The sequence below is a fragment of the Ruditapes philippinarum genome, unplaced genomic scaffold (assembly GCF_026571515.1).
Source record: "Ruditapes philippinarum isolate M1 unplaced genomic scaffold, ASM2657151v2 ctg4221_1_1_1_1, whole genome shotgun sequence".
NCBI lineage: Eukaryota > Metazoa > Mollusca > Bivalvia > Venerida > Veneridae > Ruditapes > Ruditapes philippinarum.
This window is the reverse complement of record NW_026865215.1, coordinates 35504-163719: the sequence shown is the minus strand read 5'-3', so window position 1 is coordinate 163719 and position 128216 is coordinate 35504. Positions and strand designations below refer to the sequence as shown.

Sequence of the window (128216 nt, the reverse complement as noted above, 5' to 3'; positions counted from 1 at the left end):
ACATATTACATGTATAGCATTTTATGACAAATATTGATATCGATGTCACTGCCTTAATTAATGTTTGTTATTTGAATATGTCCACGTTTTGATTTTTTTATTGTCATATATACCAAGACAGTTACAACACTATTTGTTATAATTACAAGTAACATGTCTTGTATAATTATAGACGGTTGCATGTTTGTTTCAAATAATGAATATCACTTCTTTCTATAATTAATGTGTGTTCTAACGCATTTTTATGAATAGTAATATTTTCTAAAAACTGTGTTTTCAAAGTTAGCTTAAGATTTAAGAGTTGTCTATTTAATGATGATTGCGCCAATTAAATTGCAATTTGTTTTTTCATTTTCAAGATATGTATGGTGAGAATACGAATGGTGACTTATCTATTTTATATTAGTGTTAACCTGCGTAGAATGTATTTTATGTGTTTATAAACCGAATAAGCAGTTAAGATCAAAGCAAATAATCATCAAATATGTGAGTAAGTTAACATGTACAAGTATGTCGTATATCTGCAGCTTCTTGTTGTAATCGGTCATGCATGAAATCTTATACATATGTATCGATTAACAGTGTGATTTACTAATTTGCATTAGTATATGATTGTCCGATAGGTATTTTAGTTTTAATTAGTCATGAAATGATCTTCCATTATAACATCTAACGTGTTAGTATGTTGACATCATATTGAAGACCAAATGCAAATTAAATCATATTTTATGCCACATATTTTACTACAGATATTCATCTGTACTATAACGTAACATTTTTCTTTTTCTTTTTTTTCAACATTCCATTAATATTGTTCCTCAATCACATGCTCTATTTTTTCATTTAAATATTATGTTTCTTTTTTCTTCCGTATTTGTTTTTTGTTTGTTTAGTTATACTTTTTCAAATTGCTCTGTTTTTAACTTCGTTGCTTCTTTTTTATCTTGTCTTGTCTATTGTAGACTGTTATATTATATGTTTGTCCTGTTACTTGAAGTCCATGGTCGCATGTTCAATACCTATGCTTAGTTTTATTACCTAATGGGTAACGATTTAGCTTCATACAGAGCGACCATTGGGCATTTTAACTGTAGAATTCAGAAGCTTCATATAAGAATGAATTATTTCTACACTGTATTTATAAAATTCCTGATATACATTTATGCAATAAAATTTGTCCTAAAATGTTTTACAAAATGAGCATGGGGCTCCGTAACAAAATTTACCTGCGTATACCGGATTTTTTTTTCACCTGGCTTCGGTAAAGTAATTCATTTTGAAAATTAATGTGTATATATGAATGCAACATACCAGAATATATATATCAATGCATCAAAGTACAGTACATAGATCTGTAACATGGAAATCTATACAAAAGAATGAACTATAACTTAGTAATTAAGTCTTGTCGGATGATTCAATTAATTGACTTTGTATAGAGTTCAAACCAGGTCATGTCTTTTATTTGATAGCATCACTGAAGACTCAATATTAATGTTTCAATATTCTATACTTCAGTCCATTTAACGGTGGTTTAAAAAATGATATCTTTATTGCTTATCTATCAGCTAGCCTAGCAATACACAGATGGAACATCACATTCTCCTTGTCTCATTAATAACTTTGGAAGAAAAAAGCATTGGTCTGAGTCACTTGTTTGGGACATTGACCATGGTCAGAAGATGACCTCTATTGTTTTTTAAGTTAGTAGGTTAAAATCAATATGGCCTTGATGACAAAGATGGATTATATTATCAAGCAATGTATACTTCAGTGCTTTCAGTGCTTTGATTTAATGTATTATTTAATTTTTGTTGATGTTTTGATTTCGCTGATGCACATGTTGTGCGTGCGTGCGTGCGTCTGTGTTGTTTTATTTACATTTGTTCTATGCTTTGACTGTACGATGATATTTAATAATAGCGAAAACATTTTTTTCGTATATTTCAGTGCGTATGCAAACACCAAGTCTTATATATATATAAATTTTAGAACATAATTTCTATGCCGGATTTGTACAATAATCATTACATGTAAATAGAAACCATACATTTCTGTGATTTAGTAGGCAGAGCAACTATGTTCCAAATCAGCATACGCAATTATTATGCAATGAAAAATTTTCAATTTTTTTTCATAAAATAATTTTTGTACATTTTTGTAATTCTTATTTTTTTTATTTAAACATCTTTTCAAATTTTTAAAAACACATTTGGTTGACACAGGCTAAAGGTGTTATAGTTTTTTTTTAAAATTAAATATTAAGCAGTTTAAAAAATGCATAATTATGTTAGTAAGTAATTTGTTGTACAAATTCAATCGGGCATACTTCCTCATAAATTCTCAAACTGTTGCTAGCAAGTTATTTCAAACTTACATTTTAATTCAATTTCAAATCCGCTAATTTATCCTTTTCCTTAATTAACATCTCTTTTGGCTAAACTTATATTACAGTAATGAAAGCAAAATATATAGCTTTCATTGTTTTTTAAGTTTAAAAACATTAAGAAATAATGTAGGAATAACATGTATTTAGTACCAGTGTCTTTTAAAAAAGGTCACCTAACAGGGGCAACAACTCCTAAATTACTTAATCTGTAAAAACCGCGCAACAAAGCACAAAACTATGTTACAAAAACGGAATGTAAACTAGAGCAACCCGCATGTTTTTGGCATGACTTAAATTGTTACAAGGCCAGCTGGTCTCTTGCATTAATTTTGCCTGTAAAGTACGAGTATAAAAAACAATAACGGATACTTAAATTTAAAGTACATGCACATATACTCATTATATACCTTCCTACGTACTTTTTGTTTAGTTTGCATATTTCGGAAATAATTGTGTTGTTTATCACAAATCCTTTTTAAATGACCGACATTATCATTTTAAACTTTAAATTCCGACCAGGAGTCATATTATGTTTGAAATTATATATTCATGTCTTGATATAAGATGTATGAAACCCCCCCCCCACCACCCCATCCCACATCGCAAATCTCCCAACTTAAATATTGTCAAACTTAACGTATTTTAATCATGTAAATCAAGGAGGTCAACGCTCTCAGTCTCTCTACTATAAAGTTATTAAGTTAAAGTAGTTCACTATACATGTACACGATACCACCTTTGTCATGGCTGAAAGATATCCTTAAAAATATTCGGTATTCAACGCCTTATATACGTCTCTGTTGTTTTGTTTTAATTTTTAACGCGAGTGAGTAAAATTCGTTGATTTAACACTTCAAGGTATGGTACTATTTTTTTTAAACGGACATGTCTGTTAGTCTTTTTTAAGTTTAAGACTATTAATTTTGAAGTAAATTCAATTGAGCCGCGTCACGACAAAACCAACATAGTGCGTTTGCGACCAGCATGGATCCGGACCAGCCTGCGCATCATTGCAGTCTGATCAGGATCCATGCTAATCGCTATCAGTTTCTCTACTTGTAATAGAGTTAGTAAGCGAAAAGCATGGATCCTGATCAGACTGCGCGGATGCGCAGGCTGGTCTGGATCCATGCTGGTCGCAAACCCACTATGGTGGTTTTGTCGTGACGCGGCTCAATTAAGACGATGCCCTGTTAGACAACGAACATCAATATCATTTAATACATTATATATAAACTTTATGACAACAAAATATTTCCATTATTATATATACATGTATATTATACATGCAGTTTTTTTTAACTCAAATAAGATTAATTTTAAACTGTTACCTTTAACCTAGTTTAAACAAGTGAGGTCATGTTTAAAACGAGATTGCTTGCAAATATGTCAAATCAATTATTTATTGTCTTTACTTTACGACATTGGCTGTAGGAACTTGAACAAATTTAGAAATATATGTGCCTATAAAATACAATGTATGCTATGTTAAGAATCAGAATATGTGCTTTTAAGAATCTAACATTGGCCGGATTATTTAGCTCGAATATACCTGTATAAGGTTGTAAATTTGGTCAAGTTATCTCAAGTCCTATACTATAGGACGTACCTAACATAAGAATATTTCAAAAGCCATGGAATGCGTTCCATAGAAAGTCCTTAGTCTGAAATCAGTCTTAAGCCCAAATAAAACACACAATTTTGCGTTTCAAAAAAAATATTTTAAGTTACTATTCCTGTGTTATAACTCGTTCAATTTCTGAACTGCAATGCAGATGAACATTAATACATAGCAAATTAAGTTGCGTGCCGTTGTGTTTCGCTTACTTTTCACAGCATATATTCATACATAATACAAAAACTCATATTTTTATTCTGCACGTTTGTCTCATGTATCATCTCACATGGTGATATTTTCCAGAGCTGATGCAAACACAAGTAAATCCAGAGTGATATCCGAAAAAGATTGACTGCTTATGTTGTTTTCAGAGCTCCACCAATTGAGTTTATTATACTACTTGTCGATTGCTACACAGAATGCCGTTGAAGATTTACAAAGATGGCGGAGGGAATCCGATTCAGTTTATGGAGATTAACGGTGTCAGGTACCCGTATGTTGAGGGTGTAGACCAGGATCACGTCGTCCAAGTGGCGAAAGAGGCTAAAGCACGAGATGACGACATCCTTCTTGTTACATATGCTAAGTCAGGTACATGTAGCCAAAATTGTTCATGTTAAAATATCATGAATATACAAAAATGCAGAGGCGGCGTGTCTCAGAGGCAAGCTGTTGTTTCCTTGAACAAGAAACTTTACTGGTACAGGTTGGTTCCAGGAACGGATTCGAGGGTATGGCTTCCAACACAATCGAACTAACACTTAGGTTGCCTTGCTTTAAAAAATAAAGTGAAACTATACAGTGTAAAGTAATTCATTGAATTCCATCTTCTACACAATTTGTTAAGAATCTTGAAAAGAGAATAATCAAACGGTTATATACCCTACTTTACGTACATATTTTCTTGTATTACTTTATTTAGATAAGCATAAAGTAATATTCATTTAAACAGGTACACATTGGACCTGGGAGATAATATCTATGCTTTGCAACGGAAACGCTGAAACTGTTCCAACAATAAAGCAAATGAATATGATCGAAGCCATTTCTTCAGACGATCTGACGTCACTTGCGTCTCCAAGAGTTCTTAACACCCACTTCCGGTTCAATGATTTACCGAAAGACATGGTCCGAAAAAAGACTAAGATCGTTCTTGTTCATCGCAATCCAAAGGATGTGGCAGTCTCACATTTTCATCATCATCTTAAATTAAAATCTTTGTATAATTACAATGGAACGTGGAGTGAATGGTTACCTTTATTTCTTGAAGGGAATGGTAGGCAATTTGCTGCTTCTTTATGTTTTAAACTTTTGGCTTTCTAAAGATGAATATATTTGGTGCAATTAACGATTTATTTCATTTTTGTGATAAAGCAGAAAGTTGTTTATTTTCTTGAACCGTATTTAGCACGAAAATGAATACTCAAAAGCACCCTATTATTAAACAGCTGAAAGTGTCTCAATTAATCCTGCTAGTCAAGAAATAAATCTTCAAATAAATAATAAAAATGTTCGCCTTAATAGAGACGCTTCCAAATATTTTAGAATATACTCTTTTACTGAGTACATGTTAATGTTTAAGGCAATTATTATAGAAGTGGTCGGAGAATCCCACCCATATACATATTTTTTACATACGATTAACATGAGTTGACAAATGTGTTCTAAATATAGTTTTTAACATTTCAGTCGATGTCAATTCATGGTTTGACTACGTCAGAGATTGGGAGAAAGCGATGGAAGAAAATCCTGACTACCCTATACACCTAATGTATTATGAAGACATGAAAGAGGTTAGCAACCAGTTTTACCTTCACTAGATATTTAATTGAAGTATAACATTATAGATATTTAATTGAAGTATAACAAGATACTTTTGTAAAAAAAGGACCATGTTGCTAACTATGTACTGTATACTATTTATGTTCTCGATAGATCTAGAAATGTCTAACGCAAGCAGTGCTAGTATCTCTTTATTAATTATAACCATTATAACTGGCGTTATAGCAACCCATCTGTATTATTTCCAGGACCTTTGCCGAGAGGTGAAAAAACTTGCTGGTTTTTTAGAATTACCAGTATCAGCAGAACTGTGTCAAAATATTGCCAAAAAGTGTCAGTTTGAAAATATGCAAAAGGATAAGAAAGGATTGGAGAATGAGTTCTGGACGAATGTCTGGGTTAACAAGCAGCCAAACTTTTACCGAAAAGGTACAATTTCATCTATTGGAGTAAAAACCGATAATGTAGTTTCATATTTTCAATTTTTTATGTCATTGTAACAGCAACAATAGTTGATAACATCAACAATAGTTGATAACAAAAATCAACAAGGCTAGGTGACGCAGACAGAACACAACCCGCCACAACCAAGCCACGCTAGCAGGGTACTCAGAAGGCATCGAATCAAAAGTTAGAGCAAGTCTAAATGTGTTTCCGTATGAACACATCTGCGGTTGTTTCTAAATACAAAATTACACCATTTCATGTTCTGCTTAATATGGTGCAAGGGGCGTGCACGCTAACTTGCACTTACCAGTACCGTCCATGAACAGGCTCATTCAAACGAGCCTGCAATGTTCTTTCGGGATTCTGTTTTTTCCCCCGTTTTGATTTTTTAAAAAGCTATAGACGCAACCGTATTTATAAAAGCTTCTTATTTGTTTTTTACATCATTTTCTGATTATTACACCTGTGATCGATTAAAGAATATAAATAAGCTAATAATTAATGAATCAATACTAGAAGTACATTCTGATGTAGCAGCTTCAATGTAAATTCAACAAAGGGATGGGATCCTAATCGGAACATTTTCGGCTATTATTGACCGACGGAAAGGACCGAAAAGTTGCGATCTATTGGATACTAAACAGTCCTAGAAATCAAATATGGCACCCAAGATAGCTGCCAAAAAATATTTAAATCGCAGTTTTTTGAGAGGACGACCAAAAAAGAACTCTGTATGCTGAAATAGTTTCACACATTTCTTTAATGAATATCTGAACTGAACATTGGTCAATATGTCACGAGTTGACGTGCGGGCATTCTTTAATCCAGTTCATGGATATCAACACTTTTTAAATTAATCTTTTTCTTTTACAGGTGTTGTCGGTGACTGGAAGAACTATTTTACAGTAGCACAGAATGAACAGTTTGACGAACTATACAAACAAAAAATGGCCGGAAGCAAACTAAATTTCAGATTTGAATTGTGACTTCACCACATGTTATAACCAGTTTGATACATGTAATGGACAAAAAATAGCATTTCACAAGAACCAGCATTATCTAATTAATGCTAATTTAGTCGCTTATTAGTATTTAGATTACATAAGATATTTACATGTATTTTAGCGCGGTTGTTAATCATCTTCTTGAAACTTAGATTAGCTTTGTTTAGTAACCAGTGCCTGTGCAATACGTGAAAACATGCCTAATAATTATATCCATGAATAAATACTGAATTGTTGTTGATTAATGTAATTCACTTGCAAAAATTATTGCCCCATACTTCTCTTCAGTGTTGTTAGATACAAGTTCTCTTTTATTGACATGTGCGACGTCAACGTCAATTACACGTAGCTATTACGAGTACTTCTCCTGACCGATACAAAGTATGAAAGGAATATAGTAAGTAAGTAAGTAAGTAAGTAAGTAAGTAACGACTTTATTTAATGAGGCAACACAGTTGGGCAAGCCCAGTCTTCCCTGTGAGCCTCAACAATGTACAAAACAATTTATAAAATAAAATACATCAATAAGAGAATAAATAACTACACAAGTTGATTTCATTATTATACATTCAACATTGAAATATGTGAGATCAACCTTAAACAACAAAAGACATGTGTTGATAATATACTGGTATACAAATGTTATCAAAAGTGAAAATTAACATATATATAAAACAAACATATTCAAACAAATATTCAAACAAATATTTACATTGCATTTAAGCAGAGGTTTCCACCAGAGAACCACCATGTTAAGTATGTTTTTTTGAATTCTGCAAGACTGTTTGATTGCCTGATGTGTAATGGTAATTTGTTCCAGATTTTAGGCCCAGAGTATGCAAGAGCTTTTCTGCAAAACTCTAGTCTAGGTTTGGGTATATGTAGTGTCTGTTGAGTGTGTGATCTAAGAGTTGTGTGATTTGTATGCGAAAATAAATCAGACATATAATGTGGCAATAGATTGTTAAGGGATTTGTAAACAAGAATTGACTTTTTATAATGTATGCGGTCATGTATTTTTAACCAATTCAATTCATGAAACAATATATCTGAGGGTGTATCAATGTCTGCATCAAGTATAATACGTGCGGCTCTCTTTTGAAATTTGTATAAGCTGTTCAGTAATTCATCATTACAATTTCCCCAAATAGTGCAGCAGTAATCTAGGTGTGGCAATATGTATGCATTATAAAAAACTATTCTCATTTGTTTGTTTAGGTATTGTTTAATACGAAGTAGAAGATACAGTAATGAATTGCATTTTTTAATCAGATGTTCAATTTGACAGTTCCATGATAATCTATGATCCACGTGAATTCCTAGTAATTTTTCAGAGTTAGTAAATTCAATGTCATTTTCCTGCATTTTCAAAATGTAGTCATTGCTTGATTTAATTGTGTTGTAAATAATATTTGATGGGGAGATTATCATCGCTTTTGTTTTTTGAGGATTTGGTAGCATAGAGTTTCTTGCACACCAGTCGTAGATGATGTCAATGCTATTTTGTAGTGATCTGTAGACTGAGTCAATAGATGATCCAAATGAGGTGATAGTTGTATCGTCTGCAAACATGTCAGTAGATGTATTTGGGAGGTTTAAAGGTAAATCATTTATATATAGAATGAATAGAGCGGGGCCAAGAATGGATCCCTGAGGGACTCCAGATGATATTTCTTTGGCACTTGATAATTTGCCAGAGATTGAGACCTGTTGAGTTCTGTTTGAGAGATAAGATTTAAACCAGTTAAGTGTTTCCCCTGCAAACTGATATTGTGTCATCTTTTGCATTAAGAGTGAATGATTAAGTAAATCAAAGGCCTTAGTTAGATCAAGAAAGACAGTGCCTACAAGTTTGTTGTCATTGATTGCAGAAATCCAAGTGTCAATGATAGATGTTAATGCTGTTTCACAGGAATGATTTGAACGGAAACCTGATTGAGTCTTATGCAATAACGAATTTGTTTCAAGAAAAGTTTTAAGGTGATTACTGACATGTTTTTCTAGTACTTTGGAAAGAACAGGGAGAATGGAAATAGGACGATAGTTATTTGCATCAGATTTGTTCCCTTTTTTGAAAATTGGTATAATCTTTGCTTTTTTGAAAAGTGTAGGGAAAGCAGATGTTGAAATGCTTTGGTTAAATATTTGTGTGAGTGGTTTTGCTATAACTTCAGCTGAGATTTTTAAAAATTTTGCTCCTATGTCATCCAAACCTGTTGCTTTATTTGAGTCTAGGGATATGAGTTGCTTGATGACAAATTCTTCTTGTATTTGTGGAATCTGAAAGGAAGGAGTTGCACTTGTGTGTTTAGTGGTGAACTCGTGTATTGTTGTTTTGTCTTCATTTGAAAGGATAGAACAGTTTTCTGGAGCTTTTTTAAATACATTAGCAAAAAAATCATTGAAATATTCAGCAGTGGTGTGTGCGTCCTGTATAGGATTACCTGATATGTCAACAATAAAGTTAGTTTGAGATTTGGATGATTTACCTGAAATGTCTTTTAGATTTTTCCATAGCTTTTTAGGGTTGTTAGGATTATTATTTATTGAATTTGTATAAAATGACTTTTTTGCATCTGTTATAAGTGATTTTGTTTTATTTCTCCATGCAGTATTTGAAGGAATCTTCATCATTAGACCTTTTGGCATGGTCTCTTTTCATCATAGCATTGGATATTTTAGTATTAAACCAGTCTGGTAGATTTTTATGTTTTACCCTTTTTTGTTTTATAGGAGCATGTGAGTTTAGTGAATCATTATATAGATTGAGAAAATATTCAAGTGAATCATCTATGTCATCAAAAATATCAATTACAGACCATGGCTGTGCTTTTAGAGAATTGATAAAATTTTGTTCATCAAACTTTTTAACATTTCTGTATCTAATCATATTATGTGTGGGTCCTGAGTCCTTTTGTGATGACAGTTTTCGTGTGAAGCAGACTGGATAATGGTCACTAAGGTTAATGTGGGGTACACGTATTTCGACTATGTTACATGGCATATTTGTATAGACATGGTCAATGATGGAAGAAGTTTGATGGGTGACTCTGGTGGGTTCCTCAACCATCTGGGTCAAATTGAATGCATTTATAGTGTTCCTCCAAGTAGAATTTGAATCTAAATTACTCATGTTATAATTTAAGTCACCAGTTATGATAACCTCTTTGTTTTCTGAATATAGCCGCTCTAAAATTTGTTCAAATTCCTGATTCCAGGCACAGTTTGAAGATGGAGGTCTGTAGATATATCCAAATATGAATGGCTTTTGCTTAGAACACTTTATTTCAAGCCAGATGGCTTCAAGCATATCACTATCAAGGTCATGCCTTTGAACACTATGATATTTACAATTTACATATACAACTACTCCTCCTCCATTACTTTGTCTGTCTCTTCGAAACATATTGAAATTATTTAGTTGAAATTCACTGTCTTCAAAATGACTATTTAAAAATGTTTCACATAAGCCAAGTATATCGATTTCTTTGTGGTAATGTAATAAAATTTTCATCTGATCAAATTTGGGGTAGAGATAATGGATATTGAGATGAAAAATTTTTAATCCTTGTTTATTGAAGAATGGTTGTATGTTTGGATTTTCATTGATCTCAATATCAGTCAAGTTTTCTTCATTAATTGTATGAGCAGTGTCAAAGTTGACATTGTTGCTACTTTCTGGCTGTGGAGAGTTATTTTCTAGTATGGTGGAAGTACCCAGTAATTCTGAGCACCGCGTGGAGAGAATTGGGTACATTGTATCTTGTTTTATCTCGTAGAAACTCTCTAACCAGTTAAGAACTTATCTGGTCTTTTCCATGTTTCTTCTTCATTTTCCTTTTGGTTCTTTTAATAAATATCATTCACGATAACATAAGTAAATCCTCTATGAAAGATGAAAACAAAGGTCAACCAGGCAAAGGCGACGTTTACAGAACGCAGGCCCCGGCTCAATCAAGCCACAACAGCAAAATCAAAGTACAGTTACACAGAGCAGCATTGTCTGGGAATAGATGTGAAAACAAATATCTGTTATGTGCAATCTAATGGATAAGAGCAGTTTGAAAATTAAACTACAATACTACTGTTAGATAGCAAGATCCAAAACAGTTTTGGAAGGGGTGCAGCTGCCCACTGAAAATGTCTAAACAATGGTAAGGATATAGGCACATGCATGCCATTCAACAGGCGAATACTTCTGGGGGAAATGAGTAGGAGTAATACTGTGTCCTCGATTACTGTATTAAATGGTTGTGATTTCTGCTTGGTGACAGATGGTTATGGTCAACCCTCACAAGATTGTGTTGGTTTTTGTAAATAGCAGTGACAGAGCTGATGTCATGTCTCCGCTTTACAGTTTGCCAGTTAAGCTCTGCTAACATGATAGATACACAACTGATGTAACCGTAGTCGCAATATACATGTGTACAATGTACGTACATACCACTCCTGGCAAATTTTCGACATGATAAATTTTGACAAATGATTCCAAACTGTGGAACAATATTCCAACTGGGTCTAACAATGGGTTGAAAGGCAGTTTCAATGATCTTTTTGCTTCGAGTTTTAACATTTCCTTTTAAAATATGAGTGAGATGTTGAATTTAGCTATTATATGAAATGTATTGTAGGTCCAGGATAGATCTTTGCTTATTGTTATACCTAAATATTAAGCAGCCATAAGCCTCAGTGAATTTTAGTTCTCTTTTGAGGTTAGGGCGCATCTATTTTTATGCGAAAAAAAATTACTAAATTTTACAATGTGTAAAAGATGTGTTTGTAAAAACATGTACAATGCAATCACAATTTTCCGTAAAAAAGGAACAAATATGATTTACAGTCAAGTAAAAAGAGATATTTAAGAAATTAGGTGATAACTAAATTAAAGAAGCTTAATTAGGGTCCTATATAAAAGAGTTAGAATACTTGTTAGTTCAGAAAAGAGGTATTACAATTCAAGGGGACGTCCACTGTCCACTGCAAATGCTATGTCTGATTTTGTAAAATGAGTGAATTTTGTAACCTACGTTGTTGCAGATTTTAATTCCAAACTGCTGAGCAATTTAGTAACACTGCTTGTGTAATTGTAGTCTTACATCACGTGATAGGCTGCTGACCTTTGCATTTCTTTGTTTGTTGTTGTTGTTTTTAAGGGGGTACCAAGAATGCCAGACAATAGAACAGCATTTAAGATAAGGGGGGAAAAGGTGTTGCATGCTGCAGTATATTGACCTATTTATTGTCAGTTTTTACATTTCTTTGAATGAAACAGAAGATGATGTTGCTTTTGATCACGATGTTATATTATTAGAAAGAAACGGAATCACTAAAGAACGCCAAAAACAACAAAATTAAAAGAAATGTAGCATGCTCGGTTTGACTGAGCATATTTAGAGGCAGAACTGGAAAGTGAAAGATACCTTAATTCCACGCCCCCTAGCATCGACTTAAGTAGAATTCAATATTTACACATGAAAAATGGTCAGATTTTAGATTAAGAAACATCTGCAGTTGTGATGAAGCCTAAGTGGGTACATTATGGAGTCTCTCGACATTCCTAAGATTTCGCATTTGTCTTGATTCCATTGACCAGGCTCTTTCCATTTTTTTTCAAATTCTTGGGATTTTTCTGCAGAGATATTCCGTCATTTGAGCCGCGTCACGACAAAACCAACATAATGGGTTTGCGACCAGCATTGATCCAGACCAGCCTGCGCATCCGCGCAATCTGATCAGGATCGATGCTGTTCGCTTACTAACCCTATAACAAGTAGAGAAACTGATAGCGAACAGCATGGATCCTGATCAGACTGCACAGATGCGCAGGCTGGTCTGGATCCATGCTGGTCGCAAATCCATTATGTTGGTTTTGTCGTGACGCGGCTCATTTATTGAGTGGGTCCCGGTCATGTGACAAATAGTCTCATCAGCAAACATAGTCTTATATTTGACAGAGTCTGTTAGGCAGGTCATTTATACTGCTACGTATAGGAATAGGTAATGGTCAAGGACGGATCCCTGTTGAACACAGCAGTTTTTTTTATCAGACAGATGATCACCTTTGTCAAATATCTTAGAAAGGTCCATGAGAATGACATCAGTTTGGTTGATAGGTTCATGGTTTTTGGTGATTTCTTGTTTGAAATTTAGAACATGGGTTCGCAGCTGTGGTCTGAACAAACAAACTTAATATAAGCCGTTTTGAGAAAAGTCTATAATTAAGCAATATGATTTAAAATTTCAAAACGGCTTATTATCAAGTTTTTATATTATCAGTACATGTGCTGGGATTGACAAATATACATTTTATTTGGATTTTAAAGGCGTTTTGAGCGAGCTTAACACCACAAGTGTCTGTGCAAAAACATTGTTCAGCCGTTTTTTGTTTTGTTTTTTCTTTTTGTCATTTTTTTATTTTGAAGAAAGACGATGTGAGGTTGGATATATGTAAAATAGTATTTTATGTAATACAAGTCAGGGATATGGGTCTACAATTGCTTAGTTTGGACTTAAATTCTTTTTTTTAAAGACTTGTGCTACTATAGCTAACATTCTACTAATATTTAATTGATAATATAAAAAATACAGGTTTTAGACAATTCTTTCGTTTACTGTATGGTATATGTTTTTTAAAGTATCAAAGATGGCGGACATGTTAGGGAAGCCGGCTTTTCCAGTAGTTTTCTTGTCACTTTTTGTGCATTGTATAAATGCAGCAAGTAAAGATGCATTCTATGAAGAACTATTTATTAAATCTTTGGAGAAAGGAAATGTATTGAATCACTTCCAATTCACAACAATTTGGAATTCGTCTATTTCCGATGAAGAAACATGTGAGTTATGCCTCAGCAAGTTTAAAAATATTTTTCAACAATAATTCCTGTAAATTGTAATGTCTGATTTTCGACAAAATACCAATCTAAATGGAAATTGTGTGGAAGAGTAGTGAAAGGTTAGAGCATCGTGCTCCTTAGACGGGTGTCGTGGGTTCAAGTCTCACCAGAGGCAGTGGTGTGATTCTCTTAGACTTACCATTTTCCAAATTGTTTCACAGTCTTCATTGGTGCGATTACTGGTTATTACACCCTAGGAAGCAGAAAGCTGGTGTGACATAAACCGAATGTCTAGGTTCCCAATCTCTGTTTGACAACAATGGTAAAACAGTAAAGATAATGATCAGAATACATATAGGTCAGCTGGTTAAACCAATGATTCTCACTCCTGAGGTCCCGGGTTCGATACTGGGTTACACCCTTGGGATTTTTCAGAGACACTTTCAGTGTTTCCCACCTACCTAGAGGTGTACTGGTAAGAAATCAAGGTAATCCTCGCATGTATCAGTGCTATACAATGGGCATGCAGGGCTCACGCTGTCGGTCGCAATAGTCGCCATTTGCGATTATTTTATAAGTTTGGCGATTATTTTTGCATTTTGGCTACAAAATCTGGCGATTATATTTTACTTCCAACAGTGTTTATATAAGGTGTAAAAATCGATAAAGAATGCAATAGACCCAATTAACACCAGCGGGGTGGATTTAATTGAGTGTCAACTTTTTATCGGTCACGTGCCGCTTACCACATTGCCCGAGGTGATAAAAATACATGCGAGATGTAAAATTGTATAAGTACTTAAAAGATATTGTCCAGCATTAAAATAGCCATCAAATGTTCGCCAATTAGCCAAAAAAATCGTCTTAGAATTGATAAAGTGGATATTTACCAACCCAAAATTTACCGTAAATTACAGTAATGGCAAATTTTGATTTTTTTTGTTTTAAGCTGCTTGACTAAATCGCCAGAGGAAAACAATGATAAAATATTTAAAAAGTATTTACTTTCAAACAACTTTTTGGACTACAAACAAAATTGTGAATTTTTCTTCAGAAAACGGGAAAAATCCGATTGTCACATATTTTCGCAACACCGATAATTTTGATAGTGAAAATAAGCTATGTTCTGTTTAAAAGCCTTTACTAATATGGCAGAAAATTTATATATCATTGGTTTTGATGACATTTTTCAGTAAGTTATTCAGAAAAAAGACTGCATTCTGTGAATGAGTTTGCAAGTGTTATTTCTATAGGCATAAATGACCTAGATCTACTCCAGTTCAGTGTGAAATGTGGAAATTGACGGGGTTATAGATGACAAAATTTGATTAGAACAAACAAAATAAATTGTCTGATAAAAGCATTATGTAAATTTATAATGAAACTTTACAGTAATTATACTACATGTATATAACATTTTTATTCTGTTCTATAATAACAATTTAAAGTGTGGTTCTATTTTAAAAAAAGATATTTATCAATATACACAAATGTATCAGTTTATTTGAGAATCCTTATAAAACTGAAAAAGTTTTATATGTAATGTTTATTTAATCAACTGCTTATGTTGTTAACCGCTAAATCTTGAATAGTCCGCTGAACTTTTGGCTATTATTATTTTAAGTTAAAAATATTGGCTATTATTTTATTTGAGCCAGTGTGAGCCCAGGGCATGTAAAAGAACCAAGGGGTCTATTAGGTTCCTGGGTTCCCTTGTATCTCATAGCTGTCTCTTTAATGTATACAATGTAGAGTGATCGGAAACGATTTTAAAGCAGTATGATGTAGAAGTAGAATACTACTTCTCTGGGTAGGAAGGCTGTGGTTTACTGTTATGACCGACATCACCATAACAATTAACATAAAGGTATGCACTGTCTAATTATTTTCTTGACCTCTTCGACAAGTCATATAAGTCAGACTTAAATTCAAGTGCACAGTAATACAGGGTTATCAGTGACGCATGATCAGGCAGCCTGGTATGCATCTTTAATGCATAGATTTCAAAAATTCTGCATAAGTTTTAATTTTCACTGAAGACACTTAAACATGATAAACGTAAGTAACTAAACAAACATAAATACATTTGCCAGCCAGTGATTACACACCACAAGCTGTCAGTCAGATATCATTACATCATAATTCATATAGCCTGCAATAATTATGTCAGCACTTTTCGATTAGAGCTCCACGATGCTTAGTGTTGATCAAATTAGTTTGTGTTTGCTGCAGATTGAGACATTCTGCCGTGACAGTACTAGTGATTAATATTTGAAACCAAGAATGTTACTGTTGATTGGTAATCCATGACTGCTTCTGCGACTTATTAAAAATAAGTTTTAATCCTACAACTCTTTAAATCACCCCACAACAAAATAGTCTGAGGCGGTCTTGATTAGATGGCTATAATGGTAAGTAAATATGAATAATGATCAGCTTGGTCAAAACAACTGAGCATCGTATTAAAAAAAAGTCAAAAGGGGTTAAGAAGACCAATGAGAAGATCCTTCATGTCTCGAGTGATTTTGAAACAGAGATTCCATGGATTTTATGCGAGGAATTGCATACAATATCAGATATTGACTGAAATATGTATACACATTGGTGATCAAGGTCACTTGATTAACTCTCGGAATAGTTCTATTTCACAACCAAGAATAGCTGAGTGTAAATAAAGAATGACAGACATATATATATATTAACCTGTTTTTAGCTCACCTGTCACAAAGTGACAGGGTGAGCTTTTGTGATCGCTTTTCATCTGGCGTCCGGCCGTCCGTCGTTCTTCCGTCGTCCGTCCGTAAACTTTTTACTTTAAATGACATCTCCTCATAAACCACTAAGCCAATTTCATCCAAACTTCACAGGAATGTTCCTTTGGTGGTCACCTTTAAAAATTGTTCAAAGAATTTAATTCCATGCAGAACTCTGGTTGCCATGGCAACCGAAAGAAAAAACTTTAAATATCTTCTTTTAAAAAACCATAAGAGCTAGAGCTTAGATATTTGGCATGAAACATCTTCTAGTGAGTGTCTACAAAGTTTGTTCAAATAAAAGCCCTGGGGTCAAAATTGGCCCCGCCCCGGGGGGTCATTGATTTTCCCTATATGCATATAGTAAAAACTTAAAAAATCTTCTTTTAGAGAACCCAAAGAGCTAGAGCTAAGATATTTAGCATGAAATATGTTCTAATGGGTGTCTACCAAGTTTGTTCAAATAAAAGCCCTGGGGTCAAAATTGGCCCGGCCCCGGGGGGTCATTGATTTTCCCTATATGCATATAGTAAAAACTTAAAAAATCTTCTTTTAAAGAACTCAAAGAGCTATGGCTAAGATATTGAGCATCAAACATGTTCTAATGGGTGTCTACCAAGTTTGTTCAAATAAAAGCCCTGGGGTCAAAATTGGCCCCTCCCCAGGGGGTCATTGATTTTCCCTATATGCATATAGTAAAAACTTAAAAAATCTTCTTTTAAAGAACCAAAAGAGTTACAGCTAAGATATTTAGCATGAAACATGTTCTAATAAGTGTCTACCAAGTTTGATCAAATGAAAGCCCTGTGGTCAAAATTGGCCCCGCCCCGGGGGGGGGGGGGTCATTGATTTTCCCTATATGCATATAGTAAAAACTTAAAAAATCTTCTTTTAAAGAAATCAAAGAGCTATGGCTAAGATATTAAGCATCAAACATGTTCTAATAGGTGTCTACCAAGTTTGTTCAAATAAAAGCCCTGGGGTCAAAATTGGCACCGCCCCGGGGGTCATTGATTTTCCTTATATGTGTATAGCAAAAACTTAAAAAATCTTCTTTGAAAAAACCCAAATAGCTAGAGTTAAGATATTAAGCATGAAACATCTTTTAGTGAGTGTCTACAAAGTTTGTTCAAATAAAAGACCTGGGGTCAAAATTGGCCCCGCCCCGGGGGTCATTGATTTTCTTTATATGTGTGTAGCAAAAACTTAAAATCTTCTTTGAAAAAACCCAAATAGCTAGAGTTTAGATATTAAGCATGAAACATCTTCTAGTAAGTGTCTACAAAGTTTGTTCAAATAAAAGCCCTGGCCCGGCCCCAGGGGTGTCATTGTTTTTAACTATATGTGTATAGTAAAAACTTTAAACAAATCTTCTTTTAAAAAGCCCAATCAGCTAGAGCTTAGATGTTTAGCATGAAACATCTTCTTATGGGTGTCTACCAAGTTTGTGCAAAATAAAAGCCCTTGGGTTAAATTGGCCCTGCAATGTTGGGGGGAGGGGGATGGGGGTTGGGGGGGGGGCTATATACAGGTGAGCGACCTCAGGGCCATCATGGCCCTCTTGTTTTATGATTTTTCTTTCATTTATTTTTTGACAAAACTTACAAATTTTTGGAAATCAAGAAATTGGACCGATTGTTACATTCTACAAGTTGTCCCATTCTTATTTTTATCAAATGTCGGATGAGACTAACTGAACATAACACTTTTAACAAAATCTCATGGAAGCCTGATGAAATAGCCGATAAAAAGCATATTAAAAAAAATGTTTAATTTATCATGATTAAAATCAACAATACCTAGAATTGTGAATGTTTCTACAGAAAACAGACAAATATTTTAAGTTTCATTTGTCACATATTTTCAAAATGCTGCTTTTTTATGATTAAAAAATTCCCGCTGCGTACATACCGGAAGGTTCTGCAGTGTATACATTCAGAAAAAAAGTCGTCTAAAGGACTTTTAGGAGATATGTTTGTTAAATGGAGTGTATCATTACTCTTAATATTTATAGATTAAATTTACTTTAGGTATTGTTGATATTTGTGGAGATAGCCAGTGTGATTTTCTTTCGAGTTTCTTTGGGCAATCTCCTGGATTAAACCCCTATGCATTTTTAGCTCACCTGTCACAAAGTGACAGGGTGAGCTTTTGTGATCGCTTTTCGTCTGGCGTCCGTCCGTCGTCCCTCCGTAAACTTTTACTTTAAATGACATCTCCTCATAAACCACTAAGCCAATTTCATCCAAACTTCACAGGAATGTTCCTTTGGTGGTCACCTTTAAAAATTGTTCAAAGAATTTAATTCCATGCAGAACTCTGGTTGCCATGGCAACCGAAAGAAAAAACTTTAAATATCTTCTTTTAAAAAACCATAAGAGCTAGAGCTTAGATATTTGGCATGAAACATCTTCTAGTGAGTGTCTACCAAGTTTGTTCAAATAAAAGCCCTGGGGTCAAAATTGGCCCCGCCCCGGGGGATCATTGATTTTCCCTATATGCATATAGTAAAAACTTAAAAAATCTTCTTTTAAAGAACCCAAAGAGCTAGAGCTAAGATATTTAGCATGAAACATGTTCTAATGGGTGTCTACCAAGTTTGTTCAAATAAAAGCCCTGGGGTCAAAATTGGCCCCACCCCGGGGGGTCATTGATTTTCCCTATATGCATATAGTAAAAACTTTAAAAAATCTTCTTTTAAAGAACCAAAAGAGTTAGAGCTAAGATATTTAGCATGAAACATGTTCTAATAAGTGTCTACCAAGTTTGTTCAAATAATAGCCCTGGGGTCAAAATTGGCCCCGCCCCGGGGGTCATTGATTTTCCCAATATGCATATAGTAAAAACTTAAAAAATCTTCTTTTAAAGAACTCAAAGAGCTATGGCTAAGATATTTAGCATCAAACATGTTCTAATAGGTGTCTACCAAGTTTGTTCAAATAAAAGCCCTGGGGTCAAAATTGGCACCGCCATGGGGGTCATTGATTTTCCTTATATGTGTATAGCAAAAACTTAAAAAATCTTCTTTGAAAAAACTCAAATAGCTAGAGTTAAGATATTAAGCATGAAACATCTTTTAGTGAGTGTCTACAAAGTTTGTTCAAATAAAAGACCTGGGGTCAAAATTGGCCCTGTCCCGGGGGTCATTGATTTTCTTTATATGTGTATAGCAAAAACTTAAAATCTTCTTTGAAAAAACCCAAAGAGCTAGAGTTTAGATATTAAGCATGAAACATCTTCTAGTAAGTGTCTACAAAGTTTGTTCAAATAAAAGCCCTGGGGTCAAAACTGGCCCTGCCCCAGGGGTGTCATTGTTTTTAACTACATGTGTATAGTAAAAACTTTAAAAAAATCTTCTTTTAAAAAGCCCAATGAGCTAGAGCTTAGATGTTTAGCATGAAACATCTTCTTATGGGTGTCTACCAAGTTTGTGCAAATAAAAGCCCTTGGGTTAAATTGGCCCTGCAACGTTGGGGGGGGGGGGGGGGGGTTGGGTAGTGCCTATATACAGGTGAGCGACCTCAGGGCCATCATGGCCCTCTTGTTCAGTAGTAAAACTTGTATATAATACACTAAAGAAAACGGAGTGAACCTGGTTTATATACTCCTGGTTTAGACCCAGGGGTCTAATCCAGTATATAGCCTTTCTTTGTCTCTGAAAGTGTTAGAATGGTATAAATGTAAGAATAGTGTAAATGAGCTGCGTCACGACAAAACCAATATAACGGGTTTGCGACCAGCATGGATCCAGACCAGCCTGCGCATCCGGGCAGTCTGATCAGGATCCATGCTGTTTGCTATCAGTTTCTCTACTTGTAATAGGGTTGGTAAGCAAACAGCTTGGATCCTGATCTGACTGCAGGGATGCGCATGCTGGTCTGGATCCATGCTGGTCGCCAACCCATTATGTTGGTTTTGAAATGATGTGGCTCAAATGTAGTATATGTTTAATGTACACTCCTGGATCTGCTGATGCTCTAGTATTTATTAAGCAGTTATTATGCATGAAATCTATTTGTTCTGTTTGACTGTTAAACTTTTTGATGCTTTTTTTCCTATTATTATTACCTGAACTGTCATTAAACAGAATAATCTGAATTTATTTAAGTTTCATTGTCTAGGAAGCATTAGCTTTTATTCACACTCTTGAATCTGTTCCTTGAACCAACCATTAGTAAAGTTTCTTTCTAAAGGAAATGATAGCTTGCTCCTAATTGAGTTTGAACCTACGTGGCTAGCAATAGTGAATCTCACTTGGTCAAAAACTTACCCAGTGATTGTAGCATGATAGGCAGACAAATATACATAATGAATTTTTTTTTTCAGTTCAACACTACAATTTATTTCCAAAGGCTTTAGGAGATGTATTGAATAGATATAAAGTTCAAGAGCTGCACCTGTCTCAAACACAGGGGGTGTGGAAACATGAGCATTGGGGTTACCCTCCAGAAGATGCCCCACCTGGGGTGGAACTATGGGTGTGGTTTCAACCGAATTATGGACTGTAAGTTGTGCTCTTTTGTTTTCATACTAGAAATTTAATTCTGTCATTAACTGTAGCTAATGTAGCTTTAATGAACTGATTCTTATTATAGTCTTCACATAAAAATTTAAGAATAAAAGTAAACATTCTCAGTTGATAAAAATCATAGTAGCTTTCAAGTTTGTTTTGTCTTCAATCTCTCAATATGTGCCTGTAGACTAAGAAAACATTTAAATTTGTCCTATAGACTTATTAAATTATTTCTAGTTTTAATATCTGGATCAATGTTTAAAAGCTAATATATCTATCTTCCACCTCTCGGGTTAAAAAATTAAGCTCTATAAATGGTACATAAGAGAGTAGCTCTTGAGGTTTCTTGAGGTTTACTCTCAAATTAAGGTGATAGCCAATATAACACTATTATACTGTGTACAATATTATTTGAATTGTGTAATGTTTTTACAATATTTTAAACATTGTCATGTTTTATATAATTGTTTAACTGTATTGATAGAGTACCTGTATTGATCAGCTTGCTGTTGATACAGTGTTATACATGAATACTTTATGATCTTATATTGATTGTTATTAAGCATTGATCAATTATGGGCAGAATTAGTGAACGCTTTGTCGGGTTTATTCTGTGCGTCCTTAAACTTCATGGACTCGAAGGCCACGGTCATACCACGCTGGAGCTTCAGACCTATGGGTCTTGCATCAGAGTATTACAGTTTTGACTCGAGATTCATGCGGTACTCGGCACTTCCTAAAGAAATTGTCTGTACAGAAAATCTTACACCTTGGGAAAAACTGCTACCTTGTGAATCTCAGGTAATAATTATTATGATGATACTGATCCATCATTTAACTGCTATGAAAATATATCAAAACCTGTACTTAAAGACCACCCCCAATCAAAGTCCACACACCTGTACATAAATTAATAGTCATAACTAAGTGAAACAAATTCAGTAAAGAATTTAATGTTTTTAAACAGTCTGTTGATTAAGGCTTATTATAATATAACCCAAGTATGTTCTTTAAATGTTACTGATGTACATTGTAACATGTACATTGAAAAGTCACACCCTTCTTCTGTATATAATAATAGTACTTTGATTATAATGAAAACATTTTATTTGTTTTGAAGCAATTAGTTTTATGAAGAAAAAACATGATGTCTATTCAATTTTTGGGGAAACTGCATGATTTTAAAATAAAGAATTTTTCTTTGGGGAAGCCGCCCTGAAAGAACCCCTGCTGTAAAAGGAAAAAAGCCCTGTTTATGTTATATATGGTATTTTCCTGTATTATTTTCAGGCTGGTTAAGCTACTTTGTTTAATGCCGTGAGATTGTATGATGCCAGTTATCACTCTCTAGGCCTGCATGTCAGACCTGTATGTCAGGTGAGTTATCAAGGTCAAAGGTCATTTTCTACTTGTATACTTAGTTATTACATTAATTAAAAATTCTCCTTCACTGTTTGAGTATTTATTTCTATAACTAAGTTCCGTATAAACTTAATTAAGATATCTTTTGCATAGAATAGAGAAATAAAGGAATCTGTAAAGAACGTCCAAAACGGCAAAATTGAAAATGTTGCAGACCAGATTAAATTGAGCCTGTTCATAGGTGTTGCTGGAAAGTGAAAGCTTCCTGCCCATGCCCACTAGCACCAGCTTCATATTTCTTATACAGTTTTGAATGTAGAAATACATGCAGATGTGTTCATATTATATGCAGTAGGTAAGAAAATAGCTGTGAAAATAAACTTAAAGTGAAACATTTCCACTAATCACAGTAACCAGAGCTTGTGACATTCCATGATACAATATTTTCAGGACAAAGAGTGCACACTGGCTGGTATAGAATTAAAGCAAACCCTAACAGTTGTATTCAACCCCACATCATCAAATAGAGGGAAACTGAATGGATACCAAAGTAGGTTGATATTACACTTGTAAAAAACGCCTCCGTGGTCGAGGGGTAAGACTTCTAATCCAGTTACCTCTCTGGCGTGGGTTCGATCCCCGGGAGATGCTTTGGTAGTTTAGCGCGGAGGAAGGTAGTCTAGTACTGGTGTAACTCTCCAGGAACGATGGTTAGGAAACTACCCGCCTATATGACTGAAATAATGTTGGGAAAAGGCATGAAATGAAACAAACAAACAAACAAACAAACACTTGTAAAAAAGCTACCAGCTCAGTCATCCAAATCAAAACATACATGTTATACTAGAAATGATTTTATGCTAATTGGTTTGGACTTAAATATTTGCACTGTAACATGCATGAATGCTTGTTACATATGTATGTACGTAGGTTAATTAACTCTTATCATGTTCAATATCTCAAATGGACTCGTCCATATTTCAGACTAGACTAAACCATTTGTTATGTTTAGGGAAAATGTCAAATTATGTATTGCCTGAATAGCAGAACAGTGCAGATCTTGATCAGACTGCAATTATATGTTCTGACTTTGGACTGCACTGGTTGCTTGGTATATCCAGTTGCCACCAGCCGATATAGCGGACAAAGGGTAAAATCAATTTATACAAATGTACTTTAAATCTTACAGATTGGAGTATAAAGTCAATGTTTGGTAGGAGCATACATGAAGCGTGTCCCATGTCTAGTTTTAGTAAAGTTTACGTTGACAATACTTTACATAAAGAGGTAAGAACCTTTGTTTGATTTCTGTTTCTATCTGATCACATGATAAGGGCTTTAGTGCATTGATACATAGCCTGATATTACAGATTAAAAGACTGCAGTTAGGCAATTATTTAAGTCTAATTAGTGTCGATCCTTCTCTATGTTGAGTTGTTTAGATCACAGACTCATATATTTTGCACCCTTACTTTTTCTTTTGGTGTACATTCTATCAGAAAATTTGGATTCTTTTATGCATGGGTGCAAGTTTTCCAGCATGTGCCGGAAGTTCCGGTTTTTCACGTGCCGGAGGGATTATTTTTGCAAATCACGTAAATCCGTTGAGATATTTGGAGGGGTATGGTGCGGGTCTACTCTTTCAAACTGAGAAGTACCACCGATTAGAAGTTCATAATCGAGAACGCTATATAACACACGGATGCTCACGGTTGTTCTCGAAGCGTCAATAGTAAACTTTCGCGGAAACTGCCGATAGTTTCCGAAGATATACGAGATGTTTACGAAAACATGTATTATTAATCCCGGCATGCAATTTTATCCGTGAATTTATTACAACGATTTAGATTGGCGCGCTAATTATAATCATCCAATGAAAAAGCGGCTTCGTTACCGATTCGGCTACAGGGTAATATGTAAACAGAAAGTAATTGTACAATTTGTTAGTCAAAATGAAGTTTCTAATTTCATTATATTTTTAAATGTACTTATTTTAATCATGAAAGACACAGGTATATCAGTAACTATTATTCAAGGTTTCCTAGTATTTTAAATTTTCAGGCTCTTATGTGTAGCGACAACAGAAATACTTTATTTAATCTAGCCATTTTTGTCAAAGCTATAATGCTGAAATTTCAATAAGTCATCTTCCTTATTTACTTATTTACTTCATGCCATGTTTGCATTATTATTTTTTGTTTTGTTGATTGTTCACTCTTATGCCCTTAAGGGCCATGAGTTTTGTTTATAAATAAAAATAAAAATACACGAAGGATTTAATACAAAAGATATCGAGAAGACCTTCAAAGTGAAAATACTATGTTATCTGGCATGTATTCATTCAAGGGAATTGCATTTTAGGCCTTCAAATGTGCTATAATGCAGGAGCTTCCGGGGGCCTCCGGCCCCCTGGACCCCTGGCCGGGCATTGCCCTGGACCCACCGGGCCCCCTGGCCCCCAAACAAATAGTTCAGGTTTTTCAAAATTTTAACTTGCACCCATGTTTATGTTATGAAATTATCCAGCTTGTTTATATCTGCAGTACTTGTGTGCCTGCTCAAGGGGAACGGTGACCTAGTGGTTAAGAAGTGTGCCTCTCAACCCAGAGATCATGGGTTCAAGCCCTGCTCAGGTCTCGATCATTTTCCTCATATGACACCAGCACTGGTTGGTTCCAGGGAGCTGATTCGAAAGTGATTAATATAAGTTGCAAGAAATTGTTTCGCAATCGAGCTGCAACATATTGTTTCCTAATTGAGCTGAAATGAATATGTTTAAACTGATTACCTGCTTGTGCATGAGAGGTCTTCCTCTGCCAGTTAAGTTGAAATGTCTGCGCATGACATTTACTGGATTAGTAAAGTTGAAATGTTGCCACATTACCTTTACTGGGTCAGTGTCCCTTAAAATCTAACAAAAACAAAAATGTTCTATATATCCAACCTGATGTTGTACATCCTGAAACAAGGTAAGGTCTTCTTTTACCAGTTAATCTGAAAACTTGCCGTATGACAGTCACAGTGATTATGTCATTACATGTAATAATGGCGCGTCTGTGCCAACTGGTTAAGGTTGTTGACTTTAAACCACTTGCCCCTCACCGCTTTGGGTTCAAATCCCGTCAGGGACTTTGAATTCTTTCATGTGACGAAGCTATCCAGCTAGCTTACGGAATGTCAGTGGTTCTACTCAGATACCTGTTCGTACCTGAAATAATGCACGGAAGGGCACCTGAGGTCTTCCTCCACCAGTAAAGCTGGAACGTCGCCTTATGACCTATACTGTGTAGGCATGACTTAAAACCCAATAAAACAAAACAAACAAAACAAACATGGAATAATGTTCTATATTCGACCAGATGTTATTACATCCCGAACCAGACCAAGTTGTTAACTTCACGAGGGGAGGAGAAAAACGTATGTACAATGTGTGGGACGTAAAGAAACATACCAAGTCGGGAAAGATATTCAACTTGCAAGGGTCGTACAATGCTAAAGTGAAATATGGGGAGATAACTCCGCCACCACTGTACGCACAGAGATTTGTAACAGGTTTGTTTGTAGTGTAGATAAAAAGTTTATTTATTATTGATTGAATAGTTGATAAAGTATTATCAGTTATTAGCAGTTTATGATAAGAATTTAACTTTTTCTTTTAAGAAGGAGCAATTTAGTAAAGTAATATGTAGTGAATGAACAGTTAACAGTGCAGACCACGATCAGACAGCACAAATGTAACAGCTGATTTTGGTCTTCACTGGTCACATGGTTAAAATTTTTTGCTGCAAGCACACTAAGGTTCAAGTTAAAGTGGGGACACTTTTGTGTAAAATTGTTAAGAACCATGTGTAAATTGTGTTAAAATCGACATAAAAACCAAATAAACTAACAAACAATATGTACCGCTATTGAAACAGAATATTCTACATAGGCATAGGCATAAACACCAGATAAACTAACTCGCAATTTGTACTGGTACTTTGGTAACATATGCTACATGGAGAATAACATGCTACTTTCTTTTGATATCAATTTTATCAGGCGAGGCTGATATGGGCTAGAAAGGGCGAGGCTTGCTATCAAAAGACAGTAGCATGTTTTTAGCTCACCTGTCACAAAGTGACAGGGTGAGCTTTTGTGATCGCTTTTCGTCCGGCGTCCGTCCGTCGTCCGTCCGTAAACTTTTACTTTAAATGACATCTCCTCATAAACCACTAAGCCAATTTCATCCAAACTTCACAGGAATGTTCCTTTGGTGGTCACCTTTAAAAATTGTTCAAAGAATTTAATTCCATGCAGAACTCTGGTTGCCATGGCAACCGAAAGAAAAAAACTTTAAATATCTTCTTTTAAAAAACCCTAAGAGCTAGAGCTTAGATATTTGGCATGAAACATCTTCTAGTGAGTGTCTACCAAGTTTGTTCAAATAAAAGCCCTGGGGTCAAAATTGGCCCCGCCCCAGGGGGTCATTGATTTTCCCTATATGCATATAGTAAAAACTTAAAAATTCTTCTTTTAAAGAACCCAAAGAGCTAGAGCTAAGATATTCAGCATGAAACATCTTCTAATGAGTGTGTACCAAGTTTGTTCAAATAAAAGCCCTGGGGTCAAAATTGGCCCCGCCCCAGGGGGTCATTGATTTTCCCTATATGCATATAGTAAAAACTTAAAAATTCTTCTTTTAAAGAACCCAAAGAGCTAGAGCTAAGATATTCAGCATGAAACATCTTCTAATGAGTGTGTACCAAGTTTGTTCAAATAAAAGCCCTGGGGTCAAAAATGGCCCCGCCCCAGGGAGTCATTGATTTTCCCTATATGCATATAGTAAAAACTTACAAAATCTTCTTTGAAAGAACTCAAAGAGCTAGAGCTAAGATATTCAGCATGAAACATCTTCTAATGGGTGTCTACCAAGTTTGTTCAAATAAAAGCCCTGGGGTCAAAATTGGCCCCGCCCTGGGGGTCATTGATTTTCCTTATATGTGTATAGCAAAAACTTAAATAATCTTCTTTGAAAAAACCCAAATAGCTAGAGTTTAGATATTAAGCATGAAACATCTTCTAGTGAGTGTCTACAAAGTTTGTTCAAATAAAAGCCCTGGGGTCAAAATTGGCCCCGCCCTGGGGGGTCTTAATTTTCCCTATATGCATATAGTAAAAACTTAAAAAATCTTCTTTGAAAAAACCTAAATAGCTAGAGTTTAGATATTGAACATGAAACATCTTCTAGTGAGTGTCTACCAAGTTTGTTCAAATAAAATCCCTGGGGTCAAAATTGGCCCCGCCCCAGGGGGTCATTGATTTTCCCTATATGCATATAGTAAAATCTTAAAAATTCTTCTTTAAAAGAACCCAAAGAGCTAGAGCTAAGATATTCAGCATGAAACATCTTCTAATGAGTGTGTACCTAGTTTGTTCAAATAAAAGCCCTGGGGTCAAAATTGGCCCCGCCCCAGCATTGATTTTCCCTATATGCATATAGTAAAAACTTAAAAAATTTTCTTTAAAAGAACCCAAAGAGCTAGAGCTAAGATATTCAGCATGAAACATCTTCTAATGGGTGTCTACCAAGTTTGTTCAAATAAAAGCCCTGGGGTCAAAATTGGCCCCGCCCCGGGGGTCATTGATTTTCCTTATATGTGTATAGCAAAAACTTAAATAATCTTCTTTGTAAAAACCCAAATAGCTAGAGTTTAGATATTAAGCATGAAACATCTTCTAGTGAGCGCTACAAAGTTTGTTCAAATAAAAGCCCTGGGGTCAAAACTGGCCCCGCCCCAGGGGTGTCATTGTTTTTAACTATATGTGTGTATTAAAAACTTAAAAATCTTCTTTTAAAAAACCCAATGAGCTAGAGCTTAGATGTTTAGCATGAAATATCTTCTTATGGATGTCTACAAAGTTTGTTCAAATAAAAGCCCTTGGGTGAAAATTGGCCCTGCCGGGGGTGGGGGCGGACGGGGGGCGGGTGAGATCATTGTTTTTCATTACATGTGTGTAGTAAAAACTTATTATTGTGAAACATCTTCTAATGAGTGTCTTCCAAGTTTGTTCAAATAAAAGCCCTGGGGTTTAAACTGGCCCTGCTCCGGGGGCCTATATACAGGTGAGCGACCTCAGGGCCATCATGGCCCTCTTGTTTCTATTTAGCGTGTAACACATAAAACTGTCAAAATAACAAAAGAGTCTACTTTTAAATAGTGAATTTCATAAAAAAAGGGGATTTTTGTTCAAAGAAATAATTTTTTAAACAAATTCATCCGCCCCTGAAACTTAGAATTTGTAAATGGCAGCCACTTTGTCTTTCGACTCGGATAAAATTAAAAGATACAACAGAATGTAGGCCTAACACAATAGAATTCTTACCTTTAATTTAAACATCGATCCAAAAAATCCCTTAGAATCACATAAACTTTACTGCACTTTTTGTCTTGAATTGTCAAATTCAAAAGTTCACGATTATTTCAATATTTAACAAAAGTCAAATCGGCAATCAAACACAAGCTACACAAACATGCGTCTTATTTTTTAAACGAAACAATTTGTTCACTTATTAAATAATAATCCGGCAAAATAAAGTAAACATTTACAAGTTCTCAAAGAAAATCGTCTAGCCTGTTTGTTATGATTACATGAATAGTATGACGTGAACATTGATGATGTCATTTGCAATATAAATTATGACGTCACTTCATTTAGTTAGTGTTACAACTATTCGCTATCTAATTTATTCGTATTTGAAATCAAAATTGAAATAATAAATAAATAGATATTGCATCTTGATTCAAGACTTGTAAGAGTATGAGATTACATTGTACGTAGAATTCACATGCTGATGAAAATGAGAATATAAGCTATTGAAAAAAGCCCGTTAAAAATGGGCGGGGCTTATTTACTGACCTGATATCAAAAATAATTATCAGGCAAGTGTTATCGGGCAGTTATCATAGCAGTTGCATGATAAAATTGCAAAGTACAGATGTGTTAATTTTGTGTTGGTCACAGAATTTTTCTATTATACATTTTATATCAACAGGTTACGGTTTAGAAAAAGGTGGTATTACAACCATCCTACATAACACATTGGACACAGATCTCACCGTGATCTACATGGAAACAATACCGTGGTATCTACGTGTCTACTTCAGCTCTATACAACTAGAGGCTAACAAACAACCAGTAAAACCTTGTAAGTGTTTCTAAAATATAGTTTTAGATATCACTCTGGAAACAAGTAATGAATAACTTTATTTCACAAATTTATCAACCTCCAATGTTTCAAGGGGTTTTACCCCTCCCGCTTTATCCTGAAGTTAGCTGTGTATTTTAAAAAATAAAAAGCAAACTCCGTGATAAAGAGGGGTCCCCTCATTTCTCCAATGTTTTGATGGGTTAAACCCCTCTTTATCAAAGAGTTTACTGGGTTTTTTGTGCCCCCACTTTAGGGGCGGGGGCATGTAGATTTACCCTTGTCAGTCCATCTGTCCGTTCTCATTTTGTGCCGCACATAGCTCAAAAAGTATTTGACCTAGAGTCATGAAACGTTACAGGAATGTTGCTTATAATGTGAAGTTGTGCACTTGGCCCGGCTTTCACGAACGTTCTCAAAGTCAAAATCTCAGCTCAAATCTGAGATTTTTCTCAACTTAGAAATTGAGATTGAGATTTTTGTGTCGCCTCTACGGAGTAGTGGCGACATATAGGGATCACTTCTCCGTCGACTGTCTGTCCGTCTGTCCGTCCGTCCGTCACAAAACTTGTCCGGACTACTCCTCATAAACTACTGGTGCAATTTCATCCAAACTTTACAGGAATGATCAGTACCAAGTCTAGTTGTGCATATTGTCAGCATTTTCCGGTTCAATGATTTTTGTCAGAGTTATGGCCCTTTAATAATTTTTAATTTTAAAGTTTGTCCAGACTACTTCTCTGATACCACTAATGCAATTTCAATGAAACTTTACAGGATTGATCTGTAGCTCAAGTCCTTGCGCAAATATTGCACGGGTTTTCCGGTTGAATGATTTTTGGCTGAGTTTTGGCCCTTTGATAAAAAGGTTTCTTTTTCTGTGTGTTGCCAGATACACAAAAGCTTGTCCGGACTACTCCTCATAAACTACTGGTGCAATTTCATCCAAACTTTACAGGAATGCTCAGTACCAAGTCTAGTTGTGCATATTGTCAGCATTTTCTGGTTCAATGATTTTTGTTTGAGTTATGGCCCTTTAATAATTTTTATTTTTAAAGTTTGTCCGGACTACTTCTCTTATACCACTAATGCAATTCAATGAAACTTTACAGGATTGATCTGTAGCTCAAGTCCTTGCGCATATTGCACGGGTTTTCCGGTTGAATGATTTTTGGCTGAGTTATGGCCCTTTGATAAAAAGATGTTTTTTACTGTGTGTTGCCAGATACACAAAAGCTTGTCCGGACTACTCCTCATAAACTACTGGTGCAATTTTATCCAAACTTTACAGGAATGATCAGTACCAAGTCTAGTTGTGCACTGTCCGTCTGTCTGTCCGTCTTGTCACAAAATTTGTCCCAACATGAAATTGGCCATCATGAGGTGTCACATGTGATTACTGATCGCTCTTGTTCTCATTTAGGCTTCACTAAAAATATTGAGAAAAATCTTAACTTAAAGGGACTCAACTGAGGTTTTTTGACATGATGGGACTGAAAATATTTTTTTCCAGATAAATGTATCATTTGATGTAGGTGTAGACAACGAATCTTTGATCATTCGCGCACTTCGTTTTTCCATAATAATTATTCAAATTGTAAAAAAATGACCCAAAATGAAAAGCGTTTAAACGCTTTTCACTCAAATTAGGCTAAGAAAAGCATAAAACTACGATTTTCGATTTATTTTAAGGTATATTTCTTAACTATCTTTGCATATATTTCTGTTTAAAGCGCCCCAGTTCATTTATGTGAGAAATTCTAATGTTATGTTTTTAGGCTTTTAAACCTCAGTGGAGTCCCTTTAAGATTTGAGGTTTTTCTCAGACATATTGAGACAAGGTTTGGTTGTCTCAGATTATGTCTCAGTGAAGCTAAATTATTATTCTCATGGGTCTTTTACTTTCTACATGGATATTTTGATAAATGAACATAATTTGATTTTTTTTGGCAAATAAAGTTCCTATTAATTTCTTATAATTAGCAATATATTGACTGATTATTGTGGGTGACATCATGCGCTCTAATTCATGACGTCATGAAATTATGACGTCACAATAATTATACTAAATATAATTTATAGAATTTTTTTTTCTTTTAAAATACTGTTTGCAAAAAATTATGTAAGTCTACATTCATACTTGATAAATTAATGTGCCCAAACTATATGGGGCGCATTTACATTTACCCATGTCCGTCCGTCCATCTGCACTACCAAATAGGGGGATAGGGAGCCATCTAACTGTAAACAGAACGAAAGAAAACAATAGAATTCATTCCGTAACAATTGAATAAGGGGCCATGGCCCTCAATTAAATGAAAGAAAATATCAATAGAAATGGCCCTTTATCCCTATTTGGTCGCATGTCCATCTGCTGTAAACCTTAACTGTAAACGGCATCTCCTCATAATCCGCTCGAAACTTCACAGAAATGTTTTTTTAGTGGTCAAATTGTTCAAAGAATTTAATTCCAGGCATAACTGTGGTTACCATGGCAACCCAAAGAAAAAACTTAATAAATCTTCCTTTAAAAACCAAAAGAGCTTGAGCTTAGATATTTCGCATGAAACATTGTCTAGTCAGTGTCTACCAAGTTTGTTCAAATAAAATCCCTGGGTTCAAAATTGTCTCCGCCTGGGGGGGGTGGGGGGGTCATTGATATTTCTTATATGTTTATAGTAAAAACTTACAGTAAAAATCTTATTTTAAAAATCCCAAAGAGCTAGAGCTAAGATATTAAGCATGAAACATCTTCTAATGGGTGTCTACCAAGTTTGTTCAAATTAAAGCCCTGGGGTCAAATTGGCCCGGGGGGGGGGAGGGTCATTCATTTTCCTTAAATGTATAAAGTAAAAACTTAAAAAATCTTCTTTTAACAAACCAAAATAGCTAGGGCTTAGATATTAAGCATGAAACATCTTGTAGTAAGTGTCTACCAAGTATTTTGTTCAAATAAAAGCCCTGTGGTCAAAAGTTGCCCCGCCCCAGGGGGTCATTGATTTTCTTTATTTGTATATATTAAAAACAAAAGAATCTTCTTTGAAAAACCCAAAGAGCTAGAGCTTATATATTATGAATGGAACAATTTCAAGTCTGTATCTACCAAGTTTGTTCAAATAAAAGCCTTAGGGTCAAAATTGGCCCCTCCACTGGGTGTCTTTAATATTCCTTATAAATAAATATGTATAAAGTGAAAACTTATAAAGATCTTCTTTTGAAAAAAAACAAAAGAGCTAGAGCTTAGATATTAAGCATGAAACATCTTCTAGTTGTGCCTACCAAGTTTTTGGGTCAAATTGGCCCCACCCCTGGTTGTCATTGAGTGGCTTTTAGAGCTATAAAAAGAAAAATCTTGTCCTGCTTTCACAGGTCACACTGCTGGCAAGGTTTTGACCAAACTTCATAGGAGTGATCAGTAGCATACCTAGTTTTGGAAGATATATGTTTTTTTGGGACAAAAACCCCTTCCAATTGGCATGGACCATCAAAGTCAAATTCATGAAATTCTCTTGTAAGTCTAAAACTATAAGATATATCAACATGAAACTTTGTAGGTAGACAGATTTCATTGGGTAGATGTGCAGTGCAAAACTAACCGTAACTTAAATCTTTGCCTTGCCTAATTTTGGAGGTATTGCCCTTTGTTCATTTTTGTGTCGCCTTGAAAAACTTTATTTTTGTCTGGGTCATTTCTCCTAAAGTATAAAATCTATGGACTTAAAACTTCAAAGCATGATAGATGTCATTAAGAAGAAGTTCAGTGCACATGAACTGGTACTCTACAATTCTTATTTTTTGATTTATTGCCCTTTGTAAATTTTCATACTTTATTTTTGTCCAGGCCATTTCGCCTATAAAAGCTATGGACATGAAACTTCATAGGATGATAGATCTCATTAAGAAGAAGTGCAGTGCACAAGAACTGGTACTCTGCATTTCTTATTTTTTTGAGTTATTGCCCTTTGTTAATTTTCATACTTTATTTTTGTCTGGGCCATTTCTCCTAAAGTATAAAGCTATGGACTTGAAACTTCATAGGATGATAGATCTCATTAAGAAGAAGTGCAGTGCACAAGAACTGGTACTCTACAATTCTTATATTTTGAGTTATTGCCCTTTGTTAATTTTCATACTTTATTTTTGTCTGGGTCATTTCTCCTATAGTATAAAAGCTATGGACTTGAAACTTCATAGGATGATAGATTCTCATTAAGAAGAAGTGCAGTGCACAAGAACTGGTACTCTACAATTCTTATTTTTTGAGTTATTGCCCTTTGTTAATTTTCATACTTTATTTTTGTCTGGGCCATTTCTCATAAATTATAAAAAGCTTTAGACTTAAAACTTAATAGGATGATAAATCTTATTGATAAGAAGTGCAGTGCACTCTGCATTTTTTATTTTTTGAGTTATTGCCCATTGTTGATTTTCAAATTTCATTTTTGTCCTGGCCATTTCTCCTAAACTATATTGTTCACAAGGCGACACATCCAACTCGCGGAGTTCTAGTTATACTTTGAACTTTGTCTGGGACATAACTCTAAAATTATCAGAGATATCAACATGAAACTTTGTAGGTAGACAGATCTCATTGGGTAGAAGTGCATTACAAAATAACTTTATCTCTGCATTACCTTATTTTGGAGTTATTGCCCTTTGTTCATTTTTAAACTTTGAACATTGTCCGGGACATACCTCTGAAACTCTGTAGGTAGATATTTCTTACTGGATGAAGGTGCAGTGCAAAAAAAACATAATTCTGCCTTGCCAAATTTTGGAATTATTGCCCTTTGCTCATTTAAATACTTTGAACTTTATCCAGGACATAATTGGAAACTATAAGAGATATCAACATGATGCTTTATAGGTAGATAGATCTCATTGGGTAGATGTGCAGTGCAAAAGAACCTGCAAAAGATAACTCTGCCTTGCCTTATTTTGGAGTAATTGCCCTTTGTTCATTTTTACTCTTTGTCAGGGACATAACTCTGACACTATAAGAAATATGGAAACGAAACTTTGTAAGTAGATAGATCTCATTTTGTAGATGATCAGTGCAAAGAACAATTATTCTGCCTTGCCTAATTTTGGAATTATTGCACTTTCAACTTTGTCCGGGACATAACTCTGTAACTACAAAAGGTTTACTTTTCTGTGTCCAAAACCTACTCTGGGAGCATCACCCGGTTCAACTGGTCAACCGGCTCTTGTCTAGAAATGAATGTAAGCTGAGCGATATAAGGCCATTACTGCTCTCTTGTTTTGTTTGTTCTTATTGACCTGAGACATTAGTGGCTGCTGACTTTCCATAGCAACCAGTGCATTAGAAAGGGTCATGTTATATACAGGTGTGGCAGCTCAATGAAACAAAAGGGCTCGTTGACATTGCCGTTAGTTCTGGACCTGACGGGTAAAGTGGTCTGTAAAAAGACAAATATACGCTACTCAAAATATTTATTCTTCAGTACAACAAAACTGGCCTGCGCCATCAATTTCTCAATTCAAGTGCAAATATAAAAATCACAAAATTGGAGAATAGCAAAATATATATGAATAATAATGGCATCACCTGCAAAAGGCTATTTACCTGTAAAATGACAAGTATGCGCTACTCAAAATATTTATTCTGCACCAACAATTCTTTATTCCCCATGAGAGTAGGCATGCGTTGTGCAGATTAGTGGGGAAAAAGTAAAAATTAGTGAGAAAAGATAATCGAAAAGGTTATGAAGTACTATTATGTATAGGTAATGGCTATTGGATATGAGCTATGAGTATATAAATTTAAGAAATAACTACAGAAAACAATAAGGGACATGGACAATAACATATAAATATACAGAGCCAAACATGGACAGGAACATAACAAAAATATACAGCACGTGCAATACGGACACAGGGTATATATGTTACATAAGAACAAGATTATATACAGGGTACCTTTATCAAACAAGACTTTAATAGTTATTGCTAAAAATAGAAGACTAAATATATATGTAGGTGACAGCTAAAACTGTTTTGATTACTGTAAAAAAAACTTAGAAAAAAACTTCATCTTATAAACAAAGATTTAAAATTTATTTGCATATAAGCAATCATTTTCACTTCAGGCTCTTAACTTTTAATTGTAAAAGTCAGATATTCAAAGTCATTGAAGTTAGAATCTTTCTTTAAATTTAGCATTTTTAATGGTATTTCAAAATAATATGTGATAAAAAGTGTAATGGCAGGCCAATAGTTTGACATTTTATTGACATTTTCATCTGTTTGATAATCATATCATTGAAAACTCAAGTCTTTATACTTTCTTTTTTTTATCTTGTTTTATTGGCTAACTAGTAAGCCAGAAAGGAGCTTACATATATGGATGCTTGCTACATTGTTTCTTGGCCTTTGTTGAAGAGAAAGCATGTAGCAGTTTAATGCTACTTGAGGTCTGTTTTCTTGTTCCATACATTGTCCTAAAATGTTTAGAGCTGTTTCTCTATGTCTGAGGTTTTCATCTGTATTTATAGTTCTTATAAGTTTACAAAGTGCTTGTTGTTTATCTTGATGTCTTTGTAGATGACGATAGATCTTGTATTGAGAAGTACAGGAGGGGTAGAGAAAAAATAAGCCAGTCCAAAAACATCTTTATATGCAGTCTTGATCATGTATTTGTTAGATTGAACTTTCTTTTGTAGTATTAGGAACACAGTTATTCCCCCTGTATAAATTGACACAAAACGCTGAAATATATTTATACAGTCCCACTTTTTTGTTATTACTAACCTTAAAATTTGCTGTTCTGGGGGGCTTTTTTTTGGCGGGCACAGTAGATAAAACGGGTTTAGGAATATTTTTTTTGTTCTTGTTTAAAATTTTTTTCCCTTTTCCATTCTCCTGTATGAAAAACACTGAAGCTAATTTCATCTGTAGAGGAAATATCGAGTTAAAACCAGCTGTTACCGCCAATGTTGGGGTCCCTTGATTGTTTTCACCAATTTGTTGGATGCTAAAAAGATCATATGTGGTTGAAAAGAAAAGGTGCTAGAAGCTTGAATGCAGCATGTTCTAATCTATTACCATTGTCACTGAAGGTCATTACTTTACCTACAGACTGCTTTATTGTTCTAATGTTTTTATTGTGTAAAAGTCTTAAAATATGCATATGCTGTTAACTTATGACTATTGCAATGTTTACATATGCAAGTGTCATAACATGTTCATATATTTCAAGTGAAGAAGGTAGAAGGTAGTAAACTCCATGTGGTACCCTGTTCAGTTTAACTTGAAGTCTATAACCAAGATCATCAATATCAATACTAAGTAACCGTTGTCTATCATTCTGTATAAAATCACAAATATTTTTTGAAAGTTCATGTTTTGTCTCAGCTGTAAATTGCCCTGCCATCAAATTATTTTCTGTTATAATGAAATGTGAACAACATTCATTTTGTACACAACTGTGTAATTCCAATAAGCAGTATGTTAAACATGTACATAAATTGTTATTTTTCCATATACCTGACTCTGTGTTTTCTATACAATGTAATAGAACTGTTTTACACATGAAACTTGATATGTTGATTTCATCTTGAGGATTAAGGAAGGACTTTAGAATCATTTTCAATAGTACATAGCACCTTATTTGTGTTATATTTAGATTGTACATTATACATCTTTCTGTCAATGATGTAGATATTCTCCATTCCAGTTCAGGATATTCACTGACCTTACTTCCAGTTGGAACAACAAAACACCCAGTACTGGCTGCATATCTTCTCATCTCTTGGGTTGGCCATCTGCCAATACCCTGTCTATCTAACCAACCTGATGTTGATTGAGGCCTTGATTTACATGGAAAAGCTATCACTTGGTCACTATCATTTAATCCAGGTTGTCCTTGTTCAGCAATAGATGGTCCATGCTGCTGCTGAGCACCCTGAAGAAATTGATTTATGAATGTGTTTTTAAACAATACTCTTCCTCTTCTATCAGTAATGTAATACTCATTAGGAATGACAGTTTCAGGAAGAGGTTCATCATCTCTGAGTAGTTGTAAGAAACAATACCCGGGAGTAGTGTTCTCATCCTGTATCATGAGGAGGTTTAACTTGCCATGTTCCCACTCTGACCAGTCTTGTATTATATTGTAATCATGTCTACAGAATAGTAAATCCATGTCTGAATGAAGTCCTGTAGTAGTTGTACCTTCATTTTGACTCCCTAAAAAATAGACAGTTTCATTTATATCAGTTAACCTGATTGGGATATTTTTCAAAGTCTCTTTCAGCATGTATTGTCTTCTCCTTCTCATCACAATTCTTTCATTGACACCAATGTCATGTAAAACCTCTGATAACATCAATGATAAGTTTTCTCTGTAGTCAGGTTCTTGAAACATTCTGTAATATATTAGTAAAAGAGAAAATTGTTTCAGTCAGCAGTCTTATTAGTTTTATCACATGTTACTTATTTATTCTTTATGTCCTAGAACAGAACAGAACATGAGAGCCTTAATCTGGACATTAGGAAAGTTTTTTTTAACATAATATAAATAAGTTCGGAAAGTTATTGATCAAGAATATTGCTAGAAATACACAAAAATTTAACGCCTTATATACTCATGTAACACTTTCTTACAGAATTCATCCAATATTGATGAAAAATTTTGTATATAAAATGAAGTTTTAAACTTTTTTAAAAAATTTTATTTAAATTTCTTAAAAATAATCAAGAGAAAATATTTCTTTTCATTTGACCAGATATGTGGAAATTTAGATTTATATAACACGACAATATATTGTGAAAAATACATTATGAAGTAAAATATTATTATGTATATTTCTATTTATATGAAATACATAATTTATTTAAACAAATTTTTTTTTGAGATTGATGAAAGGGAGACAAAAAAATTTAAAACACTGTCTAAAATATTGCCTGAACTACATTCTTACATAATTCATTCTGTATAAATGAGAAATTAAGTATTTAAAATAAAGTTTTAAACTTACTTTGAATGTTGTATTTACAGTATTTTGTAGAAATAATCTGGAAAAATTAACAGTAACAGATATAAAGTTTTATGCATATAAACTTCCTTGAAAAGTTTTTGAAACAGAAATATATTCTAAGTGTAGGAATATGTTTACTGGAAATGAGAACTTCAATAACTTGAGTAAGATTTTTATAACATTTCCTTGTTACTTGTAGTCATAGGGACAATAAATATAGAAACTTGTGTCAGATAAATTTCCTGAATATGTCTCTCCACAAGTTGAAATGTTGTTTTTTTTAGTCTAGAAAAAGTTTCCATTCAAGTGTATATTAATGTCACCTATTTGCAGTGGTAGTGTTAATGATACATAAATACTGAAATATTTTTAAAACACCCAAATGACAGTTCCAAATTAAAGGGATGGCAAGGTCAGCATAATAAGAATACTGTTAAAGGTTTTCACATTGATACATATCATATTTATTATAAATCCTGTATGAAGAAACAATTACATTGTAGTTTATAGAAGGAGTGAGATATATGATATATCACACTGATGAAATACAGTATATCATTCATCATTGTATACAAAGAAAATGGATATTAAATTTTGTTTGTTCACACTAATAATTGCAAATATATTGCATCATGAAGGGTGCAATATGTAATAAACAGTAAGCTTTGTTGGTCAGTGTTTTCTGGAGAGTGATAATATAGATTGTTTCTCATTAATAGGATATAGATTTACCGTTACTGATATAGAATAGGAAATAATTGATATATTTGGTAGATTGTCGTCTTAAACTCTGATTTAATAAAACAAATCATATTTTTTTTAATGAATATATAAACTCTAAAGATGTACACTTATCTTCTATATAAATATTTACATATGCCCATTCAGCTAGTGTGTCGAGTTTGTTGAATATTGTGTAGTTTTAAAGTTATGCAACATAGATTTGAGTGTTGGTAATTTTTTTGACATCATGCATTTTATTGATAGTTTTATTGGTTATTTCATTTCTATAAGTGTTCATTACAGTCAAACCTTGTCTTAAAAGGCTACCATATTGAATTATTTTAAACTAATTTTAAAGCTTTTGTTTAATGTTGTTAAATTAGACTTTGATAATTCAATTCAATTATACAGTTCTGGAGATAAAAAATGATCTGGAGATACAAAGAAAGTTTGTTAACTCATTCATTGTATATTTTTTGCTTTGATTTTCACTGACATTATAACAGTTTTATGATATCTCAAAAGTAGTTGACATAAACAGGTTTGACTGTCTTGTATTTTGAAGGTTTACTTATATACTCAAGATTTTAGTGTTCTAAAGATTATTACCTTGAGTTTTTTTCAAAAATCATGTTGCCGCTGCAGTTCCTCATTCTTAGTATAACGGGTTTACCCTCCTTCCCTCTGTCCGTCAGTGTGTCCCTCTGTGACTGTCCGTCCGTTGTCTTGTCGAAAACCCTTGGAGATAATTTGTTTAAACTTCATACAGTGGTAGAGGGCATTGAGGGGGAGTGCAGTGTCAAAGAACCATAACTCTATTTTGCCTAGTTTTTGAATTATCTCCCCTTATACAAAAATCTGGTCCGGGATATAACTTTAACACTATAAGAGATATCAACATGAAACTTTGTAGGTGAATAGATCTCAATGGGTAGATATTCAATGCACAAGAACCATAACTCTATTTTGCCTAATTTTGGAGTTATTGCCCTTTGTTAATTTTAACACTTTGAACTTTGTACCGAACTTGACTCTAAAACTATAAGGGAATCAAAGATGAAAATTGTAGTTAGATAGATTCGTCATTTTAGTAGAAGTGATTTGCAAAAAAAACCATAACTCTGTTAAGCCGCATTTTTGAAAAATTCCCCCCTTTTAGAAAATATTTTTTGCTTACCGGCTGTCTCTTGTATGTTTTTATTCTACTAGCATGTATTCGCTAACTCAGAAAAAATTTATTTCTTCTTTGGTAAAAGAGTTCTGTTTTTTCATATTTTTTATATGACGGATAGGAGGACCCCAACCCGTTTAAAAAATTTGTTTTGGGCTATCAGAGGAGGGAATCCCCCCACCCGTTTTTGTTTTTTTTTTGGGGTTTTAAATTAAAAAGGGGTTATTTTAAAAAAACTTTTTCAAGTAAAAACCCAAAGACAATTTAAATTTAACAAATGTTTATTTACGGCTCCCCCGAAATTTTGAACTATATAATATTTTTTTAATTTTAAAAAAATGTTGTTTTAAATTATTTTAAAATAATTAAATTTGTTTACCTTTTATTTTTAGTATTATAAAAAAATCATATATAATTACCCAAATTTTTTATATTACTTCGGAAAAAAATATGTATATCTTTTAACCAGTGAGGGCTGTTAAAATGGGAAAATCAATTAATATTTAAAATTTTGATTTTAAACCGGACAACTTTTTAAAATGAAAAATAATCTGTGTGGTACGTTGGGAGGTTGGGGCAATTTAAAATACAAAAAAAATTCAAAAAAATAATTTTTAACTTTAAGGGAAATTTTCCCATTTAAATTTTTACTTTTTACTCATGTATTTTTTTGCAAAAAAAAATCTTAAAATTTTTTTAAATTTTAAAAGAACTCTAAAATTTTTCTAGGGTTTTAATTTTTATCCCCAAAAAATACTCTTTTAGAAAAAAAAAATTATTACAAAATCTTTTAATCTTTATTAATAATTCCCTTAAAGTTTTTTAAAAGAAAATATGTTTTTAAAAAAAATTCCCCCAAAAAAGGGTTAAAACTTGAAATTAAATTTTTTAAATTTTAATTTTTGAAGGGAAGCTTTGCTTCTAATATTTTGATCTGAAGCGGAGTGACTTCCGACAGGAAAACTGCGTTTTTATAGTCAAGATTTACTACAACTGTCCCACCCACTGTGGGAGACTTTTAAGAAAAATGTAGGAAAAAGGCTCCTAAAGGATTTCCTACAGATCCACCACCTCCCACAACTTACATCAAAAGATAAAAATACAAACATTAGAAACAATATTTAAACACATATTCATTAAGCTTTTTAATTATTGGAATTAAATAAAAACACTGAAACAAGTGAAAATACCGTTATTATGTTTAGAGATATGGAAATTTTAAAGATTAATAAATTAAAATGTAACCCCACTTTGTACCCCACAGGTAAAAGAAAAGTTTTTCACAAGATGATGATGTCATAAATGACCTAATGTGTGACGTCATATTTGTAAGCAAACAAAATGGCGGAATATCAATACAATGGTTACAAGTTAGAATGTTCTTCTTTGAATAGAGGAATAATTAATAAATCTAATGGTAAAATTACTCGTGAATTATAAAGTTAATGTATCTCTTTGACTTTATGATAAAATTTGAACTTAGTTAAAAAGAGTTTTTATTTAATAACTACACTGTTTAATTAAAACAACAGTTCATAAAAAATTAAAAATGGGTGGGGAGTGGGCACATCACATTACCCCCCGCCTCAGAGAGGCAAAGTTCCAACTGCCTCAAGTCAATACATCAGAAATAAAATGACACGTTTAAAGTATCCCCTAGTTCAAAGTTTCTCAATATTTTCTTATTGTACGGCATCCACTCTCTGCGCCTATTCCAACCACCGTAGTATCTCGAGTTGTTGTGGTGACCCTTTACGTTAAAGTGTTTGGCGTCTACCGACTTCTCTGTTCTCCCCTCTGTTTTCCTTTTCCTCGTTTCTCTTATCCCTTATATTTACTCTGTTCTTTCGACACTACTCCTTTCCTCTCTCCTAGACTCCTTTTATCATTTTTTTCACCATTTCCTTCCTTACTCTTTTTAACTTCTGTATCACTCTTTTCTCCTACATCACTCTTAACCTCCTTTCCATCTCTACTATCTTTCTCTTTCTTCAGTTCGGCAACTTCTTTTCTAAGTTTCATCAACTGTTCTTTTGTAACTTGTTTATCATTTCGGCGTTGGATATAATTTGACTACCAATGATGTTCCCTGTTCTCTTTACCATGTCGCACATTATCTTGCAGAACTTGTTTTCTCTTTTTTTCCTCTCGACTTCACTTGATGATGACTCATCACTAGATGATGAGCTAGATGATGACGAGCTTACCGAACTGTTTCGTTTTTAAAGAATGTCTTACTCTCTCTGTTGATCTCGGCTTACTCACTATGTTGCGATTCTTCTGCATTCTGCTCCTCTAATTCTTCTGTACGCACTTCGGAACTTCTCTCTCTTTCTTCAAGTATTACTTCCTTATCAATCATCTCATTGCTATTACTATCATCTGCTTCATTCTCAACTTTTTCAACTACTTCTACATCTCTCCTTCTAACTATCCTCAGATCTAATGCCTGCTCTTCGTTCGTTTCAACTCCTATGACTGCCTCCACCACCTCATCTTTCTTCTCCTCCATCTTTCTGCTTACCGTTAAATCAAGCGCTCCTGTCTCTACCCACGTATCATTATCATCATTTACCACGGATACCTCTCCCAACAAAACCCTCCACTGCTCTCTCTGTCTCATTCTCTAAAATTTGAATTTCTGGTGAAGCGACTATATCTGCCTCTTGAATTGCTATTTCTAATATATTATCTTTATTCCTAGGGAACTCTTTCTTCACCCACCCAGTTCATACTTTCATCCTTAGACAACATTTCTATGTCTTTCTCTGATACAATGTAGGGGTTCATAGATGATACAAGGAACGGTCTAGAATGTTTTACGCCTTTCTCTATCATAACATTCCTATGCCTAGCATAATTATCGACGTGTGCCAACAAACCATTCTGAGTTCGACTTCTGAACAGACAAAGCCTACACCAGTGCGGCTGTTCATCATTAGAGACATGATACTTGTAAACGTGGTCTTCCAAACGCTGCTTGGTGTTGATCTCTGTCTTTCCTTTCTTCTGGCAATGTCTGCATCTATATGCTCTTCCTCTATGACTTGCTTTCTCCATGATACTAAAAAAAAAAATAATGGCAATGATAAGCAAACATTTATAATACGTTGCCATTAAAGTCACCGACACCTCTTTCGCGTGAAATGTTGTTTTCTATCGTATTGCGAATCAATGACCATATATAAACTTCGCATAATTGACATCTCAAAATGACTTCTAATTCGGCATTTGCTTCGGAAGATAGAGGGTTTTTCTCTTTTCAAAACGCGGCGCCTTCCTCAATAAAAACTTTTTACGTAGTAGAGATTAAACGCTTGACCCGAATAACGAAAAGTTGGGAGAAAGAAATCTTGATATAAAAAAATGAAGATTTAAGTATCTTTTCTCAGTTTAATCATATGAAGAAAACAATAATACATTTATAACAATATGTTCAAGCAATGTATCAATGAAACTTTTTCTTCTAGGCATTCTGATCATTCTGATATCTTTTTTACGAGCTTTAGCTATTCCATCTTGGAGCGTTGTTTTCCGTCATATGGTTTTAGCTTGTTATGGTGAACCACCTTTTCCTTACCATGTTTATCCATTTGAATAAAACAAAAATTTTATATCAGACATTTTCTTCTTCACCATAAAAAGGACCATCATACATTCGGGCTTCCAATTTGTGACTTACACCGACCTTTTTCTGTTTTTCCAGTAAACACCATATGACATCACCTTCAGAGTACGCATTTACCATCAACTTCGCATCATAGATATTCTTACTTCTATCAGCGGATTCTTCCTATATGTTTCCTCGCAATTTCGTGTGGCATGCTGCATCTTTTCGCGAAGATTATTCTATGTAATCACCATATGAGGTGACCTCTTTTCCTTTTGTGGTCAAACTCCCATATACCAACTCTGCTGGTAGTCTTATTTCTCTTCCCATTGTAAGTAGGTTGGGACTTAGTTTAGTTGTTTCATTGGGAGTTGCCCTGTATGCACCAGCAATACAACCTAAATTTAGATCCCAATTTTCTTCGTTCATTACAGAGGTAAGCTTTAATCATTTTTATTATAGTTGCATTGATTTTTTCACAAAACGCCATTGCATTTTGGATTCCTTGCACTTGTACGTGTTTTCTTTATCTCCAGCATTCGACATAATTCTTTGAAAAAACCTTACTCTCGTAATTTCTGCCTTGATCGCTATGTATGCTGAGAGGACACCCCCAAACGCGCAACAAAATTCATTTAAAATTTTTGAAGCGCAAACTTCTGCTGACTGATCAGGGACAGCAAATTACCTCCACAAACTTAGTAAAGTGATCGGTTAACACCAATATATATCTGTTTCCTCTTGGCGAAAGTGGAAGCGGTCCTACATAATCTGTCGCCAACACGTCCCAGGGTTCCCCCAGCCTTAAGCGATCCCAGCGGAGCTTTTGGCTACTTTAATTGGCCTCTTGTTACTCGCACAAATGTCGCATTGCTTAACGTACATTTTTACATTCTTCTTTTCATATTAAACAAATAAAACCTTTGTGCCAATTTCTCTTTAGTTTTCTTAACTCCCATATGACCAGATAATAGAGAGTCATGCATCTGATGAAGCACGTCTTTTTTTCATACATGTAGGAATAATTACTTGTTTAAATTCTCCTGTTCCATCGCTTTTTTTCTTAAAAGTTTTTCATCAGAACGCCATTGTGTATTAACAAAGAATCCCAATAAATACAGTAATGTCTTGATATCGCCACTTTTACCAACCATTTCTTTGCTCGATGGCTTTAAGAATTTTCTTCTTTTAGCCTTTAAGATTAGGCTTACATCATCGTCTTGCAAATTGTGCTGCTCGCATATGGTCATTCATTTCTGGTAATGGTTTTATCAATGGACAACCATGGCTGCTTGTTGATGGGGCATCTCCTCATCAGAGACATTGGGGACCATTTTTACTGGAAGCACATTCTGGATTAAGAGAATCAGTTCCTTTTACCGTATTGTTACAGCTCCGGGACTTGCAAAGTTTGTACACTTTCTTTCTGCTTAGGCCCATTTTCATTTTCCCACCTCAGTTCCATTGACTCGGCTCTTTTTCATGCACTTTTTTTGCATGGTCCGCACTTCAGAGATTCGCACATATCAACAAGAGGCAATACGCAATCTTTTGGGTTTTCGGCATCTCGAAGAGCATCGCAATGTCCTTGTTTGCTCTCCTGGCCGATACTCGATCGAAAAAATCGTATTGCGATAAGATCTTCAAATCCACCTTTGCGGATTTTCCCTCGTGGTTCACGTAACTTAAATAGCCAAACCAAGGCTTGATGGTCGGTTCTTTACTTTTTAAATCTTCTTCCCAGCAAATACTGCCTAAAGTACTCAAACAAAGTATCTTACTGCTAGCGCAATTCTTTTCTGTGATTCCAATAATTTGATTCAGCTTTGTTTAATGCTTACTTGCATATGCAATAACGCGTTCTCTTCATCTTGCATTTGTAATAGGACCCCTCCTATGCCTGTGTCACATCCATCGACATCTAAAATAAATTCTCCGCCCCCGTTTTTCGGATAAACCATTAACTCTGAGCTTATAAGTGCCTCTTTTATGTCATTTAAATGATTTCTCGCACGCCTCTGACCACATAAATTTCTGACCCTTTTTTGTCAGTTCTACTAAAGGCCTTGCAATTTGAGCATAATTTCTTATAAACCTTCTAAAATAAGAGCCTAATGCTACAAAACTTTTAATTTGTTTGGCTGTTTTAGGTCTGGGCCATGCTATAACTTTCGAAATGTTGGCAGGATTTGGTCGAACACCGCCTCATTAGATATTATATGTCCTAGGAAAACGACTTCCTGTTGTAGCATTTCACACTTTTCTGGCTTGAGTTTAAGTCCTGCAACTTTTATCCTTTCCAAAACTTGTTTTCGTACTCTGTTAAAGTGTTGGGTTTCTTCAAATGGGTTGAAAAAGGAAATTTTAAAATAATGTTCGTCTAATGTATTTCAAACAAATTTGTCCATTGCAGAACCCTGTAAGCGCCCAATTCTTATGGTTGTTTGAAATTGCCCTTGCGGATATTATTTAACCCGTAAGGGCATTCGAAAGTCATCTCATAATTGGGCCCATATTTACATTGCGAATTGCGTCTTCGGTAATGATTTTCTTTTAGCGGTATTTGGGAAATAACCAGTTGGAGGTTTAATGTGGGCAAACGTCGGAGAAAAACAAGCACCGGACACGGGAGTCAAGACCAATCTTTGTATTCGAGGCATTTGGAGAAGCCTTCCGGTTTAAACAAACTCATTAGACGTCTGTTAGTCTACCATGGGTCCTGCACCTGACTTCTTTTTTGACAAGTACAATAGGCGAGGCCCAGGGGAAGTACTCTTACGTATCAACACCTTTTGCTAACATATCTTCTATAGCTTTCTTTTCTTCTGCAGCATATGCCAGAGGTACTCTTTCTAGGAGGTTGTTTTTTATTATGTCTCCCCACCTCGGGGGGAGACATATTGTTTTTGCCCTGTCCGTCCGTTCAGTCCGTCTGTCCGTCAGTCCGTCCGTCCATTCTTCGTTTCCGGACGATAACTAGAGTTCCTTTTGACCTACAGCTCTCAAACTTCATAGGATGAATGGTCTTATTGAGCGCAGATGATCCCTATTGTTTTTGGGGTCAGTAGTTCAAAGGTCAAGGTCACAGTGACCGTTGGTCAATTTCTCGTTTCCGGATGATAACTAGAGTTCCTTTTGACCTACAGCCCTCAAACTTCATAGGATGATTGGTCTTATAGAGCTGATGATCCCTATTGTTTTTGGGGTCAGTAGGTCAAAGGTCAAGGTCACACTGACTGTTGGTCAATTTCTCGTTTCCGGATGATAACTAGAGTTCCTTTAGACCTACAGACCTCAAACTTCATAGGATGATTGGTCTTATTGAGGCAGATGATCCCTATTGTTTTTGGGGTCAGTAGTTCAAAGGTCAAGGTCACAGTGACCGTTGGTCAATTTCTCGTTTCCGGATGATAACTAGAGTTCCTTTTGACCTACAGCCCTCAAACTTCATAGGATGATTGGTCTTATAGAGCAGATGATCCCTATTGTTTTTTGGGGTCAGTAGCTTCAAAGGTCAAGGTCACAGTGACCGTTGGTCAATTTCTCATTTCCGGATGATAACTAGAGTTCCTTTTGACCTACAACCCTCAAACTTCATAGGATGATTGGTCTTATTAATCAAATGATCCCTATTGTTTTAATGGTCAGTAGGTCAAAGGTCAAGGTCACAGCGACCGTTGGTTAATTTCTCCTTTCCGGATGATAACTAGAGTTCCTTTAGACCTACAACCCTCAAAACTTCATAGGATGATTGGTCTTATTGAGCAGATGATCCCTCTTGTTTATGGGTCAGTAGGTCAAAGGTTAAGGTCACAGTGACCATTGGTCATTTTCTCATTTCCGGATGATAACTAGAGTTTCTTATCAGTGAGGACATTTAACTATTATTGATATATCAGTGATATATCAGTTGTCTGGTTTTATATACTCTGTTCTTTTTTTTGATCTTTCCACCCTTATGCGGTCATTTCTTCCCCGCTGTGCGTTCAATGCTACATGGTCACAGCAAGGTGTATTACACGCATTGTTTTGTTTGCTGATGATAACTACAAATTCCTACTAGCGAGTGAGTTTTCATGCAATATGTAAGTATATAGTATATATCACTTTCTATTCTTGTTAACTATTACTAATAGTATACATACATGCATGGCACCCATTCAGACTATGTACATATTTATTGGTATTGCGTTACAACTTTCAAGTATCATCAAAATCCTTCAAAGGGTTGAAGAGTTATGGAGCAGACACAATTTCCTTTAATTTCGTTTGTGAAAACTATATATGATATGACATTCAAGTGTCAAGTAGACCTTGACCTTGGAACCAGCCATACGAAACATGTACTCTACACGTTCTCTGGATGTGGTGAATTTTTGTTTCAAGTATCTACCAGAGAGGCTTCATTGTGAAAAAGAGTGGAGTCATCCCAACACAACTACAGTTATCATGATTTTACATACATTGTAATTTGAGTTGTCTTTCAATAGTGTAAAAAAATCTGACAATATGAACGTTTGTTTCAAGTATCATCAAAATCCTTTAAAGGTTTGAAGAATTATGGAGCAGACACAATTTCATTTAATTTCATTTGTGAAACTATATATGATATGACCATCAAGTGCAATTTCATTTGACGCCCGCCTGCCATACGCTGATTGAATAACCAGGATTTTCAAAAATTGAATACCTGGTTAAAAACAAACAGTTTAGGAAGCATCTTCTCATACAACCTTAACAATAGAAAACATCCATAGACAGCCTTCATTGAAGTGACTACCGGGTATTTACATTATCTTATCTCCATTTCCATTCCTGTTTCCATTCACAGTTTATTCTCAGCAGTGGGGGGACATGCGCTTTTTTACAAAAGCATCCTCTAGTTGGCAATGCGTTACCGTGTTAATAGAATGTTCAGTGAGATTTGTTAAGCCAATATCCCATTCGTCTTTTGAAAATGTATCTGCATATTTATTTAAAAGTTTTGCAAGCAGTGCTATCTCAGTGTCAGACCTACCTTTACTAGCTCTTTCGAATAATTCTTTAACATGTTTTGGTACAGCAACGTTTGCTTCGATGTTTGTTTCAAAAATCTGTGAGACATCTTCTTTATGCTCACTCAATTGTATCTTTCTAATACAACAGTTGTTTTCATCATCAACAACTCCTTCACTTGTAGCTAATACCTTAGCAATATTAACAATCTTTTCAGCTGCTCCTATAAATGCATCTTGTTTTATTGTGAACTCTGATGAGAAGGGATTCAGGAGTCTCACCTTCTGCGTAGCTGAAGAATTCAGGTTTACTAATGTTGCTGCCATTTGCAAAGGATAAGTTTCTTTAAAGCATTCAGTAGGCTCTATAATATAATTTGCGTTTTTGTCATCATCGTCGCTTTCATCTCTTTTGACAAATACATCTATAACTGCTTCTGACATGGCTGGTATTGTAACATCATCTGCAGCTGTAACCTTCCTTATGCTTTCTGGTAGACCTATTTGAGAGCAACGTATCTTATGTTTATCGAAAACTATGAGTCCTTTGCTTAACAATAGATCTGCGGGGCCCTTCTCGCTATTCTGTAATATATCAACTCCAACCAAACACTCATCTTCAATATCTGCAACTATCATTTCACCTTTAAGTTCAAGCGTATCTAGCTTGAAGTTAAACTCTGCCTTTCCCAATTCATTAAGTGGTAAGCCTCCTGCTCCTGATAAGCATGCTGATTTCCGCAGTGTTGGTTTTTTATTTTCCTCAAGTTTATTATAAACTTTTGTTGCTAATACTGTAGCTGATGCCCCTGTGTCTGCTGTAAATGTAACCGGTATATTTTCGACTTCTCCTTTAATATAAATACCTGGACATAACTCACGTTTCCTTCTTATTGGTCTTTGTTTTACTGTAATGTTACTTTCCTTTTGTTCTTCTTGCTCTTCGCAGTTATCAGTCTCAGACTGTTGGCCTCTTACTGGGTCTGGGACCGCTCTTTGGCCCCAAGAGCCGGTCCTGTCATGTTTAAAGGATTCGTGCTGACATTTGCCTCACGATAAGTTGCATAATTATACGAATATTTTTGCCGTTGGTTTCCATCTGTTTCAGGTCCACGTCTATTCTTTCTGCACTCCCTAGCTATGTGTCCTTGTTTTCCACAGTTAAAGCATACAATGCTTTTCTTCTCTTTTGTCTTATCTTTATTTGCACTCATATTATTTGTATGATTAAACTTAGTTACTTCTGTTAGAATTTGTTCTAGGACCTTACTCAAATTTCCTTCATTTGTAGTATTTTCATTTGTTTCTGTGCTTGAGCACCGAGTCATATTTTCTGTATTCCTAACCAACATCTTATCATTTCCTCTTTTCAGTTGTCTTATTTCATTTGAGTCATTACCATCATCTTCTCTATCATAACTTGCTCTTCTTGTTCTCTTGTTTCGTTTGTCACCTTCTTCTTGTCTCCTACAAACTTTTGTTTGAACATAATTTGCAACATGAAATACGGCCTCATCTATATCCTCTGGTTCCTTCTGATACTCTACAGCAAACCTAACTTCTTCATCCTGTAAGCCGTCTAGAAATTTTCTCACGAGATCTTCTTGTCTTGTTCTTCTATCTCTGTATCCATGAGCTTTGTCGTATAACATCTTAAGTTCTGCTGCATACTCTTCTGGAGTTTCGTGTTCTAATTGTTGTCGTTTGCTGAATTTAGCAGCATATGACCTTGAAGTGCGTATGACCCTGAACCTACTATCTAGTTCCCTGATTAACAAGTGGTAATTCTCAATTATATCTTGAGGCAACTGTCCGAAAACAAATTGGCCTGCAGAACCTGTAAGCGAGGTAGAAGTTGATCTAGCTTTTCTTCAGTATCCCAGTTATATCGTTTTGCAATGGCTTCAAATCGACTGATCCAAATGTCCCACTCATCTTTGCCATCAAAAGGTGTTAAACTCAAGTTAGCTGTTCTTGAATTTCTGTTCAAATTTCCTCTCCAATATCCATCACTGCCTGTATGGTTCTGAAATTCATAGTTTGGGCGCACTCGACTAGGTGGACACCTTGAACGTACATTACTTGTGTACACTTCTGTATTACCTTGCACACCTGTCTGAGATTGACTTCTTGTTGGATTATTACGTGCAACACGACAGTTGTCATTGTAACCATTCACCACCCTATGTTGATTCTCTAACCCTTCATATGTCCGAAAATTATTTCGACTGTGGCCTTCCATACTTCTTGATATGGGATTATGTGATTCACGGCTATTCGGCTCATTCTGATAATCTCTATGTTGTATTGTATTTGAAATTTGACGACTATGATCTTCCATAGTTCTGTGACTATCTATATCATGATGTGTATAATGATTATCATGTTCAGACAACTTGTTTAATGTTTCATTGCCTGCCTTGGACGTACACGTAGCTGTACTTTGATTTGATACTAAATTCATCATCTGTTTAAGAACGGAAGTTATTTCCTTTTGTTGCAGTCTGAGGTCGTTAATACATTCATTTAATGTAAAATTTTCCTGTTGATCTTCCTCACTTTGCATGCTTGAAGTTTCCGACATCCCATCTTCAACTTGTAAATCACGTTGACCAACGCTGTTTCGCCGATAATTACCGTTTATTATAGGGGACGGATTACGGCTGTTATCGTGTCCATCTTCGCTATTTGTTTCGAAATGGGGCTCGATGTGCGCATTTTCATTTACTTTTGGAGAGCTCATATTGTGATTGAAAATTATTTCTGTTTCACTGTCTTCAATGTCCGTCATAATTCATGCAGATTTATAATTTGTAATGACAAATTTTCTCTTTTGTAAAGATGATCGGCGATTGTTCCGCGGTACTATATTTCTCATGAAAGTTCGTATCTCTGGATCCGCTATAAAGAAACGGATCCCACCGCTGCCACCACAAATGTTGCGTACCGCTGTCTCTTGTATGTCTTTTATTCTACTAGCATGTATTCGCTAACTCAGAAGAATAGTTCTTCTTGGTATAGAGCTTCTGTATTTCATATATTTATATGACGGACTCGGACGGACACCAAGCGATCACAAAAATTCCTCGGATTGGGCTATCAGAGGATGACTCCGCATCAGTTTATTGTTTTATTTTTGGATGATATATAAAGGGTATTTAATATAAAACTTCTCAAGTAACAACCAAGACAATTTCAAGTTAACGATGTTTATTTACGGACTCACCGTAATGAACTATATATATATTATTTAATCTTGAACAAATGTTGTATAATTATATTAAATAATTAAAGTCTGCTACTTATATAGTATTATCAACAATCTATATATATCTATCCGAATTTATATTACTACGGTAAAATGATGTATATCTCTACCAGTGACGGCTGTTAAAATAGCATCAATTAATATTTCAAATATCGACTTTACCGCGACAACTTTATAAATATAGATCTGTGTGCGTACGTTGGGAGGTGTCGGCAACTTAATACAATAAAATTCACAATAAAAATATTACTTATAATGGAAATTTCATCTTAAATATACTATACTCATGTACTCTTTGCAAAATAAATCTATAACAACTGTTTAAACTTTCAAAGAACTCTGAAGTTTCTATGCTTAACTTTATGCAACAAATACTCTTTTAGAACAAAAATTATTACTTTAATCTTTATTAATAATGCTATAGTATTTAAGAAAATATGCTATCAAAATTACCAAAGATATAACTTGTAAATAATTTCTTAATAATATCTGAATGAGCTTCTGCTTCTAATGTTTTGATCTGAGCGGAGTGACTTCCGATAGGAAAACTGCTCTTTTATAGTCAAGATTCCTACACTGTCCCACACTGTGGGAGACTTTAAGAAAAGTGTAGGAAAGGCTCCTAAAGGATTTCCTACAGATCCAACACCTCCCACAACTTACATTAAAGATAAAAATACAACATAGAACAATATATTTAAACACATATTACATTAAGCTATTAATTATTGGAATTAATAAAACATGAAACAAGTGAAATACTGTTATTGTGTGTAGAGATATGAAATTTTAATATTAATAAATTAAATGTAACCCCACTTTGTACCCCACAGGTAAAGAAAAGTTTTGCACAAGATGATGATGTCATAAATCACCTAATGTGTGACGTCATATTTGTAAGCAAACAAAATGGCGGAATATCAATACAATGGTTAAAAGTTAGAATGTTCTTCTTTGAATAGAGGAATAGTTAATAAATCTAACGGTAAAATTACTTGTGAATTATAAAGTTAATGTATCTCTTTGACTTTATGATAAACTTTGAACTTAGTTAAAAGAGTTTTTATTGATAAACACACAGTTTATTTAAACAACAGTTCATAAAAATGGGGTGGGGAGTGGCACATCACACTCAATTATCATATTTCCCCAGTTAATACGTGGATGGAAAAGTCAACAAAAAATATTGGCCAGTGTGGGGGTCGAACCCACGACATTCGCGTTATTAGCACGACGCTCTAACCGACTGAGCTAACCGGCCATTTTACGATTACATCTTTCATTTATGCACATTATATTATCACATACTGACACATGCGCCTGGTTTCGAGTATAGATCTTTAGTGAGACAAAACAAAACTTGGAGTTGTCTTGCGGAAATCATATACATGCCTCTAAGAATGATTGAAAAATGAATCATTTGTTGATACATGTTGTCATGAATTTCCGTGAAACTTAAGTAGATCCAAATTTATCCATGATTATAAGGTAGCGTGGCCGAGCGGTCTAAGGCGCTGGTTTTAGGCACCAGTCTCTTCGGAGGCGTGGGTTCGAATCCCACCGCTGCCAATTTCTACTTTTTTAACTTAGTGTTTAAAACGCAAAAATGTACATGTTAATTTTGATGAAATATAAAAATCTAACACGATAATACACAAAGTGGTTGAGATATTGCTCTTTCAACACACTTTCCGACACTGTTTTTAACGTTTTGTTTTTGCTGTTGTATTCTTTGCTTAATGTAAGTACATGCAATTATTGTTGATTTTTTATTTTAACTTGCAAAAAAAATATTTAGAAAAACAGAATATTAAAATCTAGAAATAGCTTAAATTCCACATTGTTTTGTTGTCCGGAATAAAGAAAGCTGAAATACTACTTAATTGATATAAAAAATGCTACCGTTTAACTAATACTTATACATACTCAAACCATAATTACGATGTATGTAGGTGAAAGGTGATGATAATAAAAAAGAAACAGCTTGGAGAATCCGGGTATCGATCCCGGTACCTCTCACATGCTAAGCGAGCGCTCTACCACTTGAGCTAATTCCCCTTTACTATCGTTTTGTTGCAAACCAGTTTTATCTGTGCATTTATTAGTAACTGTATGCAGGTACTCAAGTTTATTTCCTCTGCCATACACGTAAAGGGTAATAAGGTAGCGTGGCCGAGCGGTCTAAGGCGCTGGTTTAAGGCACCAGTCTCTTCGGAGGCGTGGGTTCGAATCCCACCGCTGCCAATATTATTTTTTTTATTATTCAGTTGTATTCTCATTTCAAAACGTATTATTTGTGTGTGCAGATAAAACGTTTACTAATAAATATGAATGTTTGTATTCCCGTCACGTGCCAATATGCGCGAATGATTTTATCTGAAATGAATCTATTTACAAATGCAGCATGCATTAAACTCAATTATCATATTTCCCCAGTTAACACGTGGATGGAAAAGTCAACAAAAAATATTGGCCAGTGTGGGGGTCGAACCCACGACATTCGCGTTATTAGCACGACGCTCTAACCGACTGAGCTAACCGGCCATTTTACGATTATATCTTTCATTTATGCACATTATATTATCACATACTGACACATGTGCCTGGTTTCGAGTATAGATCTTAAATGAAACAAAACAAAACTTGGAGTTGTCTTGCGGAAATCATATACATGCCTCTAGTAAGAATGATTGAAAAATGAATCATTTGTTGATACATGTTGTCATGAATTTGCGTGAAACTTAAGTAGATCCAAATTTATCCATGATTATAAGGTAGCGTGGCCGAGCGGTCTAAGGCGCTGGTTTTAGGCACCAGTCTCTTCGGAGGCGTGGGTTCGAATCCCACCGCTGCCAATTTCTACTTTTTTAACTTGGTGTTTAAAAAGCAAAAATGTACATGTTAATTTTGATGAAATATAAAAATCTAACACGATAATACACAAACTGGTTGAGATATAGCTCTTTCAACACATTTTCCGACACTATTTTTAACTTTTTGTTTTTGCTGTTGTATTCTTTGCTTAATGTAAGTACATGCAATTATTGTTGATTTTTTATTTTATCTTGCAAAAAAAATATTTAGAAAAACAGAATATTAAAATCTAGAAATAGCTTAAATTCCACATTATTTTGTTGTCCGGAATAAAGAAAGCTGAAATACTTCTTAATTGATATAAAAAATGCTACCGTTTAACTAATACTTATACATACTCAAACCATAATTACGATGTCTGAGGTGAAAGGTGATGATAATAAAAAAGAAACAGCTTGGAGAATCCGGGTATCGATCCCGGTACCTATCACATGCTAAGCGAGCGCTCTACCACTTGAGCTAATTCCCTTTTACTCTCGTTTCGCTGCAAACCAGTTTTATCTGTTCATTTATTAGTAACTGTATGCAGGTACTCATGTCTATTTCGTCTGCCATACACATAAAGGGTAATAAGGTAGCGTGGCCGAGCGGTCTAAGGCCCTGGTTTTAGGCACCAGTCTCTTCGGAGGCGTGGGTTCGAATCCCACCGCTGCCAATATTATTTTTTTTTAATTATTCAGTGGTATTCTCATTTTTGTGTGTGCAGATAAAACGTTTACTAATAAATATGAATGTTTGTATTCCCGTCACGTGTCAATATGCGTGAATGATTTTATCCGAAATGAATCTATTTACAAATGCAGCATGCATTAAACTCAATCATCATATTTTCCCAGTTAACATATGGAGGGAAAAGTCAACAAAAAATATTGGCCAGTGTGGGGGTCGAACCCACGACATTCGCGTTATTAGCACGACGCTCTAACCGACTGAGCTAACCGGCCATTTTACGATTATATCTTTCATTTATGCACATTATATTATCACATACTGACACATGTGCCTGGTTTCGAGTATAGATCTTAAATGAAACAAAACAAAACTTGGAGTTGTCTTGCGGAAATCATATACATGCCTCTAGTAAGAATGATTGAAAAATGAATCATTTGTTGATACATGTTGTTATGAATTTCCGTGAAACTTAATTTGATCCAAATTTTTCAATGTATACCAGGTAGCGTGGCCGAGCGGTCTAAGGGGCTGGTTTTAGGCACCAGTCTCTTCGGAGGCGTGGGTTCGAATCCCACCGCTGCCAATTTCTACTTTTTATATCTTAGTAAGTGTTGAAAAAGCAAACATGTACATGTTAATTTTTATGAATTATAAAAATCTAACACGATAATTTACAGACTGTTTGAGATATAGCTCTTTCATCACATTTTCCGACACTGTTTTTTCAACGTTTTGTTGTTGATGTTGTATTCTTTGCTTAATGTAAGTACCTGCAATTATTGTTGATTTTTTATTTTAACTTGCAAAAAAAATATTTAGAAAAACAGAATATTAAAATCTAGAAATAGCTTAAATTCCACATTTTTTTGTTGTCCGGAATAAAGAAAGCTGAAATACTGCTTAATTGATATAAAATGCTACCGTTTAGCTAGACACATATACTCAAACTATAATTACGATGCATGTAGGTAAAAGGTGATGATAATAACCTTGGAGAATCCGGGTATCGATCCCGGTACCTATCACATGCTAAGCGAGCGCTCTACCACTTGAGCTAATTCCCTTTTACTCTCGTTTCGCTGCAAACCAGTTTTATCTGTTCATTTATTAGTAACTGTATGCAGGTACTCAAGTTTATTTCCTCTGCCATACACGTAAAGGGTAATAAGGTAGCGTGACCGAGCGGTCTAAGGCGCTGGTTTAAGGCACCAGTCTCTTCGGAGGCGTGGGTTCGAATCCCACCGCTGTCAATATTATTTTTTTTTATTATTCAGTTGTATTCTCATTTCAAAACGTATTATTTGTGTGTGCAGATAAAACGTTTACTAATAAATATGAATGTTTGTATTCCCGTCACGTGCCAATATGCGCGAATGATTTTATCTGAAATGAATCTATTTACAAATGCAGCATGCATTAAACTCAATTATCATATTTCCCCAGTTAACACGTGGATGGAAAAGTCAACAAAAATATTGGCCAGTGTGGGGGTCGAACCCACGACATTCGCGTTATTAGCACGACGCTCTAACCGACTGAGCTAACCGGCCATTTTACGATTATATCTTTCATTTATGCACATTATATTATCACATACTGACACATGTGCCTGGTTTCGAGTATAGATCTTAAATGAAACAAAACAAAACTTGGAGTTGTCTTGCGGAAATCATATACATGCCTCTAGTAAGAATGATTGAAAAATGAATCATTTGTTGATACATGTTGTCATGAATTTGCGTGAAACTTAAGTAGATCCAAATTTATCCATGATTATAAGGTAGCGTGGCCGAGCGGTCTAAGGCGCTGGTTTTAGGCACCAGTCTCTTCGGAGGCGTGGGTTCGAATCCCACCGCTGCCAATTTCTACTTTTTTAACTTAGTGTTTAAAAAGCAAAAATGTACATGTTAATTTTGATGAAATATAAAAATCTAACACGATAATACACAAAGTGGTTGAGATATTGCTCTTTCAACACACTTTCCGACACTGTTTTTAACGTTTTGTTTTTGCTGTTGTATTCTTTGCTTAATGTAAGTACATGCAATTATTGTTGATTTTTTATTTTAACTTGCAAAAAAAATATTTAGAAAAACAGAATATTAAAATCTAGAAATAGCTTAAATTCCACATTGTTTTGTTGTCCGGAATAAAGAAAGCTGAAATACTACTTAATTGATATAAAAAAATGCTACCGTTTAACTAATACTTATACATACTCAAACCATAATTACGATGTATGTAGGTGAAAGGTGATGATGAAAAAAAAAGAAACAGCTTGGAGAATCCGGGTATCTATCCCGGTACCTCTCACATGCTAAGCGAGCGCTCTACCACTTGAGCTAATTCCCCTTTACTATCATTTTGTTGCAAACCAGTTTTATCTGTGCATTTATTAGTAACTGTATGCAGGTACTCAAGTTTATTTCCTCTGCCATACACGTAAAGGGTAATAAGGTAGCGTGGCCGAGCGGTCTAAGGCGCTGGTTTAAGGCACCAGTCTCTTCGGAGGCGTGGGTTCGAATCCCACCGCTGCCAATATTATTTTTTTTATTATTCAGTTGTATTCTCATTTCAAAACGTATTATTTGTGTGTGCAGATAAAACGTTTACTAATAAATATGAATGTTTGTATTCCCGTCACGTGCCAATATGCGCGAATGATTTTATCTGAAATGAATCTATTTACAAATGCAGCATGCATTAAACTCAATTATCATATTTCCCCAGTTAACACGTGGATGGAAAAGTCAACAAAAAATATTGGCCAGTGTGGGGGTCGAACCCACGACATTCGCGTTATTAGCACGACGCTCTAACCGACTGAGCTAACCGGCCATTTTACGATTATATCTTTCATTTATGCACATTATATTATCACATACTGACACATGTGCCTGGTTTCGAGTATAGATCTTAAATGAAACAAAACAAAACTTGGAGTTGTCTTGCGGAAATCAAATACATGCCTCTAAGAATGATTGAAAAATGAATCATTTGTTGATACATGTTGTCATGAATTTCCGTGAAACTTAAGTAGATCCAAATTTATCCATGATTATAAGGTAGCGTGGCCGAGCGGTCTAAGGCGCTGGTTTTAGGCACCAGTCTCTTCGGAGGCGTGGGTTCGAATCCCACCGCTGCCAATTTCTACTTTTTTAACTTGGTGTTTAAAAAGCAAAAATGTACATGTTAATTTTGATGAAATATAAAAATCTAACACGATAATACACAAACTGGTTGAGATATAGCTCTTTCAACACATTTTCCGACACTGTTTTTAACTTTTTGTTTTTGCTGTTGTATTCTTTGCTTAATGTAAGTACATGCAATTATTGTTGATTTTTTATTTTAACTTGCAAAAAAAATATTTAGAAAAACAGAATATTAAAATCTAGAAATAGCTTAAATTCCACATTATTTTGTTGTCCGGAATAAAGAAAGCTGAAATACTTCTTAATTGATATAAAAAATGCTACCGTTTCACTAATACTTATACATACTCAAACCATAATAACGATGTATGTAGGTGAAAGGTGATGATAATAAAAAAGAAACAGCTTGCAGAATCCGGGTATCTATCCCGGTACCTCTCACATGTTAAGCGAGCGCTCTACCACTTGAGCTAATTCCCCTTTACTATCGTTTTGTTGCAAACCAGTTTTATCTGTGCATTTATTAGTAACTGTATGCAGGTACTCAAGTTTATTTCCTCTGCCATACACGTAAAGGGTAATAAGGTAGCGTGGCCGAGCGGTCTAAGGCGCTGGTTTAAGGCACCAGTCTCTTCGGAGGCGTGGGTTCGAATCCCACCGCTGCCAATATTATTTTTTTTTATTATTCAGTTGTATTCTCATTTCAAAACGTATTATTTGTGTGTGCAGATAAAACGTTTACTAATAAATATGAATGTTTGTATTCCCGTCACGTGCCAATATGCGCGAATGATTTTATCCGAAATAAATCTATTTACAAATGCAGCATGCATTAAACTCATTTATCATATTTTCCCAGTTAACGCATGGAGGGAAAAGTCAACAAAAAATATTGGCCAGTGTGGGGGTCGAACCCACGACATTCGCGTTATTAGCACGACGCTCTAACCGACTGAGCTAACCGGCCATTTTGTGATTACACCATTCATTTATTTACATTATATTATTACATACTGACACATGTGCCTGGTTTCGAGTATAGATCTTAAATGAAACAAAACAAAACTTGGAGTTGTCTTGCGGAAATCATATACATGCCTCTAGTAAGAATGATTGAAAAATGAATCATTTGTTGATACATGTTGTCATGAATTTGCGTGAAACTTAAGTAGATCCAAATTTATCCATGATTATAAGGTAGCGTGGCCGAGCGGTCTAAGGCGCTGGTTTTAGGCACCAGTCTCTTCGGAGGCGTGGGTTCGAATCCCACCGCTGCCAATTTCTACTTTTTTAACTTAGTGTTTAAAAAGCAAAAATGTACATGTTAATTTTGATGAAATATAAAAATCTAACACGATAATACACAAAGTGGTTGAGATATTGCTCTTTCAACACACTTTCCGACACTGTTTTTAACGTTTTGTTTTTGCTGTTGTATTCTTTGCTTAATGTAAGTACATGCAATTATTGTTGATTTTTTATTTTAACTTGCAAAAAAAATATTTAGAAAAACAGAATATTAAAATCTAGAAATAGCTTAAATTCCACATTGTTTTGTTGTCCGGAATAAAGAAAGCTGAAATACTACTTAATTGATATAAAAAATGCTACCGTTTAACTAATACTTATACATACTCAAACCATAATTACGATGTATGTAGGTGAAAGGTGATGATAATAAAAAAGAAACAGCTTGGAGAATCCGGGTATCGATCCCGGTACCTCTCACATGCTAAGCGAGCGCTCTACCACTTGAGCTAATTCCCCTTTACTATCGTTTTGTTGCAAACCAGTTTTATCTGTGCATTTATTAGTAACTGTATGCAGGTACTCAAGTTTATTTCCTCTGCCATACACGTAAAGGGTAATAAGGTAGCGTGGCCGAGCGGTCTAAGGCGCTGGTTTAAGGCACCAGTCTCTTCGGAGGCGTGGGTTCGAATCCCACCGCTGCCAATTTCTACTTTTTTAACTTAGTGTTTAAAAAGCAAAAATGTACATGTTAATTTTGATGAAATATAAAAATCTAACACGATAATACACAAAGTGGTTGAGATATTGCTCTTTCAACACACTTTCCGACACTGTTTTTAACGTTTTGTTTTTGCTGTTGTATTCTTTGCTTAATGTAAGTACATGCAATTATTGTTGATTTTTTATTTTAACTTGCAAAAAAAATATTTAGAAAAACAGAATATTAAAATCTAGAAATAGCTTAAATTCCACATTATTTTGTTGTCCGGAATAAAGAAAGCTGAAATACTTCTTAATTGATATAAAAAATGCTACCGTTTCACTAATACTTATACATACTCAAACCATAATTACGATGTATGTAGGTGAAAGGTGATGATGATAAAAAAGAAACAGCTTGGAGAATCCGGGTATCGATCCCGGTACCTCTCACATGCTAAGCGAGCGCTCTACCACTTGAGCTAATTCCCCTTTACTATCGTTTTGTTGCAAACCAGTTTTATCTGTGCATTTATTAGTAACTGTATGCAGGTACTCAAGTTAATTTCCTCTGCCATACACGTAAAGGGTAATAAGGTAGCGTGGCCGAGCGGTCTAAGGCGCTGGTTTAAGGCACCAGTCTCTTCGGAGGCGTGGGTTCGAATCCCACCGCTGCCAATATTATTTTTTTTCATTATTCAGTTGTATTCTCATTTCAAAACGTATTATTTGTGTGTGCAGATAAAACGTTTACTAATAAATATGAATGTTTGTATTCCCGTCCGGTGCCAATATGCGCGAATGATTTTATCTGAAATGAATCTATTTACAAATGCAGCATGCATTAAACTCAATTATCATATTTCCCCAGTTAACACGTGGATGGAAAAGTCAACAAAAAATATTGGCCAGTGTGGGGGTCGAACCCACGACATTCGCGTTATTAGCACGACGCTCTAACCGACTGAGCTAACCGGCCATTTTACCATTATATCTTTCATTTATGCACATTATATTATCACATACTGACACATGTGCCTGTTTTCGAGTATAGATCTTAAATGAAACAAAACAAAACTTGGAGTTGTCTTGCGGAAATCATATACATGCCTCTAAGAATGATTGAAAAATGAATCATTTGTTGATACATGTTGTATTCTTTGCTTAATGTAAATACATGCAATTATTTATTTTTTTTTAACTTGCAAAAATAAAAAAAAAATAATTAGAAAAACAGAATATTAAAATCTAGAAATAGCTTAAATTTAACATTGTTTCGTTGTCCGGAACAAAGCGGAAATACTGCTTAATTGATATAAAAAATGCTATCCTTTAGCTATACATAATTACGATGTGTTACAAAATATGTTAAACACTTGACAAGATTTGATGATAGTTTTTCATGTTATAATGTTGTAATATATGTCGATGAAAGTTGATGATAATTTGATTATTGGTATAAATGTCTTCATTTTGTTTAGTGTTCAATCATTACCAATTCCAATTTTATTACAATGAGTAAATGTTCAAAGGTTTCTTCCAATGCCAAGACGCTTGCCCTTTTCTATAGGGAGATGGTGCTGGTACGTTGTAGTTCTTCAAACTTTATAATTCCTTTTTAAACATACGATAAACCACGGATTTATTCGTGGATAAACCAGGGACTTAAATTGACTATTGTAATTAAAGTCCATATAGATCTTTAACTAAACATTAAATATATATTAAGGAGATTTTACAATTAACTGTGTTGACTTTGTACAATCAGGGTCTTTCAAATAGAAATATTTGAAAGACCCTGGTACAATTCATGAAAGAACAAATCATTAAATTTATTTTAACAACGTTTTTAATATGTAACAAATTGCTATATAGTAACGTTAATAAACATTCTGATAAATCACTCAAAAAGTCAAGAGTGTTCTTGACTAAGTTTATCCACTTTTTTAACTTAGTAGTCAGTGGTTTATCCAAGGAAATGTGCATATTATTAGAATGTAGAGCAGTATTGTATACTAATTTACATATTTTGTGACTTCTAAATGGCAAAAGTTTTGGCATAGAAATTATAGGCTTTATATCCCTAAATCACCACAAAGGTGTAGGTTGTTTAAGACAAAAGATTAATTTACAATACCTTAATTGAAACAGAGATATAGATAACATGTTGTTTACATCACATCTCTCAATGAATCTTCAACATTATCAATTTGCATAGTTATAAATTTTAAAACTGAAATTATATTTTTCCGTCCACTGTCCGAAATACAGAGCAGACCCAGTATATCCAGTTCATTCAATCATTAAAGGTTTTATCATTTAATAATATGTTTCTCTATTATTTATTACATATTTATGTTATCAGAAAACAATAACTTAGATTAAAATAGCAACAACAAATAATTAACAAAAACCGCACAACGCATACGAGTGCGGTCGGAAAAAAAACCCATGGTGACTCTATAAAAATATCATCGACAGAATAATCCTAAATCCGGAAGTTTCACCTACACTTTTTGTAATATCTTATTTTTGAAGAATGGCAGACGGAAGACTTGCGCAGGACTTATCTACACCTGGCTTTGACCCTGAACATTGTAAGCTCACTGTTTAAATTCAAGACATTGGGTTAGAATTGTGATAAATTTCAATACTTGAATTAATCATAGTGCTGCTATTTCGGATATTTTATTTATTCGGATAATCAATGGTAGTCAGCAGCCATAATTCCGCGTCATCAATTATTTCGTGGAAATTGTATTATATTTCCATGTGACATTTGTTTATATTGGTAAAGGTTAGCCTGTTTTAGTCATCAGGGGCAGCAAAATCAATTATCTGCATTGCCCAGGTTGTCCCACAGCCTGTATGGACAAGTGGAAATTTTCTAAAATTTTCTATATAAGTATCATACGGACAAGTAAGGAAATGCTTCAAGTAAAAACGGACAAGTTAGTCAAAATCAGATTTTGCCGGCCCTGGTCATTAGTCCTTAAAAACTAAGTTTTCAGGCAAACATTTTTCAACCTATAACGTTTTATACATTTTAGAAGTGTTTTAGTATTTTTTTTAAAGAAATGGTTAGTTATAAGAGCCTGTACTACAGTACAGTAGCCAAAAGTTCTAGCTGTATCCAAGGCACTTTAAAGGAAATAACAGAAAAAATACATTAATTAATATTCATACTTGTGTTTGTAGAAGAAGAATTTACAAGATATCAATGAAAATCAAAATTTTTAGGGGATGGTGCAATTTAAGCCGTGATGATAGTTTTTAAATGAAAAAACTAATGATTATTCAAATCACAGATATGTAGACAACGGATAGTTAACTCTGAAAATAGACGAGAGGTTCAGACCCACATCCTTTGCGCGCTTTAGTGATTATCGGGCTTTCCCGCTAGTCTCCGATTTTCATGCGATATCCGCAAATTATTGCTTATATTGCCGAAATGGATTTTCATCGGAGAAATATTTGTGTGGAAAAGTGTGTTTTGTACGTTTTAGAATAAATAACTATTGCTTCTTATATAAGTAAAAAATGTTTAGTCTTTTTTATTGATGTACCTCCGGGAATTCAATATGGTGGTATTTTGGCTACTTTTACCCAGGATGCATCAAATCTTGCAAAATCTCACGACATATGATAACTTGCGGGTACACAATTCGGCCGATACTAACATCACAGTCTCTTCTCCATCTTACATTTAGCTCCATGTTAAAATTTAACAATTTTAAATGACATACAGTAAATAGTCTAACTCATCGTAATTTCTACAGATTATATTGATGTAATCATAACTAAGAAAGGAAATTTCAGGTTAAAACAAAACAATTTTCACTAATAAAGCCAGTGGTCGAAACTAATGATAAAAGTTATAAAGAAAATTCTGATTGCGCCAACTGTTGAAAGTTGCTAGCTGTTTGTTCATCCTTAAAATTTTACATAAAAAAATATTTAAATAGATTTGAACATCAGATTGCTAATTTAGGCAATTTCCAGTGGTAGCTCTAATAAAATTATAAGAAAGTTATTTTAACAATTTCAACTTGTTTAATAACCCATAGTTTACATCTGGATTCAAACACAGTTGAAAAAAATGATTTTAGATTTTATAGATTGAAATACAATATAATTCTGTATAAATGACAGAATATCATACAGAATATCATCTGTAATATTAACTCAAAAAAAATTATTTGTTATGTAATAAAACTGGCAGGTTATTAACTTTACTTATCATTGAAAAAATGTAGAACAACTGGCCCCCACAGTGTGTATAGGCTATCGGTACCTGAATCATGTATGGCTAGAACTTTTGGCTAACATGCCCAGAACTTAGATAATGTAACATCACTTTGTGGACCACAAAATAACTGGTATTAATTATGCCACTTGGGACAATATTGGCCTCACCCTGGTGATCACTTAGTTTTTATATTTTGTGTAATAATTAAATGCAAACACACTTTAGTTATGTTTTGTGAAACTACAAATTAGTACAATGGCAACAGCTAAGATATTTAGCATGTAGCATTACCTTTTGAATGTCTTCAAAATTGATACTAAACTTGCCCCAGGGGTCAAAATTGGTCCGTCTGGGGTCACTTGATTACAGGGAAACATATTTAAGTCTTGTTGTGTGAAACTACAAATCTCAGAGCATAGATATTTAGTATATAATAATTTGTAGATTTCTACTAAAGTTATACAAATCATGACCTCAGTCAAAATTGGCCCTGTCCTAGGAGTCACTTGCTTTAACTAGACTAAGGTATAGGTATATAAACACATCACATCTTTTTGGGGATAAATACTACCACTGCATTAATTTTGGTATATAGCTTTGCCTAGTGAACATCTGTTCATATGTAGTGATTTGTTTGCAAATGTGTTACTAAATATATGATATATATATATGTTATAAATGATAATTCCTATGTTGCAACTTGCACTGCATTTTAGGTACAAATATGAGAAAATGAATACATGTAGAAACATGGCAGCAATAAGCAAACCATGAAACATATCATTTAAGTAAGAGTTCTTTTACATGACATAACCTGTCTCAACAATATCATGATGTACATCTTGGATAAGATTAAGTCAAAATGAATACACTGTTAACAAATTGACCTGCGGTTGTATATACTTGCTTGTTCTGTGGCAGTTTTAATACTGATTCTGCTAACTACATTTGAATCGAAAGGCCATGACCTTTAAGTATGTCGATAACTTACACATGATCAGTTTTCAGTACTACCTTCTACAATGGCTTCATTCTTTACATGCTTATTTACCATTGTAATGAGCATGATCTTCACAAGTTATATGTACATAATTATGTTTATATCCTAGGTTATTTAGGCATACTGGTTTCATATACACTACATTCAAATGTAGTTAGCAAAATAAATACCTATGGGTTCTGATGATGCATTATTATGGCATCCATTTTTAGCTTGACTATTGTGGTCACACTGGTTAAGATTTTGTTACAAAACTACTGAAGTCCCCTTCAAGGGAATGAATTGAAACTTCTCACACTTCTCTGTGATTCAAACTGATGGGCACAAGTCCCATAACTCTGAGTTACAGAGTAATGCCCCTTTTTATACTGACAAGCACTGCAAATAGTCAAGCATGCTGTCTTACAGACAGTCCTAGTTTCCAACTAATGCTCTTTTAAAACAGGTATAGTTTCCTAAACAAGTCGTATTTTGGCAAGTTAGAGTTATGAAAAATTGTACTAATTGTACAGTTTCTTTTTCTTTATTTGATACTCACTAACTTGTACAATAACCATGATCTCTGCACAGAAGTTGACATTGCCATGGCATTCAATTTTCATGTGTAATATTTCATTTACTCACACCATATTTGCAAGGTTCATAACTTTAGCACCTATATTTAATGAATTATCTCCCCATCCCATTACCTCAATAGTTAGAGCATTTGACTGTAAATAGGGCGATCCTGGTTGATTCCCAGTCGATTCCCGGTCAGTACACATCACTTTCGGTGTGATTGATAATCTACAGTCATTAAAACTGTACCTCTATGTACAGAAGTATAAATAAGTTTTCAAAGGTGAAAGGTAAACTGCTTGACAGCCTGCCAAGATACGATAAGGTGGCTGAACTATGCTCTGGTAAATTCAAAGTGGTTTACTGCCGTGAGCCAGAGGGTAAACTACCACCACCACCACCTTTTTACATAGTTTTTTTGTCTCAGATTGTTATTTTTTATTTACTCAAATGTTTTTATTTGTTTTCAGATATAAGCAGGTTGTCAGAAGAAGGGGAAATGCCATTGTTGGAGATGAGACAAAAGGTCCATATACTCTCTGAGAAAACTGCCCAAGAGCTGAAGAAAAATGTCTACAAAAACTACTCACAGTTTATTGAAACTGCAAGAGAAATATCCAGTATCCTTGCCATTAAATTCAAACTTAAAACATTATTTAATATCAGAATCAAGGCTTTGCTTTGAACATTTATCAAATGTTTATTACAAGTTCTTTATGGTTGTTCCGTTACAGTTTTTAGGAGTCATTAATTTTCTAGCTTGACTATATTAAGAGTAAAACGTGTTACTGTATATAAGTGGATATTTTTGCATCACAAATTGTTTGCGAATGTGAAAAAGTGGACTTTTTGTGTGCTGAAATATTTGCGAAAAATATGATTTATTGAATTTAATACTGTTTTTGTGACATCTTCAATTAAGCAGGGCTGGTACATGTTAAGAAAATGTCGTTATTGTCATCGTCCTATTCAGTAATTTAAGACCTTTATTATTTATATAGTTGATTGAAATATTTATTGTTAGTTTGATAAAGAACCTGATCACACATTTCTTTGTCATATTTTGAATCATTCCTATGAATAACCTTATGTGTTATTGAAACATATATTATTTCATTTCATGACCAAACTTAAACAAACAAGCAATGAGAAAAATTAATCTCAGTACCTGAACAGTCAAACTTATTCATTTAAGATGTTGTACGAAAACATGTTTTCAAATGATAAAAGAAAGTTTGCCTAGAAAGAAGTAATTTTTGCGTGATCAATTATTTGCGAATAATTTCAGTTTGCGAAAATGGCAAATATTTCCATGTCACAAAATTAACCACTTATACACTTTGTTGTCCCTCACCTTTTTTGGAAGGTCCATAACTTTTTCATCCACCTTGTGATTTTAAAATGACAGGGCACAAATATTCACCACAATAAAATGATGTTTCATGTGCAACACCAAGACCCTTACCTCCAAGGTCAAGGTCACACTTGGAGATCAAAGGTGACCATTGTCTGATGGATGATTTATATTTCATATCCGATCCATAAGATTCTGCTACAGTCAGGTTATCATTCCATTGCTGTTGCCATACAGAAACCTTAACATTGGCATTATCTTTTTATCTCTTAATGGTTTGTCTTCATACTTGAATACAACAACCTTCCACAAGATCTTTATGTAAATCAGGCTGAACTTTAAAGGTCAAATGTTTGGACTTTGCTTGATTTTTGTTTTAATTAAACATATTTGTTTAAGCTTGATTATGAAACAAGTTCTTGCAACTTATATTGATCGCTTTTGTGTCCGCTTCCTGGAACCAACCAGTACTGATGTCATATGAAGAAACATGGTCATGACCCGATTAGGGCTGGAACCCATGATCCCTGGGTTGAGAGGCATACACCTTAACCACTAGGTCACCACTCTCCTTTTGCTGTAATTGGCTATAACTTTCTTATTTGTAAATGGATTGTCTTCATACATGGACACAACAATCCTTTAGACAAGACTTTCAAGTGGACTCAATTGGTTATGACTTTCACTCATTAATGACCTTGACCTGTAAGGTCAAATTATTGAATTTTGATTGATTTTTACTATAATTGGCTGTAACTTTGAAATTTAGGATGGATCGTCTTCAAACTTATGCATAACAACCTTAAGGACAATGTCTAAACGGGGATCAAACTTAATTATCTTGACCTTGAATGTCAATTTATTATTATTTTACTTTTTTGCTATAATTGGCTATAATAATTACTTTGCAAGAAATGAATGGGTTGCCTTCATACTTGGGCATAGTAATCCCCCTTTCACTTTATATTTTATCTCTTATAACAAAAATGACATGTTTAGTTATTCAGATATGACCTTGACCATCAATGTCATATATTGAAGTCAGCTAAGGTTGTCATAACATTGTTATTTATTTACGGATTTGATTTATCCTTGGAGGAAGGAATCCTTATGATAAAACCTGTGTTGAATAATTTAAATAGAACATTGTCCTTTTTGACCTAGTCATCAGGATCAAATTTAATTGAAATATCTTAAATTGTCATATCTTTGTTTTGATTCATTCTTGGACAATAGAATACTGACAAGATGATTAATTCTAATGTGACCTTGACCTTTGAATGACCTTGACCATTAAGGTTAAATATGAAATTCTATTTATATTTTATACAAGAAAACCATGTTTTCTAGCAGTATTCTTTTCTACAATATTTTAATTGATGTGTTTGACTTAAGAAATAAGAAAAGGTTGAGCATGACCCCAGTTGAAGATTAACCCTCCACTTGTATTGAAGGGTCAGACATTATCATCCACCAACTCATTTTATTAATGAAATAATTTCTAGTTTTTAAAACATTCATAATAGAAACACATGTATATAAAAATAATTAACTTCCTAATTTCTAGCACAGTTCACAGTTAATATCTGCAAAATTGTAAATCTGAAGGTAAATTGTAGGTATAGTCATATAAATAAATGTGTTTTGATTATTATTGTAAAGTAAAGAAAGGTTCATAACACATGTTTAATGTATTGTCATATGCGAGAAAAGAGTAATCAGTATGGTAACTTTCTTATTTAGAAACCTTTTTTTTAAATACTCATTTGCCCAAACTAATTTTCAGCCTCATTTTCTGTATGCTATTTTTAGTATCATGTGTCTTTTTCAGGGACATGTATTATAATATTAAAATTGTGCAAGCTGAAAATAGAGATAAACTAATGTTGCATACCACTATGTAAATTTCAGGAATAATTTTCAATGAAGCAGGCTAGAAATTTTGGCATTTATAAGTATGCACTATACGGATGCTTAAAGAAGCATTTGTTTCATGAATATAATAAAAGGAGAGAGAAAAAGAGCTGTCTTAACTTAATTATAAAGTAAGGCTAAATCTTGAAATGGCAAGTGACTACTTTAGCATAGGGTCTTAAGCCTCATTGATTTGTTCCTATCTATTTGATTTTCTTATCTTTTTTTAAGCCTCATGGATTTGTTCCTATCTATTTGATTTTCTTATCTTTTTTCCCCATTTTCCCAAGATACTTAAGTAATGTAAATTTTAAAGGGCACTAACTCTTCTAAAAAAAATAAAGAGATTAAATGCAATTTTATGATGTTTGGTAAAAATAAAGACTTAAACTTTTGTAATATATTGATAAAGGGGAGATAAAAACAGTAGATAGTTTGAAGTATGATTGGTAGACTAGATCTGTGGATGTTCTGTGCATAAGGGAGCAATAAATCAGACGCAAAATTCTGGTTCAGATATTTATATATCAATTTGATGAGGGGAAATAACTAGAGTGAAGCACTATCTCATAGTTGAATGGAAGCAATAAACTTCCTGTTATTTTACAACAGTCTACAAATACAATTATTGCATTGTGTTTCATAAAGTAAAATGGGCAATAAATGTGGAAATACCATTTTATTTTATTCGAATATCTACAGTCGGAGAGCTATATAAAACTTTTATCTATAGAATATATGGTTTCTACTGGGAGATGCTTTATAGATAAATCGTATACCATATAAATGAATATTTCAGAAATTATTGTGTCGGGGAGAGGGGAGACTTGTTTGATATCTTTTCATGATAAGTGAACAATTCCTAAAAATCATTACTATTCTGGTTTCTCCAAAAGATATGAATGTTAAAGTGTATTTTTAGCTCGACTATTCGAAGAATATGAGAGCTATTGTAGTCGCCCCGGCGTCAGCGTCCGCGTCGGCGTCTGCGTTGGTTAAAGTTTTTTGTAAAGTCAAATATCTCAATTACTACTTGAGATATTCAATTGAAACTTACAATACTTATTTATAGTAACAAGGTACATCAGATTGACAAGTTGGATAAATCTGCCTACAATATTGACAGAATTATGCCCCTTTTTAACTTAGAAATTTTGGTTAAAATTTTTTGTAAAGTCAAATATCTTAATTATTGCTTGAGATATTCAATTGAAATTTAAAATACTTTTTTTTATAGTAACAATGTAGATATTCAATTGAAATTTAAAATACTTTTTTTATAGTAACAATGTACATCAGTTTGCAAAATTGCATTACTTTGCCTGCAATATTTGCAGAATAATTTGCCCCTTTGAAACTTAGAAATTTTGGTTAAAGGTTAAAGGTCTTCAAAGATATTTACTTGAAACTTTACACATGCACTTAGGGTCATAATTGGAGGGTCATAATTGTATGTCACTGACCAAGTTCCATAACTCTATCTTGCATTAAGGCTGATTCATATCCCCTTTTCTACTTAGTCTCTTGGTTGATGTTTACATGCAAGTTTTACATATCTCAATAACTATTAAAGATATTTATTTAAAACTTCACATATGCATTTAGGGTCATAATTGTAGGTCACTGACAAAGATCCATAATTCTATCTTGCATTTAGGCTGATTTTTCTCGCCTTTTTCAACTTACAAATTCATGGTAAAGTTTTGCTTGTAAGCTGTTATCTCAATAACTACTGAAGGGTTTGTGCCTTTTTTGGGACAATTTTATGCATTCATAATAATAAGGCAGTGACTTACTTGATAAAACATCTTAATAACAAGCCTTTGTACCTTTTCTGTCAAATTTATGTATTCATAGGTAATTAGTATTATTATACTCAATAAAACACCCTTGTGACATTACCTTCCAAATAGTCAAGCCATAACAGTATAATTATACTTTCTCTAAGGCCTATAACATGAATTTATAAAAAAAAATAGCCCTTTTGTGAACTTAAAAAATTTAACATTATCAAGGCTCTTTTACTATCAAGCACTTAGAATAGTCGAGCGTGCTGTCCTACTGACAGCTCTTGTTGTATAATGGAATGAAATTTGTATTGGTCTCTATTGCCCTTTTCAAAATATTCCCTACAAAATAAATTGACTTAAAACTTTCAGTACTTTCTGTAGTTCTTGATAATAAAATTATTATGACTCATAAATGCTTTTGTTTCCTTGTTAAAAGTTATTTTGATGTGGACATACGCCTGTTCTCCAAAAGCTGAGGAGGAATCTGAAATTATTGTAAATAACATTTTAATATATCTATTTAGAAGTTAATGATTACAGTATGATGTTTTCTGAATTTTTAGTTAAGATATTACAAAAGACTGGTGGGGTCATTACATCTTAATGAATTCCCAATTTCATCTTCACTAATTTACAATTTCATCTGTGTGAATTCACTTTTCATCTTCATGAATTCATGATTTCAATTTCACAAATTCATGATTTCAACTTAATGAATTCACGTTTACATCTTCAGGAATACAATTTCATGAATTCCCGATTTCAACTTCAAAAATTCACGATTTCAACTTCACGAATTCCCGATTTCGTCTTCATGAATAAAATTACAATTTCATCTTTGTGAATTTACGATTTCTGAACTTCATGAATTTATGATTTCAACATCACAATTCCAACTTCATGAATTTAAAATCGTAAATTCATGAAGCTTAAATCGTGAATTCCTTATCATATGTTGAAAATATGAATTCAGACACGAAGTTTAAAATCGGGAATTCAGTAAGTTGACAATTTTGTTGGCCCACTGGTCTTTCGTAAGATACAGAAACAATTTGATGACTTCATACCATTCTTTAACATAGTTGTACAGTCCTTGAAGGAGAGATGTATCAAGTGAGTCACATGTTAACAGAACAGAAGCAGCTGATGAACACAATGTTAGAAATGTCCCTCGTTAGTGATAAAGGTATTATTGATAATTTGATATTTTTTTTCTTATTCACTGTCAGCATAGATCAGTTATTAGTGTGTGTGTGTGTGGGGGGGGGGTATATAGATTTGCCAATGTCTGTCCACCCTGCTGTTGCTCTGTCACACTGTCTGTCAGACTCTGTATAATACAGCGGCAAAACTGTGGAGTGTTGGGGCATCACTGTCCTGTCCATACATTTCTAGTTTTTCAATAAATAGTTCCAATTAATAGTCATTTTAGGAATGAAAATTCTTTCTATTATTAAAATTAATATTCATTTATAATTCATATAAAGTGTACCTAAGAGTGAAAAGCAAGTTATTAGATTGAGATATAAATAACAATATAGTAATTATCAAAATTGTTCTTTTTTAAAATTTTACAGGAATGATAAGTATCCTGCTACCTTAATTGTTTGACAATCTGATATTTTTTCTTGTTCTGTATGTCAACAAAGATATTAACTAAATGCCACAGAAATGTCAATCAGAAAAGTGTGCAGCCTGACCGGGAATTGAACCTGGAACGTTCAGAATACCATTCCAAGACTCTACCAACTGAGCTATCCAGCTGCATATACATCTTGTCTCCTAATAGTGAACAGTTCTGAAGCGTGACATAAATTCATCATTTTGTAAAGAAGCAAGTTTAGTTATTGATAAACTATAACTTCAAGTGATTCTTTACTCCGGTGACTATCATTTCCCAGTATTAGCAGTTGTAAGGGTATATATCCTAAGCTACTACATGTACTCCATGATAGTTATATAAGCTTATAATTATAATTATACAGTTTTATAACCTGTCAAAAGAATTTATATCATAACATTAATTTTATAATGTTTGCAAAGATATAAACTTTTTTTCATTTTAGGTTATTGAAATAAATACATGAACGTATCAAATTGTGATATTTTGTTCAATATTTTTTCAGCTGTTGTTGAGGAAGCTCCGAAGGAAGCAGAACCGGAAAACCCGGAGGAGGAAACCCGGCGTAACCTTGCCTTCCTGCTAGAGAAAGTTGAGGGATGCTCTGTATGTATAAGATGAAAATTATCTATATATTGTCACCTTTGTGCAAAAACTGGTTAACTGCTATTAGATTTAAAAGAACTTAACCAGTAACTGCACTAATTGTTAGCTTACCTTTGAATTTAAAGCAAGTACTGTAATTAGATAATAATTTTACACAAAAAAAAAAAACCTTGAACTTTACATGCTTTTCAGGTTTAACGCAGATAAATTACATTTACTTGCCTTACTGATTCATGTATAAGTTTAATACAGGTATAAAATTGTTTAACCAATAGTGAGTCTTTTGGATTTTATTAGAATCGATTTGCTTTCAACTCTTATTTATTAAGAACATATTACTTGTAAAATAATAAATTTATTTGCCAAGACAATAGCTCACTGAATGGGTCATATTTTTAGCTCACCTGTCACAAAGTGACAGGGTGAGCTTTTGTGATCGCTTTTCGTCCGGCGTCCGTCCGTCGTCCGTCCGTAAACTTTTGCTTTAAATGACATCTCCTCATAAACCACTGAGCCAATTTCATCCAAACTTCACAGGAATCTTCCTTTGGTGGTCACCTTTAAAAATTGTTCAAAGAATTTAATTCCATGCAGAACTCTGGTTGCCATGGCAACCGAAAGAAAAATCTTTAAATATCTTCTTTAAAACAACCCTAAGAGCTAGATCTTAGATATTTGGCATGAAACATCTTCTAGTGAGTGTCTACCAAGTTTGTTCATATAAAAGCCCTGGGGTCAAAATTGGCCCCGCCCCAGGGGGTCATTGATTTTCCCTATATGCATATAGTAAAAACTTAAAAAATCTTCTTTTAAAGAACCCAAAGAGCTAAAGCTAAGATATTTGGCATGAAACATCTTTTAGTGAGTGTCTACCAAGTTTGTTCAAATAAAAGCCCTGGGGTCAAAATTGGCCCCGCCCCGGGGGTCATAGATTTTCCCTATATGCATATTGTAAAAACTTAAAAAATCTTCTTTTAAAGAACCCAAAGAGCTAGAGCTAAGATATTTAGCATGAAACATCTTCTAATGAGTGTCTACCAAGTCTGTTCAAATAAAAGCCCTGGGGTCAAAATTGGCCCCGCCCCAAAAACTTAAAAAAAATCTTCTTTTAAAGAACTCAAAGAGCTAGAGCTAAGATATTTAGCATGAAACATGTTCTAATGGGTGTCTACCAAGTATGTTCAAATAAAAGCCCTGGGGTCAAAACTGGCCCCGCCCGGGGGGGTCATTGATTTTCCTTATATGTGTATAGCAAAAACTTAAAAATCTTCTTTGAAAAAACCCAAATAGTTTAGATATTAAGCATGAAACATCTTTAAGTAAATATCTACAAAGTTTGTTCAAATAAAAGCCCTGGGGTCAAAACTGGCCCTGCCCCAGGGGTGTCATTGTTTTTAACTATATGTGTATAGTAAAAACTTTAAAAATCTTCTTTTAAAAAACCCAATGAGCTAGAACTTAGATGTTTAACATGAAACATCTTCTTATGGGTGTCTACCAAGTCTGTTCAAATAAACAAATAAAAGCCCTTGGGTAAAAATTGGCCTGGGGGTGGGGGGGGGCTATATACAGGTGAGCGACCTCAGGGCCATCATGGCCCTCTTGTTTAGTTTTACCAACAGATTTTTTGTTCAGTTCTGTTATTGTTCACTATAGAAACTATTAGTTGTCTAATACTTATTCAAGAAGCTCTTAGTTCTAAACAATGCTCATGTCTTACGATGAACATGGTCATTAGTAAAGTAAAGAGTGAGGTCTAGACCTGCTTATAGCAACAGGCCACTTATGTATCAGCTATTTTCTCCTTAAATTCTTATATTAACTTGTTAAAGGCATTTGCAGAATGAAAATTGTTTCATAAGATTTCTGTGATCAGTTTCTAAGATCATGCAAAGTTCAAATTAATCCTAATTAAATGTTAAGTTAACATGTCTAAATGTCTTTAGCAAAGAGCTTTAATCTTGGAATTGTCATGTTTTATGTTTGTCTTTCAGAGTGTAACAGAAGTTCCAGGTAGACAACTAATACACAATGGAGACCTGGCAGAATTACACATGGAATCATTCGCTCAAGTGCAAAGAGTTCACATGTTCTTGCTGAATGACAGCTTAATGATTGCCTCCTGGCTTCCAAACAGGTTATATATTATATCATATACACGTAGTGTAGATATTTTGATATGTTATATGAACAAATATGACACAAACGAAAGAAATCTGTGGAGTAAACATCTTGTATACGCATCATGTTTGATCCTGAATTACTTTACCGATGGAATAGCATTATGTTATGGTTTCAAAAGTGAGTAGTTTAAATATAAGAAGCCTTCAAGGTATATATAAGAAAAGGGTCATATTATAAGAGATATGACTTGGTTAAGTTCTTGTATTTGACTTTAATGGATTTTACTAGACCAGATTACATTCAGTGCTTCATACTTTGTGAGATCCTCGATTCTCAATGTGCAAAATCCACTCAAAGCAAAGAAGAGTTCCTTGATCAAAATACTTTATAGAAACACTTTCATTTATAATCATGAATAAAGGAGCAAAAAGTCTTTCTGATTACAGCAGTGTGTATTAGGTCTGTTGACCTTTAAGAGAATCTTTAAAATGATAATTTCTTTGAACACATGGGTACACATGTTGCGAGTTGCTGAGATGTATATCATCACCTTAGTGCAGTAACGGGTTAAGTCCTTCTTAATTTAATAGGAGTTAACCAGTTATTGCACAAAGATGACAATATGTATTTAAGTGGTGAAAAAACTTGTTATAAAACAAGTATAGAATCCAGTGCTCTTCTGAGGTTACTGCCTGTCTTTATGAAGTATTATGTTATTATTTTGAATAAAAAACAACAAAAAAACAATTTGTTGAAAATGCTGCCGGTACAGATCAGAATATCTAGCTCGGGGGGTAACTGTATACAGCAGTTAAGTGGCTCCCGAGAGCTAGATATTCCTGTTTGTGAAGACAGCTGGTGTTTGATTTTTTTTCTTGCATTTTTCGAATTATATTTTATATTATATTTCAAAGAAATGATATTTTGAAAAGAAATTACAAAAACTAATATATTGATTTAGCACTTTATTTCTTATGGTAGCATATGGATTTATAACTTCAATAATAATGGCAATAATGACGTCTTCCTTAGAACAAATGTGTCAGAAGTACCTCTTAAAGGTGTTTTTTTAAATGGAAGAGCTTTTTTATATTGTAAAGTGATCTCATTTAAGAGTCATTCTTTCAGAAAGTGATTATGTCACATCAGAAAGACAGGCAATAAAAATTACATTGAGAATGATGTGTGAAATTTTATTCTTTAAGATGAGGGCCAGGACGATATAGATTTCAAATTGTATTATTTCAGACGAGGGCCAGTACAATATAGATTTCAAATTGTATTATTTCAGATGAGGGCCAGTATGATATAGATTTCAAATTGTATTATTTCAGACGAGGGCCAGTAAGATATAGATTTCAAGGTTTATATGAACTAGATAATCTTGCCATTGTAAACATAAGAGATGCTGGTCCAGTTAAAAATGCTTTCAAAGTGTTAATGTTTCCTGACTCGAAAATCTACCAAGCCGATAGTGCCAAGTCGAAGGTAAATATTCAGAGATCAGTTGTTTAACTAATTAACTAACTATAGCTTACAGTACTTGCTATAAGTTACTAACTAGCTAACTATAAGTAACTATATACATGTAACTATAGCTAACTATATAACTATAACTTTCTTTTACTAACTACATACTCTCCAGGAACGATGGTTAGGAAACTACCCGCCTATATGACTGAAATACTGTTGGGGAAAAGGCCTAAAATGAAACAAACAAACAAAAACAAGCTAACTACATTGTTACTACATATAACTAACTGACTAACTAAATCAGTTTATAAATTATATTACAGAGGCAATGGCTGGATATTTTAGAAGACACAAAAAAGAAAAAGTTAGCTAGAGACAAGCTGAAGAAAGAGACTGTAGCCCGGCTGGCAGAACAACAGATGACGGCCTCTGCTCATGCCGCACAGAAACAGGATGAGGATAGAGCCTGTAAGTAATCTCAGTTCTTATAAACGTGATGTTTTAAAGGCTATACTATAGTAACATTTAGCCATTTAAAGGCAAATTGTAAAAGCGACATGGCCGAGTGGTTATCACTTTGACTAGTAGTCTTAACAATTTTTTGCCGCGTGGGTTCAAACCTAGTCTGGGGCAAGCAGTTGTTTTCTTGAACAAGAAACTTTACACTCGTTGCTTAGTACTGGTTGGTTCCAGGAACGGATTAGAGAGTGTTTTAATAAGTTAACAGTTTCCATCACAATCAAGTTAACAGTTTCCATCACAATCAAACTAAAACACATTCTTATAAGCTAAAATAAATTGAAGGGCCTTTGTACATGTGAATTCTAAATTGTCATAGGCCAATCTGTATTCATTATATTTATATTCTAGCTATGTTAACATCATAAACCTTTGAGATAATGCATATTTTATATTTTAACACTTGCCATGAGTTTATCAACATAAATCATGAATATGGCACCCGCCTTGGTAACAAGATATCTAAGACTTGTAAACTTGCACTCATTAACTCAAACACAGCTTCCAACACAATCAGACTAAAACACAAAACACATTCATATAAATTAAACTAAATTGTAGGGCATTTTGAACAAGTAGAATACAGCACACATAAACTCATTACTTAAAAATTCACCACTTGTAAACTTAATATTCATAAGCTTCAGATTCATAAACTCAGACTTGTAAACTCTCCAAACATAAACTATCACTGATTAACTCACATCTCATATAAAAAGCACTAGATGGAAGAGCAGGGCTTTTTTCAAAGGTTGGGGAAGCAGCCCCGCCCTTAATTTTTTTTGGAAATTATACATTATTTTTGCAAAAGGGGGAGAAAAAACTTTTTCAAATTTTTAGGGAAAACTGCATGATTTTTAAGAATTTTTTCTTTGTGGAAGCGGCCTTTTAACAGCCTCTGCTATAGAAGGAAAAAAAGCCCCTGAAGAGGGACACAGTTTGTTAAATTGATATTTTGTCTTCAGTATCAGCAGAGACAGATGAAGTGGATAGTGCTACTGATGCCATGGAAACAGAGTTACTAGCAGCTGATTGGTTACAGGAACTGCCAGAAGATTTAGATATGTGTATAGCACAGAGAGATTTCGAAGGAGCTGTTGACCTTGTTGAAAGAGGTAAACTTTAATATCTGCTCTCTTGAATGTTGGTGATATTACATCATGAATTTCTTAATCTATAAAACTAGTTTTCTTGCTGTACATGTGATATTCTTTTCCAATCAACTTAGAGCTGTCACCTATTCAGTGCAAAGCTTATTGACTACCATTCAGGCTTTGAATAGGTTAATCATATTACTTAGTTAGTAGTACTTGTTACTCAAAGAAATCAGCTGTTTTGTGCAAATAAATGCATCCTCGAGGCGACTGCTTTTAGAAATTTTACTGTAGAAAGTCTTTGTGCAAGGTAAGGTTCTAAGTGATATTTCTGAAAGAAAGAAACAAAATAATTTGTTCTGTTATTTGACAAACATATTTTTGGTCATGATTTAATTGACAGTATTATTAAACAATTTCATTTCAGTGAATGACCAGCTAAAAGAATGTCAGAAAACTCCTGCCATCAAAGAATTCAGGTACTTTATGCACTATTTTATACCATTAGGACAAAGACAAAACCTTCTCTAGTAAAGCTGGTAATTCTCTGTTGACATTTGTTGTATTGATGTAGAACCCAAGCGAAAGAAAATATTGAGATTATAAGTTATTAGTTATATCTTTTACTCTTAACTGGTACCAAATAGAAAACGGAATTCTTTCTTTGCTTGACTATTCCAAGAATAGGAGAGTTATTGTACTTACCAATATATGGGCATCACACTTTTTTTGCATGCAAGTTGGTATCTCTAAAACTACTGAAGAGAATGGGTTGAAACTTCAAACACTTGTTCTCTGTGATTATCATATATGATGGGCACATGCCTCATGACTCTGAGTTACCTTTTTATGCCCCCACAATGTGGGAGCATATAGATGCCCCCACAATGTGGGAGCAGAAAGCGTTGCACTTGTCAGTCCGTCCATCCGTCCCGAAATCTTGTGAACGCAACTCCTCTTAAACCGAATGGCAGATTTTGCTTAAACTTACAGGGATGAACAACCTTAATGTGTAGATGGTAGTAAAGGAAGGAATTTTCGCTGTGACCAAATTTTACAGAATTATGGCCCTTTGTTGATTTTTTCACTAGATACTATGTATAAATTTTGTGAACGCAACTCCTCTTAAACCGGATGGCAGATTTTGCTTAAACTTCCAGGGATGAACAACCTTAATATGTAGATGGTAGTTAAGGAAGGAATTTTTGCTGTGACCAAATTTAACAGAATTATGGCCCTTTGTTGATTTTTTCACTTTATACTATGTAGAAATTTTGTGAACGCAACTCCTCTGAAACCGGATGGCAGATTTTGCTTAAACTTCCAGGGATGAATAACCTTAATGTGTAGATGGTAGTAAAGAAAGGAATTTTTGCTGCGACCAAATTTTACAGAATTATGACCCTTTGTTGATTTTTTTCACTATATACTATGTAGAAATTTTGTGAATGCAACTCCTCTTAAACCGGATGGCAGATTTTGCTTAAACTTCAAGGGATGAACAACCTTAATGTGTAGATGGTAGTAAAGGAAGGAATTTTCGCTGCGACCAAATTTAACAGAATTATGGCCCTTTGTTGATTTTTTCACAAGATACTATGTAGAAATTTTGTGAACGCAACTCCTCTTAAACCGGATGGCAGATTTTGCTTAAACTTCCAGGGATGAACAACCTTAATATGTAGATTGTAGTAAACGAAGGATTTTTTGCTGCGACCAAATTTAACAGAATTATGGCCCTTTGTTGATTTTTTCACTTTATACTATGTAGAAATTTTGTGAACCCAACTCCTCTTAAACCGAATGGCAGATTTTGCTTAAACTTCCAGGGATGAATAACCTTAATGTGTAGATGGTAGTAAAGAAAGGAATTTTTGCTGCGACCAAATTTTACAGAATTATGACCCTTTGTTGATTTTTTCACTATATACTATGTAGAAATTTTGTGAATGCAACTCCTCTTAAACCGGATGGCAGATTTTGCTTAAACTTCAAGGGATGAACAATCTTAATGTGTAGATGGTAGTAAAGGAAGGAATTTTTGCTGCGACCAAATTTAACAGAATTATGGCCCTTTGTTGATTTTTAGTTTTCAACTTGTGGCACATGTTGTCCAAAAAATATTTGACCTAGAGTCATAAGATTGACAGAACAGTGGTGTGTGGGGGCATCTGTGTCCTATGGACACATTTCTAGTTATGGAGTTATGTCCCTTTTATTTATGTAAAGCACTGACCACTGTCGAGCACATTGTTGGTAAACAGAAAGTACTTCTATGTTACTAGTTGCCTTTAAAATTGCAACATTTTTATGAGGACCATAATTAATTTAAATCTTTATATAATCAAGCATTATAACAACATTAGTGCTATAAACTTGCTAGAATAAATCCAGACATGAAAGGGAGATCACTTCTTCAGGGAGGATTTTAACCTATGGCAGCTCATTTGGTCATTCCTGTTCAGAGAAATTGTATAAAATCATTGTTGCCCTCTGCAAAATTAAACAAAATATGAAAATCATTAAATGATAGTCTTTGTTTAATGTCATTTGAAAATATTTATAACATTTTACTGCACATTTTATGACACCAATACTGCACATTTTATGACAGAAAAGTAAGGTCTTTACATGTCATGTAATATACAGTAGAATCCGTACTTATGACCACCCCAAAGTCTTTGTTTTATAACATTTAAACTATGTATGACATTTTACTGCGCATTTATGACACCAAAGTCAAGTCTTTTACATGACATGTGTTATACAGTAGAATCCCTACTTAAGACTTCCCTGAAATTAAGACCACCCCTATAGTAAAACCATTTTTAAACACAGAATTTTCTGTTCTTTTATATGTTAATGGTTACTTTATCCAGAATTAAGACCACCTGCTTTTCCACTTTTAAGACCACCAGATTCAGTCCAATTATTTGTATTATTCTTTATTTGACCCCACTATTGAGACCACTAAGGTCAACATCTTCCTAGATCTTAAATTTGTTGTTTTTATCTCCTTGAATGCTCTTAGGCGTGACATTTGTATATCATAATTGTGTAAATGTAGTAAGTATTTTATAAAATTTAATGTCATTTTACTTTTACAGAGCTAGGATTGATCACAGAGTGAAGTTGCTAACAGAAGGTTTGATGAGTGAGTTACAGGTGTCACCAGAGCGGTCCCTTAGGGGAGGTCCTCGTGCTGCCCGTAGAGCTGTAGCCCAGTTAATACGCCTAGGAAGATCTGCACAGGTGAGAAAAAATATATTTTTATATCTTAAAGAAAAGCAGTTATTTAAAACTTACATAGTCTGTTTGCTTGTTTGTTTAGGGATCCTTAATTTATTTATCATTTTATGATTAAATAACAAAATTAATAATCTTGGGGACTTTTTTCTTCCACTAGTGTCAGATTCAAATAATTTTAGTGGAGATCTTTGGTATTACCTAAAGAGTGAAACTGATTCCGAAAATCCAGTGTTGGATTACTAGTTACAGTGGAGCCTTGCTAATTCGAACCCTTCTAATCCGGAATCCTTTCTTATCCGAACGAAGTGTCCGGTCCCGACTTTATTCGTTCTATTTACAATAATAAAAAACCTTTCGGATCCGGAACCTGTCTACTCCGAATTCTGGACGATTTTTTCAATTTTTGTTCTTATTATACTCTAAAATTTACCTCTCGGATCCGAACAGATTTTGCCAAATGTCACGCCTTTATTCAAAATAACAAATAATCGCACATCTGGCAGGTGTAAACATACACCAAACTGATGTGTTAATGGGTGAAACGTATGATCTGCGAAGGTGTGAAAATTATACTTAGCTTATTTCATATCTTCTATAATTGCTTAATTGATTGTTTTTCGTCACCTTCAATAAATATTTTGATATAATGCAATAAAAATATCTTTTGATCCTTTGTAATGGATTCAATGAAACGTGATTAAGCAATGAAAATTAATAGAAACTGTCAGTGAATTCGGATAGTCGCTGAATCGGATAAGAGTAAACAACAATTGACAAATGCTGGTATGAATATTTAATTATGTCTCGGCCTCCTGTTAAACATCGTAGGTTAACTTACCCTTGAGGAAATAATATTTTTTTGCTTATTTATTTATTTTCATTTCTTTATTTTTGTATTCACATGTATTAGAATGAACGATAAGAGACTGCAAAAATAAAATATCTCAATTGCAATTTCAAATGCATTCCCGTTTTCTTTCCCTAAACTTTTTTGCAAATACATGTAACATGAAAAAACACGTAAAAGAACCTTCTAATTCGGAAACCTTTCTAATCCGGGAACCTTTCTAATCCGAACCTTTCTTCTGGTCCGGACGAGTTCGGATTAGACAGGTTCCACTGATTACTAGTTATAAACAAGTGAGCAAGGGGACCTCCAAGATCAAGTGGTTATGGTTGCTGACTTTAATACACTTGCTTCTCACTAATTATTGTTGTCTGATTGCTTCATTTAAAGAAGCATCCCAATTATCCTATGGAAGGAGAGGGGATAACTCATATATCAAGCCTAAAATAAAACAGGAAGTGTATGGCAAAGGGGTCTCAAGGTTTAGAAGTTCTCTTCCATCAGTAATATCAGTACAATGTGTCCTGTACAGTGTAAGTAAGATTGAAAATAAAAAATAAATAAAAAGAAAAGGAAAAGGAAACAAAGAAATGTGAAAAGTGAAATTGTGATAGTATTCCACATTTCTGTCAAGAAAAGATCTCTGATGGGAAGAATTTGGTGATTGTCTATGTATTAAGTTAAAATGTATGTGCATGTATTTTCATTTTGAAAAAAAAAAACCTTTCCTTTTTAGTTGATGTTAATTACTTTTATACATTTTCATTCTTTCACAACAACTTACTTAAACCATTTTAAAGGAAAAAGGAAATATTATCACCAAACCTTGATTTTTTTTCTAGATTTTAAAACAAAAACTATTTTACTTTAATGGGAAAAATCTGAATCCCCTGTGAAAATATCAAGTTGCTGATATAATTGCTTTTTAGCTCAACAGAACCAAATGTTCAGGGTTATCTATTACTATTGGCTTATAATAATAATGAAAACTAATTCCTCTGTGCCAGTGGATCTCAGACATTGAGTTTAATGATCATTTGTCTCTCATTGCTGCTTCAGGAATTACATGTCTGTGGGATTACTAGTCTGTTATTTGCAGTAAAAGTGGTTAGAACTGGTTAGTTATCCAGGAAAGTCGATTCGGTGGATCAACAACAGAAATATTACCAAACAATAGTATGTTAAAATATGCACAAAAAACAACAGAAAAGCAAACAAAATACTTTTGACAATAATAGTCAGATTCACTTTTAAAAATAATAATTTCTCTACAAAACTTTTCTTATACCAATTAACAATGATTAATGGAAGAAATCATCATAAACTTGGTAGTAAATGTACGTTGGTATGTGGATTTACTATCACTCAGTAACATTAATTAGTACTTCACTTAATCAAGTGGGTTCAAAAAAAAAATTACCAGCCTTTTTACTGGCTGCTGGGTCTAAAAAAAGAGAGATTTTTAAACAGCTTCTACCCATTATTGGATCATTACTGAACAATTGTTTGTGGTTACTTAGGAATTAAGGCAACTTTAAGGTTATTTATAAAATTTAGTTTTGACACCATCTTCAGACCATGGTTCCTAGAAATTGAACAATTTCCATTCAGGTGAGCAATGGATAACTGTAATGACTTTCTTGTTTCTCTAAAGATTGAAAAGTCGTGTACTCAGTATTTATTGAACATAGACAATGTTAAATCTATTTTGAAATGCATTTGTGTGAGAATAGATTGTAAATAACCTGATAGTCTTCATGCTCCACATTTTACGAGGATCAGGTGTATTACTCATCCATTTTATGTCACTTAACAAGATTACAGTATCAAGTTATATGTGCACATGCAATGTTAATCAGTGTTAATGGAAGCTTTTTACCATTTCTAATTGCTCTTGTAGAGGCTTGAATTGCCAGTGCAGGTCATCTAGATGTTTGATATGATCATGAAAGCTTCTAGTTGCTCTTATGACAACAGGAGCTTTGATTTCAAATGAAAGCTTCTGAATGATTAATGAAATAAGTTGTATAAAAGATCTAATTACTTTGTATCAAATTAAACAGAGTTTTTTTTGTTCTAAGTTTATTTGTTGTTTTGTCTGTTTGCTATTGATGAAGGTTAGATTTTCTCCTGTGTGTAATCTGATGACTGCATAACAGTCCTTTTGTAATTGAATGCACTGATTTACCTCTATCTGGCATTTTAAAAAGAGGCTCAATAGGTTTTGATAACCTTTGATGCTTTCTGCTTTATATAGTTTAGATTTGAAAGTAATATTTTCTATTATTTGTGGGTTATATTTGGTACAAGAAATAATCACTCTGTCGGCTGTCAATATTTATTTGATTGTAACAAATGCTGTAGGGATGTTTAAATCATTCAAGATCGTATGTTATTCTTGGCTCATAATGTCCTACGCAGAAACATGGCTGTGACTTATGTAGAGCTAGAACCCATGATCCTTGGGTTGAACTAATGCAGCAGAGAAATTAATTTGGTTTAAATGGTTTACCACATCTAATGATTCTTACAGTATGAGTCAAAAAAATGATCTGTCTCCTCAACAAGTCTAATAAGTTAGACAAGGTTTTTTTTTCCATGCATGAAATTTGAAAATGCAGTTGTTAGGCATTGAAAACAAATATTGCCAGTTTAAGACTGTGTTTAATATGATGTAGATTTAACCACCTTTGAAAATGGCATTATGGGGCGGGAAATAAGGTCTCTGCTGTCAAAATAGTGCAAATTGTGATACAAGCATGAAACTTTCAGGAAATTATCTTTAGACCATGTAGATTTCAAAAGTGAAGTGGGCCCAAAAATATCTCTGCTCATTCAAGATGGCCGCCATTTTCAAGATGGCCGCCATATAAATTTGATGTACATAATAGATCATTCATTCCAATTTTTTGTACAGACCTGAAACTTTCACCAAAGCATGCATATAGTTTCCCCTTTTCAAAAATTTAAATTTTTAAGCAATTTCTCTTGCATATTTCTTCAGAATCCAAGATGGCGTCCAATAAGGCTGCCAATTTTAATGAAAACTGATATATCTCTTTTGTAGTATAATTTTTTGCACACGGTATGCGTATTTCCATATAAAATTGTGAAATATATTAGAAAAAAATCAAATTTTAGGTTAACCACATTGTTAGTCATGTTTTTAGTTTTTTGTACAAAAGAAATCTTTAAAAAAATCAAAGAAAAAGTGCCATTTTTTTCATTTTTCTCTAACATGGTTTTCTAGGTCTATGTACAAAATTCCAAAAGTTACATAGTTTCTTAAAGTGTATTTGATATTCAATCAACCACTATGTTTTATTGTATAATAATTGTAACAAAAACAAACAAAAATGTGAAGGTTTTTATACTTATTAAAAGTGGGTGGGGTAAATTTATCAGACAATTGTAGTACAAAATAACGTTTTTTAAGAATTCTTATGCAAATATTCACTGTAAAGGTATTTTATTGTATTAAGGTATTTTTGTTTTCCTTCAGGTCTAGAGGGTGTACTAAAATATCAATAAATGCAGATACAATCATATGTATACATTCAGTTATTAAATTGGTTTGCATGATATAAGTTGTTTCAATAGTCATAATATAACTTGATAATTGTACAGAAAGAAGACTGAATATTCATCAACGAACCATATGTTAGATAAAATCATGCCTTTACCTTAGTGAAATGTTGTCTATTTATGAATACAATTATTTCCTGCACAATTTAGTCTTGCTAAAAGCTTGTAACAGAATGATTCAAAGTTATATTTACTTGCACATCATTGTAACCAAGTATAATTGAATAAGTACCGTCCATTTCTAATAACTTATGTAGACATGATATTTTCAAAAGAAACAAAAATTTAGGCGACTGATACATCATATTATCTAATGACTAGGTGTGCTAAAATATGTATCAATAAAACCGCTTGACCCACATAACAAACATAGCTTATACTTTGGAATATAAACTAAATGACGATCTACACTGGCTGCCCATCAAGGCCAGAATACAATTCAAGATTCTTGTATATATGTACAACTGTCACGTTGGAAATGCACCAACTTATTTGACCGACCTGCTTACACCAAAAGTTCAAAAACGTTCTCTGAGATCATCATCATTTTCAGTTGACAGTTATGAAGTGCCTTTTAATAAGTGTAAAACTTTCAGTGACAGAAGTTTCAGTACAATCGGCCCTAAACTCTGGAATGATCTTCCATTAAATATCAGACAATGCTCATCAGTTGATAGTTTCAAGAAACACTTGAAGACTCACTTTCTTCAGAGACTATTTTAATCTTTTTTAGTCAAAGTCAGTAAAGTGTAGAAACTAAGAGACAATATTTTTCTGCGCATTAACTCTGTGATGAATATCTGATTTTACAATGTATTTATTATCCAAGTAACATTTGCATGTCTTTTACCATGTCCTTTAATAATATAGCCATATTTTTAATTATTTTAAATAACATTACTTTCTTTTATTTGTGATACCATGTTTTAGATTTTAGATTCAGAATTAATTGTTTTATTATTCTTAAACTACATTTATTTATTACTTTTAATGTTCTGATGTGATAATGTACAACGCCATTGAATATGTATTATATGTAGAAATAGGCGTTTAAGCAAATAAAACAGTTTTCAGTTTTTTTTTAAATGTATTCCTACTTTATTTTTCCCATAAAACAAGAGAGCATTGTTGACCCTAGATCATGCGCCTAAGACCCACTGCTGGAAAAGGTCTATAATTCTTTTATACTGAAGAATGCTAAAATTATATAAGGAGTATCTTTTTTTCACCAGTCATGATTTAAAGAATCATGTCCAATAACTAGGCTCTCAGAACTACAAGAAGACTCATATAACTATATTCCAATAAGAGTCCATGTAAACTAAGTGATTTTGACCCTATGCCAATAGTTTATAATCTTTATATAACATCACAATGTTATGATATACGATATTTTCTCTTCTCTGTGCACATAGTTTCGGAGAAGAATTTTAATATATAAGTCAATGTAAACTAAGTGACAGGGAAAGCCATTTTGGACTGCAGGAACATGACTTAAAGGACCTCACGAGGAACACAGTTTTTAAAGACTTGTGTAGGGAATCGCATTGAAGTTGTTTTGTTGTTGATGTTATTAAAAAAAATCAACAAACAAACAAACTGTAATGCCTAGAGCTTAGATAGTCAAAATATAACCTTGCCAAGTAAAGAAGACCTCTTTAAAAGTTACATAAAACACTTTTGTATCATTAAGTGTACATGCAATAAAAAAAATCTTCTCAAAAATCAAAATGCATAGAGCACAGGTACTAAGCTGGCATGTAGCACCACCTTGGGTCTTTATTAACACATTTAATGAATCATGCTCATAGAGCCACCTGGGTTCACAGACTTGTATAGGAAAACACATTAAAAACATCTAGTGTTAAACTTCATTGACTTGAAATAAGATATTTAGGATGTAGACTGATATAACATGCATAAATTTGTATGATGCTACTGCAGTCTAAAATGGTTTTGCAATGGTATCACTTAATTTACAAAGACTACTGTAATAAATCTGTTTTCTCTTAACCTACAGTATCCGACGCATATACATTAATCATGTATCATCATAATTATGTTATAATAATGATATATGGACAACATGGTCCATATTTACCAAACACAAAAGGTCACTAAGTTTATATGGACTCGTATATAGATATGGTTATTAAAGTTCTCTCGTGTGAAATAAAACATTGAAAGCAGATATTGAGCATGTTTCTTTAAAAGCAACCGGATTCAATTATGACAAAAATCATGTGTGTTATGGCATAATTGACACTCCCAAAATGATCTTGTTACCTTTTTTTCCAACAATGATCTTAGGTGAGTGATCCAGGGTCATCATTACCCTCTTATTGAAAGAAAAAAATAAGATATGATTACTTTAGGAAATACTAGTACACTTAGTTTGTATCTTAACTTTTCAAAAAGGCCAGGCTATATCATTGATATATATGTTTTACATCACATACATTTTGTTGGCTTTTAAACCATGTTTATATTATATAAATATAAAATTGTGAAGGAGTCAAAAATATGCGTTTATAGACTACCTTTATACCTTACATTCAAGTACATGTTTGCTATTTTAAGCACGTTTAGTTGATTTATTGTCTTCTTATATGTCTTTACGATTAACAATTAATATATGATATCAAATATATTGAAACAAGAATTATCATGCAACCAAATTTAATAACTGAATGTATACACATGTTTGTATGTGCATTTCTTGCTCACCCACCAAATGGCCCGAAGGAAGACAAAAATGCTTGCATCCAATAAAAAGTACTTTTTAAGTTGGAACATTTGCATAAGAATTCATAGAAAAGTAAAAAGGCAAAGAAATAGAATGAACTTAGCTATGTAGATTTTCTGTTGTTTTTTCTTTCACAATTATCATATAAAATTACCCCACCCACTTTCACAAAATATAAAAACCTACAAATTTAATGCTTTTCTTACATTCTTTACAATAAACACATGATATTAATGGAATGTCAAATACAGTTTAAGATATAAAGTAACTGTTTTAACTTTGTACATTACTTTAGAAAATCAAATTTGAAAAATATGAAAAAAAAATGGAATTTTTTCTTGATCTTTTTTAAAGATATTTTAGACAAAAACTTTTTAAATGTTTACTTTTATTGAGATTTACATATAATTTGATTGTCTCTGATATGTTTAAACACCTTTTTTTATCATAATAAACATAATTTGTGCAACAAATTATACTATAAAAATGATATAACAGTTTTGCACAAAATCGACGGCCATATTGGACGCCATCTTGGATTTGGAAGAAGTATGAAAGAGAAATTTTGTGAGATTTAAATTTTTGAAAAGGAGAAATCATATGCATGCTTTTGGTGTGAGTTAAAGGTCTGTACAAAAATTGGAATGAATGAGCTAGAATGTACTCAAATTTATATGGCGGCCATTTTGAAAATGGCGGCCATCTTGAATGAGCAGAGATATTTTTGGGCCCACTTCACTTTTGAAATCTACATGGTCTAAAGATGATTTCCTGAAAGTTTCATGCTTGTATCACAATTTGCACTATTTTCTCAATTTCCCGCCCCACTATTAAAACTGTTTGAAATTAAGGTATCTTTAAAACACTGCACGTTTGTAACATAGCTTTTCATTGACTAATCATGACATATAGTTTTATATATACAGCTGCTGTCAATCTATGAAGAAACAATTTTTTCTCTGATAAAAGATGCTTGTTGTATTATAAAATTTGTTATAAATATATCTGATGGGTTGTTACAATGGCGGTATATAAACGGTTGTTTGAAATATAATTCTCATCTAGCGACTTTGGTTATATTTCCAAACAACCATTTATAAAGGGCTATAACCAGTCAAAATGCTTATATCTAATAATATTAGAAATCAGACATAACAATGATAACTGGCTCTTGTGAATTAAATTTTTTCCTTATGAAAATTTGGATATTTTAATATTCTCATTTATTATACAGGCATGTGATTTGTTCCTGAAAAATAGAAGTGCAATCATAAAGTACAACATTCGTCAGTTAAAGTTTGAAGGAGCAACCAGTCTATATATACGTTGTCTTTGTGGCGTATTTTTCTCAAGTCTATCAGAGACTGGGCGAGAATTTCACAAAGCATTCCCTGAACATTATGGATGTTTTTCAGGTATTAAACTTAATTTGTGGTATTTTTTTTTTACCTTATTTATAATTTTAATGTGTTGAAAACTGCATCCTCAGTGCAAAATAATTGCCCAGTTTAAGGGAAAAAAGATATTTTTTAATTTCAAATTTGGAGAGAAAATTATGTTTATAGCATAGTAAACTTTGTTAATGAAACTAAATTATGTATCGAGATATGTGAACTTTGTTTAAAGCTTATCAAGTATGCCTAATTTAAGCACTTCCTGGTAATGTTGAGAAGTCTGTTTTTATTTGTTTTTGAAGATGATTTGCAAATTTATGTAGAAACAATACAAAAATTTACGAAGTCATTTTACTAGCTAAATTGATGTATAGATAATATAATTATGTCAGCCTGAGTAAGAGGTTATGATTTAATTTCAGCATTTATTGTTTGGTCCAAAATGGAGCTGGAAAGTTTCATCAAGATATTTAAACGCCATGTGTTTGACAGTAAATCTAACCTTCCAACAATTGCTGAATGTGTTTCCATAGCATCTAAACACTGTGATGAGGTGAGTAAACTTTGATTTATTTGTTGCTAATGTAATTTGAACAGTCATTCAAACTTGAGCTTTGTCATAATCAAAGCTAAGCCAACTTATGACCTTACAGTCAAAACAAGAGGTAGCTATCTATCAAAGCTGTGTGAGCTCATAGACAAATCTGTCTTAGCTTACAAACAAATGTATGTAAGCTCTAAACCAATCTGTATAAGCTCAAAAACAAATCTATATAAGCTCAAAGGCAAATGTATGTTAGCTCATAGAAAAATCTGTGTAACCTCACAGACAAATTTTTTTTGTAAGCTCACAGAAAAATCTGTGTTAGCTCAAACTCAAAGTGAGTAAGGTCACAGTCCAACCTAATTAAACCAAAAGTCGCGTCTGACATAGCTCACAGTCTTATAAATCCTATTTTAACTCAAAGTCCAATTTGATAAAGCTCAAAAGTAAATCTGAGTTAAATAAGTCAAACTAAAATTAGGTCATAGTCAAACCACAAGGTAATTCAAATCAAACTTAAACTTACTGTCACTTTAGCTACATCAAATGGTAATTCATCACAAAACGTTTCTTTTCCATTTATAAAATTATGGGTATAAAATTTCCTGTTTTTAAGAGAGACCATCTGTTCATATAAATTGCTCCCATTTTCCCAGACTAGTCCTAACAGACATTTTTAGCTCACCTGAGCATGCTCAGGTTGAGCTTTTAGGATCGATGATTGTCCGTCGTCCGTCTGTCGTCCGTTCACATTTAGTTGTTAACACTCTAGCAGTCGCATTTTTTGCCTTAATCATCATCAAACTTGGTCAGGATGCTTGTCTAGTTGATAGCTCGGATGAGTTCGAACATGGGTCATCTCGGATGAAAAACTAGGTCACATGAGCTAAAAATAGAAAAACCTTAACACTCTACAGGTCACATTTTTGCCTCAATCATCATCAAACTTGATCAGGATGCTTGTCTAGTTGATAGCTCGGATGAGTTGGAACATGGGTCATCTCGGATGAAAAAGTAGGTCACCGGAGCTAAAAATAGAAAAACCATGTTAACACTCTAGCGGTCACATTTTTGCATCAATCGTCATCAAACTTGGTCAGGACGCTTATCTAGTTGATAGGTCGCATGAGTTCGAACATGGGTCATCTCGGATGAAAAAGTAGGTCACCAGAGCTAAAAATAGAAAAACCTTGTTTACACTCTAGCGGTCACATTTTTGCATCAATCATCATCAAACTTGGTCAAGATGCTTGTCTAGTTGATAGCTCGGATGAGTTCGAACATGGGTCATCTCGGATGAAAAAGTAGGTCACCGGAGCTAAAAATAGAAAAACCTTGTTAACACTCTAGCGGTCACATTTTTGCATCAATCATCATCAAACTTGGTCAGGATGCTTATCTAGTTAATAGCTCGGATGAGTTCGAACATGGGTCATCTCGGATGAAAAAGTAGGTCACCGGAGCTAAAAATAGAAAAACCTTTTTAACACTCTAGCGGTCACATTTTTGCATCAATCATCATCAAACTTGGTCAGGATGCTTATCTAGTTGATAGCTTGGATGAGTTTGAACATGGGTCATCTCGGATGAAAAAGTAGGTCACCGGAGCTAAAAATAGAAAAACCTTGTTTACACTCTAGCGGTCACATTTTTGCATCAATCATCATCAAACTTGGTCAAGATGCTTGTCTAGGTGAAAGCTCGGATGAGTTCGAACATGGGTCATCTCGGATGAAAAACTAGGTCACCGGAGCTAAAAATAGAAAAACCTTAACACTCTACAGGTCACATTTTTGCCTCAATCATCATCAAACTTGATCAGGATGCTTGTCTAGTTGATAGCTCGGATGAGTTGGAACATGGGTCATCTCGGATGAAAAAGTAGGTCACCGGAGCTAAAAATAGAAAAACCATGTTAACACTCTAGCGGTCACATTTTTGCATCAATCGTCATCAAACTTGGTCAGGACGCTTATCTAGTTGATAGGTCGGATGAGTTCGAACATGGGTCATCTCGGATGAAAAAGTAGGTCACCAGAGCTAAAAATAGAAAAACCTTGTTTACACTCTAGCGGTCACATTTTTGCATCAATCATCATCAAACTTGGTCAAGATGCTTGTCTAGGTGATAGCTTGGATGAGTTCGAACATGGGTCATCTCGGATGAAAAAGTAGGTCACCGGGTCTAAAAATTGAAAAACCTTGTTAACACTCTAGCGGTCACATTTTTGCATCAATCATCATCAAACTTGGTCAGGACGCTTATCTAGTTAATAGCTCAGATGAGTTCGAACATGGGTCATCTCTGATGAAAAAGTAGGTCACCGGAGCTAAAAATAGAAAAACCTTGTTAACACTCTAGCGGTCACATTTTTGCATCAATCATCATCAAACTTGGTCAGGATGCTTATCTAGTTGATAGCTTGGATGAGTTTGAACATGGGTCATCTCGGATGAAAAAGTAGGTCACCAGAGCTAAAAATAGAAAAACCTTGTTAACACTCTAGCGGTCACATTTTTGCATCAATCATCATCAAACTTGGTCAAGATGCTTGTCTAGGTGATAGCTCGGATGAGTTTGAACATGGGTCATCTCGGATGAAAAAGTAGGTCACAGGAGCTAAAAATAGGAAAACCTTGTTAACACTTTAGCGGTCACATTTTTGCATCAGTCATCATCAAACTTGGTCAAGATGCTTGTCTAGGTGAAAGCTCGGATGAGTTCGAACATGGGTCATCTCGGATGAAAAACTAGGTCACCGGAGCTAAAAATAGAAAAACCATGTTAACACTCTAGAGGTCACATTTTTGCCTCAATCATCATCAAACTTGGTCAGGATGTTTGTCTAGGTGATAGCTCGGATGAGTTTGAACATGGGTCATCTCGGATGAAAAAGTAGGTCACAGGAGCTAAAAATAGAAAAACCTTGTTAACACTCTAGTTGTCACAATTTTGACTCAATTGTCATCAAACTTGGTCAGGAAACTTGTCTAGATCATTGCTGGGAATAAATCGAACATGGGACATCTCGGATGAAAAACTAGGTCACAGGAGCTAAAAATAGAAAGATCTTATTAACACTCTAGTGGCTACTGTTGTGATCCAAATATTCTGTTAATTGGTCTGAAAATTTGTTTTGATGATTTCTAAGTCAAGATCGAACATAGGTCATTTTGGATGAAAAACTAGGTCACACCGCCCAAATATGGAAAAACCTTGTTAACATTCTAGTGGTCACATTTTCTACTCAAATTATCATCAAACTTGGTCAGGATGCTTGTCTAGGTAATTGCTTTGATGAGTTTGAAATCGCATGTGAAACTAGGTCACCAGAGCTAAAAATAGAAAAATCTTGTTAACACTCTAGTTGCTACTGTTTTGATCCAAGTATCCTGGAAATTGGTCTGAAAGTTTGTTTTGATGATTTCTAGGTCAAGTGTGAAAATGTGTCACCTGAGTAAAAAACTAGGTCGCACTGCTCAAATATGGATAATCCTTGTTAACACTGTAGTGGTCACATTTTTGACTTACCTGTCATGAGACTTGGTCAGAATGCTTGTCTAGGTAATTGTTTGGATGAGTTTGATAAGTCAGGTGAGCGATCTAGGGCCATCATGGCCCTCTTGTTTATCTAACTGGTTTACTACTGACAATTTTGTAACACAATCTTAAGTGCATTTAGAAAACATGCATTGAACTGTGAAGTATCCTGAGAATATTGTTATTATCGAAAATATCATTTTATGTTACAAACATGTCATTGTAATTCTTGTTAATATTTCAGCTGGCAGGAGGTGGACTTGATGTTGGATTTTATCTTGCAACCACAATCAATGGTGACCTTGAGAGAGTGATAGAGGAAAATAGGGACCAGATTATAGAGGGGATTAAATATAGGGCAGTGGTGAGATTATTTTAACAATTGTTTTAATGTTATCATACCATGCTTACCCTCTTATATCTAATTATAAGCTACAGACCACTTATAAGTTACAGCCAACTTAAGAGTAACAGACCACTAATAAGTTACAGACAGCTATCAAGTTTCAGACCACTTATAAGATACTGACAACTTAAAAGGTTCTGACCACTTACAAGTTTCAGACCACTTAAAAGTAATAGATCACTAACAAGTTACAGACCATCTATAAGTAGCCTGCAACTTGATAAGTTACAGACCACTTATAAGTTACAGACTACTTAAAAGTTACAGACCACCATTTATAAGTTACAAACCACTAATAAGTTATATCCAAATGGTCCTATAAGTAGATTTGCTTTAAATGTTTTACCTGTAAAATTTGTAAATTTAAGGAATTGTGAGAGTATAATCTTAAATCGTTGAGTTGATGTGACTTCGGATCCAACAATTAATCCTAAATCAAATAAAATAATTGATACAAGTACACAGTAACACTAGTGAGGACAGTACATGCACATGTATGTACACACATATATATATATATACCCGGGTATTTTGTTAAATTTCAGGAAGATCTTTGGCGACCTTTGAACCTACAGAATGAAACTGAATGTAATAAATTTGTTGAAGAAATGGCCTCTGTTGGGCTGGATGTTAAAGATAGTGTTTATAGTGAGTAATATTTATAGCATGTAATTATACAACTATACATATACATGTATACATACATTACATACATGTATATTATTACATTTATGTATGTTATGTTGTATTTGTCATTAAAAGTCACAATAAGAATATGGCATGTAAAATTTTATTAGAATTCTGTACATGTATTAATAAATCTGTATGAATTATGTAGGAATAAGAATTTTAAGTATCATATATCAGGGTTTTTTTTGCAAGTATCTAATTTCCGCATAGCAATAAATCTCTGACAAATAGCATAGTCTCTCTTTGTCAGCAGAAAAACGCTAAAAAAAGAAGAAACATGTATAACATTATCGCTAAAATTAGATTCACTAAAATTAGACTATTACCAAAATGGCATAATTTTTCCTACACAAAAAATGACCTGATATACAGAAATTAAAACCATGTTGTTGTTAATTGCGAGCTGCATAAGGCATTCGCATTACCATACTTGGATATTTAAGCCAATTTTGCTAAAATGTAAGGTTACTATTTTTTGCGAATTTCTGATGTAAGTAATTGATGACTTTTTTTTTTTGCTATTTAATGCTCATAAGTAAAGCAGTTCAGTATATAAGGGCTTTGGTTTCCACTCTATTCATGATTGCTAAAAGAAGGGTTTACCCAGCCCATTCACTTTAAATGTCTATAAATTATAAACATTCACCCAAAACATATACAAATGCTGGTGGCCAGGTCTAACACTAAGTTGGTGTTACTTAATGGACATGTTTCATAGCAGTGATGACAAAAAATGGTCAGAAAGAAAATCATACAGAGTACATTTATAAACAGAACACAACATATTTATATAAACAGAACATGTATTTTACTAAAATCATTTAAACAGGTATAAAAGTGAATCTTATACAAGAAATTATGGGTATTTATCAATATACTTGTGTCTCCAAATATTTGTCATCTGATATTGATGTATCGTCCATATCCTTTTGCACTGAATCATTGATAGCTCTACTTCTTCATTGATAGCTCTTAACTTCTGTAAGAGTGTAGGTTTTCACATGTCTGTTCAGTGCACATAAAGTAAATAATATATTAAGTTCCTGTTGTTCTTAGAAAACGTTCAAGGCAAGTACTATGTAATTATATTATTACATGTACAACTCTAAGGCTTAATATAGGAATTGTAACCCAATTTTTAAGACAATTTCTAGAAATAGAAGATCCCTATAGAGCAATAGAAAACAAAAAAGAAAAGATATAAGTTGTTGTTCTGAGCAATTTTGAGAACAAACCATTTTTCTTCTCCTATATAAAAAATCTTTCCGTTAATCATGGCAATAGCTCATATACTCGATGTCTCCCAGGGATCAGGGAAACCTATTATTTTCAGAGAATCATTAATTTGATGTGTTAGTCAAAGTTATAATGAAATGATAAATTCTTTTATTTATACAATTACAGTAAACATTTTATTTATAGTTTCAGCACTTATTAATACATATTTCTTTAAAGGCCCATTACTGTATGTGTATTTGAATTTCGCGGAAGCAAATTTTTTGTGGAAATGTTCATTTTGGGGGTATATACAAATATTCGCACTATTTTGAATTTGCGGAGGTGACTGCTGAAAATGATAAAATTGCGTAGACAGCTCAGGTTAAAAAAATAAGGGATATGACTGTTATAATTGTGAAGTTCACAGTTATTTTCAATACCTGTGTCAAATAATACGCTATTGTACAGAACAAAGACATTGTCTAGCGGACCGATTATGGCAAACAAAAGCACTTAAGCGCGCATTTTTTTAACAGTTTGCGTCATAAACGTCTTGGCATCTGATCAGATCAAATTTTGATTTGTTCTATACAAACAATACAAATAACACAAACATAAACATTTTCAACTGATGAAAAACCTCGAAAACAAAACACAATAACTCTGTAAACATTTTAATTAAAAGTATGTATTGAAAGCATATAACACACTGATACACATTGTTCTTAAAAAAGTGCGAAAATACTATAATTTCGCGGATCAAATATCATCGCGAAGATCGCAAAAATTTGAAGCCCGCAAATATTTCTGCACATACAGTATGCCTCAGAATGCTATCTTTTATTTTCTCAAAAACTGCTAATTTTTGGTATCTTGTTATAGTTTCCAAAACTTACTCATTTTCTGTATACATGAACTATCTTTAGAATCTGTAGTTTTGTTGACAATTGGCATATTTATATTGATTTAGTATTTTGTATGGAAGTCAAAATACTACTTTGTTTACATTTTCCTATCTTTACAACACATAACTGTATGTTCAACTTTTTTCAGTTGTAAACGTAATCCATTTTTAAAACATCATTTCACACATGTTCATCATTTCTAAAGAATTATCTATGGATATCTGAGGTATAATGTGGCTTTAACCAAGCTAGTGACCTTGATCATTTTTGAAATATATTTTCTATTTGCAGATGTGTGTTTTATTTCCCTTACAATGAACACAGCACAGTTTTGTAAGGCGTGTATAGTACTGGCACAGAGTTTATTACTGATATACAGTACGGAGAGGGAGGCTCTTATTACAAACACCCTAGTACAGATCTTTAAAGCACAGGTCAAACATCTAGAAACTTCTGTCAAATCTGACAAGTTCAAAAATGATGTAAGTTTGATTTTGACTTGTATTATTTAATATTTGTAGGAAAGCTTTTTGAAGTATTGTTGATTTACTGACCATGGACAAATTGGATATATTCTGTCCGATTGTTTGTTTGCAAAGGTGACCATATGAAATTCACTCTGTATGCTGGAACCTTCACTTGGACAATGGTGTTTATAATGAATACCAACTGTTTGTATTTGTATATTTTAACTTAATACCATTCAACAAGAACCTGATTTGATTTGACATGTAAAATTTTCAATGACAATAGATCTCTAACTTAGAGTAATGGTCAATTGCCTGTTATGACTGATTCAGAATTAGCCGTGGAAATCTGCATAGAATTTGGGAAAAAGGTCAAACAAGCACAACTCATTTTGATATATTGAAATGTGATTTTGACTTACATTCTAGGTTCAAATTTCAGAACTTAGACTTGTGTAGTAGAAGATTTGAGTTGAGGTTTTGTTTTCAAATATACAAATATTTGTAACCCAAGCGTATTTGAATGTAGTTGAAGTACAAGTCAAATTTGTGTTTGCGAATACATATTGACATTTTTTGTTACATAATTATGATTGTTCATTAATGTAATTCTAGATTTATTGTGTAACTAAGAAAGTAATACTGATCGTACCATGTAAATCAAAAACTTTTTGACTTTAATTAATAAACCTTTAATATGAAAGGAATTACAGATTTATTTAAAGACATTTTATATCTTAATATGTCTATTTTCAGTTAAAGTTTATCCTAAAGAATTCACAGTACATTCTAGAAGTACTAATGGCCAAGATAGAGCACATGTATAAAATACAGAATGTTCTCTTCCCTCACCAGCTTGTCGCTGTCAACGGTGAATACAGAAGGTTGAAGACTACAGTATCAAATATGGCAAAGTGACCTCCCTTTGTTATAAAAACGCCATTAAGTAGTAACTAAATTGTGAACCACCTCTTTTCACAGCAAGGAATGGAGTATTAATTCCAAACACTTTTCCCTCACCAATGCTTATCAAACTTAAGAAATTATTAAAGTGAAAATTTATCCATTTCTATAACAGAGTGGTTTCCCTTTGTTCAATTCAGATATTGTTATGTATAAATTACTTCCCCTTTCTAATACAGATATATTTATAGGATTAAATTTATTATTTATCACTATATCTAGTCAATCCAAATGAAGAATGAAATCTAGTGCAAATATAGCATAGCTTAGTGTATGTTATTACCCTTTTTGTAAACGATATACCTATCATATAAAGATTATAAAATTTATCATCCGTTTTATCGCTACACCTAAGTTACCAGTATTTTTCAATATAAGGGAAGCTACTTGCTGTAAAGAAATTCTAAAAAAATATGTGTAGTTACCTCCCTTAAAATAAGAAAATTTATCACTTTCCATTTTGAAATGATGTGCTTTAGTACATATAGTGAATTAAGTGGAAAAAAAGTTGAGTAATGATAATTTTAGTTCTACATCAAAATTTTTACTAGACATAAATTTGGTTGTCAGTTATCACTCTTTCAATAAACTTATGTTACCAGCAAGCAAACAGACTTTTCAAGGTGAAATTATTTTTTTATCTATGCATAAGGTTGGAGTAATTGTAAAAGCCTTTATATAAAGTACACATTTGTATTTTAAATCAAAAATATTTTAAAAACTTTTGACATGAAAATGTGCGTTTTATCATAAATTATGGAAATAGTTTATCGGCCATAAGAAAAGCAATTCTTTTTTACAAATACTAAGTTTGTTTAACTGACTCAAACTTAAGTGATTGCAGTTTTTTAAAATGCTAGTATTAGGCAGTCAATAGTAATAGGCCTGAACAAATTGTACATAATGCAAGCTAGTATGGCTGTAAATTGGTGGTATAAACAAATCATTGTTGTAGAGTGAAAGCAATTTGTATAAAAAAAATTTGTACATTATATATCATTTCTAATACTTGGTTCCATGGGAAATGTGCAATATTAGAACTTCAATAGTCTGTAGGCTTTTACCGTATTAAGCTGGTGTAAAATGTTGGCTTGGCTTATAGCTAGATATATGTTAGCTTAGCTGATTGCTAGAAAGATGTTGGCCCAGCTTATACCTACATTGTAATAATGTTGGCTTGCTAATAGCTAATTAGATGTTGGCTTTGGTTATAAGTAGATAGATGTTGGCTCAGCTAAAAGCTAGATAAATGTTGGCTTGGCTAACATCTTGATGTCAGCTAATAGCAAGATAAATGTTGCCTTATAGGTAGATTAATGTTTGCTTGACTAATAGGCAGATAGATGTTAGCTTGTCTTATAGCTAGATAAACATTGGCTTGGTTAAAATCTAAATTAATTAATACATTGTATGTAGTTTTGAGTTATTTAAGTTTGTCTTTACACATTGAATAGGACATTTGTCCACTTGATAAATGTGTTCTGTTAATTGGACAAGACATAAATATCACAGAAGATCAATGTTGTAGATGCTTTCAAACTGTAACAATGTTTTCCACATGATCAACAAGAGCTACTTCTAGATAAAAACGCATGAATTTAGTGTCTATGTAGTCATCTTTATAAAACATACTGATTGCAAAATAAAGAAAAAAATTAAGATATTAACAAAGAAAATCCCCTTGCACCCCTTGTTTTTTACAATGCACATATCAGTATGAATTTTCTGAATATAGGTCAAACAATGTGATAGTTTGGAATCATTTATAACTTTAGTTTACAATGAAAATCAGCTGTTTTTATTTGTATATTGTGAACTTAATATTTAATATGTATCAAACATATATGTGTTATTAAAAGTGTTATTGCATATGCTTAGTTAGATTATTACCATTGTATATACATGTATATCTGCATTATGATTTAAGTGAATTTTATTTGTGAACAAAAGATTAACTTAACAAATTTTGTCTTTGGTTAATAAATTTATATTAAACCCATATAATGCAATTTGCTGTATTTTCTTTTACCTTTTACCCATCCAAAATGACATGTATCGATAGGAAAGCTGAAATTGTTTGTATAATATCAACAAGAGGCTTTTCCTAAAAGTCAGATTCTTATATATGCATCCTATTTATAGCATTACCCTGTTAAACTATGTCAGAGACCACAATCATATCAAACCAATTAATAACAGTAGTCTGTTTACCAGTATGGAAATAGAATAATCTGTATTGCCGACCAGTTGTGCAAATGACAGGTTTTTAAACACATAAAGTTTGTCTTATGATTTATTTAATAATTTTTATAACTTAACATACATGTACAATGTAAATAACTTTATCATATAGATATGCTGTGAATGTGATTTGGAGTGCTACATGTGGCATGGAAATAAATATATCTTGAGATTTCAAGTAAAGTCCCATTTTATCAATATAAATGATATCCTTGCCAACCTGGATATAGTGGCCACCTGTCTATAATGACCATCTTAGCCTGGTCCCCTCGCCGACCACTATAATTATACAGGTTAAAACTGTATTTTCACTGATTCGTTTTGAACAAGCCATGAAAATCTTTTGGAAATCGTGGAATGTCAAATTCTGCTCTGGCAATTTCCTTCATAGATTTAGCATCAAGTACAAGCAAGAAGGCGTTCTTTCCTTTGTCACAGTCTGAGTTGTTGACAGCTGACAATACTACACCTGAAAATCAGAATTTCAAGGTTTAACTATCTGCAGTAATGAGAATAAAAGAACAAAAAATAAAACCAGGTTTTTAAATTATCTGAATGTAGAGCCATATGTATACAAAGTTTTCCAGTGTTAAATTTTGCTCAGTACCTTAATGAAAGAACAAAATAATACTGTCAATAATAGCCATTATATTTTATTCATATTTCACCATTCTTTACATATATAGAAACTTTTTCCCATATTATAGCCTATATAAACTTGTTCTTTAAACACTCTTAAGGTTTAAGCTGCAATTTATCAAAACAAAATGACATACTAACGAAAAATAAAACAAAGCTAGATTCTTTCAAAATTGCTAATCTATAAGATATTGACATATTTTTTTCGACAACCAACTTGGGGGAATAGAAACTTATAAAAGAAAAACGCCTAACCATCATCTTCATCTGTACCATTTGGATTAGGAACAAACACTGGTTCTGAGGGATAGCATTTGTCCTCACCCCATTCCTTAAATGTCTTTGTGTTGATGTCAATCTTCATTACCTAAGATAAAAACTTAAATCATAAATATGTGTATATTGTTTACATGGTAACGAAATATAAATATATTATCATTCCAAATGTTTTAATATTTTCTATTACTCGCAAATCGGTTGCATCACGAATTTATGATTCAGGGCAATTTTTATAATATAACCTACATAACTGATTTTTAAAATTTCAGGCCCTGACATTGCAAAATTAATGCATGAATCCTCGAAATAATTTAGTAGAACAAAGATCGCACCAGTGTAATAAAGTTACTCTACCATTGCATTGAGAACAAATTTTGGAGAAATATGTAAACATAATCTTTATCAAGAATAAATATTGCATTGCTGCTCACAAATAGACATATTATGCAGGACTTTCATAAACAAAATGTCTATGTGTAAATACCATTGTAAGTCAATCTTGCGACTCCGAATTTTTCTATATTTTTAAGTACATTTATATGGCAAATATTGTTAAACATCATTAATATTAGCATTCGAGTGGTTTATATCAATATATTGTTAACTTACAGTATTAAAATGTTTTCCTTTAGGATGCCAGCCTGTACCATATGTATATCTGTATTTCTTACCATTGTAACGTTGATAGTGTATTTGTGGAAAGTCCATACCTGAAGGTAAAACATCTATTATATAAATAACAAACATATCCTATAGTGCCCGAAATAATCCATTGAGGAACAACTGAGATCTTCTTCCTATAGTAGGCTGGAAAGTCGCCACATGACCTAACACATGTAACAGTGTTGGTGCGATATAAAACTCAACCATAAAATTTTATAACATGGTAAAACAGATCTTATACATTATTAAACAATGACACAATAAATAAGAGTAAAACTTGCATGAGAAATGAAAGCAGATCTATTAAATCATACTAAGAACGCCACAAATAAGAGAACTTAATTTGTTATTTCATTATGGTCCTTAGTTAAGATGGTATTCTTGACACATTTTTTTCGTGCATTGACTTCATTCTGCAGAAGCACAAAGATGCATTAGCAAGTTCGTCCAAATGGCTTCTGCAGTTATTAATGGAAAAAAACGTGCATTAGCATCTGATTTGGTGGTTAGATGTTCTGTTATTTGTTTATTGTATAAAGATACCTGTTTTGTCATGCTTACCACCTGAGTGTGAGACATCATTAGATAGCTATGCTTTGATAATAAATTAATTGAGCCATCATTGCAGACATCAATGAGCCACACATATTAAAAAAAACAACAAAAAAACAATAGCACATGCTCGCATGAATTTATCCAGTAATGCACTATTCTTCTTCGTTAATGTACACCTGCACATGTACAGTTTATGTACACTCGTCTTTCTGAAGATGTTAATGCATTTTATAAGGTGTGATTAACTCTTTATTGTATATAAATAAAATAAAAAAAGGAATATGCTTTGGCCTCTTCAGTTATAACCAACTATAGAAACTTGCCCGTATCAGCAAGTGGTTCCCATGTACAATATACAGTGTCGTCTGCTGTCATTGTTGCAGTTGCTGTCGTCTGTGTTATATCCACCAAGTTCTTGTTGCGTGGTGTCTGTATACAAAAATAGTTTAACATAAACAGATATTGTATGTACCTGTATATAGTTCTATTTATGGTTTGTTTATTTATTTATTTATTGTTTTCTTACTTTAATTGAATTATAAGGAACGGAATGGTGAACAGTGATATATTATCTACATGGTTTCTTGTTCAAGCTTAACATATGTGGTGCCTTCAGCCTTCTTAATAAAATGAAGTGCTTATATAGTTCATAATGTTCACTTATATTTACACTTATATTTTAGAGTCTACAATAAATTTTGTATTTTCATTCAACAAATATTTCAAAATCACAACTCAGATTCAATCGATATTCTTTTAGAACCAACATATTCCCTCACTTTTTTCATATAAGAAATACCTGTTTGTTAACATTCAAAGGTAGAATATATCTCCTAGGTTCAGGGGCATCATATTTTCTCCACTTTTCCTCACATTGTTCCGAGCTAAGATCCTTGACGTAGACATAGTGTAACGCTTCATTTGACCTCAGAGCACAGAAGTCAACAATTATATGACCTTGAAACAATAATTACAGATAATTATAGAACAAAGGAAAACATTGACTTTGAAAACAATTGAGGCCATAAACAGCATATGGGCAATGTTTCTACCAAGTTACATAGACAAGGGGTCGTTACTTCTTAATTAAGTCATTGATCGGTCTTGGAAGTACAGATGTTCAGGCGTACGCACGGACAAACCCCATCACAGAATGCTCCCACTTGTAAGTCAGAGCAGAATTATTACAGCTTAAAAAACATTTAAAGGGACAAATTGTTGCTCAAAAATCGCCCGGAACATAAGTTATAGCTGAAAAGTTCATAAAAGTGACCTAACGATGTGAAAAAATCATTCAATCTTAACATGCTCCTTATCTAAATCCGTGCATGAAAAAATGATAATGTGTTATTGTTTAAATCATATTAAATTTTAAGAACAACCCATAAATAATCAAACTATTCTCACCATTTTCTTCATATGCATTTGCATGATGGAACACCATCAAGGGGTCAGCTTCGTATTTGATTCCTGGATTGACTTCTTCACCGGATTTCTTGTCAATAATGCGAAATCTTGTCTGAAATTCATAGATCAATATAGCCTTATATTAGTACTAATATTGAATTTCCTGGTCAAACGAAAATTCATTGCCAAGTAAAATATCATTCTTAATCATTCTTTTATTTCTAACAATACAGTAAAATCCCTCAATTACGACCACCATTCAGAAATGGGCCAAAGTGTTCTCCATTGCGGGATGGTGTCAATTTTTGACATTCTTCATTGCGTACATTATATATATATGGTGTATTTTAGTCATTTTGTATGAACAAACAATATGCATCTTAACCTACATATACAATATAAAAGTATGTTATAATATTTAATCTGATGAATGCAAAACATATTTCTGACAATATTTAATATTCAATTGCCTTTGGTGTGCTTTCAATATTAATTATTATATGATGTACTGTAGATAAATGTGTTATTCAGCTATCATATAAGAAATTTATTCTCAAAAATATAAATTTGCCGTAAGCAACATTAAACCACAGTGACTCTAAAATGTTCTTAATTCTCACCTTATCTTATGCAATAACCAAATAATTATAGTTTTTGACACCTTGAGAAATCAAGTGTCGTGCTTAAACACATTTAAAGAGGAAAAAACAACAAATTTGTGAACTAGGTAGGTGTTGACTTTAACATCAGTGGTCTCAATAAAGGGTTCCAATAAAGAAAAATGGGACTTAAGATGATTGTATTAAAAGTGGATAACCGGGTTGCTCTTAGTTCTGGATCAAGTAACTATTGACATAAAGAATAGAAAATGCCGTTCTTTTAAAAGATGGTTTTAATAGCAGATTGGTCTTAATTCCTGGGTGGCCTTAAGTAGGAATTCCACTTTATATTGATATATTGAACAGTTGAATATTGATCTAAAGTATATTATTTTATGAATATTGTATCGATTTATATACAAACGTTTGGATTTGATCCACATTGATGTATATATGAGGATTTATCTACATACATGTATGTTGTCAGTGACATTTGACCAGTGACATTGTGTTAAAAAATATTAACCACAAGAATTTGTCTTTATTGATAATTGATCTTTATGATAAATAATCTCCACAAAGACAACAAACAGCATGTCCCAGAGTCGTACAAAAAGCTTAGGCCCATATTACTTAAAACTTAAAAAGGATTACTAACCTTTAAATCCGGGCACCAGTCCAAGGAATTGCTCATAGGTTCACCTCGTATTTTAGCCGTCATTATTTTCAGTAGGTTGATGAACATTGGCTGTTCGACGTACACGTAATAGTTTTCAGTCATTCCAAAACTATGGATGTAGTTGATGCTAAATTTTTTTGATGATTTGATGGCAGACATAACTTGACCTTGTGGGAATTCATCAGTTGGATCTTTAGATGGATAAAGAAGACAGTTTAATTATTACAGTAACAAATGAGTGTAAATAAAAAATACTAATTACATGTCATAAAACATAAACAATAACATAAAAAATGTCATGATGGCCGTTAATTGCTAAACGAACAAGAATTAGATTCATCCAAATGTGAAGATGTGTGGGAGCTGTAAGTTAATTCTTACTTCTAAAAGATATGTAGGAAACTCTCAATTATTTTAGCAATCTTTGTAAAGTAACATTCAAGTAAAATTGCTTTTGAAATTAAACAAAATTTCCAGAGCAAGTGAGGAGGAAATTATTCTTTGATCGACATTTTGTTGTTAATGAAAGATGACTTTTTATAAAAGGTAACAGTAGATCACGTTCAGTATACAGTGTCATCCAATCAATTTCAAATAAAGGTTTTCAGAAAATATAAACAAGACATTAAATTTTCAAAATTTTGCACTTTAATGTATAAAAGTGCATTATATTATGAAATAATAAGCGTGGTATTTGCTCGTATGGCAAGACATACCATTTTTTGGGGGAATTTTGATGATACAAATTTTTGGACCTCCTTTGAAACAGTTTCCGATATTGTGAATAGTTCCGTCGTCATCATAGTGAGGATGAGCTGTAGCCGAGTGAACAGCTACATAGTCTCTTAGATTGACCTATAAAGATATATAATACATACAGTTTGTTCCTTTTTTCCTTTTCTAAAATACGTTTATAATGAAAAACAACTTATTGTCCGATGGAAAAGAATGGACGTGTGGTGGACATATATGTGGTGTATTCCTGTATCGATTCAGATTGGTTGTCAAAGATCAAAAATTGAATGTCGAATTAGATGTTTGTTGGAAAGTTTTACAAAAGATTGAAATAAAAAGGGGAAGTAATATCAAAACCTGACTGCTAAATTAGGCATTCATAAACCTATTATTTGTTATCAAGGCATTAAGACAGGGTTTCAGGATCAATTCAAATTTGTTTTTCTTTTCTCTCTAAATCACCCTCTAAGCTCTATTAAGTTTTCATGATCAAATTTTAAAATATTTTCACTGAATCATTCTCTCAATAAGCTATCTTAAGATTTCAGGATCAATTTAAAAACATTCTCTCTATAAGCTCTCTTAAGTTTCCATGATCAATTCTAAAATATTTTCTCTAAATTATTCTCTCTATAAGCTCTTTTAAGGTTTCAGGATCAATTTTAAACATTTTTAACAACTCATTCTCTCAAGGTCTTTCTACGATTTCATGATTAATTTCATAACATTTTCTCTAACTTACTTCCTCTGTGACCTCTATTGTTTCAAGATCAGTATCAGAATTATTGTCTTTATCTTACTCTGTTTGGGGTCTGTAATGTTTCAGGTGGAAATACAAAACAATTTCCTTAGACCTAATCTCAAGTGTCTCTTATTTCATGACCTATTTTAAATCATTTTCTTCAGCTGTCATACTAAGTTTTCTATGGTTTCAGGATCAATTTCAAGTATTTTTCTTTAACTTACTCTCTCTAGTGTCTCTAAGGTTTCAGGATCAACTCTCCTGATAAACTGTGTCTCTGTACTAGCATACAATTCATCTTTTAACGGATACAAATTCACATTTGTGTTGTCATTTCTCTCATCTACGACGAAATGACTCAAAAATCTGAAAGATACAGGTAAATATCTGCTATTTATTATCTTTGAAAAGATAATATCACATGAGAAAAACGCATCACTATATTTCTTATTCCCGTTCCTTTGATTAAACCATCTAGGTGTTAAAATATCAACTATGAGTGGCTATCGTCACAATCTTGTTTTGATAGGCTGACATTATATTAAGCAACATAACTGGAACATACATGCAAAATTCTGCCTCAATTGTGTACGACTATACAATGCAATTAATTCCAGGTGCTTCTTGCTTTCCATGAAGCAGGCTGCGTTTCGTAGAAAGTCCTTAGTGTATCCCAAGTCTTAGGACATAAAACCAACTTTAGGACTAATTATTCAAGACCTTTTTGATAAACATTTTTATCTTCAGTACAATACTGTCGACTGTAAATAAATGCACCCTCCTGAGAAAAATTAATAAAAACAACGACATCCACTTTTATTCGCAATGTGTAAATGTCAATCATTTTATTTTCAGAAACTAAAGGAGTCATAACATAGGAGTCATAAGTGAATATATTTTCTTTAAAACGCAAAATTGTCACATTTGTTTGGTATTAAGACTTATTTCAGACTGAGGGCTTTCTATATTGGTTACTGGTATTAAAAAAACACTGGAGACAATTTTCCTCTGAGATTGTTTGTAAATAGATCAAGCAAGCCTGGGACAATGTAAGTGACTTTAATCACTTCATTTTACCAGGAAAGCTCTAGTATTTAGAGAATATAAACAGCCATACCTTTGAAAGATATTTTTACATGGGTCAGGGACTGGTAGGGTACCGAATCCGGAGATAACGATTCTTTGTGCAGCAAGATTCTCGGTGTATGATTCACTTTTAAGGAAGCGATTTTGGTATGTTACCTTCTTGTTTTCTGTAACAAAGATTATGATAATCACCACAAGCATTGTGATAACATCGTTTCATGAATAAAAAATCTCAAGCATTTGCTTTATAACAAAGTTTGGATTTCTTATATTCATAACAAAAAAGCAACGTTCATTATACACGTGTCGCAAAATCCAAATTACGCCGCATATGTGTTACTAAGGTTATAGAATAGCAGGCATGCAATTTTACTAAATATATGATTTTTCTAACTTATCTAATTAATGAAATAATCCGGTTTATTTCAATATATTATATATTAAAGTTGAACCATCTTTATCTAAGCAAAAACCAAAAAAGTTACGTTATTTTGGCTCATCCCCTGTAAATGGTTACATGACACACTATAAATATGTTGTAGTGTGTGTAAGGATGCTACAATGATTTCATTATCTAACAGAACGCTGACTAGATCCTAATTGCTGGTACATGTTTAAACATTATTTTTTATGAAGCATTATGAACCGTAGTGGAAATCTCGTAAGCTTCTGAATTATTCCTGATAGGTGAAACAACTAAGCATTATTCTAAATTTTTAACACAACTCAAGATGGTACCGTGGCTTTAGGATGTATTTATAATTAATTTTATAAGGCAATGCGATAGTACTAATTGTGACAAATTATATACATATGTCCAGGGGCCTGTCTTACGGTGACGAAAGTGGACATAGGAAATTTTTATTTACTACGTGCGCACGCGATATATAATACATACGCTTTCACAAGTAAAACATATATTGCATTGTCACGTAATGGTTTTCATATCAAATGTGTGGCCACTCAATATTATTGCGTGAGCATATACTATATCAATTGAGTGCTCACTTGATATTTATTGCGTGGCCACTTATTTCCTTTCGTATGCGCAAGCAGTAAATAAAAGATTTTCTATGTCCCCTTGGGTCACAGTAAGACGGGGCCCTGGGTATATGTATTTGATATGTCAGTTAGTGTAACCTTGACATAAAGAAAAGTGCAAACCTATATGGAACCGTGTGATCATTGCCAGGGGATCAAACCAATGATTGTACTTGTATTCTCCAACTTCGTACATTCCCGGTCCATTCCTGTACAGACTTCCATTAACCCATTCTGGAATCTCTCCTATTCCGACGAAATTTATGCGTAAAAATAACAGATTGTAATATAGGAAATGCTTTATGCTATTAAAATTGTTATGCTAATTGCTTAAAAGAGCTCCATTGATGTCAAATATGCTGAAGGATTGAGCTTTTACATATATCAAGTGAAATTCAGAATTTAATTGTCATTTTCCTGGTTTCTATAAAAAGTGGAGAATAAATGATCTGAAAATTTGCAACCCTCTTAATGGGACAGATTTATATCAAATGATTCACAAATTTAGAAAACAAATATTTCCAAAAATACCTCAGTGGAGTCCCTCTAATTTCTCCTAAACGTTTGGAATCAAACCATTCCATTAGTGATATTTCAAATTTTTCTCAAAACAGCGAAGGATAGATCTACTTGTAATTAAAATTCATTCTTTAGGGAAAATCCTTATCAATGAAAAGTAATTTAAAATCTTTCAAATTTTCTTCAGCAGCAATTGGCATTATAAATATTATTTATCAAAACAAATTTACATCTTATATAATGGTGTACCGAGGAAAAAACATTCTCACATACCTGCAATTTTTCCCACAACAGGATTCTCGTGCTCTTCTTTGATGGTTTGAAAAAGCTTGTGCATATTCTGCTGATAAAAACCACAATGTCATGGTGGGGAAAAATCACTCACAAGAATCATGTATCAATGACACTAAACACGATGTTGATATGTTCATATATAAGTAAATAATAATTTAAAATACACATCACACATATCATATAACTAATTGTCAAAAAAGCCATTTTATTAAAAAAAAAAAAAAAAAAAAAAAAAACGCACAAATGTCAGCCATTTTGTGTTACAATTTTTTATATGACGTTCAATTATGGCGTTCTATCCGGTTCGCGTTATGTGTCTTTATATGAAATGAATTTGGATTTTGCTGGTGTGACCTAAATAACGGCGAAGGGTGTGGCTCTAAAAAGATGCTTCTGCCTCTGCTTTCTAGTAAAGAGGTGATCCGTAGTAACAGTCCGCGTCCCAGAAAAGAAGCAAGTCTAAGAGAGGTCCGTTTCATAGGCGCGCAGCAAGTGTAAGGAGTGCGGCAAGTATAAGGAGCACAGTGAGTGTAAGGAGCACATTAAATTTAAGGAGCGCACGCAGCAAGTCTAGAAACGCAGCAAGTCTAAGGCACGCAGCAGGTCTAAGGAGCGCAGAAAACCCAAGGAGCACAGCAAGTCTTTGAAGGGTTGCAAGTCCAATAGTGTAGTAAGTTTAATAGTGTATCAACTAATACTGCAGCAGGCCAAGGAGTGCAGCAAGTCCAGTACTGCCTCAGTATGTCTAAAGAGCAAACCGAGTCCAAGGAGCGCATCAATTCTAAAGCAATAGTCACAAGAACTGCTCAGAATATCAATTAAAGTCTCATAATTGAAACCAAAACTTGACACTAATGCATTTGCTATTTTACTCTTTTTATACATAGCCTTTAAAAAATATATCATCTTTTATAAAACAAAATTAGATAAATAGTTATGTTATAAGCAATGCATTCGTTTCTAAAATTGTTTTTCTTAACAATATAAAAAAAATTCTTACGCAAAAATTGAAGCTATTAGTTACGATCTCTGGCTTAATAAATGTGTGTGTAATAAAAACATTGCCCGTAGGCCTGTGTTACATCAACCATGTGTTTAACAAATATAAACACAAGACTAGCTCACGCTTTTGACATTTTATTTCTCTCTTTTTTGTCAACATATTTTTTGTTTCCTTCCGAATTTCACACACTGAGGTTTTAAAAATGTATATATAATTAAGATATTATAAAACTGATTACCTGAACACTTTTAGTAAAAATACATGTATTATATCCAGTGATCTATACTCCCCGTACAAAATAAACACACAAAAAAGAAGATAAAATATAATGGCGCCCGGTCATGCTCGCTTGATTTTTTTCTCAGGGTCAGTGTAAATACTTCTTTTAAATCGAAATTGAGATGACCTTTATTAAGTCGGAGTGAATATTACACAAGTTCATGTTTTACAATAGGTTCACGGCGATACAATTGTGAAACATAAAACCTCTGTATTACTAGACTCATCGGCTAACGTATCTTATACAACAATTTGTTTTTCAGTCCGTGATATATAAGCAACAAAATTAGTTTAAGCTGTTATAAATGAAACAGTAATTCTCTGCAATTTAAACAAAACATCCCTGTGATTGTTAAAGATTGAATTTAATTCTATATGCTGCTGGTCAACTGTGCTTGTACTGAATGAAAACAAGTTTAACTGTGAAAAATTTCAGAGTGACCTAATTTTAATTTTTGTAGTTTTGTTTATTATTTAAACCATGTTTTTTTAACAAAAGTGGAATTTAATGAAAAATAAAATGGAAAAACAAAATAAAAAAATATTTTACTACAAATTGTAACAAAACTAGAATAACACCATTGGTCTTTTATGTCACATAATAATGTTACAAACAACCAACAGTGTAGTTTTAACTTTAACATCACTTGATTTTGAAACGATTTTGATTTAAAGCACATTAGTATCAAATGCATACACATTAAAATATTAAGATAATTTATAATTGTCAATGGATAATAAAAACAAAAAGATTATTGATATAATTGCTTATTTTGTTCAAAAGGTTTTAATCTACTGATACTTGTCTCGAGAGACTTGTTGATTCACTGATTCGTTTTGAACAAGCCATGAAAATCTTTTGGAAATCGTGGTATATCAAATTCTGCTCTGGCAATTTCCGTCATAGATTTAGCATCAAGTACCAGCAAGAAGGCGTTCTTTCCTTTGTCATGGTCTGAGTTGTTGACAGCTGACAATACTACACCTGGAAATCAGAATGTTTAAACTGAGAGCTTTATTTTTTTCAATTATATTATAAACTGAGAGTTTTCTTTTTTTAATCATATATTCAATTTTGAACTATCTACAATGTCCTACTTTAATTATTGGAATGTAAAACAGTTTTGGGCAGGTAACAAAAAAAACCCCTAAGAAATTACACGCTCATTCTCAATAAAACACAGCATTTGATGTTCCACAGGGTAGCTCTTATACAAAGGTTTGTTTGAGGTCAAAATGTCGTTGGAAAGATGGCTGCCACTTTGTCTAATAGGGACACTCTCAGTTTTACATTTCTATCTGTTATTTTTCTTTTACAAGTACCATTCATGCCCTTAAATGTAACATACGTTACTGTCGCCACCTAGAATTTTCAACTTTGAAATTGTGTTTCAGAAAAATAAGTTCCAGAATAAACGAAACATGTGCAATTTGTCATTGCTGTGTGTATATGCACTTTGATTATTGGTAAAAATTAAATTTGACTGTTAAACTCTCATTGGTATAATGAATGATCAAATGTCGCCAAATGCATATAAATAAATAGTGACAAACCTAAAACAATAAGCAGTGAAACCCAAATTACATAATTGAATCGATGCATGCTTTATAATACAGCATATATATAATTATAAGTAAAAATAAGCTTGCAGCCTCTCAAATATCATTCTATTTTCGGAAATTTTCATTTTTTATTCAAATCTTTTCAACAGCACTTTAAAAAGAAACATACGTTACCATTATTTAAGAGCCAATCCATTCAAAGAAGAATCCAAACTAGAAAGAATATTAACATGTGTGTAACTCTGATATATTAACCACAAATTATTGTAGCTTAAACGGTCTTGCGTCATTTTTAACCCACTTTCAATGTAAAAATGAAACATACGTTACAGAAACATACGTTATCAACTTTTTAAAGTAAGTTTATCAAAAGGGAAATTGAAGTCAGAAAGCACGTATAACATCAACATTAACTTCTATATGACATTAGTAAGTAAATTTTGTTAACTTTGGTCGTGTTTTTACTTGTTTAAGTAACCACAGTGAAACAAACGTTACTTTTATCAAACAGACTTTATATTGTTTACACGTGCATATATAAAAACATAAAATCGCATTTTTATGACAATATAATGATGTGCATTTGATTCCTGAATAAAAAAGTCGATTTTACATGTAAGTTTATATTCCGTGATAAAGTTCATAAATAAGCGAGTGTGAAACATACGTTACTCCAACTTACAATTCAACAATTTTTGAAAATTAAAGATAAAGTTTGGATTAGCATGCCTGTTAGTAACGGTTACCTTATATTAGATGTAAGAAGACACAAAATTGTTTTTACAAAGGAAAGATATGTTAATGATATGTTGAAGTTATAGCAGAAATGTTAAAAATATATTACAAGATATTGATGTTCTCAGCAACAACTAATTCGTTTCTGCAAAGAGCTTACTGACCGTATTTCATTCTATATATAATAATGTTAAAATAATATCCATAAATAAAAATTATTTTACAAAAAATAAAATTGTTTTCTCAACCTTTAATTGCATTTGAATAAAATGAAACATACGTGACATCCTATATGGGGATAAATATCGAACTGTTTAGTACTAAATTTTCCAAATATTAAGAAAGTGGAAAGTTGAATATTTTGAGAAAAAAATTGCTTATACAAAAATTGTGTATACATTCGACCTCTCATATATTATATATGATATATATCCTTTGAATGAAGACATAAAATAATCATTTTCAAAATTGACTATTTTTGCTTTCTACGAATATTTAACTTTGAAGAAATTGACTGAAAATTAGCAAGGTACCCAACTTCTTTGAATTTTCCTGGGTTAGGAAGTCCCTCTAGATAGAGAATTTACAGATTTTGATATATTTTACAGACATCTGTTATTAATATGCAGCCAATATGTTACATTATTAGATCTGAAATCTACGTTACCGAAGAAATACAGTGCCATTACCGAAATAAATGCCATCATGTTATATCATAGTTTCTTGTTCAAAATATTTCTGGCAAACTTACAAAATACCCTAAACATTTACTTCAGCGAAAAAAAATGACACAATGACAACATCAAATTTTTAATATTTTTCAACCTCAAATGCTTTATTTTATTGAGAATGGGCGTACAGTCAATCTGCTGTACTGCGAGTACTGCAAAATAATGAAGCCAATAAAAATAATCTTGGAATTACGGTGTCATGAAATTTGTAAACAATGACAACAAAGTGTTAAATTATCTTAAATTAGAGAAATAATAAACACACACTTCAAAACGTTGAAATATTTCAAAGTAGGGGTTTAGAATTTTTTAAAAGCGAATTTAAGAAAAGAAACTAAGGATAAAAAAGGTCTAACCGTCATCTTCATCTGTACCATCTGGATTAGCTACAAACACTGGCTCTGAGGGGTAGCATTTGTCCTCACCCCATTCCTTAAATGTCTTAGTGATGATGTCAATCTTCATTACCTATGATAAAAAAACGTTATTGAGTAAATTTAAAATTGCATTATATAAATCAAGTATGAATAAATGCATTCTGAGGCAATGTTGGTAATTTCTTCTTTGGAGAGTGATATACTGCCTCAAACATGAGCAATAATTAAACATTTAAAACAATTTCAAATTAATTTTCAGCAACCATCAGTTTTGTCACATAAGTAAATAGAGAAAAACGGAATACCTAAAGAACGCCCAAAATAAAGAAATATAAATATAGTTATTCTAGATGAGAATCGGGACAAAAATATTTGGTTATCATTTTTGTTATGAGAAAATAAAAGTTTTAAGAATAATTGGGACTAAGGCTGCTAGAATAGAGACATATGTTTATATAACAAACCAGTAAATGGCATATCAATTGGTCGATACTATTTTTAGACAATCTTGTGCCGCCACATTTTATATGCATAACTTCGGGCATAAAATGGTATGGTCCGCATTCTTCTGGCCATAAGACAAATTAATGTCTTCTCAAATACTTGATAACAATTATTAATAAGTTATTTTGTCTTAATACTTAGTTGGGAAGATGGTCATAACTATTAGATAACCCCTTTTGATTTTAAGACCATTAGATCAAAGGAAAGGTCACAGTTGCACTAACAGTGTAAAATCTAAATAACTTGAGAAGGAAGATATTATGCATCTTGGTAGGGGCATTGTTGATGAAAGTCCTTTTGAATTTAATGTCATTAGGTCAAAGGTATATGTCACTGTGACACTGTGAAAATCCTTGATTAATAAATTAAGTAGGCATAACTCTAGTTTGTGAAAATTCTTAGATATATAGCTTTCAGATGATGCTGGCAATTGAATGACATCTATTGATTTCATGGCAAAAGTTAAGGTCATAGTGACTTACCGTATAATTATGATACGATTGTCTGATTAAATACTAGTTCTAGTTGTTTCTTTTTTCTTTCTTTTTCATCTGTGTCCAAGTACATTTTAACACCAAACACCATTAAGCATCTTACAACAGCACATACTTCGGTGGTATAATGCTCCAATTCGCAGTTTTATTATGTAACAAACTGGTAAACATCATAAAGTTATAGACAGTTTAGTGTCATGTATCAATATATTGTTTAACTTACAGTATTGAAATGTTTTCCCTTTGGATGCCAGCCTGTACCATATGTATATCTGTATTTTTTACCATTGTACCGTTGATAGTTTATTTGTGGAAAGTCCATACCTGGAAGAAAAAAAACAACATTTACATAATTATGAATAACAATAGTACTCTAAAACAAAGTCTACTGTAAACATGACTTGCCACTGACCTGCTTGATGTTTTTCATGTTAAAAAATAATGTTCTTTCAGATGATGCTAGTTGTAATTATGATCGTATTATTGAGGGATGGTTAGAGATAAAATAAACGTTTGTTGTTTCTTGAGAGTACGCAAATCATAATGCTGTATACAATCGGAACATTGAGACTTTAAGGTAGGGAAAAACACAACAACATTTTAAGTAAATGTTACATTCCCACCATTTGGTTCTATGGCCTTTGAAGCGCGGTGTTATCAGCCATTTTGTTCTAAGAGCATGAAGAATATTCAGTAAGCATAGAGCTTGTAATGTTTCAGTTAATTTTATGATGGTCAAGACAGCCCAAGAATAATGTAAGTCGTGGTTGAAAGAACATTAATGCTGAAGTAGTTGTGTCGTCAATTTGTGCCGCAATTAGCCCTGGCAAACGGTTAATGATCAATTAATTGGCAGAATTATGTGGCATGAGTTATGGTAAGATGTATTGGAAACATATACAAAACATTTGGAAATGTTAAAGTTGATCTTGATATACCATATTATATCAAAGCCAGTCTTGATATCTACTACAAATGATATCATATATTGATACTGTGATCATAATGTCAATTGCATATCAGTTGCTCATAGCATGATGGGCCTTATTTATGAGAGCATTAATTAAATTAAAGTGACAATAATGACCATTTCAAGTTGAGTGCAGTTTTTCAAACAATCAATATTTCTTTTTTTCTAATATTTTACAAGAAACGCTAAACATATTTCTATTTATTCAGCATCCCTCGCTTAAGAAAATAAATTCTCCAGTAAATGATATTTGTTTGGCGAAATATAGAAACTTGCCCGTATCAGCAAGAAGTTCCCATGTACAATATACAGTGTCGTCTGCTGTCATTTCCGCTGTTGCTGCAGCCGGTGTTATATCCACCAAGTTCTTGTTGCATGGTGTCTATAATCATAAACTTTTCATTAATCATTAATCAATTAATCATTTATCAAAACAAATCAGTTAAATTTCTTTAATTTGTTACAGACTACTAGTATTATAAATTAGTTTGTACTGGCATAATAGCAAAATGCTTATAAATAGAAAATGCATGCACTTGTTGTACTTGTGATGTGCGGTATAACTTCATTTTTATATTGGTTCAAGCTTAACATGTATTGTTTAAATCATATACAGAATAGTTGTTAATGCAGAGTTTGGTATAATATGTAAATAAAGTAGAGCATCTAGAAAATGTTTATTCAATGTATATTCATATTACCATCAGAGCAGATTTAATCGATACTCTCTTAAAGCATACATACATACATACATACATACATACATACAAACATCCATCCATCCATCCATCCATCCATACATACATACATACATTTTTGTGTGAACTACCTGTTGATTAACATCCAGAGGTAGGATAAATCTCCTAGGCTCAGCAGAGTCATATTTTCTCCAGTTTTCCTCACATTGTTCCGAGCTGAGATCTTTCAAGTAGATATAGCTTAAAGCTTCATTTGACCTCAGAGCACATATGTCAACAATTATATGACCTTTGAATAATAATAATAGATAGTTATATTAATCAACGTTGAAACATATGTTTATTGTTAATTATTGTTAAATGAATAATATCATGTCAATAATACTGCCAGCAAAATTTGAAAAATTAACATCTTTATATACCAACATTTTTTCTGAAGAATATGAATAAGTCATGCATATCTGTTAATTACCTTCATTCATATAAGAGTATGAATTACCTTTAACTGTGACTTACATCCCTTGAATTGTAGCTTTGAATTGGAAATGGCATACATAAATAATATGGCAAAGTGCTATATATATGCTAAGAAAATTATACAACTGTATTTTTTTTCTCAGGCTATATCTGCATTATGAAAGTTACAAACGATACATAAAAGGCTGAGAAACAAACAAAATGACCAGAAACATCTATTATAATTTGTTTATATTACTCAGAAAAATTCTACAAAATTGCCAATATACCGATATTCAACACAAAACAAAGTAAGAAGAACTAAATATCTAGATATTTTTTCAAAAGCCTCCAGCAGCTTATCAACTGCTACATGTAGTGATGGCATATTAAATGTAATGAATAACTCATAAATAATCAAAATATTCTCACCATTTGCTTCATATGCATTGATATGATGGAATACCAACAGAGGATCTGCTTCATATTTGATCTCTGGATTGACTTCTTCACCAGTTTTCTTGTCAAAAATGCGAAATCTTGTCTGAAATTCACAAATAAGTCATGAATTAGCATTACTAACTTCCCAAGTTTAATAATTCAATTTGTTGAACCTGAATGACTGCATGTATCATTTAGTATTATTCAATCGAGTAACAAAACATTGCAGTGGCTTCTTAATAGCAGCGTTGTCATGCAGAAAAACACAGGTCGAAAGAAAACATTTATTGGAGTTTATTATTTGGAAGTAACAGAACAGCGACTAACATTGAAACAAAACTCCACGGGTATTAAAAAATAACGGACATAACTTTCTTGGCACTTGTCAATTGCTTGGCAATGCATTAACGACTGACATTGGAGGCGCAAATTTTATTGTTACTCTTGCAAACTTGCGTAAAATAGTGAAACTAGTCACACTATTAGAACAAACAGCGCTTAAAATTGCAGTGATTTTATAGCGCATTTAACTGGCTCATTTTTTATGCCAGATATTATCAAATGATGTATTCATCTGGCAGTAATTTAACTAACATTCAAGTGATTCTTCAGAATCAGTGTTAATCGTTTTAATATCCCTGCAATCTAGGTAAGTGAAAGTATGACATTTTTGTCAATGATAAGCTTGACTTAATGAATGTTTTTGTCTGTAACAATGAAGCGTGTTTACTAGACTTACAGGCATCTTTATTTTCTATATCCTATTCCTATTTTTAAATGTACACACCTCGAAATTTAACAAATATTATTTTAAACATTTATGATGGATATTCCTAGCTTTACTCGAGCTTTTATGTTAGCGCTATTTCCAATTTTAACCGAACGTTTACCAGGCACATTTCATTTGTCAAGTATATTTAAATGTAAATATAATTCTTAATTGCTGGACTTAAAAACACATGAATTTGGTTTATTTGAAAGCAGATGTTTTGAAGCATAGCAGAGGTTACACAAAAGCAAGAATCAAGAGCTAAAGTAGAAGATATACTTTATGTTGCCATAATACAAAACAATACTAAAACTCCTATGAATAGTCAGGCTTGATCTGCATATGAACTTAATCATAGATTATCTACAGCTAGACAACAAACATCAAGTTACAGCTACCTTACAAACATCAGAGAATGGAATCCGTACCTTTAAGTCTGGGTACCAGTCCAGGGAATTACTCATAGGCGAACCTCGTATTTTAGCCGTCATTATTTTCAGTAGATTCAAGAACAATGGCTGTTCGACATACACGTTATAATTTTCTGTCATACCAAAACTATGGATGTAGTTGATGCTAATTTTGCCTGATGATTTGATGGCAGACATAACTTGACCTTGTGGGAATTCATCAGTTGGATCTTTAGATGCATAAAAAGTAAATATTTAACAACAGTAACAAATTTATATGCGTATCAAATACAAAAATGCATTTCATAAAACATAAGCAACAGCGGCACGATGATCTCTTATTGCTTACCTGATCGTACAATAAACTTCCTGTACCTCATTCCTCTTGAGTTTTATTATAATCTGTCAAATGATTGTCGGGAAAATGTCGTTTAAGTCATATTTCTATATTTTTATTACAGGCAGCCATCTTGTTCAGTAAAAAGAAACGAGTTTAGTAATCCTAAATAAAGAACCATTTAAGAATAAATCTTATATATATACATTTAAGGAATTAATGTCAGTTAGAATACTAGTATTAGTACTGAAACCTAAAATTGTTCAAAAGTAAACAGTATAAAGAATCTCTTATATACAGTGCCATCAAATCACATACAAGTCACTTACTTACACAATTCTTAGGTAATGTACATTAATCCAGTACATTAAAACAAATTCATGTCCGGTTTTTGCTCGTATAGCAAGACTTACCTTTTTTAGGAGGAATTTTGATGATACAAATTTTTGGACCTCCTTTGAAACAGTTGCCGATATTGTGAATAGTTCCGTCTTCATCAAAGTGAGGATGAGCTGTAGCCGAGTGAACAGCTACATAGTCTCTTAGATTGACCTGTATAGATAATAATGATGAAAAGTAGATTTGCCGTGCCATTTTTTCGGTTTATTTCTACACGTAATTTATTTTCCAAATAAAACAAGGACGAGCAGGGGGCATTAATTATTTTGGAAAATTAGTCCAAGCATGTCAAACGTTGAGGAAAACTTTTACTCGTAACATCTTTAAGTTTTCATAATGTATTTGGTGCTTCTTTCCTGAATTTTATGTCGATTTTGGTTATATCTCGACGGCTGATCCACTTTACCGGCTGTCTTAGATAGCTAACCAGCTCCACAAACAACTGACTGGTTACTTATTCCACATGCCTATGTTCTTACTATGGAGTAAATAACGAGATTCATTGAAATGTAAATGATTTTACAGTTTCCAGAGACTAAAGCATTACAATGTTTCTTTAAAAAGTTTTTTTTTTAAAATATTCCACGCATTGTCCACAATTTGACAGCTTATATATATTTTCATTCAAAAAAGTATTTCAAACATTTTCTCTACTAACATTTCACAACAGTTTACTTAACAATTTTCTTTCCGGTGTCTTTATGGTAACTTATACTCTCTAACACGGGCATTTGGATCATTTACCTTGCCAATAATGGTCAAATTATCATAAAATAATCTAAAACTGACCATTATTGGCAAGACAAACTGAACTGTGTACCTGCGCTATCTCATGAGACTCCTGGTATCAGCTTTAAACAATTTTCTTTAATAATAAAAAATAAACTCTCCAGGGTATCAAAAGACTCAGGATCATTTTTTAAACATTGTCTTTAACTTACTCTCTCTAGTGTCTCTAAGGTTTCAGGATCACATTTCCTAATAAACTGTGTCTCTGTACAAGCATACAACTCATCTTTTAATGGATACAAATTCACATTTGTGTTGTCAATCCTCTCATCTATGATAAAATAACTCAAAAATCTGAAAGATAAAGTAGAAGGTATTTTGTTGTTGTTTTGTGTAATGGCTTTAACTCATTTCTTTGTCAAATCTTGGCGCTCGACCATTCTAACCAGCATTTCGGGATAATTTACCAATAATTACCAATTTTCTCCGAAAATGACCGTCAACGAACCCCACCTGATTTATGAATAAGCGGCGGCGGGGAGGGCGGCAAATGATTATTTGACTCTATGTCCGGGATCAACGGTTATGGAGGAATTAAATTCTGACAGTGAACCCTAGTTTCCTTGACCTATGTTCTTCCTATTGTACAGAACCTCTGCTTATTATAACCATACCATTTTCAAGATAATAAGTACATACCTGACAGTTCTCATTATTTTTATATGCTAAAATATTATTCATGTGTAACCATCTGTCACGATCTAATCTGATATGTTGTCAATATAAAGTAACATGTATATACCCAAAGACTGGATTATAATGTAAAGTATTCTTCAATAATTTATTGTTTTTTCTCTTTTCAACTAATCAAAGGTATAAATGTCAAAGCATTTCCGTATAACCAAGAAGAAGGACAATCTAAAATACGTTTTTCCTTAAATTAATGGAGACTATTAATTTTGGATAATGTACGTTAATACACCAGGAAATGGCTTTGAACCAAGTCAGTGGCTTGAGACACTTCACTTAACTTACATAGCCCTAGTATTTAGAGTATATAAAGCGGTCATACCTTTGAAAGATATTTTGACATGGGTCAGGGACTGGAAGAGTACCAAATCCAGAGACAACGATTCTTTGGGCAGCAAGATTCGTTTTATAGGTGTCACTTTTCAGGTATCGATTCTGGTATGTTACCTTCTTGTTTTCTGTTAAAAGAGATTACAATTACAAAATCATTGAACGCATTGTGGTAATTAATACAGTTTTATTCATAATCATTTGCTTTATAAGAAAGTTTGAAATTCTTATACACATTACAAAAAGTCAAAGTTCATGTAAACGAACTAGAACAATAAGTTAAGACAGTGTTGTAATGTTTATAACAACTGCATAATAGAAAAATATACATGTTGAGAACAATATCCTTTACGAAGTTGAATAGCCTAAGTATTTGCACTTGTTAAAACATTATTTGTTTCTATCTAGTCTGTGACCATGAATGCTATCATACAGTTAAGTAAGTCTAGATCTATTCCAGATTAAAAGGTTAAACACGGCAGAAGATGTGCATACGAACGTAAATGATTTGTCACTTAGTTTAACCTTGATATATTAAAGTATTAAAATACAAACCTATATGGAACCTTGTGATCATTGCCAGGGGATCAAACCAATGATTATACTTGTATTCCCCAACCTCGTACATTCCTGGTCCATTCCTGTACAGACTTCCGTTAACCCATTCTGGAATCTCTCCTTTTTAGATAAAAATTGTGTGTTAAAAAAAATAGAAGATGATATTATATATTCATTAAAAAAATATTGTAATTTCTTATTGCTCCCCAAATTATGGCATGAAAAGTTGTCTGAATGTTGATCGTAGAGCACTGCACATTGGTCTTTACCTTCTTACAAAATTGCTAAATAAGAAAATACGAGTACAAGATACAAAATTTGATATCGAATTGGATTTCTTGTCAATTTTAAAACAACAGCTAAAAAGACTTTGAACATAATAAGGAACAGTCAACAACATGGAAGTATAAGATAAAGATGATCAATGTATTTTGTACACATAAATCACAATTTAAAATAGAGTGACATACATAGCATAAAAAGATATAACACTGCTGCCAAATAATAAAAAAACAAAAAACAAAATAAAAAAAAGATGGAAAGAAAGCATACAAAAAACTAAAATCTAATATCTATATATGTCAAGAAAAATGTAATCTAAAACAATAAAAAAAATTAAATTGAAACACCAGCAAGCACATATTGGTAAACTATGCATGTAAAAATACATTGATATCAATTGACACGATTCACAACATTGTGACAACTTAAAACTACAAAAGTGATGTTACTAAACTGTAAAAGAAAGATAAGTTGTAATATAAGTTTTCATGTGGTATTATTATAAATTGTCGAGAGCAATACTGAAGTCTATGGGTGGTATTGAACGAGTTCTCAGCTATAAAACCTATACATGCCGAGGCGCTGTCAACCAGTATTGTTCTCAACAATGTATAGTGACCTCACCTTTGGAGACACATTGAAAGAACTTTGAAACTTCAATGCAAGTTCAAAAATGACTTGATAAGAAATGATGAAATCCTAAAATAAATACGAGGCAAGATGGAGTATGATATGCAATTGGTATAGTTTCGTTTACTCTGAAATTAAAAACGAGACTTAATAGGGTACGATATGCATTCGATAAGGACTTTTTGGACTGAGGTTTCCTGTATGAAATCTTTTCACATGAACAGGTCTACTGTACTGTTTCAGAGATATTATTTATTGGTCAATTGTTTTTAGCTCACCTGTCACACAGTGACATGGTGAGCTTTTGTGATCGCTTTTCGTCCGGCGTCCGTCCGTCGTCCGTCCGTCCGTCCGTAAACTTTTACTTTAAACGAAATCTCCTCATAAACCGCTAAGACAACTTCACAGGAATGTTCCTTTGGTAGTCGTGAACTTTAAAAATGTTCAAAGAATTTAATTCCAAGCAGAACTCTGGTTGCCATGGCAACAGAAAGAAAAAACTTAAAAATATCCTCTTTTAAAAAAACCGTAAGAGCTAGAGCTTAAATATTTGGCTCCGGGGGTCATTGATTTTCCTTATTTGTATTTAGTAAAAACTTAAAACTCTTCTTTAAAAAAACCCAAATAGCTAGAGCTTAGCTATTAAGCATGAAACATCTTCTAGTGGGTGTCTACCAAGTTTGTTCAAATAGAAGCCCTTGGTCAAAATTGGCCCGCCCCAGGGTTCATTGTTTTTCCCTTTATGTATATAGTAAAAAACTTAAAAATCTTCTTTTAAAAAACCCCAAATAGCTAGAGCTTAGCTATTAAGCATGAAAACATTTTCTAAGTGGGTGTCTACGAAGTTCGTTTCAAATAAAATCCCTGGGGTCAAAATTGGCCCCGCCCCAGGGGGTAATTGTTTTTCCCGTTATGTATATAATAAAAACTTTAAAAATCTTCTTTTAGAAAATCTTTAGAGCTAGAGCTAAGAATATTTAGCATGAAACATCTTTCTAATAGGTGTTCTACCATTTTTTGTTCAAATAAGCCCCTGGGGTTAAAATTGGCCCCGCCCAGGGGATCATTGATTTTTCCTTATAATGTATATAGTAAAAACTTAAAAAATCTTCCGTTGAAAACCCAAAGAGCTAGAAATTTAGATTATTAAGCATGAATTATCTTCTAGTGATTTCTACCAAGGTTTGATGTCACATAAAAACCCTGGGGACAAAATCAAGCCCCCCAGAGGGGGGTCATGTCTTTCCTATATGTTATCCAGTACAAGCTAAAAAAATTCTTAAACTAGAAACTGGTATTTATCATGAAACATCTTCAAATGGTGTTCTACCATTGTTTGTTAAAATAAAAGCCCTGGTAAAAATTGCCCGTCCACAGGCTCTATACAAGTTACGATTCAGCATCAATTCACTTTTTCTTGTTTATATTTAGATATTCGAATTGTAGTTCATGTTTCCTTCTTTTTTCAGCATCTGTTTGAAAAATACTTACTATGATTTATATTCTTTCACTTTCGTGATACATTTAAATTTAAAGTTATCCAGCTAAATGAAATATAAATATCGTATTTTTAATTGACTGAAACTGCTCTTAAAATTAAAAATATGTATTTAGGAATAAACGAATGAACAGTACAAGTAACAAATTTGCCAAGATCAATAAATTCACCATTACATATACCTAATGTGTATGGTTAGTGGAGAATCGATGTTGTGAGGTTATTCAGACCCTTGTGCTCTCAAACATAGGATAGCAATAAAAAAGATAAACCTTCACATACATATTAGACCAGCGTGAATTACATTGTTAATGGTTTTTTCAAAACATATTATTTCTGCTTCATAAATTTATTGTCCTTCTCTTGAAATTATGTCGTGCTGACATACTATAAAACATTAACTGAAGTCTCTTGAAGCCATCGTTTATTTTTAATGTGCTTATGTCACATATTGTGACCTAATGCATGTCATAAAGTAAATTCTTACATACTGTAGCTTTCCTCAACAGGATATTCGTGTTCTTCTTTGATTGTTTGAAAAAGCTGTGCACATATTTGGCTTGGCACAACTATAGTTACTTTTCCACTCAGCTTCATTTGTAAAATACTTCAGTATGGTAGGCTGAAAACAAAATTCATACAAGTTATCATAAAAAAATACAATGGTAAAATTTAGATTAAAATGTATAAATAGGTCTTTTTGCCAACGACAACTTGTTTCATTATTGAAACTGAGCAGTAGCAAAATTATAATGTTTAATTCTAGCTTCCCCCTAAATGTTTAATAAGCTAATGATTATGTCCACCTGGAAAGTAACTCTTCAATCTCCGCGTCAGCAAAAAATGAATTCATGAATTTCAAACTTTTCATGTCTTCCCGGCTTCAAAGTTGTTCAGTAAAACTGAGCAATTATGCCATTCAACAAGTTGTTGTAAACAATTTTGCTGTGGTTAAACTGTATCAATAACCAGAAGAAAAAAACATACCTCTGGAAAACTCACCACGTATTCCGCATAACGATTTAAAAGAAAGGATACCACTAAAAGTCCAGTATTGGCAAAAACCGCTAGCGTCTGTGGAGTATGTGTTTAAACCAAATGATTCAGTATTGTATGAACACGGTGTATAATAAACACATAATTATTCACACAAACAAAAAACAGAACATGTTTTTAAAAATTAATCCTTCTGTTTATATTCTTTCCTGCTCATTAGATTCAATATAGCTCACATTCTTAGTAATAAAAGTTGATGGGACGTAAACGTCCCCTGGAAAGTTAAAATATTGATCAATACAACGTAGAAGTATAACACTCAGGACACGTATATTCTTCATAATTTTTATAGAAACAAGATAAATACCAATTTCGCTTAGAATTAATGTTTATCTTAAATTGAACTACCTCTAATAAGAAGCATGGAAGCACATAGGTCGATTTAATGATTAATAATCTGACTGGGAACAACTTATTTTCGAAATCTTTTTATTAATCTGTGGAACAACATGTTTTTGTGAGAAAAATTTTTTTATTCTGTGGAACAAACATATTTTGTGAGAAAAATCTTTTGTTTATTCTGTGGGAACAACTTGAATTTGAGTAAAAAAAATTTTATTCTGTCTTGACACAAC

The 128216-nt window shown here is 33.3% G+C and overlaps 4 protein-coding genes, 1 long non-coding RNA gene and 23 other non-coding genes across 28 annotated transcripts; 16 read left to right on the top strand and 12 right to left on the bottom strand.

Annotated features, from left to right (window-relative positions):
* Positions 1–3125: 3125 nt before the first annotated feature.
* Positions 3126–7476, top strand: LOC132728192 (sulfotransferase 1B1-like). Its single transcript, XM_060713829.1, has 6 exons — positions 3126–3247; positions 4426–4598; positions 4960–5283; positions 5697–5800; positions 6038–6218; positions 7110–7476. Exons 2-6 carry the CDS (start codon positions 4427–4429, stop codon positions 7220–7222), a joined length of 894 nt encoding a protein of 297 aa, XP_060569812.1. The 5' UTR covers positions 3126–3247; position 4426; the 3' UTR covers positions 7223–7476.
* Positions 7477–13884: 6408 nt separating this feature from the next.
* Positions 13885–29920, top strand: LOC132728196 (uncharacterized). The gene is made up of 8 exons (XR_009625454.1): positions 13885–14073; positions 21153–21330; positions 21903–22140; positions 22630–22716; positions 23152–23251; positions 23891–23988; positions 26061–26253; positions 29738–29920. It is a non-coding gene; the product is annotated as an uncharacterized LOC132728196 (long non-coding RNA).
* A 23922-nt stretch (positions 29921–53842) lies between these two features.
* Positions 53843–53916, bottom strand: Trnai-aau (transfer RNA isoleucine (anticodon AAU)). The gene has a single exon. It is a non-coding gene; the product is annotated as a tRNA-Ile (tRNA).
* Positions 53917–54142: 226 nt separating this feature from the next.
* Positions 54143–54224, top strand: Trnal-uag (transfer RNA leucine (anticodon UAG)). The gene has a single exon. It is a non-coding gene; the product is annotated as a tRNA-Leu (tRNA).
* Positions 54225–54640: 416 nt separating this feature from the next.
* Positions 54641–54713, bottom strand: Trnaa-agc (transfer RNA alanine (anticodon AGC)). The gene has a single exon. It is a non-coding gene; the product is annotated as a tRNA-Ala (tRNA).
* A 104-nt stretch (positions 54714–54817) lies between these two features.
* On the top strand, positions 54818–54899 carry Trnal-aag (transfer RNA leucine (anticodon AAG)). The gene has a single exon. It is a non-coding gene; the product is annotated as a tRNA-Leu (tRNA).
* A 226-nt stretch (positions 54900–55125) lies between these two features.
* Positions 55126–55199, bottom strand: Trnai-aau (transfer RNA isoleucine (anticodon AAU)). Its single transcript has one exon. It is a non-coding gene; the product is annotated as a tRNA-Ile (tRNA).
* Positions 55200–55428: 229 nt separating this feature from the next.
* Positions 55429–55510, top strand: Trnal-uag (transfer RNA leucine (anticodon UAG)). Its single transcript has one exon. It is a non-coding gene; the product is annotated as a tRNA-Leu (tRNA).
* Positions 55511–56102: 592 nt separating this feature from the next.
* Positions 56103–56184, top strand: Trnal-uag (transfer RNA leucine (anticodon UAG)). Its single transcript has one exon. It is a non-coding gene; the product is annotated as a tRNA-Leu (tRNA).
* Positions 56185–56399: 215 nt separating this feature from the next.
* Positions 56400–56473, bottom strand: Trnai-aau (transfer RNA isoleucine (anticodon AAU)). Its single transcript has one exon. It is a non-coding gene; the product is annotated as a tRNA-Ile (tRNA).
* A 229-nt stretch (positions 56474–56702) lies between these two features.
* On the top strand, positions 56703–56784 carry Trnal-uag (transfer RNA leucine (anticodon UAG)). Its single transcript has one exon. It is a non-coding gene; the product is annotated as a tRNA-Leu (tRNA).
* A 585-nt stretch (positions 56785–57369) lies between these two features.
* Positions 57370–57451, top strand: Trnal-aag (transfer RNA leucine (anticodon AAG)). Its single transcript has one exon. It is a non-coding gene; the product is annotated as a tRNA-Leu (tRNA).
* Positions 57452–57677: 226 nt separating this feature from the next.
* Trnai-aau (transfer RNA isoleucine (anticodon AAU)) lies at positions 57678–57751 on the bottom strand. Its single transcript has one exon. It is a non-coding gene; the product is annotated as a tRNA-Ile (tRNA).
* A 229-nt stretch (positions 57752–57980) lies between these two features.
* On the top strand, positions 57981–58062 carry Trnal-uag (transfer RNA leucine (anticodon UAG)). The gene has a single exon. It is a non-coding gene; the product is annotated as a tRNA-Leu (tRNA).
* Positions 58063–58657: 595 nt separating this feature from the next.
* Trnal-aag (transfer RNA leucine (anticodon AAG)) lies at positions 58658–58739 on the top strand. The gene has a single exon. It is a non-coding gene; the product is annotated as a tRNA-Leu (tRNA).
* Positions 58740–58965: 226 nt separating this feature from the next.
* Trnai-aau (transfer RNA isoleucine (anticodon AAU)) lies at positions 58966–59039 on the bottom strand. Its single transcript has one exon. It is a non-coding gene; the product is annotated as a tRNA-Ile (tRNA).
* A 226-nt stretch (positions 59040–59265) lies between these two features.
* On the top strand, positions 59266–59347 carry Trnal-uag (transfer RNA leucine (anticodon UAG)). The gene has a single exon. It is a non-coding gene; the product is annotated as a tRNA-Leu (tRNA).
* A 593-nt stretch (positions 59348–59940) lies between these two features.
* Trnal-aag (transfer RNA leucine (anticodon AAG)) lies at positions 59941–60022 on the top strand. The gene has a single exon. It is a non-coding gene; the product is annotated as a tRNA-Leu (tRNA).
* A 227-nt stretch (positions 60023–60249) lies between these two features.
* On the bottom strand, positions 60250–60323 carry Trnai-aau (transfer RNA isoleucine (anticodon AAU)). Its single transcript has one exon. It is a non-coding gene; the product is annotated as a tRNA-Ile (tRNA).
* Positions 60324–60552: 229 nt separating this feature from the next.
* On the top strand, positions 60553–60634 carry Trnal-uag (transfer RNA leucine (anticodon UAG)). The gene has a single exon. It is a non-coding gene; the product is annotated as a tRNA-Leu (tRNA).
* A 416-nt stretch (positions 60635–61050) lies between these two features.
* Positions 61051–61123, bottom strand: Trnaa-agc (transfer RNA alanine (anticodon AGC)). Its single transcript has one exon. It is a non-coding gene; the product is annotated as a tRNA-Ala (tRNA).
* Positions 61124–61227: 104 nt separating this feature from the next.
* Positions 61228–61309, top strand: Trnal-aag (transfer RNA leucine (anticodon AAG)). Its single transcript has one exon. It is a non-coding gene; the product is annotated as a tRNA-Leu (tRNA).
* Positions 61310–61725: 416 nt separating this feature from the next.
* On the bottom strand, positions 61726–61798 carry Trnaa-agc (transfer RNA alanine (anticodon AGC)). Its single transcript has one exon. It is a non-coding gene; the product is annotated as a tRNA-Ala (tRNA).
* Positions 61799–61902: 104 nt separating this feature from the next.
* On the top strand, positions 61903–61984 carry Trnal-aag (transfer RNA leucine (anticodon AAG)). Its single transcript has one exon. It is a non-coding gene; the product is annotated as a tRNA-Leu (tRNA).
* A 227-nt stretch (positions 61985–62211) lies between these two features.
* Trnai-aau (transfer RNA isoleucine (anticodon AAU)) lies at positions 62212–62285 on the bottom strand. The gene has a single exon. It is a non-coding gene; the product is annotated as a tRNA-Ile (tRNA).
* Positions 62286–63751: 1466 nt separating this feature from the next.
* Positions 63752–102174, top strand: LOC132728202 (exocyst complex component 8-like). The gene is made up of 16 exons (XM_060713837.1): positions 63752–63903; positions 67584–67733; positions 73262–73357; positions 74298–74398; positions 76393–76535; positions 77857–78010; positions 78319–78463; positions 79480–79629; positions 80036–80087; positions 82716–82860; positions 91270–91450; positions 91852–91982; positions 95759–95878; positions 96466–96568; positions 99025–99215; positions 99957–102174. The coding sequence occupies exons 1-16, from the start codon at positions 63846–63848 to the stop codon at positions 100116–100118; spliced, it is 2082 nt and encodes a 693-aa protein (XP_060569820.1). The 5' UTR covers positions 63752–63845; the 3' UTR covers positions 100119–102174.
* Positions 102175–102712: 538 nt separating this feature from the next.
* LOC132728197 (carotenoid-cleaving dioxygenase, mitochondrial-like) lies at positions 102713–111685 on the bottom strand. Its single transcript, XM_060713833.1, has 12 exons — positions 111622–111685; positions 110953–111075; positions 109820–109955; positions 108927–109068; positions 107942–108080; positions 107205–107416; positions 105948–106059; positions 105340–105497; positions 104864–104969; positions 103932–104032; positions 103299–103410; positions 102713–102873 (listed from the first exon to the last, which is right to left on the bottom strand). The coding sequence occupies exons 1-12, from the start codon at positions 111683–111685 to the stop codon at positions 102713–102715; spliced, it is 1566 nt and encodes a 521-aa protein (XP_060569816.1).
* Positions 111686–113529: 1844 nt separating this feature from the next.
* LOC132728193 (carotenoid-cleaving dioxygenase, mitochondrial-like) lies at positions 113530–127182 on the bottom strand. The gene is made up of 12 exons (XM_060713830.1): positions 127077–127182; positions 124173–124295; positions 123610–123745; positions 122750–122891; positions 121823–121961; positions 121091–121302; positions 119735–119996; positions 119128–119285; positions 118575–118680; positions 117552–117652; positions 116310–116421; positions 113530–113909 (listed from the first exon to the last, which is right to left on the bottom strand). Exons 1-12 carry the CDS (start codon positions 127180–127182, stop codon positions 113749–113751), a joined length of 1758 nt encoding a protein of 585 aa, XP_060569813.1. The 3' UTR covers positions 113530–113748.
* Positions 127183–128216: the final 1034 nt, after the last annotated feature.

Bases quoted from the DNA above. Each gene is read 5' to 3' on its own strand.
- LOC132728192 (XM_060713829.1), top strand. From the start codon at position 4,427: ATGCCGTTGAAGATTTACAAAGATGGCGGAGGGAATCCGATTCAGTTT. The intron at 4,599-4,959 runs GTACATGTAGCC...TCATTTAAACAG, and splicing joins TGTTACATATGCTAAGTCAG to GTACACATTGGACCTGGGAG. The intron at 5,801-6,037 runs GTTAGCAACCAG...TATTATTTCCAG, and splicing joins ATTATGAAGACATGAAAGAG to GACCTTTGCCGAGAGGTGAA.
- LOC132728202 (XM_060713837.1), top strand. From the start codon at position 63,846: ATGGCAGACGGAAGACTTGCGCAGGACTTATCTACACCTGGCTTTGAC. The intron at 80,088-82,715 runs GTACTTTATGCA...TTACTTTTACAG, and splicing joins CCTGCCATCAAAGAATTCAG to AGCTAGGATTGATCACAGAG. The intron at 82,861-91,269 runs GTGAGAAAAAAT...TTTATTATACAG, and splicing joins GCCTAGGAAGATCTGCACAG to GCATGTGATTTGTTCCTGAA.
- LOC132728197 (XM_060713833.1), bottom strand. From the start codon at position 111,685: ATGCACAAGCTTTTTCAAACCATCAAAGAAGAGCACGAGAATCCTGTT. The intron at 111,076-111,621 runs GTATGTGAGAAT...TCGTCGGAATAG, and splicing joins TGTTGTGGGAAAAATTGCAG to GAGAGATTCCAGAATGGGTT. The intron at 107,417-107,941 runs GTATGTCTTGCC...ATCCATCTAAAG, and splicing joins CAAAATTCCCCCAAAAAATG to ATCCAACTGATGAATTCCCA.
- LOC132728193 (XM_060713830.1), bottom strand. From the start codon at position 127,182: ATGAAGCTGAGTGGAAAAGTAACTATAGTTGTGCCAAGCCAAATATGT. The intron at 119,286-119,734 runs GCAATTTTGTAG...TATTATTCAAAG, and splicing joins TGTTGAATATCGGTATATTG to GTCATATAATTGTTGACATA. The intron at 113,910-116,309 runs GTTAGACCTTTT...TCTGATTTCCAG, and splicing joins TGGTACAGATGAAGATGACG to GTGTAGTATTGTCAGCTGTC.